The sequence below is a fragment of the Catharus ustulatus genome, chromosome 3 (assembly GCF_009819885.2).
Source record: "Catharus ustulatus isolate bCatUst1 chromosome 3, bCatUst1.pri.v2, whole genome shotgun sequence".
Lineage (NCBI taxonomy): Eukaryota > Metazoa > Chordata > Aves > Passeriformes > Turdidae > Catharus > Catharus ustulatus.
In genome coordinates this window covers 72,374,603-72,496,498 of record NC_046223.1, presented here as the reverse complement: position 1 = coordinate 72,496,498, position 121,896 = coordinate 72,374,603, and the positions used below count along the sequence as shown (strand labels likewise).

At 40.6% G+C, this 121,896-nt stretch overlaps 3 protein-coding genes across 6 annotated transcripts; 2 read left to right on the top strand and 1 right to left on the bottom strand.

The window, feature by feature from the left end:
* The first annotated feature begins 1,321 nt into the window (after positions 1-1,321).
* Positions 1,322-22,721, top strand: NR2E1 (nuclear receptor subfamily 2 group E member 1). The gene is made up of 9 exons (XM_033053803.1): positions 1,322-2,159; positions 7,065-7,210; positions 7,942-8,029; positions 8,295-8,530; positions 9,844-9,990; positions 14,669-14,765; positions 15,151-15,300; positions 15,571-15,676; positions 18,057-22,721. Exons 1-9 carry the CDS (start codon positions 2,135-2,137, stop codon positions 18,217-18,219), a joined length of 1,158 nt encoding a protein of 385 aa, XP_032909694.1. The 5' UTR covers positions 1,322-2,134; the 3' UTR covers positions 18,220-22,721.
* SNX3 (sorting nexin 3) lies at positions 22,446-40,012 on the bottom strand. The gene is given in 5 exon segments (XM_033053804.1): positions 22,446-23,053; positions 23,055-23,126; positions 26,591-26,715; positions 27,097-27,192; positions 39,769-40,012. Coding segments are annotated over 5 exon segments (477 nt in total). The 5' UTR covers positions 39,931-40,012; the 3' UTR covers positions 22,446-23,031.
* Positions 40,013-46,216: 6,204 nt separating this feature from the next.
* On the top strand, positions 46,217-111,801 carry AFG1L (AFG1 like ATPase). 4 transcript variants are annotated; one of them, XM_033055164.1, is made up of 14 exons: positions 47,282-47,374; positions 53,761-53,984; positions 62,811-62,862; positions 63,455-63,556; positions 64,824-64,954; positions 70,109-70,208; positions 73,124-73,182; positions 88,566-88,648; positions 92,062-92,132; positions 92,389-92,489; positions 103,901-104,041; positions 105,712-105,825; positions 107,472-107,614; positions 109,433-111,801. In XM_033055164.1, the coding sequence occupies exons 1-14, from the start codon at positions 47,287-47,289 to the stop codon at positions 109,434-109,436; spliced, it is 1,413 nt and encodes a 470-aa protein (XP_032911055.1). In that variant the 5' UTR covers positions 47,282-47,286; the 3' UTR covers positions 109,437-111,801. The 4 variants fall into 4 exon arrangements, with proteins under 4 accessions (XP_032911054.1, XP_032911055.1, XP_032911053.1 ...); XM_033055163.1 differs by lacking the exon at positions 47,282-47,374 and adding an exon at positions 46,217-46,480 and having other exon boundaries at positions 107,472-111,801; XM_033055162.1 differs by having other exon boundaries at positions 107,472-111,801.
* Positions 111,802-121,896: the final 10,095 nt, after the last annotated feature.

Below are 121,896 nucleotides of genomic sequence, written 5' to 3'. Positions count from 1 at the left end.
CTGCCTCCCTGGAAGAGGACTTGGAGAGAATTTGTCTGAATTCCTTGATCCACCAGTTTCTTTACTTTCTGAGATCTCCCTGAGCAACTTCCCAGTCCCCTGGACAGTGTTCTTCAGTGCTAGGCAGGACCAGGCTTGTCCTGGTTCAAAGCTTCCTTCTGTGTCGTGGATGCCCTGGTCTCGTGGGGACCAAAGAGCAGAAAGTCACTGAGATTCCAGTGCTGCCCAGAGTCATGCAGTGCTGTGACACAATTATGGTATCAGCACAAGAGGAAGCACCCATAACCGGAGGTAGAAAGATGCAAGGATGAAATATGAAGTGTAGGAGGACAGGGACAGTGTGTTTGGGACTAGGCTGAACACCACAGGATCACAACTAGCAAGGGAGAAGTCAGCTATGATGCATCAACACCTCACACGAGTCACAGGAATGAGAAAGAAGAGACCGAGGGACAGTGCCTGCCGCCCCTGCCCTCTGGTGCGGTTGCCCGCCCCAGCTTACATCGGCAGGAGAGATAATTTTTCCTTCCTCCCCAGACGCGCACCCGTCAATCCTTCGGCTGCCCTAGCAGCTCTCACCTCTCAGTTCCCAACAGGAGTGGGAGAGCTCGGCAGCCCTTCGGTGGAACCGGAGTTGAGAAAGGGTCCCACCTCTGGCCCCTCACCGCCCCCCTGCACCGCGGCTCTGGCAGAGCTCCTGGAATGCTCGGCGGTGGCGAGCGGCTGAGGGGCAGCGAGGCCGGCGGTGCCCGGGGCTCGGAGCACCTCCAGCGGGCAAGGGTGGGCTCCTCGCACGGCCGCCGCGCAACAAGTCCCGCCGCCGGGAGGGGGAGCGCAGCCCGCCGTGCGTCTCCAGGAGCCGGCCGGCCCTGCTCCCCCCGAGCCAGCCAGCCCCCGGCTCCCGCGGCAGGACTGCGGTCGGGCTGCCCGGCGGGAAGGCTGGAGGCTCGGCCCGGCCCGGCTCACAGCCCGGCCCGGCTCACAGCCCGGCCCGCTTCCCGCCCGGCGCCGCCGCCTGCCAGCGCAGCCGCTGCCCGGGCCGGGGCAAGGGCAAGGGCAGGGGCGAACCGCGGGCGGGCTCAGCACGGGAAAATGCGAAAGAAACGGGATCTTGATCCGTTCTTTCTGCTTTCCTTTTGTCTTCTGATTTTTTAATTTTTTTTTTTTTTTTTTTTTTTTTTTTTTTTTGGAGGGGGGTGTTGTCCCTTTTTATGACAGCGAGGGCACAAGGCGAGTGAGGAGGCGGAATCGTCTCGGCAGCCGCTGCATTTTGTGTGGAAGCCGCTCGGGGGTTCATTAATATCATTAGCATTTAACCCCCTCCCTGCCCCCTCCCCTTGGCAGCGCGGGGTGACGTCACGCGGCGGCAGGAGTTGGGGGGAAAGCGAGGGAAGCTCAGTGGGCAAGGGGCGTCCCTCTCCCCTCCCCGCCGCTGCCTGTCACAGCCTCTCTGCCGATATTATAGGGGCCGAAGCCTGGAGCTCAAAGCGCGAAGTCAGCCAGTGTAATGAACTTCTGGAAACCTTTCCCTTTTTATACCATTCAGTTTCTGAGAGGCAGAGACTGCCTCCTCTGACGCCTTTTCCCCCCTTCCATTATTTTTCTAGGCTCTGATCTCCCTGCTTGCTGCACCGAGGCGCTCGGCGCAGAGCCCCGCTCCCTATCCTACCTTCTCCTTCGCCTCATTGTTGTCCTGGCTGTTGTGGCTCTCGCTTGCCTTCCAGGAGCGCGGTGGCGAGCACAGTCGCACCCCCAGCACCCTCCCAGGGTCCCGAGAGCACTACTCGCAGAGGGGCAGCCAGCAGCCGCCGACTTTGGGTCACTTCGTTGTTTATTTTTTTCTTTTTTTCCTTTTTTTTTTTCCTTTTTTTTTCTTTTTTAAATTTTGCTCCACTTTTTTTCTTCTGCCCCCCACCTTTCCGCGTCCCCGCAGCGTGTCCCCGTCCCTCGGGAGGACATCGCTGCGGGAGCGGGGCTGCGGCGACGATGTGCCGGCCCCCGCGGCGGAGCCAGCAGTGAGCACCCAAGGGAGGCACCTGCCCCGCGGAGCAGGGGGGGCCCCGGGGGGGCCGCACCGCCTCGCCCCGGCGCCGACACTTCGCCCCGAGTTTAACGACACGCGGGGGCTTCGAGCATGAGCAAGCCGGCGGGATCAACAAGTGGGTAATAACGCGGTGGAGGCTTCGAGCAGCCTTTCCGAGGCCGGCTGCAGCCTGGCCTGGGGGGCGGGAGGTGGAGGGGTGGGAGAGGAAGGGGAGGGGGGGTTGTGGCTTCGGTTTGCACCCCCCCACACCCCGCGCCCAATTGAAAAAGAAGTGTATATTTCCAACCGGAGTGGCAACGAATATATAGGCTCAGGGTTGTCCCGATGGAGTTTGGGCCTGGGGCGTACGAAAAGCCGTTTTCCTGCTGCGTACCCTGGCTTTCCGTGCCGGGAAACGGGGCAGAAGCCCATGGGCAGCGAGCCCCCGGGAAGGTGGCTCCGCCGACGGCGAGGAGGGGGCTGGTCCCGCCGGGATGCGGGCGGTTGCGTGCGGGTCTCCGGTACTGGGGTGGAGGGGAGAAGGCTTGGGTTTAAAAGGCATTTCGGCGTTTAAACGTGCTGGTTTTCTCACGGGCTTTATGCAATCTTCTGCGACATAATAATTTCTTTTTAAGAGTTTGAAACTCCGGTCACTCAATTACACGGAATCGCGTAAGCAACTCGGTCGAAGGAGGATTTAAATGCAATACTTTGCACACCATTCCCAGTTACAACAAATAATCCTGCAACGAGGAAAGCAGAAACAACTTAAAAGTCACATTTTCCTTAATCCTAAATCCATGCACCTCATAACTGGGGAATTTAAAGCATGACTAACCGCTCTTACAGAATGGCTCAATTCGTATAATCCCAACGGGACTTTCGGAGTTTGTAATATGGATGGAGTCAGTAACAAAGGGGGAAAAAATACCCAATCCAATTTAATGTCTGACAAGTGATGGATAGGACAGCTATTTCCTCTGCGCTCCGACAGGCTCCCGGGACTGCGGAGCGGCGGCCAAGGGAGGCAAAGCTCCCTCCCGCCGCGGTACCTGCCACCGACCGCCCCCTGCCAGCCCCGCGGCCTTCTCCTCGCCACTGCCCTCCATTATTTTGACCCGAGTCCGCCCTTTGTCCGCGGGGGCCGGGAAGCCGGGGAGGAGGGACGGGGCGCGGCGGCGGGGCCGGGGGCAGCCGGGGGCCGCTCGGGCGCGCGTGGAGGAGCGGGCGGGCGGCGCGGAGCCCCCGGAGCTGCGGCCGAGCTGCCGCCGCTTCGGCCTCGCTGGTTTGTCCTCTTCCTCCGTGGGGCAGGGAGCGGCATCGTTTTGCCCCAGCCCCTCGAGGGAGGAAATAAAATTGTAGTCGACGCGCTAAGGTGCTAACCGGGCAAGGGGACGGGGGCTAAAAGAGCTGCGGCGGCCGGGGCTGCTTCGGCCGACTGCGCTCCCAAACCTGCATGGGTAGCGCGAGGCAGCCGGAGCGGGATCGGGCCCGTGGGCAGCCGGGCAGGGATGTTATCGGGGCTCCTGACAGCTTTCTGAGTGATGAGGAAGGGGCAGGAAGGACCAGGGGGTCTCGTCCCCAAAGGGCGGAGGAGCTTCTGCAGGAGACATTTTGCGGAGGTGAAAACCCGCTGGGCTGGATCGCGCCTCAGGCCCCACGGCGCTGAGCGACCCTGGCCACCGCCGCCGCTTTCACTGCTGACCCCCTGACCCCTGGGGACCGCCCGAAAGGGACCCCCAGGCCCGACTCAGTCAGACCCCACGGGGATGGGAACACTCTGTGTCTGCTCAGGGCCGGGGCCCGAGCCCAGCCGGCCTCGGCAGCGCATGTAAAAGCCCGACCAGCTGTCCCAGGGCCTGGGCGCTCGTTCCGGGGGTCCTGAGGGGCTCCCGGGCAAAGGGGGTTGCCTCTTGGCTTTTCTGCCCGCCGGTGGGCGCCCGGCGATGTCAGCTGCGATGTCTGCCTGGGTGGTAACAAGACCCCATCCCGCCGTCCCCCGAGCCCAGACTAACTTCTTTCAACAGCCTCTGATGGTAATTACAGTAATCGGGGCTGCCATATATCCTTTAAGCAATTATGACACACAAAAAAAGCCCCCAAGGACCCCCTGTCGTGGGATGTTCAAAACGGTTTCCCTGCTGAACAGAAATCCCATTTTCTTAGCGCTAAAACTTCTGAGACGAAGCGGTACCTCGGGGAACCGGAGCGCTTTTAAACAGAGTTAATCAGTTATCGCATGACCCCGTGTCAAGCTTACATTTTTCCCTTCCCACCCCCCGCTCTGCCTCTTACCCGTCTACTTATTTCATATTTTGCCCTGCACGAAAGTTTTCTCACAACAGCCCCCGCGGGGCAGGGCTGGGGGTTCGGGAGGTGCAGGGGGGTGTGCAGAGCGCGGCCGGGGGGCTCCAGCCGCTCCCTCCGCCGTGCCCCCCTCCCGGTGCAGCGCCTCGCCGGGGGCCGCGGAGCTGAGCGAACCGGGCACGCAGCTCCGGCGGCTGGAAACGTGGTTCTGTGGGTTTGGTGAGGTGCTCCAGGTTCTCGCGATTTATAGCAGGAATACCGGGACGTGTAAGGAATATACGGGCCGTATGTTTACATGCATGGTGTGGAAATAGACATACATAATGCATAGGTGTTTCTCTTTTTTTTTTTTTTTTTCCAAAGCGGCTCCCAAACTTAAAATCTGTGTGGGGAATACTAACACAAGTTTCTTCCGTCTCCTCTGGCCGACTTTAGTGGCGGCAGAGCCAGAGCGGGCCGCCCCGCACCGCAGGCCTGCCGGGGAAGCGGGGACCCCGTGTCTGCCCGGTGTCCCGGGGGTGGCGGTCACACGGCGGGCCCGGGACCGCGGCCCAAGCCGGGCCCGATGCCGCGGGAAGGGCAGCGGACGGGGCCCGGCACCTGGAGCGGCGGTGGGACGGATGCGCGGGGCAGCGCAGCAGTGCCGGGCTCGGCACCGGGATGCAGCACCGCTGCACGTACCGCTTGTGTCTCCCCCACCCCCAGCCTGCCCCTCCTCCTCCGCCTTTGTGTGCGTGCGTGTGGATCCTCTCTCTCCCCGTGGATGCTAAGGACTGGAGAGGGAAGTCGGGCGCTTTCCCCCGTTTGCATTGTGCGATATCCGAATTCCCATGCTACACTTTTTGACGGGTCACTGGTGCCCCAATAGGCAGGTGGCAAGGAGGGCTTGTAATTACACACTCCCAGAAACCGTGCCTTGGCCTCAGCCCTCCTCACGGGCGCCTACCTGCAGCTCCAAAGCCGCGGTTTGCTCGCAGGCAGTGGTGCGGGGGGGCATCCTTCAGCTGCGCTCCTTATTAATTGCGCAAAAGTTTTGTATTCTTTAACCTCTCTCCCCCCTCCCACCTTCCCTCCCTCCGCCACCCCTCCCTCTCGCAGTCCCTAACCTAATCCCCGTCCCTCTCGCCGTGTTGTGTATAGCAGCTGTCGGGTTTCATTTAGGGGAGAAGCTGGCAGCTTGTGCTCATTGGAGGCAGTCAAACGAGTTTCAATGGGCAAAATCATTAAGTTAACACTTTATCTAATGTCCCTATTGTCTGCCAGCAGGCATTGTCTTAGAGCCTTAGCGCAGACATGTCTGAAAGTATCTCGGACTCCTAAATTCTCTAGGGAGCGAGAGGAGCCCCTGCGGCCTGTTTCCATTGCCCCCCTCCCGCCCCCCAGCACCGCTCCTCCCGCTGCGGCTTTTCCCCCTCCAGCCTTCATCCTCACCCACCCGTAGCCGGGGCTCTTCCAAAACTACTTCCAAACAAATACAGGGGCCCCGAGAGACCTTCATTAGAGTTTGAAGACCAAGGTTTGGAGAGAGGGACTGAGTTTCTAACTTAAGTTCTGGTAAGACCGAAGAAGGCTGTTTGAGGCAGAGGAAAAAAAGAGAAGAGAAGAGAAGAGAAGAGAAGAGAAGAGAAGAGAAGAGAAGAGAAGAGAAGAGAAGAGAAGAGAAGAGAAGAGAAGAGAAGAGAAGAGAAGAGAAGAGAAGAGAAGAGAAGAGAAGAGAAGAGAAGAGAAGAGAAGAGAAGAGAAGAGAAGAGAAGAGAAGAGAAGAGAAGAGAAAAGAAAATAAAAATAAACGAAAAAATTAAAGGAAAGAGAAAAATGAAAGAAAAACGAAAAGAAAAAATAAAGGAAAAAGAAGAAGAAAACAAAGAAAAGGAAAAGAAAAAATAAAATAAATTAAAAAAAGGAAAAAGAAAAAAATAAAAGTAAAAGAAAAAGAAAAACACCCCAAAAAAACCTAGAGAAACGGCAGAAGCCGAGCGGGGTTTTGGCGGGTTTCTTGAACCGGGCTGTAATAGTCTCTGTACGAGTTTTCACATCTCCCTGAGAGCATTTGCAATTCTAGTCAAAGCCGGTGCTAAAGTAGCGCCCGGCGAAGCGGGGGCTGCGGGCGAGGCGGAGCGGAGCGGGACAGAGGGGCACTGCCCACCCTCTAGGCTCGCAGGTCCGCTGACTCTTCCGCGCACAAAACGGAGACGGAAAGTTTGCTGCAGGTTTTGGGGTGAAGAAAATGGCACGCCTTCTCTGCGGCGGAAATCAGCCTTCTTTCTCCAGGGTTGCTAGCGAGGAGAGGAGGTTACTTGGTTTCCCGGTCATTTTATTTTGTTTTGGTTTGGTTTATTCTGTGCATCAGTCTCCTGACTGGTCTCCTGCCCAGGGAAAGTGCCGTCCTGTTTGCCGAGTGCCAGAAAGCGAGGGAAACAGATCCCCCCCCGTCACCAAACCCCCCGAATTCCCTCCCCTCCCCCTTCATCCTCACTTCTAGCAGGCAAGACTGCTGCTCCCGCTGCTGTAATCTTCCCTTCCAAAATGGGTCTTGGCGATTATAGAAGATCCAAATAAACGTAGCGGGGCATGAATAATGCTCATTGTAGAAAACTGACACTTGCTCAAGGAAAAGAAAGTTGGCTATAAAATCACTTCATTATTTGCTTGTACTGCGGCTCTGGGGCTAATCCCTCCGGAGGTCAGATTGCTGAGCGCTCTCTCTCTCCCTCCTTCCCTTCTCTGCTTTCAGGTCGCATTTTAGACATCCCTTGCAAAGTGTGTGGGGACCGCAGCTCCGGGAAGCACTATGGAGTTTACGCCTGTGATGGGTGCTCGGGGTTTTTTAAGCGGAGCATCAGGAGGAATAGGACCTATGTTTGCAAATCAGGAAATCAGGTACCAGCCGCAGCCTAGCCCTCTCACCGCCTGCACCCCCTACCCTGCATTTCCCCAGGCGCCCGCATTGCCTTTGCCTCACCCACAGAGAGACACCCGCAGCAAGATGCAGCAGCCGCAGCCTTACACTCCCTTCCCAGGGGTCCCGGGACGAGGTCGGGCGCTGGGTGCCCCAGCCCGCCTCCCCCTCAGCCCACCGGAGAGGCTGGGGCAGATGCGCAGGGAGAAGGAGGGACGCGGGCAGGGGGAGGGCAGTTCCAGCACACCGCCTGATTATGGGAGGACAGAGTGGGGCAGCCTCCCGGTGAGCCTCAGCACAGCCAGGCGAAGGACAGCCATGGGTTTACACGCCAGTGTGTCATGCCCGTGCCCAGGCGGAGGCAGCTCCTCTTTTTCCCTTGCTGCTCCGGCCGCTCTCCTTTCCACTCCCGGAGCGGGGATGCGAGGCTGGGAGCGCGGAGGGATGCGCGGTGCCGCGGAGCGCCCCGAGGGGGCGGCGCCGCCGTCGCTGTCTCGGGTGCTGAAGGCGGCCCGGCCCGCCCCGCCCGGCCTGGCCTGTCCCGGGGCCGAGCACCTGGCACGGCCCAGCACGGCCCGGCCTGTCCCGGGGCCGAGCACCTGGCACGGCCCAGCACGGCGCGGCACGGCCCGGCAGGGGCGGCCTCTCCGCGCCCGGGGCCGGCGGGGTGGGCGCGCTGCTGCCCCCGGCCCGACGGCTGGCTGTGTTGCAGGGAGGTTGCCCGGTGGACAAGACGCACAGGAACCAGTGCCGAGCCTGCCGGCTGAAGAAGTGCTTGGAGGTCAACATGAACAAAGATGGTACCTGCTCCCCCTCTCCCGGGGCTGGGGTGGCGGGGCAGCAGGAGGGAGCTGCTCTGAACCGGTGTCTCCTTGGCCTGGCCACTAATGACCCTCCCGTCCTGCGGCAGCCCTCGGATACTTCTCCCCAGTCACCTCTCGGGCTGGGGGACACAGGGCTGGCCTCAGAAAATTGCAGGGAGGGAGGGAAGCCCGGTCGAGCAGTGCGGGGCAGCCAGTGCGGATCCCCGAGGTGACCCCCTCGCCTCTCTTTGATGCCCCACAGCGGTGCAGCACGAGCGGGGCCCCCGAACGTCGACGATACGAAAGCAGGTGGCCCTCTACTTCCGTGGGCACAAGGAGGAGAGCGGCGGAGCCCCGCACTTCCCCGCTGCCGCCCTGCCGGCACCCGCCTTCTTCACCGCCGTCTCCCAACTGGAGCCCCACGGCCTGGAGCTGGCCGCTGTCACTGGCACCCCGGAGAGACAGGCTCTGGTGGGCCTGGCACAGCCCACCCCAAAGGTCAGTCACTGCCCTGGCCCCCGCAGGCTGCAAACTTTGCTGCTGAGGTGCCTGCAACCTGTCGGCTCCTTCCTGCCTCTGGGGTAGACATGACAAACAGCAAAGCTTGAAGCTTTGTAGGTTGTGGTGGGGACTTTCATGAAACCCCTAAAAACTGTGAGGATATGAGCTGTAACACCCTCTGGAGAAGGGGTATGCAGCAGGACCAACTGATAACCTGCTCCATACAAACCTTGTCTCTCATACATTCTTATACCTTTATGGATGCAGAAACGCTCCTCTTGCCTGTAGCCCATCCACAAATCACATTTAAACCTTGTTTCACAAGGAATGCAATCTCTGTGAATGAGTTTTCTTCAGCAAAATGCCAATCTCCACAGTGATGTAGTTCAGAAAGTACTTTGTGTACTGACCAAAGCCTGCAGCTTGTCCCCACAGATACAAAACCCAAACCTGGCTAAGCTGGCTCTCTGCACTACTTGGTCGTGACATTTTCTAAGCAGCCCAGTGGAAGCACTGCTGTGGCCTCTACTGCACAAGAATTAGCTGCAATGCAATGTTTTTCATTAGCCTTTTTACAGTGGCATTTTTCATCTTCACAGTATCTAGAAAATCACAGAAGAAACTGCTTAAATAGTTCTGCATTTTCAGAGCTGGTAGGTAGCTTGGCAGAGCCCACCATAAACACGGTTACAACATATAGCTTTTCATGGTAATTTTGAAAAATGCTGAATCAGAAATTATTTGGCAAGAAAATGTAGCACACATTTGAAAACATAACTCTATTTAAAAACCCTACACATCCTCTAGATACTTATGCTTAGCTCTGTACATCTACTTACAACCTGTTACAGTCAGAGAGCAAGATGAAGGTTTAGGTAAATGAATATTTACTGCTTTGCTGAGCAGGGCTGGAATGCTAAATCAGCTTATGAAGAGAGGTTACAAACTACACGTTGTTAATAAAATTGTAATTCTTCTAACTGTGCTATCAGAGGTGTGGTATTGTATAACAAAGTAAAGCATGACATATCATTTTGGTACACTTCTTCTTCCCCCCCGCCCTGATGCAATAATTTCATTCTCCTTTCAACCTCCTGCTCTGAACAGTTTCTTTAGTACAGCCCATCCACATGGATAAGCAGCAAGGAGCAGTTGGAGTGAGCCCACTGCAAGCAATGCCCTCTGCTTGCAGAACACGAGAGTGCACACTCTGTATTAGGCATGAGCAGGAGCACTGCATGCAGGGGAGAGAAGAGCAGGCTGCCTTGGTGACACTGTATGAAATGGTTTTATTTTCTCTTTGACATTAGTACCCACATGAAGTCAACGGTACCCCTATGTATCTCTACGAAGTGGCCACTGAATCCGTCTGCGAGTCAGCAGCCAGACTTCTGTTCATGAGCATCAAGTGGGCCAAAAGTGTCCCAGCATTCTCCACCTTGTCCTTACAAGACCAGGTAAGACACTGGGAGTGGCATCAGCCTGGCCTGCCTGTTAAAGAAGGCTCAGACTTCACATTGGGTCCTGAACTTCCAGCCCTAAGACCTTGAAATCCATAGTGGACTTCAACAGCTCTGAAGTTCAGTGCAGAGTTTCAGTCTGTCCCTGAAACCAGGCAGTGATTTAGAAAATGCTTTCCTCTGACTTTTATCTCATGAAGCAAGTGAAAATCAAGACAGGAAGAAAGAGATCTAACATAAAATGAATACTATGGAAGGACAAGTGCTAGAGGAGAAATCACCAGGCTGCAAACCAAGCTTAGCATGCCCAAACTGCTTCTCTACTCGTAGGACAGCTTTTCCTTCCATAAAATGGGGAATAGCATCTTACTTTGCTATTTTGGGATGAAAAATGCTTAGTTTAGTTTATGGTCTCAGGATATAACTGAGGTTATTTCTGAAGACCAATCCTCTTCCTCCTCCTCTTCTTACTCTGCCAGTTCTTCCTCTTCGTCCTCCCCCTCCCCTCCCCTCCCCTCCTCCTCCTCCTCCTCCTCCTCCTCCTCCTCTCCTCACAACTGTTTAAACAGCCAACATTTTTTCCTTATTCACCTTTGCTTACAATTACATCAATATGATGGAAGCAGTATTTGGCCAGCCCCCAATATTTTTTATCATTAATTAAAATCTTCCCTAATATGTTTTGTTTTCCTCTATGATAATTTGCCTTTGCCTCAAGTAAATAGATGAACCATACAAGATGGAACAATTTCTTAATGACTTGATTCTTGATGAGGACTCAGTGTGCTTTGTATAATGCATCAATTTTTAAGAAAGTAATCAGATAATTGTAAAATGGAAGGTGGAAATCTACACAAAGCTCCAATCATAAAAGACATCTAATACTTTGATATGATTGAGCTAATTTACCAAAATGGTAACTAGAAAAATTGTGCCATAGATGTTACATAGCAGTTGTCAGATGAACTAGTTCTTCTCCCCAAAAGCACGTTTTAAGTGTTGCAGTTGATATGTAAATATGTATTTTGAACAAAAAGAAAAGAGCTTCTTAGGAAACCAATATTGTTTTCAGTCTAAAGGTAAATAATGATGGTGACAATGTGTTGTAAATCTAAGATATATAAAAATGCTCATTTTCTAGCACCAAACCCAGGTTTTGAAATTAGACAGAGGACAATGCTGCTCAGCTCCACCTGCAGTCCTGCTATGCAGTGAGGATGAGAGGAGCAATGAGACAGGGCCTGGAAGGTCACACATGCCAATAGGAAGACAAAAATCCCAATGTGGCACCGATGCTGCTCTCTAATCATGTCTTCTGTGGCCTCTAATCCTGTGGAGCACTGGGTCTGTCACAGTGAGCAACCAAAGAAACAGGTTCAAGTGTGAGGGACAAGAAGCAGGTGTGCTGCTCCAGCAGCAGCCCCAGTGCATGGGAGGAGAGTGGGTCCATTTCCATGTCCACAGGAGGTTCCCTAGGCAAAGGGTTTATCTGATATAATAGGGAGGCATTTCCCACACCATCATCTCTGTTAGTGTGCAGAGGAGAAGGCAGCAGGATCTGGGAAGAAGGAAAATCTCCATGGCAGGTGACCAAGTATGTCTCAAACAGCATGGCCTGCCTATTTATCATAGATACCACAGTGCTCCTGTTAAATAACTGACTACCTCTTTCACTTTCATAGCAGGGACTAATCTTAGTGAATAACGTATTAAAAACCTTTCCTTAACATCACTCTCACTTGCTGTACCTCATTGCAAGTCAGCTTCCTCAGAACTCAGAGCTGCTCAGCTGAAAAGCTTTGATTTGGGCCTCTTTCTGCATGATTCCCCTGTAATACTTAGGAGAGCTGGAAAAGAAATAATTCTGATTTTAATCACCTTATTTAATGAATAATCATACAGTTGACATTTATAACATTTCTATTGCTTTATTTAATTTGACAATGGCCCAGCTGTAAATGTCTGCATTTCTCTTTTGGTATCCCTGACATCTGGCTGAGAGAGACTAAAATATTTTCCTGAATTTTGCTTTTTTCTGTACTCTTCTAAAAAGGCAAGTGCACTGTGATTTCGGGACTCTGCGATGGGGAAATAAACAGAAACCAGTTATCTGATAAAACTCAACTCTGAGCATTGCTGCATTGCTTACCTCTGGTAAAACAGAGGCTGTGTCCCTTCCCTAGATTCATACAGATAAGTCCATTTTGAAATGGAAACCACACAACAAAAACTGTCATGCTTCTAGTTCTGCTGGCCTGCACACCTGCCCACATTAGACAGGCTGGCCCAATGCAGGTCAACAACAAAAGGTCACACTAAGGATGGGGTTGATTAAGAAGCAAAACCAGCTGTTCAGAAAGCCTGGTACTTGTTTCTTTGAAGAAGGAGGGCTGAGTATGACTTCAGCATGAATTATTTTAATTGGTGGTTTTACAGACTTATGCATAGGCATGAAGAAAGCTTTAGCTATTGGAATAGTCTCTTATTTCCAAAGTCTTCTGACTTTAAAGATTTGGTGGGAAAGAAAATATGAAATTGATATCTTCTAGGAACCACTATTCATTACTATTGTATCTGCATGAAAGAATGCCAAAAAAAAGTTTTACAAAAGCAAATGAGAGGCTGGTGAATCATTTCCTATGTGGTTACAGACACCTGCACATCCATCAGGTGGGATTATCCAGAGGAGGGACTGGGTTTGCAGGTTGCAGTGGTTAGGAAACTTAAGAGTAGATTCATCTGCTCTTAAGAAGAAGAAAGCTGAGATGGGCACTACACTCTAGACACAGCACCCCCTCCCCATCTCCATTTCAGGCAATAATCTGGGCAGTTTTTGGTACTGTAAAACCCAGTGTAAGTGTTTCAAACATCAACTGTATGCAGACACACGAGTACCTTTCTGTCACAATTTCCTGACGTTATGGAGAAGTTCTGCAAAGCACAGAGGGCAAAAAGGCATAAAATGGACATCACCCTGCAGTGACAAGTTTAGAGCAGAGACTCTGAGAATTCTTTTTTCCATTCAGATTGGAACAGTGTGGTTTAAAACTTGTAATCATGGAATCACAGGAGGGGTCAGGTTGGAAGGGATCACAGCAGGGTCATCCCAGAGCACATGGCACAGGACTGTGTCCAGATCGTTCTTTAGCATCTCCAGTGAGGGAGACTCCACAACCACTTTGGGTAACATGTTCCAGTGCTTGGTGCACAGTAAAGAAGTTTTTCCTCATACTCAAGTGGAATTTCTGGTGCAGTTTCTGCCCATTGCCTCATGTCCTAGTGGCTGGCAACAAGTAATACTGTCCTGAACAGTAATATTGTTAAGAGTTTGCACATAAATGAAGGATTTACTTCTACTGATGCTTTCTGTATCACCTACTACTTTCACATATCTGATTCCAAGGATATCATCATTAATTCGGTACAGCATCTTTTTTTACTTCGTTCTTCTTTACAGACTCTTTACATATCTAAAATACCTTCCTTCCTCTTTTCCTAAGAAGCTAAGCTGCTGATAGTTTCAGGGACCATAGCAACATTAATGATTGCACATTTTGGGATTTTGGTTTGGTGGCTTCATTTTTTTTCTGCTTGAGTTTTGGGCAATCTGCTTTCACTGCATGGAGCTGCTAGAAGATACCTTCTACCACTACAGCTCTCCCCACTTCAAATCTCTCCCATCCTATTGTGTGACACCAGACCCCAGCAACATGTACGCACCACCACGTGCTTTTTGGCCATGAACTTCAGCTGAACCTGAGGTCCTCCAAACCTCTCTTAAGAGTTGGTCTGGGCTAACAATCCATAGATGCCCTCAAGATTAACATGTTTGGTCTGGCTTTGTCAGCCTGCATTTCCAGAAGTCTTGTTTCTTCAGATGCACCGCTGCCTCTTCAGGGAAATCACAAGCACTGCCACAGAGAAAACAGAGAAAAACACATCCTCCATACACACACGCAATGTGCAAAAACTGCAGAGAACTAGCAGTGCTGTCAGCATAGGTGCCTGGATATTCACATCTCTGAAAGGAAACAGCTCTTAGTGCCTGGAATTTCTGAGTGATTTTAAGCAAAAAAGCAGAAAAACAGGTGACACTGAGAAATTGTTTGTGCATCCAGACGCTCTGCTTGACAGATCTAGACTGGCTTAGTAAGGAAGGGGTTGTAAGATGGATGTGTGCTCTAAAGCACTGCTCCCTAAACATCCTGCATCCTCCACTGATGCAGGATGTTGTCCAGGCTTTTCTTCACAAAAGTCTGCATTCCTAAGGGAAAGGAATGTAATCCCCAGAGAGCAAGAGGAAAACACTCATCCAACCTGTCCTAGAACAGCTGTATAAGCTCTGAGGGGGAGGAGAAGAGAATCCATATCATGCTGAGAAAGCAAGTGTGTTCATGTTAAATGCTCTGGGAAAAGAGTTCTCACTCTCTTTCTCTTCCCTTTTGGTCCACAACACAGTGCACAGTGAGCCAACCCTCAGTGTTTTTCTACAATGCATAGACTTATTTCTAGACACCTTCTCAAAAGACTAAGAGAAGAGCTAATGAATGCTGTGGGGGAAATACCATGACAGGCATTTAAAGTAGTTTTTAAAATAACGAAATTTACATATTTAAATTGTTTATAAATCTATAAATTATACACTATGTTATATTGTACATCTATTGTATGACAGCTGATGCTTTTGGAAGATGCTTGGAGAGAACTGTTTGTTCTAGGAATAGCACAATGGGCCATTCCAGTTGATGCTAACACTCTACTGGCTGTATCTGGTAAGAATTGCACAATTTAATGACTTTGTTACAAAAATTACCATAAAAATACATTACTGAAAAAAGAACAACATGTAAAGAATAACAAATTCCTACTGAACAATAGAGCATACCTGTCATTTATAAATCTATATTTAAATGCAAATAATGTTGTTTTGTTGTATTCATGACTGCTTGCATTGTCATTTAAATGCAAATTACTGTGTTTGTTATCATCCAAGAGAAGATTTTATATTAACTTTCATACAATATAGTCAGTTTACATGGAACCAGATAGACAAGTGTGACAATAGAGAGGACATTGATACAGAGGATTTTGTCAGAAATCAATAAAAAATAAAGCAAATGCCTTTAATATTATTTATTTCATCTGTTTCTGTTTCAGGCATGAATAGTGACAATACAGATTCTCAGAAGCTGAATAAAATTATTTCAGAAATACAGGCTTTACAGGAGGTTGTGGCTAGATTTAGACAACTTCGGCTAGATGCAACTGAATTTGCCTGTCTCAAATGCATTGTCACTTTTAAAGCTGGTAAGCAGAAAGGATGTCTCACTTGTCTGGTCTGAAAACAATGAGGTTGCTGCTTTAAAGTGAAAATGATGTTTTAAACCAGGCATAGCTTTGTATTACCCAGTAGGTTTCCCGGTATTGAATTCCAATAGTCATTGCTGCATTTTGAAAGGGCTGACAGTGGAGTGCTGGGGAACTAATGGGAACATTTAATTTCCATTGATAGCACTAGCTGAACTGTTTTGATCCACCCAAGAGTCAAGCTGAACTAGTAACTGATCTGCTTTCCAGTGCCCACACACAGTGGTTCTGAACTGAGGAGTTTCCGAAATGCTGCCGCCATAGCAGCCCTTCAAGACGAAGCCCAGCTCACCCTGAACAGCTACATTCACACCAGGTCAGTGGTGTCTACTGTCAATGCTTCAGGCAGGTGTAGGGGTAAAATCCTGCTCTCATTGCACAGAAGGTAACATTTGCACTGTCTGAAATGGAGACCAGGCTGCTACAGAGAGTATACATCAGCTGTCAGCCTGCTGGGATTTGGCATTTTCTCACAAAGTAGAACCATAGAATATGTTGGAAAGGATACTTAAAATCATCCAGTTCAACCATTAATGCTTCCAAGTCCACAATTAAATCATGCTCCCAAGTGACACATCTACAGATGTTTTAAACACCTCCAGGGATGATGACTCCATCCTTCACTGTGCAGCCTATTCCAATGCTTGACAACCCTTTTGGGAAAGAAATTCTTCCTAATACCCAAACTAAACCTCCACTGGTGCAAGTTGAGGCCATTTCCTCTTGTCCTATTGCTTGTGACTGGAAGCAGGGACCAAAACCCACATCACTACAATTTCTTTTCAGGTAGAGAGTGATAAAGCCTTCCCTTAGCCTCCTTTTATCCAGATTAGACAATCCAAACTCCCTTAGCTGTTGCTCTAGACCCTTAACCAGAATTTGTGCTCTAGACCCTTACCAGCTTTGTTGCTCCTCTTTGGGCGTGCTCCAGCACCTTGACGTTTTTAAACAAATAGAAAAGCATTAAAAGGAGAGCTCTTCCTCTGGGAAGTGACACCAGCTGTGCAACGCTTTGCAGTTCAGGGGTTAATTTTTCCTCTATGTTTTAGTCAATCAAATACCACTAAAAGTGATGCTCAAAAAGTGATTGCATCTCAGACCAGAATGAGCACAATCTCTAGTTCCCATATAATCTCCTCCATTTTGCAGACACAGAAATCAGGACACAAGGAACTTTAGCGGCTCTTTCAAGATGCTGCCTGGAGCTTGTGCTCAGGTTCAAATGAAAACCCCAGAATTTGTGAATTCCACTGTGGTGCAGTTAGTTGCAGAGGAGGTCCATGAGATGGAAACAGCTGGAGATGGAGCAGTGGAAGAGGAAGTTTTATACCATTTTTTCCTTCTGAAACTTTGATTTGCTGTCACAGTAGCTCTTTCAGGCAGAAGTCATATCAGTATCAGAAATTGGATGGTAGTAGTCTCTGAAGCACTTCTATTAGTCTACAGGGAATGGCCTGCACTGGGGATGGAAGTAAAAATGCAAATTCCATCCAGTTATGCCTGCTTCAGAGCAAAAAGAGTGACTGCTGCATAGCAGTCTTTTCCTGTTCTTAGGAAGGCCTTCTCCATCAAGATTGCTCCCTGGAGACCTTAAGTGAGACAGGGCTGGTTGGAGAGAGAAGCTAGGGAGGAATACATACCCACAGCTTCCTTTCCAAGGGAACAACTTTTCCACAGCATTCCTGTGTTGCTGGAAGTGTTTAAATACTGTGCTACCCAGTGTATGTTGTAAACAATATCCTTTTACAAGGGAAAAAGTGCAGTCCACTGACCCAACTCTCACTCAGACTCCATTGTGAGAGGACTTTCAGCCTGTGCGTTTCATCCTCAGGCTTGAATTTACCCTCCTGCCAATGCCACTGCAGTATCAGCCCTTTGATCCCAGTGGAGATGCTCTCAACAGGATGCAAGGGTAGGCAGTCTGGAGAAGCAGTGTGTTTCTCCAAACAACCTACACTTTCCTTTAGGGAGACCACTGTAAGCAGAAGTTTGAGCATCACTGTTGTAAAGCCAGCAAAAGCACAGCTAGAAATGCATAGCCTATGCTGTGCAGGCTTCAAAAGCTGTGAGAAAGGATGGAAAACATCCTATACATAAAGACATTACCTGGGGAAAACCACAGCTTCTTTAACAAAAACTTTCCTTACAAATGTCAACTGGTATTCAATATATCTGCTAACCAAAATGGGGTAAAGTGATTACCATGAAAATCCATCTAGTTTTAAACTGTACTTCAAATAACAGGGTAGTTACTACAAGTCAAGGTCTTCCCTGAACTGCATTGAAATGTATGAGGGACACATCAGAGGAGGTCTAGTTTTAGTATTGCTACTGCTCTAGGGGAACAAAAGAGCTAAACAAAACTCAGAAACCTTGTCCTATATTCTGCTGATTACCATGGAGAGTTCTCCTTGGGACTTAAAACCTTCTTGCTCACACAAGTACAAAACACAGGGTTTTGGCAGTGTCCTGGGGTGACACTAGTTTCCCACTAGATTCTGAGTCATTGTAGACCATGCAGACTGAACTAGGTTGAGGTTATGAGGTTTCTTCCCAAATTTGTCTAAAACCAGGACACACAGGTAGCACTACCTGTGCAATTTAGTAAATACTGGTCTTTTTCTATAAAATAAAGTCATCCCTTTGAAAAAATACTTTAAAACTTCAACAAAATTATTTTTCTCTCTGTTTCCCAGGTATCCCACACAACCCTGTCGTTTTGGAAAACTTCTATTGCTTTTACCAGCTTTACGTTCAATTAGTCCATCTACAATAGAAGAAGTGTTTTTCAAAAAGACCATTGGGAATGTACCAATTACAAGACTGCTTTCAGATATGTACAAATCCAGTGACATATAAATTACCTTAAAATAAACAATCAGGATGGACAGTTTGAGAAGAACTTTTATCTATGGAGAATAAGCCTCAACTAACAAAATCTACAGGAAGCATAAGCCTGGGAACGTTTAGTCCTTAAACTCATTGACAAAAAATACCCAAGTAGATATGATTCTGCTGCTCTGAACAGAATGATTTAGATCATGGAGAGAATGCTTTGTTCTACAGAAAAAGTGAAAGTGGTTGGAATTTGGCTGCTATTCCTGTTACTACAGGATGGAGGCAATTCAGATGCCAGTCATAGTTAACAAAGACTCTGCTATTCTCTCATTTAACTGGCAGATCTGAGACAAAATGTGAAAGAAGGTACTTTAGCTTGTTCAGTATTTGGAACTGGGTGACCAAACTTGGCTTCTGTTGTAACACAAGATGTGGTGGCCTTCAGAATTGTTTTAAAAGTAGCCTATGTTGGGAAAATGTTTTTAATACAATAGGCAACATTTGAGACCAAGTTACCAAAACATTGCTTCTGCTATTATACATCATGAAGTGGCCTTCAGGACTGATTAAAAGGTAGCTTATGACAGCAGCTCCATTCTTCCTACAAAATGAACTGGTGATCTTTGACGCGGACGTCACCACAATTTGTTCAGTTAACATCTCAAAGACAGAAGAGCTTTATACATTTCCTCCCCGACCCTCCCTCCTTCCTCTTCCACACACACAGACATACATTCACACACACACATACACCTGAAAAGAGACAACACAAGAAAGGAAGACTAAAACAGCAAAACCAAATACAATGGAGATGACCGCTTCAGTGATCTGCTGGCTGTCCCGCTGGCACAGTGCTGAAACCAAAGGCAACGGTGGCCAAACTCTTTGTCGATGAGATGTGCAGAGAAATGAAATGACTATTAAAAAGTCAATGGAAGGAATTTTATTTCAAAGAAATAAAGATTGTTGACTGATACAATGCTAACAATTTCCAAAAGTCTCCAATGCCTTTTTAGAAAACTCCAGGTTCTAATTTTGAAGCCTTGTTCGCCTACACCCTCTCACACACAAAAATGTTATAAGCTGCTTATTTGATGTATGAAAAATGTAGAAAAAAACCATTTAAAGATAGCTGCTGTACTTTTCAAAATCTGATTTGTTATTAGGAACTAGCACTGAGAAAGATCAGCACTTGAACTATCATAGAATGAGTAAAACTTTTCCTGTACAAAGTGGATTAACCGATTTGTGAAGTTAAAAAGTTGTACTCATTGTATTTACAAAGAATAAAAATATATTGAATTTAAACTACTTTCCACTGATCTTTTAACTGTTGTACTTAATCAGCTTCTTTCACTGTTCCCTACTTACCAGAGAACAGAAATATTCTTTACTACAATGGATTGTCCTAGGTCCTGTGGAGTTTCCATCATCAGAGGTTTTTAAAAACACGTAAGACTAACATTAAAGGAATAGCTTAAGTGATCCCGCCTTGTGAGATCCTGCATAGAGTTATTTTCTGTAATCCAAATAAATACCAGCTGCAACGTTTCATTCTCAAGAAGGTGACATGTAGCTTTTTCTAGGATACAACACTAAGTGCATCAGAGGTCTACTCCAGTACGTGCCTTCTGTTGCATGTTATTGCAATTTTTAATATTGGTGAACTGTGCAGCTAACAAAAGGTGATGAGTAGAAAAGCACTGCTTCAATTAAAAAGACTGAGGTTTTATTAAGGTGTCTAACTGCATAATCACACCAAAGAAAGGCGAAAACAACTCCCAATCAACAGAACAACTTGGCAATAGTAGGAGGGAAATATATTGTTGATATGGCAATGAGTAACTGAAGAACCATGTATGCTAAAATGACAGGTGGAAATAAACTGTGTGTATTGATGGCTCATTGGTTTGCAGCATCAAGGAATACAGGTCACAAGCGAAATCCTAGCTCTGTTGACTTCCAAGCTCAAAAATCTCACACATTTCAGAGGTCAAAGTTTTAACCCCAGCTCTTTCCATTTGCAGCCTGCTGGGTCTAACATTCTATCTTTTCCAAGAACTAAATCCACAAGATGAGGCACAGGCTATGGGACTTCAATGTATCTTTTATACAAAATATCTTAGAGCACTTAAAAATGCACTTTACCATAAGGCACAGCATGTTCTTAGAAAGAAACCAACAAACTGTTTATAATTCCTTCCTCCTGCACCTCTAATAATCTTCAACCATTTTCTGCTTGCTACAGAAAAAAAGAACCTGATAGGGCAGAAAAATCAATTGTGGTTCTCCATTTTGTGACAAGTTTATGAACTAGAGAAGCAGAACCCAGCGCTGCACAGAATCCATCATAGAACATTCATTTCAATAGGATTCATGCTGCTGTTCCAGAGCAGCAATAAACAAGAACTGCATCCAACCCTGCTAGGCAACCAGGCAATCACACCCTGCAGTTTGCTGTAGTCCCAGTCCCTACATCACCCAGGCTAGAGGGCAAAACAGCATACAGGCAAAGCAGGCTGGGCAATGGGACCACACCCATATCTCATCCTCTTACCTGCAAGACCTGGCCCAGCTGCAGAGCAGACTCACAAGCTGGGAACAATGCCCAGATCCCTGTGGTTTAGGCACAGCTAATCTCAGACTGTCTTGCTCCCATTACTGCACACTGCACTAAAGCACAACCAGTTATACTACACTAGAATGAGGGTCTCTAGCTAGCCTTGAAGGACTGAAGGCTAGGCGAGATCCCAGAGTACTATGCAAATGCCCCGTCATTCTAAAAGACTAATGATCAAAAGTCCTTTGGAAATAGTATTCCTATTCCTTTGATTTCAAGAGTGCAGCTTTTCCCTCTTCAGCTTAAATATTTTGGTTTTTTTTTTCATGGCAAATGATAGAGATTGTGTCATAATCTTTCAGGTTTAAGGTATGGCATTTGTTTTGATTTCTGAAGAAAGCTTCCCAGAAAATAACATTTGAGGAAAAAAAACCAACCCAGCTTATTCTCTATCTAAACTTACATAACGAAACTTCAATAAATTTAATCTTTCTTTCGCCCTTTTCAAGAATAACTCAACTTTTAGGGATGATTCAACAAGAAGAGGGAAATTTGGAAATTATTTACATTATCAAAAACATCTTGAAAAATGACAGCCCTGGGTTGCAAATGGACAGTCAGTTTTGGTCCTTGGTTTCTTGAATATCTAGAGAAAATCAAGAACAGTTAGAGAGAATCAGCAGAGTCTCAGGTATGAAGTTTCCACTTAAATTTAAATTATTCAGAGCAATTATTCAAACACCTATCTATTCAGTGTAGCTAATCACTAGTACTATGTGTAATCCAGCCAGCCACCACTGCCTTGTCAATTCAGATCTCTATAAATGAGATTAATGGTCTTAGTTAAAAGAAGTTACTAATTTTGCCAGCAAGTTTGTAGGATGTTCTTTACAGAGATAAGTGTCATAAGAAGGAAAGAAGCAGCAGAGCTGAGCCTAAGCCAACATGTAGCTATCAAATAGCACAAAACACTTGAGCAGATTGCTGCTTGTGTTCTGGAATCTGCTTTCAAGAACATCTAGAGAGGTAACTTCCATGTCCCATTCGGTAGACTAATGAAGCTTTTCTAGCTTACTTCCTTCTCGTATAAAAGACTTCAGCAGTGCTGCCTTCGAACTGCAGTTCAGCCATCCAGCACCTGCACTGCACCAGTGGCCAAACCAGCACAATTCTACAGCTCACCCCTCCTTTAGTGTTCAGGGAAGTGGTCTCTGATCACATCTTACAGCAGACTTGTATGACTTCCAGTTCCTAATTCTATTTGTAGAGCACACCTACTTTAATCTAGGACTGATGTTATAATATAGGTGATGTAAACATTCCTTTCTCTATAGGATGGCATAGTTTTCACTGGCTAGTGGAAGCTAAATTGATACTTATGCCAAGTAGAAAGGTATTCTTTTCCCAAAGTTATTAAAGTCACAGATCTGTACACTGCCTACCAGGAGTAGGATTCCAACTTTGGCTCCATAACACAGCAACAGCCTTTTATACATTTATATGCTCTTTAACACTTGCAGAATGAGTGCCAGCATCTAAGGGTACTTAGTGCTGACTGTTAGTGATACACAACTACACTGTGGAAGAGCATCACAGTGAGGCTGTACCAGTTCACTTAGCACAGTCAAGCCCCTTCTCCTCAGAAGGCATGAGACACTCCACACTCAAGGTCAAGAGTGACAAAACATTTGAAGTAGTTTTCACTTTTATTTCAAAACTTTAGACAAGTTACTTTAGTATATAAATTCAATTTTTTCCTCTTACAGAATATAAAGATAATTCCCTCATTACTTCAGTATAAAGTGTTTTACAAGCTTGAAGACAATTGCATAAGTGTTTCTCATACAGGATATCAGAAATAAAGCAGTCTTTCTACAGACATTCAGACAGGTGACTATCTCAGAAACAGCATAGCAGTTTAGTCAAATACAAGTGAACACGTGACACTACAGTCGTGAAAGTTCAAGTAAGGCCAAGTCAGTAAACATTGTTAAGTCATGGCAAATAATAGTGGAAAGGTTTGTGAGACATTGCAAGGGGTGGATGGTTTCATAGTATAATATTCTTAAATCAAGGATTCAGAGGGATTTAGCTAGAAGACAAGTGAGTTCTTAAATGCTATAAAGCATATGCAAAGACCAAGCAGTGTACTGGTGTTAGTGGAGACTTCGTGCCTGTTCATCCTCAGCATGCTAAGACAAACTACAACCTCTTAAAATCAAGCATAAGAACCACTAATATTTGAGGAGATGCTTTTAAAATTCAAGTATGTCTTATTTTGGATGGTGTGTAGTTTTTATCTATTACTTCATCTTGTAAGAACATGTGAAGACAACGCTCGTTCTGTGCCAGTGGGTGGCCTGCAACCCTGGAGAGGAAAAAAACAAGCATTAGTGCGAACCAATTGAGCCTACTTGCAGCTATCCTGCAGATCAAGGTTTTGTACCAATAACCTATTGTTCTGCACTTGGGCATAGATCCCATTTTCACTTCACTGTTGGCAACTAGAACACTGTCTAGCAGCAAGATTTATCATGCTTCCCCAGATGAAGTTAGTCCATAGGAACGCTGAGCTACCTCTGATCCCTTGGAAGCATGTTATATCATCTGTCACCTGCAATTGACGGGACTATCCAAGCAAGTGCTCATTCTAGCATTAGGAAATCTAGAGCTAAGAAAGGCAAGAGGATTTTTTTTAAAGGTCTTAACACCTTTGCCATGGTTCACCCTTCTAAGGGCCACTTATTCCCTCAGTTGTCAGAGTCACTGAGCAGCAGCTCCTCCCAGCAGAGCTGAAGCCTGGCTCCAGCAGGGGTTGCGAAGGCTTTCCTAAGGCTTGGGCACTGCTCCAGACAAAGACTCTCTGGGGTCAGTGTCCTGGCCTGTATGGGGAGCACTGCACACATCCTGCGGGTACTGGTCCTTCTGCTCATTGCACATGTGCTAGCTGCACACACAGGAGACAGAGCATGCCTCTTCTAGGAGACACCAGCATGCCTCTTCTAGGAGACACCAGCATCTCTACCGTAGATTTAACTGAAGCTGAAAAAACATCCTTTTAACAGTAAAGGAGCTGAAATTTAATCAGAAGACACTCACAAACTTGGAAGAAAACCACAAGGTACTACACTTGAACTCTTAAAATACCATGGAGACTCCTGTGTAGGTAAAAATCTGAAAGAATCAGATAGCTAAAAGTTCCTCTTTTATGGACATAAATACCTAATGCAGTTTGGTTTGAAAAAAACTACATCCAGTTTGGTCAATCAAGACAGACTTCTTCCTTTAGGACAGAAAGTCTCCCACCATCCCAAGGGCAGCTTGTGCAAGCCTTGTGGCCTCTGTATCTGTCAGAACATTTCCACCCATAATGGAAGGCACCTGGCTGAACACACGCAATACATATTCAGTTCCAATGGTTCAGCACCACTTCCGAGCACTTCTGTGCATCTTCTCCAAATTTATCTGTTAGTGCTTATTTCACCACAGAACATACTCACTCGTCATTGAGGGTGACCTATAATGAGTAAGCGGAGCTCTCCTATCCAGTATTGATGGATTATTACAAGTGCAGTTATAAAACATATCCATCTTGCCTGCTTCTAGTAAAAGGTCAGCAGTCTCAAGCACTAGCTCACAACGATGACAGTCTAGAGTAACTAGGTTGAGTTTATTACCCCATCAGAATGAAGTTACTAGTGTTAAACTTCAATGAAAAGATATATAGGAGAGGATGAGACAACAGCAAATTTCTTCTGCCTTCCAGGAAGGATGGAAAATTGGTGGCTGAATTGCAAGAATAGATCTGATTTCTGATTCAGCTCTTGGTTTCACAGGAATACCTCACTCTGCATTGGCTTTCCCTCAATATTGTTCTCCAAGGTGACCCTTACACATAGCAGTTGCTACTTCAAGAATTTTCATGTATCTCAAAGTCAGGGTGACACAGACCAGTGTTGAGACACAGCCACTCTTGTGAATGTTACTGTACGTAGCACTGATGGTGGTGCTAGTAAACTGGGCCAAGAAAGCTGACTCAAGCTGCATTGTAGTGATTCAGATTTCACATCTAGAGGGACAAAACTTCTCAACAACATCCATCTCACACTCCCAAATACTAAGAACTAGCACCAGTGCACCAATATTTTTCTGTTCCAGTGGTATCAGTTTTCTGAGGGACTCTCTTAATTCCAGAAGCAAAGATCCAGAAGCAATAATGCGAATGTGCAAAGGACCTTCAGGTCTAAGTTCACTAGTGCCCAGAGTACTTGGCAGAAGCCTTAAAGCTTCTACATGGTTCAAAACTTTAGTGATATCTACTTAATGAGTTGGTCATGCCATTAGAATACACTGATGAGTTAAATTGCTATGATTTGTGCCTGGAAGGCCTTATTCCAGATGTACTCAACTCTGCCACTACATCAATATCTACATTAATCTCCTTTTATGTTTCAAAGGAGAAAAAATTAACCAAGAAGTTTTACACTTCCACAAAATCAATTTAGTACTTGCAGTAGGACTGAAAAATGGCTACTGATAAACTGGTCATTCCATTTCTGTCAGCTATATGAAGTTTTTCAGAGAGGCAGGGTAAGATATCTGTTTCACATCAGCTGCTTTATAACACCAATAACCCTCTTCCATGCATATTGCTAGACTCAGCACACAAAACTTCCAGTAAGTGTACTTCTCCATTCAAGATAGAGCTCCAAATCTGCATGGATGAAGGCTGTACTTTACACTCATGACTGTCTTGATTTTACAGCATTAAAAAGAACCCAAACGCATTCCATCCTACTACTGGATGCCTTGGAAGTTCATTCCACTTGTCTTCAAACAGCAAAAAGAGCAGTCTGAAGCATTTCACTGTTCAGAACCATTAGCAATACTTCCAAAATGAGTTAAGAAGCAACTATGTGAAGAAAAATGTCAAAGATTTCATACGGTCACACAGACAGTTTCAGTGAACTAGTCACTTGCAACTCCAAGACACATTCCTGAACTAACAGTAACTGACAACTACATTTTCCTAAGTTCTGGTGGAACTCACAGGCATCCTCTGTTCCTGTTAAAGGCATTACTATTGAATGAGATTAGAATGCCAGAAGAACTGACAGGCTTGAACTCCCTGAGGGAGCAGTCCCAAATCCAACTGGTCTAAACAGCATTGTCTCTAGGGACCTGAAGAGTTGGTTAATTGACAGTACCCCTTACTCACTGTTTGGATCCACACTGTTAAAAAGATTAAACCACACAGGTCAGTGTACAGACAGTGGTTAGTAGCGTCAGATGGTGGAAAAAGAATCATAAGACTTGTTACTATAATTTCTGCTCACCCTTTGAAAGGCAGGGACAAAATCTAAAGTGTCTATTTCAAACTATGTGTGCATACCTTGAGTACTGCTTTTACTTCAGAATTTCAGAAAGATTCTCAGGATGATTAGAGAAAATATGCATTATCACAAACTGATAATAACTCACATCTGCAATCAAAGTAAACTGCTGTAAGCCCAATGTAAGCTCTACTGTTCACTCAGTTGGAAGATATCCTTTCAGAAATTATAAAGTAGTATTATTTTGAACACTATAATTTTAGTAGCAATTTGCATAAATTAACAACTCTAATAGTAATTTCAGCTGTTCAGGTAAGCCCTAAGATATCCAAACTAAACAAGGGATGAGTAATGTTAGTACATTCCACTGCAAGATTACATGGAAGTTAATATTCTGAACCTGGTACAGTTACCATCTTTAGGAGGATTAGTAGCTTCAATTCAATTTTCCAGGGCTGAGCTCCAGGGTTGCCTCTAAATAACTAGATCCAACACTTACTTGTTTATAAATTGTTCAAGAGCTTGCTTCCTTTCCTCTATAAAGGAATCATCAAATATACCATCATCTCCTCGGAAGGGGAGCTGACGGAGAAGAGCTTTTCCTGGTAGAGGTGGTACCACAACCTGAAAGATTCACAGAAGTGTCCTTAAGTGCAGTCTGTTATCAAGTTCATCCACCTCTTCCACCTAGAAGACCCAACTTACCAGTCACATTCTTAGTGAAATAATAAAACATGAGCAGAGAAGAATAGAACCTGCCCACAACAGGTAAGCTGAAATCAAGTAGTTTATCTCTGAATTAACTCAAAACTATTAAAACAAAAAGCCTCTGGCATTGCAGCACTGAGGCTTAATAAAAAAGACTGACACACTGGTTTATTTCTGGGCATTTTCAACCACAGTATCTGCTTTATATGATACATGCTTTATGGCATAATGAAAACATTTCAGCATCTTGAACTCTTTCTATGTCTATGACTTGTATTTAATTTTCACTTTACTCACCTTGCTTTCTCTTTCTAGTTCATTCCTTAGCCATTCAAAGTCACTATATCTTCTTCTGACTGTAGATTCTTTCAGTTTGAAGATAGGTAGATTTGTCTGGAAACAAGAACATAAGCTATTGATTAGACAGATTAGAAGCTTTGATAAGCAGAAGCAAGAACCAAGCTGTTAAGCTACACATTAGTTCCATTTAAACAACAACAGCAGTATTGAGAAACACTCAAGATACAGAAATAGAGATAAGGCTTTAAGCTACATGAGTAAGCTGAGACTGGAACTGCATACCTATCATTTATATGGTATCCCAATTACTGGTATTTTGTCATCATATCACCACACAGAATATCTGATTTGCTGGCTACTTCAGATGTTTCTAAGATTGCAGAAGCAATTCTTACTGTCTCAGGAGTTGGATTCCCAATATACACAAAATTGGAGGTGGGGAGGGAAGGGGGACAAAAGTCTAATTCTACACAAGTTTCTCTTACTGCATTCAAGGGAATGTTTCAGATATCAGCACAGCACATTAACCAAACTTCCTGTACTTTTCTACTGCCTGATACAACATGTCTTCCAACATCTTCAAAAGCAAAACCTGTCAGTCTTAGAGTGAATCCATCCAGGACTGATGAAGATTTGATAGCACAAGCTGCCAAGTTTGGGTAGCTCCAAAGAAGCCAACAAGACTGAGATGCATTACAACATTCAGTGCTGAGCAGATCAGACTATTTGGCTACAGAGTTAAACCAAGCAGAACATGACTAGGGAGAGCTTTGCTAAACCAGGCTAGGAGGCAGCACCCAAACCTAACACCCTTGAAAGGGACATCACATAGGAACAAGGTTATAATGCTGCACAAGACCATGTTAAATATACAGGCACCCTGCTACAAGTCCTTATAGTAACTTGGGTGAGAGCCTGCACTACTTCTGTTCATTCTTGGATTGCAGTCTCATCCCACTTTCGTAATCCAACTCACACATTATTTTAAACATAGACACTGAGAGAGTTCTCTCCTAATGACATCCTGGCTAGAACACTACGAAATTGCTTCTAGGAGTTATGACCTCCTGAAAGTATGACCATGAGCCTGTAATTGCCATACACAACCAGAAGTCATAGAATAATGCCTCCTGTTGTCAGACTGCAAATTCACTAACAGTCTTTGTACACTTTTAAAGAAGACTCTTGAGGAGCACCCTCAGGAAGCTGATGTTCACTTGGGACTACAGTTACCTCTGGCATTCCTGATGGCAGTTGCACAGTAGTTATTCTCAGCTATTGCCTTTTCCTTTTTGTTGTTTTGGTTTTTATCTTGTAGGCGACCTAACTCAAGATCTGGTCACTGAGTGGATACCCCTGTACAATATAATTTGTAGCATGTAGCTATGCTTAAGCTATCACAGGGAATACTTTTGGCTGCTCAAAACAGGTTTAACTGCAGGGATATTTTCCTGCACTAGGCAGGTCCATGACTGTGGGTCATTGTATTGCTGCCAGCCAGAACTGGCTGTCACACAAAAGTACTTTTTAAGTTAGTTGTGTACCTTCACATTATGCAAGTTAGTTCACAATTTACAAGTGATATAGAACAATATTTTGTTATGGTATCTTATTGCTAAATGTTTAAAAGCATTCAAGTTCTCTTTCCAAGGTAAAATGCCGTTGATTGTGCTAACAACTAATAATAAAATTGCATTTAAGACCTACGTCAGGAATCAGGCTTTATAAATAAACACTCTTGTCTTGATGGTAAGAATACTCTACTCAAGAGTGAATATAGCTAGGTTCCCCAGAGTGCATGAAAGAGATTCCCAGAAGTTAAGTACTGGATTATTTTCCTCTGATTTCAGCTATTGTCTTTTTTAACCAAGTTCACCATTACACAGTACAACATTGACTCTTTGTCAGTGTCTCTGGTAGAAAGTCCTTCAAAATATTTAACATACAGGTGCTCACCTGCAGAAAATATTCATTTCTCCTCTCAAGTGACTAAAAAAAGGGATTAGAAGTGGATTAAAGCAGCTAAAAAATGTAAGTTCCCAGGTCTTCAGGAACTCTTTTTCATGCTTCTAGGAATGAAGTCTATAAAGTTAATCTCTAAACAACACAGTAGGCTTACAAGTAAAATGCGGAGGTAGAAGTGCCAATTGAGCTCACTTTACCTTCTACATTCCCTTTTGAACTTTTGACATGCTAGCACAGCTAGCGAGTCAGAGAAAAGCACAGAGCTCTTTGCTTTCCTCATGAGTTCAAAAATCTTCTCAAATGTTGATCATAAGTACCAGAAATATTCAGATTGAAAAGTAGGTCAAAAGGCATCGACTAAATTAAGTGTCTTGCAAGTCACAACTTAACAACTGTATTCTAAAATAAAGTACATGTTTGTTGTCTTTTGGTCTGGATATGAACTAGGGTTCTCTATGGAGATCAATTTCTGAACCTCATGTTTCTTTAAACCCAGAAACCGTACCAATTCTCCTTCCTCTAGAAGTAAGTACTGACAGAGCAGTTCCTAAGATAAACAGCTGTTAGGAAGGATCTATTTAAAAACGTAGTTTGAGAATCCTGTTTCATACTGCTTAACCTATTTACATCTTAGGTCTCCATTTTTAATTCAGGCTATATTCACATCTGAAGTTACTGTACGGGCCTTTGTCACTAAGGATTATTGCCCTGTTTGAGCAGACCACCCTTTCCTTCAGTAGGATGGGCTTCTGCAACTCCTACCACCTCCATCTTCCATGGACAGACAGTTTTCATTAAGTAAGTCAGATGCCTCCTGAAGCATGGGCTTTCATTGGACAAGAATTTGGTAGGAGACAATCCTGAAGAGTCAACATAAACTTTCATTTTCTATTAAATTGTCATTTCATGACCATGCAGGCTATCAAAAATGTTATTCTCTCCTTGATATTTTATGTTGAGTTATCCTTGTTCAGTCACTAAGGTGCCGCCAGCTATTCTGAGCGCTACCAGTGCTTTGGTTGTCTGCTAGAAGAGGGACAAGAAAAAGGCACAAAAAGTCAGTAGTTTCATTTTTACTAGCCTTTCTGTCCATGCTCATTCAGCATTATAATGTCAACTTTCTGGCCTGCTGAGCTGCTAAGTCTACTATCACAAAACTCATGACCCAGTTTGGAACAGCCGCTGGAGCACACCTCATTCCTGTGATAATTTCAGCGTAATTTCTGCAGCAGTTCTTTCTTCAGCAGTGTAATAATTATACCTTTTATTGAAAAAAAAAATTTAAACAGCTTCCTAGTTCAAAATCATAATCATACTGCTTAGCAGTTTGAATGCAAGCCCTCAACCTGAAAGGATTATGCATCATCCAAGACATCAGACAACTCACACTAGTCAGAATGGCAGATAAAACACTATTGCAGAAGGACAAACAAACCAGTTCTGCAGAAGTCCCACGCAGCCCAAAATCCTAAGGCATAGAAAGACACTAAAACAGATTTTGTGTTGCATTGTCTCTTTATTACATTGTATGTAGACACCATTAGGCTTTCTCTGACAACTGTCAAACAGCCTGGGGCAGTTAATGGCCAGTCAGTACATCAGAATAAATATTGTCCAAATCGGTGCCAAGTTACATTACATAATTAAACAACAGGTGACAAACTCAGATCCTTAAGTCACTCTTGCATTTCTCCACTCAGATGCCAAACAAGTTTCTACAATCATTTGGCTAGCGCTCAACAAACTAGAAATGAGAAGCAGTGGTTTCTTGCTAACGGACTTCAGAGCAAAATCTCTATTCACAGTAAACCTGTTTCTTCAGCTTCATTTATGTCACCATAACATATTCTTTGAGCCTGACTCTAAATTCAGGAGATTACCAGTTCACCTCAGAAGCAAATGACAGTCCTGAGAGAGTAGCTTAGATAACCAGGTAATAGTCTTCCAGCTCTTAATACAGTCACTCCCCAAGCTATGCCAGTTAGAAGCTGAAAAATTGTTTCTGTATGCAAGTGAAGAGAATTTCACAAGCAGAATGCAAGTAGTTCAAGTACTAGTCATTACTGTCCATTCAGCTTCAGATACAGCCATCCAATGCAGCCACTCCAGTAAACAAACTACCTTAAATGAAGGAGGAAAACTACAGTAATTTACTTGTTTATAATGAGTTTAAGTTGATAAAATGATTCTTAAGTATTTTTAAGTCTTAGTTTTAGACTAGCTTATGCACTGAGTGGAAAAAGTCTTACAAATAGTCAGACTTGCTCCTAAAAATTTGTTTCCAGACATAAATCAAATGCAAATAGCATTTGGGCTTCTTCAAAGAGCATGCTGACAACTCCACAAGATTGTATGACACTGCAGTCCAGTCCATCCCCACAATAACAAACTCCCCAGATGTTGTTCAGCACAGTTTGAGGTAAATTTGGTTAATTTCTTCATCTGCCACCATAACACTCAGCAGCAGCACTGCATTGCCCATGTCTCCCACTCCTAACAGCCCAAGAATAAAGCTGCACCGTTGCCAAATAACCTACTTTGATGTCATCTTTTCAAGTAGGTTATGGTAGCCTTGAGAGAACTCTATTTCCATTAAAATACAGTGAAAGAAAGCACACAGGTCACTTTTGATAAAAGTTTGTGGCTTTGACTCTCCTAAATTCAAGCACCTTGATTGTCTCATGCGAGCTGTAATCTTTGTCAAGAGTCTTCACTCTGTGGCTTCATTTACAAAGGGAGCTCTGGGCTATTACAGTGAGCAGCATTCAGGGTGGACAAAAAAAAAGTATTATGATTTTCTTAACATAAGAACCTGTTGTCCTTTAGTACAAGGAACAGTAGTGCACTGTTATTGCAGAAACCTTGCCAGTGGTTTGTTTCCTTCCTGACTCGACATAAGCAGCTACTCCTCAATTTCCTACAATTATAAAAAGCAAGAAAGAAGGAAAGAGAACATGCTTTACACTTCAGCTTCTAGAAGTTTAGATTTTTGTTGGGTATATTACTAAAGGAAAGCTTCTTTCCCCACTGCAAAATGTCAGGCTAGAGATTGTTATTTTTCTAAGTTTCAGTCCTTTTAATCAAAAGAGAGTTCTATCTCCCCTTTTCTCCACTTTGTGTCCAGATCTACTGAAGGTATGTCATATTTAAAAAATATAAAGTTAAGACAACAGTGAAAAATCTGACCATGCAAGATTTAAACAATGCTGACAAACCATACCAGGAACTTCTGAGCTTCCACTCTGCAGTACTGGAGCTATGGAGCCAGGCCGTTTTCTACTTTAAAGACTAAGGTAGCGGAATCCTAATAGCAACACAATGACAGAGACTATCATAACCTTTGCCAAATCCAGTGCTTTGAGTTCCTTTCTGAAAAATGAGCATCGGGACACCTGTATTTTTTCCAAAAGGCTTCTATCATCACCTCAACAAGTTCAACAACATCATAAACAGCTGAATTATGGTGTGCCATGGTCCAAAGACTCTAAATAGGGTGAGCCAAGAAAAACTGATTGCTTAGTGATTCTTTATTCTTCAGGTTCCATGCTCAGAAGCCAAAGATAAAAACTGGAGCCTGCTTTGAGGACACATTTGGACAAAGACTTTTACACAATACCAGACAGAACTAGTAACTAGATCAGGGTTAGCAAGTAAAAGCCTCCTGTGAAATACCAAATATTCATTTGAAAGAGAAGGGATTGCTACTTTTACACAATTCAAGGTGTAACACCCATATGGCTCTGATTTGACCTATTGTAATATTCTTATTCATTCCTCATTAGGAATGGCTGAAAAGTGATCATCCTTTAGCATCATTACTGACATCCATCAGCTACAGCCAAATAGGGTAAAAAAATGTCAGTGAATTGCTGCAGCTGCCAATTTTTTAGGAAAAACTAAACTTTTTATATGCTTTTGAGCTAGAGACTGTCTAGCATCCCTGTACCTCAAATATACCAGAACAAAAGCAGTAAGTTAACTAGTTTAAAAGTGGGTCTACTAAGTAGCAAAAAATTCTCTTCACATTTCCAGTTTTACTGGAGCAGTAACACCATACTCTTAAGTAGCCGCTAAAAGTTACAGAAAGGCTTTCAACTCCTGTTCATTAATCTACAGCAAATTTTAACACTTAGAGGGTGCTACAACTTAGGCCTATAGAAATAATCTCCAAAGCTTTATTTCCACGTCTAGATGTGGCTTTAAACCACTTAAAATATAGTTTCATTTTCTTCTAGATTTTGGTGTAAAGCTGCTATATACTAGCTTATAGTTATACTTTCAAATAGGCTTTGTGGCCAACACAAACTATGCTGTCATATGGAAGAATCTTCTGGGGCATAACACAGATTTTGAATTGCATTCTCAAGAAATAACCACAGAAGACATTCATTGCACAGACATTTCACGGACCTGTCTTCAGTTGGTAAAACACTTGTTTTTATACCTTGACTAGAAAGTTAGGGCTTCTCCGTTCTTTTTACATTAGAAGTTACAACAGCTTCAGACCCTTCACTCAGCTTCACAGGGTATTTGGATTATGTACCCATTAAAACAGCCTCCAGTAGTACAACTAGCATTGCTTTAACAAGTGAAAAAACTTTAAATAAAATATTTTCCTTACTGTTGGAAGACATAAACCTTGGCTGTATCATTTATTTCCCCAGATGAAAAACAGCAGAGACTGGACTGCTCTAAAGTTCAAGCTGACACTTTTTCAGCAAGCCATCTAAAAATATGCACGTATCAAAACTCCCGGCATCATATGCCTACCTGGATCACAGCCATCTGTCCTACAAAGATTAGTCATTGTTCCATTTGATTTGGTCTGTTCTGCACTGCACTAGAGTGCAATCTTGAAATACGACAATCGAGGTCTGCACTGAATACACTAAAATAAAAGGAGTGCAAGTCACCAGTTAAACTAATATACCAATAAAAAGTACTATCCAGAGACTTGGTTATTTTATTTACACAGTAAATAAAATTACACAGATATCAATGCCAAACTAGTTCAGCACCTTTGGACCAGCCTTTTGAACCTAGTTTAATTACAAACCTCTATAGAAAAAAACAGCTGCTCAAAAGTAAATCCACTATCCTTGTTTTTGAAGTTTCTTTCACCCGAACTATTCTACTTCTCTGTCTCCCTAATCAGTGTCCTTGGAAATTCTTACCCTTCCAGTTGTCCTTTACTGAATTACTGCTTGAAGAAATAGTTAATGTTTGAAAGGGTGCAGTAACCAGGCTGTAGGACAGAAAAACCTGAATCAATGCATTTTTATTCTTTGCACAGGGATCTGAAAATACCTAACTGGTAGCCGTGTCTAGAATGGGTTTTACTACAGTTAGAGAAGACTTGCAGTATTATGCAAGATTTGTAGTAGTAGAGAAATAGAGAATTACTGCTGATTATGCATCCATAAACACATCCCCACTGAGTCAGTGTTTAGTCATGACTCCACCACAAGCTTCCACTATTAAACTGTACAATGCTGAAGTCAACTACAGGAAGGGCAGATTTGATTCTTTTCATGGTGGGGGAAGAATCTGCAGCTTCAAACCCTGCCAAACATGAAGGATAGGACACTTGGACCTGTTCAAGAAGAAAACATTTCAAAAACACAAAAACATTTCAAGAGCACCACTTTGCAAGACAAGTGCTTTCTGAGCAAGTTTCAGTTCATCTTCTGTCTTGCTCTGATTTGATCACAGAAGCCAGACTTCAATCAGCTAATCACAAGTCAGACCACTATAAACATGCTGAAATGTAAATATTATATCCAAACTAGGTCTTGAAAAAATTGGTTAAGTGGAGAACAGGATCTTCAAAAGCAACTCGAGCTCAGCAGTACTCAGATAAACTTCCTCAATCCCTTGAAACCAATACTATTCTTAATACTGCAGGCACTTCACAGTCTGTGTACTCATTTCCTTCCCCACACTGGACCTACACAGTTGAACACCTCTGCAGGTCTACAGAAGTCTTTCTGCAGAAGACACAGGAAACCTGACTGGTGCCCTAAAGAACACTGGTACCATCCAACTATTGCACTTCACAACGGAAGCACAGCAAGACATTCCCTTTCTACACCCCAAGACAAGCAAGTGAATATGGAATATCAAAAAGCTAAGGCATACCTTAGTGCCAAGTTTAATAATACTGATTAGAGGCAAGAGGCCACTGAACTTTAGAGAACAGAGCTAAGATGACAAAGGCTTTTAGATTGGCTTTGGTTTGACAAAAAAAGAATTCTTTAACTACTTGGACTAATTGCTCCTGTAACAGGTATTTCATTATACTTCGACTGTCAGTTTAAATATCAATGACTTCTCTGCAAGTTCTCACTAACCATAAACAGATGATTTAACCTTTCACTCTAAGTGACAAACCCAGCCAAAACAGGCAGCAGAGAAGTCACTTTTACTTCTACAGAGACAAAAACAGATGAAGTAGTGTTAACAGTTTATTTCCAGATCACTGAATATTCTGAGTTCAAAGGGATCCACAAGGATCATGAAGTCCAACTCTTATGTGAACAGCCCATATGGGGATTGAATCCACAAGACCGGTGCTATTTAGCACCATGCTCTAACCAACTGAGCTATTCTCAGGGTTGCCAAAGGGATATTCGCCAAAATGTAACAAGTTCCGGGATACCCATATGCTTTGCTGACAGTATTCTAACCAAAATGCTTATCTCCTATGGCACTGCCTTTACAATGGGTGTATGGCCATGACATGTGACATCAGTCAGTGGATCAGAGTCAGCTTGCAAAGCTTAAGTCTTGCCTCCTTAAAAGATTTAACAACTGAAGCTATTGCACAGAATCTGCTTGAGCAAAGACCTTCCTTTTGACCCACTTATCAAGAAAACTATGTCTCAACGATAGTAGAAGACAAATGATACCTGGAACTCGACTGAGGACTACAACATGCTGTAGGATGCTAATATGATAATTGTGATTTGTTCTATGTTTGCTTCCTGGAATTCAGAGAGAGAACTGGCTTTTAGTCTGCAAATAGTAACAGGTATTCCCATGCCCTCACTCAAGAGTATTGACTTGAACAAACCCACCCTGAAAAGGCTTAATAATAAGAAGAGCTAATAAAGACTTATGAGAAATAGCATGCAGGGGGATTTACACTGAGAATTTGACTTTTGGTTCACATTTTTCCTCAAGAGGTAAGGGCAATGAAGTAGTTTACTGTATTTCTTTAGCAAGCAGTCTAGTTGATTATGCTAGTTTTAAAAGCTGCACATTCACCATATTGTGATCATCTAGATACCTTCAGATGAGACAAGTACCTCATCAAATTTTATTTTGCCAGACAAAGCACTTTAGAGCTTTATACCCAACTGCATTATTCCCAGTCTAGCTCACCCTAAGCCTTCACACACAAAGGACACCTCAGAATGGTACAAATGTACTGCCTGATGCTGCTGATGGAAAACAAATTCTCAAGTACCCTATCAAAAACATGACCCACGCAAATTTGCTATTTTAGCACAGCAGGATTGCATTTTCTACCACTTATTTCTGAACAAGATATTTGACTTTCATTGCTAGGCTGCATTGTAGTGGCACACTGCCACATTGTGTGCCTTATAGTGGTTGCTACAGTGGAAAACTTTTTGTCATCACCTTGTCCAGCTTGCCAAGAGCAGACTGTTATTTAACGCACAGACTCAGACTCAGAAAAGTCAATACTTTGGCCAGCCACCCATCTGTGAAGTAAGCTGCCTGGACAGAAGTGCTGCACAGGGTCTACCTGCAGCGCTCCTCTCAAGACTCCTAAAATGCTTGTCGAAGCACCATACATCTACCCCAACACACAGCCACACTGCACAGAGGCACTCATTGTGACAAGCCTTCCTAAGATCCAAAACACTCCTGGCCCTGCTTACAAAGTAGCATACTGCTGAGCAGTCTACCCTAAACTTCAGAGTTCCCCATCAGGCTGACTTCCACCAGAACTTGATGAGTACAGCATTACAAGAACTAAAGCATGAAGTTGTTCCACTTGCTGCTTTCCAGACAACAGATATGCTTCAACTGCAGTACCAGCAGAAAGCTTGCCAATAAAAGCTTTGGGGAAACTGCAGTATTTCACACACATGTTTTGCAAGATACTTTTAATCAGATATCAGTTCAAGAGTCTGCCAGCAAGTTCAGTCTTTACAAAAAACCTCAAAAGTGAAGCTTTGAGATTCAGACAAAGATAGAATTACAGAGTCTGTAAACACATGACAATGGTACAAGTGTAATTGTCTAAACGCAAACTTGAATTTCAGTGTCCTCTCTGACAATGTTTCTGGCTTAGAATGATCTCCAGCTGTAACATGAGGCTGCTGTCCTTTAGCTTTCGCCAGAATTTGGCAGCAGTTAAGCCACCCATTTCTGCACACTTAACATTTTACTGTTGGTGCTACTTGAAGACACAGCTCTCCAGACATGATACAGGTAACTCACACCATCTTCTCAGGTTTGCTCAGCCGCTACCAGCACTGCCAGGGGAAACTACACATCAGCTGCTACTTTCTTACTTTCTGTGACCACAGGCAGTCATCAAACCACAGAGGCCAGCTGGTGACCATTGTTAGCCACATCTAACAAGCAGCTTATGATACTAGGCCTATCTTCCACAAATACAATACCACAGCAATCCATGTTTGAATTCTTCCCCTATGCTGAAATCTGCGTATTAGTGACATGGTCCATGTTCTGCTGAGAAGCAGTTAGTTAATACAAGTTTAGACAGTGAAAATAACTCTGCATGACTTGTACTATGTGCTCTGTAGCCTTTCAGCACATAAAACTCAATTTTGCAGTTCATGGTAGCTATGAACTATGTGTACAGCTGTGGACAACTGGAAAGGGAATGATCAAAGAGACAGTCCTGTAAACCAGCATGTACAGATGCAAGCAAGGAAGGTGGAGGATGCAATGTTTACATAGCACTCAGGCTGGGAGGAAGAACAGAGGAAGGTCACACTACTATCACAGTTTACATTTGTTCAAATCATTCTTGGTCTTTGTTACAACAGGAATCCAGAATTTTCTGCCCAAAAACCAGGTGGGCTAAGACTAATCTGTCTCAAAACCCATTTTTCTGCTTCTCTTTCTGATGAAGAACTTCAGTATAGTATTTTTAAAAACTGTTATTTTTTAATGACAGAAAATTAGACCTAATTCCCAAGGCTGTATCATGGCCAAGTCCCCTTTAGATCATCTTCCCTGGATCCAGCCATTCCAAACGCTCAGTCTCATGGAAAGAAACGTCATCAGGAACCTGAGGTGCAAACACTTTCCAGCAAGGTAGAATTACATCTTTCTTCTAAATGGATTACTAGGGTTCTGATAAGAGCAGTGCAATGCAACACAAATCTGCAAGTTCTAGTCTGACCTCACACAGAGGTCAAACTTAGGGTACAAGCGTATTAGTTTATTCTTCCTGCCTCATTGACATATCCTGAAACACAGAAATAGCTACCGAACACGACAATTTATAAGCATAAGAAATAAAAAAGTATCCTCCCTAGCAGCTTTAGATTTCAGCTGATTTTGCTTTTTTAAGTAAGGTTACACTAAACTGGGGACTTAGACCTTTAAAACCAGAAAATTCACACAAGGTTAAGACCTGTCTGGTGAATTTTAGTGACCAAGGCAGCAGCCCTCAGCTGTATCCCTCGCTGTTGCGAAGAGCTCCTATTGCAGAGTATGTGTGCAGGGAGTCAATGAAGCTTCAACCTTTATTACTGACTGTAACAACTGACCAGGTTCAATCAGTTGTAATAGAGTAAAGCTATACAAGGTAGCAGACTCAACAGCGAGCTATAAAAAACAGGCCATCTACAAGTACTCGGCTTTCTCAACCCAGCTCATTTCTGGCAATGCAGACCAAAAAGGGTTCCCTGCCTCAAAGCCCTATCAGCCACGGGCAAGTGCTGTAGACACTGCAATTTTTGACCTCTGGGTCCTGTTTATGAAACTAGAAAGGCCAGGGAACACAGTAATAACTTCACATAGCTTTTCTTCAGCTCAAGACTACCAGCCTTTAGGGCAAGTCACTGAACACAGTCCTTCCAGCTAGGAAGGATTCTAGTGTTACTAAGAAGTATTTGACAGCAGCACATAATGAGAAACAGCCCTATTTGTTAGGCACAATTTTATTTCAGGTATGAAAGAAAACAGAAAGCCCTCCCACCTTTATCACTTCAGCTGGCTCTTATCTAGCACGTGTACCCACTAGACTTATTTACACCTTCTCTATGTACTTTTTCAGGCCGCTGGAATCCTGAACTTGACCTCCTCCTCAGGGCAGATCCACCCTTATTACTCCATCTCAGAGAGTGGAGTCTGCTCTCCTCTATCCACCTGGAGACAGACAAGCAACCGCTCACAGTACAGCGGTATTTCAGTCTGAGGACAAGCTGCACACAGCAGAGCCGAAAGAGCACTTGTCCTTTGGTTATCTGAACCGAGCTGCATCGCTACCAGGAGCCCGTCACAGAGTTATCAACCCCAGGCTGAGGATGGAAAGCCCACTGCGGCTCTGCCACCGCCTCCCACCGCAGCAGCCGTGACACGGGTCCTGAAGGACACGGCGGCGGGTGCCCGTCACTGCCACCGGCCAGCCCCGGGCGACACGAGAGCCCGACACCGCCAACCCGGCTCCCGGGCCGGGCCGGCGCTGCTCCTCACCTTGACGCGGATCTCGTAGGTGGTGAAGCGGCCGCGGCCCACCCCCACCGTCTGAGGGTTGCCCACGTCGATCTCCAGGAAGTTGCTGGGCGGCCCGTAGGCGTCGTTGAGATTCTGGGGCTTGCTGATCAGCCGCCGGGTGTCCGCGATCGTCTCGGCCATGGCGGAGCGGGCGCCTTCTCCCCTGAGCCAGCGACCGAGCCCCAAGCGCCGCTGCCTCCGCCGCCCGCGCCGCCCGCCCCGCTCCCAGCTGACTGCCCGGCAACACGCGCCCGCCGCCCGCGCGCTCCCACAAGGTACGCTGGGTAATGTAGTTCTCGAAGGCCGCCCCGCTTGCTCATACCTGGCGCGGCCGCCCGCCTTCTAAACTACAGGTCCCGGCGGGCGGTGGGGGCGCGGCGCGCTGGCCGGGAGCTCTGGTTTGTCGGGCCTTCCCCGGCCCCCCCGCCCCCTCGGCCGGGTGCGGGTGGCGGGGGTGGTGGGGTTGGGGGGTGGCTCGGCTCTTCCCGGAGGTCCTCATCCTTGAGGAATGAAATACCGGGTGCGAAATGCTGTATATGGAAGGTGTTATGCAAAAGGGATCAGCTGGCTGCACACGTAGGCTGGTGGAGATGCCTACCAAAAGCTTTGTGTTGAAAACAGTCTTAAGTCATTGACCCAAACTGCAATCGAGGTGACAGTGTTGTTTATGGTAGCCTTAAACCTTTTAAAACTTACTGCAGTTTTAACAAATGATAGACATTTAATAATAATATTACCAATGGGACCATATTTTATGTCCTCATGGTTTGCAAAGCTAAAGAATTCATAAAGAATAGGAAAGGAAAACTGTGTTTACAGAGCAAGTTATTAAAATGACTTGAGAGAGCAAGAACGAGCACGAGAGAAAGGGAGGAGAGCTGACAGATTTGTCCCCTTCCAAGACATAAGGTCTTTATTCCTCATTATTGATTAAGTAAGTGGTGTGTTACGATAAAAGAAGTATTTCCCAAGTAGTGCAAAGTTTACCTAGAACATCAGTGATTTGAAATTATGTCAATCTGCTATTCTTTCAAAAATTTTCCATCATCTTGGAGGACATCAGACTTTTCTAATACCTGTTAAAAGTACCCCTCCAATAATTAAATGAATATATAATTTTCCTTCCATCTTTTCTTATAAAAGATTTCTAGTGATGTTCCTTTACTCTCCAGGTTGAATGAGACTCTGTGAAAACTAGAGATATTTTTTCCAAAAATCTATGTAGGCAGTAGGTAAAATGGCAGGCTGCCCACAAATCACATCCAAGAGACACAAAGTTAACATCTGGCAAGTTTAGTTAGCTGTTGTCTGTGTTAATAAAAAGGTAATCAGAAGGCAGAGATGATCCCAAAGTTCAAAAACAGTTAATCCCCATAACCAGTATAGCATAGGTGATTTGTTTTGTAACTTTTCTGTGAATTTCCTTGTCATCACTCCTTCAGTGTTATTTCTCCCACTTACTAGTACACCTTCTTTTCTTTCCACTAATAGCTGCCAACTATTCACTTTATAATTATAAACAGAAATGAGGCTGACAAGAGTTTTACAAAGCAGGAATGAAGGGGACCTTTACGTGAGTTATACTAGTTATTAAACTGGTTGTGCAGCAGGGCAAGAAAAAACTCATTAATTCTACAGAGATTACATATGCATCTGGAAAAGCTTTTGTTTGTTACACAATCTATGCTGCCACATCTGTCTGTAAATGTGAAAAAGAAAGAGCACTGGTGTTGTCTTAACTATAATACATTGTCTGTCTCCTGGACAAGCCTGGTTTCATGATCTGTTCAAAGCAACAGAAAAGTGTCCAGTACTGTACATTTAGGAAGTTGCTGAGTCTGTGATGAATAAAGAATTTGTTCTCATGCTGGGTAGATACAAAGAGTGAGGCTTAAGTGAATGCTTTTCTCACAGCATACCATTTCAGCAGCACTATTCTGTCTGCTTTTCCTATCAGGGATGACTGCTCGAGAGCCTTGTGGAGGCTACAGGGAGTGACTGTTTTAGTGCCCACTTGTCAACAGCATTGGTATATAGAGGGGTTGCAGTGATTTGATGAGGTGTTCTATCTCTGCTTTTGCCACTGAAGTCAAATCCAAGTCCTCTGACCTGGGAGACAAAGGGGAAGACGCCCATCTTCATGACTAGCACACCCTTTACATCAAGAGAAAGCATAAATGCCACACAGTCTAATGAGTAAAGGAGAAGGAATGAAGGTAGGGGAAAAGCAGAGTCCTGTGTGCCTCTGTTTCCTTCCAATCCTCAGAAAATGCATTTGTTTACTTTGAATCATGTTCCAGACTTTTCTTTTTGGTGATTATGAGACTAGAGCTATGTTATATGTAATTGTTTCTTCATGCTAGAAAGGTTCTTTTCTCAAAAAATACAGTTTTATTTCTATTTCTGACATGCACTTTGGGCCAAATTTCAAATCTGAACAGAGAGAGGTCAGCTGTGTTTGTAGGTTCAAAGATTAGATCAAGCATTTAGAATTGGACTCAATAATCCTTCTGAGTCCCTTCAAAGTCAGCATATTCCGTCATATGAATGTGACAGAATCACATTCATATGTGATTTCATATTAGTGAAAATCCTAGTGAACCTAAATTCTTTAACAAACAGGTTCTCAATGATTTGTTATTATACCTTGTTTATTAAACTATGACACAAAGATTTTCTGGCATAACTTCAAGTGGCAAAATGAATACCAGAGTCTCACAGCATGGACCCATAGAAGCAGTATTAATGGGTGATTACTTCTGGAATTTTGGGTAGTAATGCTTCTCCACTAGTTTTTTGTGTGTTTATTTTTTTTTTTCTTTTTCTTTTTTTTAAGAAAGAGTCACATTTAACAGGAAAGGAAACCAAATCTCTCCACTATCCAGCCTTTCTGACAAGTGTCCAGATTAGCACATTTTAGACAGCATAGGCATATTTTGTCAGAACTTGTGGGGAATGCTGACTCAGGATAAGGCAAAACCCACAAGGCATTGAACTAATTGTGAAATGCCTTGTGTGGAAAAATTACTTCCTTATCCCTGCAGTAGCTGCCAGTGCTTTGAAGCATGGTGTTTGAATGTCTGCATTGTGGTCCTGCCTGTAAGATAATAATATCAAGCTTCTAAATGTAATTTGTAGTATCTACATTTCTATATACATCCATATATTGTAAACTCCTATTCTGAGAGATACTGAGTTGTACCTGTGTAGCTGAATACTGCAGTGAATTTCTAACACATTGAGCTATTTGAGCTGACTCAGATGCAAACTGTAAACAGATATTGAAAAGAGCTGTAAGCCAAATATTTTGGGAGCATTTTTGTGGCTTTATTAACTCGAGGCTTTATGAGCAATGTAGACTTTTAACAGCGTATTTGACTGTCTCAAAATAGATGAGGTTAATATCAAGTCTGCCCCCGAGTGTTTTGACTTAATCCTAGGAAACTGACTTTTGATGGAAACTGTGTTGATGAAAACTGCCCACAAAATCCATTTCTGTAAAGTAGGCTGAATAGTCAGTTCTATATCAAAAGTACCTTTGTTTGGGAACCAAAGATGTTTCCCATGGTGGGAATATCTTGGAGCCCTGCAGTCACGTAAACCCAGCCCTCCTTCTGCAGAAACTCAGAATGGTTCTGGCAGAGACCCAAAGACTCTTGGACACATCCATCCCAATAGGGTTCAGCACATCCGAATTTCTAAAAGCAGTGCAGTTATACCCCTAGAAGCCAGAGGAGACATCCAGAGTGGTTTGATTTTACCCCTTGTTTTTATTCCTGTTACAGACCCCTTTTGGCTATCTGGCAGAGTAGTAATGCAGCAGAGTTGAACAACTGCCAATTTAATTTCCACACAGTTTTAATGCCACATTTTTGACGGTGGGTAAAGGCACAGGTATAGGAAATGAAGGGTACAAATGTACCACAGAATGGATCTATACCTGTTACAGGACATAAACCATGGTAATCTACAGTAATGTATTTGAAAATCCTATTTGTTTGGGTTAACACCAAAACTTGGTTTTGCCAAGTGCTTACAGCCAAAGGACAGTGAGTTCCTGGGATGTGCAATCCAGTGCATGGTGGCATTTCAGTTGGCTAGGGTATAGACAGCATTGCAGAGGGTTTATTCTTTTAGGTAGATGTCCAAATAGATCTAAAATTAGAAGCTTTTTTACACTGCCTTGCATAGCAAGGTTAAGAAAAAAACAGTGACAATTTAAATAAATCAGATGTTTTTGCTGAAGATTATACCGTCATTTTCTCCAATTATTCTTGACATTTCACCCATTCATATTGTGATCTGAGTTAATAATGGAAGAAAACTCAGCTCTTGTTGCCTTGTTTATTCTTTGTTCTCAAGGAGATAAGCTGTTTATAAAGATAACTTATTTGTTATTTAAATCACTTTTACAGAATTTGTTTGTTTCCTTGTTTGAGTTTCTAAATATATTGCGACAATTGCATCTTGGAGATGTCTATTCAATTCACTATGATTTGTACTGGAATTCATTCCTAAATGGGCACAGGTGTTGATAGCTATAATATGCTGGAATGAGTCAAAACCAATAAATGCCTGATAGAGGAAAGATGAAAGAAAATGCACTGAAAACAGCTCTTTTAGGATGTGATAAATAGGCACTTTAATTCACTACTTAATTAGGTATATAGCGCTGAAGATGTGTCTGGAGCAACTAAGTATTTTAAACATCTGAACATGTTAGAGTGTAACTTCAATCACTGCTAATATTTTCAAGATCATAAACATTATTTTTAGAATTAGCAATACTATTCAGCATATAATCAACTTTTGTTTGCAAGCTGCTCTACAGTTCCCTAAAGCAACATTTTCCAATACTTTAGTAAAAAAAAAAGTTCATTGATAGTCTGTGAAAACTACTTGCTCACTTTCTGATGTTGCACAGAAATTTAATGCTAGAATGAGATATAGGAATTCTGATGTTGCAAAACCAAAAGTCATTTAAGCACTTCCTTCGTGCTTTACCAGGAACAGACACTTTGTAAACTATTTCTCCACAATGCACTCTGCAGGCATCATCTCCTGAAGCCCCATCCTGACATTTGGGTACATTTCTGATGGGAATGACAGGCTGGCAAATTAGTGACAGTTATGGTTAGTGATTCCTGAGTGCCAGTGCCCTTCCCTTGGAGTGCAGGCTTTTTGTTTTGTGCCTTTCTGTCAAAAGAACTTTGTAGTTGCAGTGGAGGTGCTTGGATAAGGTAGTCAAGTACTACCAAAGAGGGAAGGTGGTCAGCATTCTCCTGAGGAGTTCTCAGGAGTCCCATGTAGGTATTTGAACTGATACCAAAGACAAGGTTTACTGTATGCTAAGCAGACACTGAGACTAAATCAGACTCTAGGGTTTGAATTATCTCTGGAGAAATCTGCTTTTATGTTAACATATCTTGTTGCATTTTAAATATATTTTCATAGGCATAAAAATTATACTGATGGACATAAAACTAATACTGCTGATGTGCAGATAGGTTGTAACTCTGGCCATGGATATTTGTCCTTAATATTTCATAGATATCTGTCCTTGGTATTTTTTGGTTCATGTTTTTAGAGAAAAAAAGCAAATGGCACAAGATAGAAATTATCAGCAAATGCAAATTCAGTTGCCAAAATTCCCTGATGACAGCTGTGGCACCCAATACAGGCAGGGTGCAGCACAATACAAATTACAGACTCACAGGATAGTTAGGGTTGGAGGAACCTCTGGAGATCATCCAATCCATGGCAAGGTCACCTAGAGCAGGTGATACAGGAACACATTCAGGCGGGTTTTGAATGTCTCCAGAGAGGGAGAGCCCATGACCTTGCTGGGCAACCTGTTCCAGTGCTCTGTCACCATCAGTGTAAAGAAGCTCTTCCTTGTGTTGAGGCGGATGAGGAAGTTGTTTGGAAACTGGAGTGCATGGGCAGGGCAAGTAGGTGTGGTGTGCACGTCCAGGTGGGTCTGGAAAGTGGATTTGTACCAAGTGGCTGAAGTGGTTGTGTAGGGAGTGTGGTCCTGGGGCAGGCAGGCAGGTGGGCTCCTCAGGGGCTCCCACACTGCGTGCAGCACAGTTCAGAGGGGAAATAGAGGGGGAAGGAGACAGGGACCAGCAAAAGACCTGGGGGATGCTGGTTGACACTGGCCCAGGGTGAGCGACCTGCGCCCAGGTTGCCAGGAAAGACACTGGCAGGGTAGCCTGTGAAATTAAAGGGCCAGGACACTTGCTCCTTCGAAAGGCCTTTCTTGGGGGGGGGGGCGGGGGGGGGAGCCTGAGGAGATGCATACACTACTGACAGCCCCGAGTCGGAAGAGAAGTGCCGCTAAGTCATCGGAAGCTGAGCTCGGTCTTCCTTCCTGGACAGGAATTCCTGCAAAAACAAGTTTTTGCTTTGGTCTAAGGGTCTCATGTTGCTGGGGTGCTGTCGACATCATGGTGGTAAAATCCGAGCAGCTCCGGATGGTCTACATCATTTTCCCAGCCAGGAAACACTGGTCTCAGCTCCAGATGTCATTTGGGCTCGTTGTACTAAGGGGTGTTAAGTCTAACAAATGTCCCAGTGTCCCTTGCACTCCCCTCATTTGCATGCGAGTCCTTGATGTCATCCTCCTCCAGGCGCCATTTTCAGGGAAGCAGCCGCAGCGCACCCGACGAAGGGAGAAGGGGATACACAGGTAAGACAGAATGGGGCCAATAATTTAACATTAACAACCAACATCAATTAACAACCAGAACAGAGCCAAGCTTAACATTAAAACTAAAACTTACGAACTTGTTCTTAACAGCCTGGATCAGCAATAGTGTGGCCAGCAGGAGCAGGGCAGTGACTGTCTCCTTGTACTCAGCACTGGTGATGCTGCATCTCAAATCCTGTTTTCTTCTGGGCCCCTCACTACAAGGAGGACATTGAAGGGCTGGATTGAGTCCAGAGAAGGGCAATGATGCTGGTGAAGGGTCTGGAGCACAGGTCCTATGAGGAGCAGCTGAGGGAGCTGGGGTGTTTAGTCTGGAGCAAAGAAGGCTCGGGGCTGACCTTATCGCTCTCTATAGCTGCCTGAAAGGAGGTTTTAGCCAGGTCGGGCTTGGCCTCTTCTCCCATACAGTCAGTGACAGGATGAGAAGACACAGCCTTAAGCTGCGCCAGGAGAGGCTTAGGTTGGACACGAGGAGGAATTTCTGCACAGAAAGGGTGATTAGGTATTGAAATGTGCTGCCCAGGGAAGTGGCGGAGTCACCGTCCCTGGAGGCTTTTAGGAAAGACTGGACGTGGCACTTAGTGCCATGGTCTAATCGACACTGTGGTGTTATGTCATAGGTTGGACTCGATGATCTCAGAGGGTTTTTCTAATCTAATCGACCCTGTCATTCCGTGACCCAGGCGGGAGCGGTTCGCGCAGCACCGGCCGCGCCCGGGCTCCCCGGCAGCCCCGCGGACTCCATTTCCCAGCGCGCCCCGCGCCCTCTCCGCGGCGCCGGGAAGATGGCAGCCCTTGTGTCGCCCTTGGCTACTGCGCGCTGCCTGCTGCGGGCTCTGGGGTGCCGCGCCCGCCTGCTCCCGCCGCACAGAGGTCAGTGCCGCCGCCGCGGCTCTCCGGGGCTCGCTAGGCCCGGGCGGGCGACAGGCTGCTGGGGCACTGCGCAGGAAGGGCACCGAGGAGCAGTGGCAGGAGCCGGTGCGTGCCTCCCCTCCCCGTCGCGCCGCGGGTCTGTCCCCGGCGGAGGGGAGGTGGGTGGCGGTGCCGGGCGGGGCATGCGGCAGCCGCCGGGACACGCACGGGCCCCGCCGCTCTGCCACGACCTGCCGCTGTCCTCCCGTTCCCCGGCCTGGGCTTGTTCCGCGACCCAGCCCCGGAGGGAGCCCGCCTCCTGGCGTGGCACCGGGAGTCGGCCCCGGTCCCTCTGTGGACCCGTGAAGGGGACCCGTGGCTTCTCGGTTCGGTGATGCCGCTTTCCCCCTGGGAAACGGGGCCTATGTGCGCTGCCTGGTTGGAGCCTGGCGCCTGCACCGGGCGCTCGGTGCCAGCGCTTTGGCCGGGCTCAGGGACTGTTGTCCCTGAAGGACCCTCCGGTGCATAACGAACCACAGCAGTGCTCTGTCTTCGCAGCCTTGCTTTGAAAGTCTCTTCAGTGCAAACGTTTATGGGGTTTTGTTAACCTGAGGCTTAGGTTAGGAGCAGAGGTCTTTTTTCTTTAGTGAGAGCTCTTCGTCCTCTGCCGGTCTGGCCAAAGTGTGAGAATTCAGCTGGTGATGGATGGGTCCCAGGATTGACAAATGTTCACATCCACATACTATGTTGTGATTGTAAAATATTTATACATCCTAAGAAAAACAAACACTGCAGGTAGTACTGTAGTTGCATGTGTTTTGGTTGATGCTGTCTAACACTTGGACTCTATGTAGGTTGTTTTTTAGCATTTAGAAAAAAGTTGTCAGAGCAATCCAGTGGCTTTAGGCAGTTTGCCAGCTTCCGTGTTAGAGGGAAGGTAGTCCTTGCAATGTTGTTTGAGGACATCGGACTGCAGGGATGGACTGCCATAATGGAATTGGTTTATAATCTTGGTTTACAGTTACTGGTTTATAGTATTTTCTTTGTTTTTATTATTTGCTTTCCACGTTTTGTACCTTTTCCTTAATTAAGGAAAGGCATGACAAATACCTGTAGAAAGTTCCAATTTCACTGATATGCTCCTCTTGTCTGTCTCTACTTTTATCTATGGGTCAGGTTGTTAAACAGGGTGTGCATGGAAAAAATGCAAGTAATCTTCTGGCAGAATAGTGTATCAGGCATGTATGCAAAAAATAAAATTCTGGTTCCTACTCGTGTTTCTCTAGAAGATCAAATACTGTTTCATATGCTGCCTGAATGAATGGCCTTGAGCGATTCATCTAAGGTGAGACAAAAAAGCAAATCCTTGTCCTTAAGTTTTAGCTGCAAGCTGCTTCTTCTGGTTTGAGGTACTCATTTCAGCAAGTGTGGGGCTTTTATGATTTTTACATTATATTGACCTAACATCTTGTTCATGCAGATAACTTAGTGTGTGTATGCTCCCTCAATATGGTTGATTGGATTTTGATTTTTCAAGCTTTCTGTTATGCACTGAAAAGTAAATAATTTTTTCAAATCACCTCCTCTTACATTCTTGTTATTAATCATAGTGCAATTATTTTGAAAGGAGCATTTGTTTGTTACGGGACTATAAACATATTTTTAGCTTTATAACTAGCACATGATCTCTTTCCCAAGAAGCTTACATGACAAGTCTTTGTTCTTCTGTAGGTTTATTCATGTGCTTAACACATGTTTAATTTATCCAAATCCTTGTATATCGTGGGGCAATTTACCTGTTTGAGACTGATTCTGCAAAACTTGCATATAGATTTAATAAAAGATGAGACAAGAGGACATTATTACTGTTTACACGTACTAGTATGAAAAAAATCCTTTCTGATCTTTTGCTATCTTTGCTCCTATTTTCACACAGGAAAATAACCTTTTTGAGCTACAAGACTGTACCATTGCCCTTCCTCCTCACTGTGGTGGCATCTAAGAAGGAAAGTTTTGCAGGAGTTCTGTTACCAGCTTACTCTTGATTTTAGGAAGGTCTCTGATACCACCATCTGCCTTTTGATGAAAGTGCCCTCTGACTTTCAAGTCCTCTTTTCCTGTCCTGGCAGTTCTGTTTCATAGGCAGTTTTAACAGCTTTGCACTAAGAGTTTTAAGATTTGAAGCAGTTTGGCTTCACTGTGACCCAAAATAATATTCTGAACTTCAGTCTGGATTACTGAAAACCTGACAGTTTTTAAATGGTGGTTTCTATTACTTTTTTTTCCCTCTCTCCACACAAATTCCAGGGTTCATATGAAAAGCTCTCAAGGCAGGGTGCACTGGTAGAGCAGTAATGAATCCAAGCAGTGATCCTTGTACCTTGCATTAACACTGATCTAGTAGAATCTATTCCAGCTTCTTGATCATGACTGTCAGCAGAGGTGGCGCTTGGATGATTTTTGGGGTGCTTAATTTTGGTGCAGTTGTAACCTACGTGAGTTTGGTTTAGATGCAGTTCTTGTACAACTGTTGGTTGGAAATATTCTTTATTTTTAAGACAATCAGTAATTAACCATTACAGCAAAGAGGGAAGGGGAAAGTGTTAATTCTTTACCTCATACCTTGGTTACCCTTCTGTGCTCTCAACATCTTGGCTGCTGTCAGGATCAGTTTTGGTATGCCACAACTCACTTTCCATTTCAGTTTGTCTTCTTGCACAAGTAACTAGTGCCTGCTTCAGAAGTGACTGTTAATTTCACAAGCTGTGTCATTGAAACTCACACGCCTTTTTCTGTGTCATCTCAGATATCAGTTCTAAGTAGCAGTAGAAAAACTCAACAACACACTGATCAGTTTTCCAATTTGCTGCTTTCTTCCAGAGCAGAAAGTCCCTGGAGCTAAGAAAACTTTTTATATTTTTAAGTAGGCATTAATTATCTTTGCAGTGGTAAATTAATGTCAGTTTACCAAATATGTCTTAAGTCCCCCACTTGAAAGAATTTTTCTATATTTCCAGATTGGCATTTTTAAAAATAAGTTTTATTTGTCTTGTTGAGATTTTCCCCTCCAATTTCTTTATTTTTTTGGGTGTAGCATGGTAGGTCTTCACTGCAGCTGTGTTTGCAATCCTTGTATGTGCAAGCAGAAAGGCAAATGCAAAGACCTAATTATATGGTATGCAGTAAAGTGAGATTATACTTAGATATGTATGTTTTGGGAACAGGAATTTAGGAAAAAAGTTGCACCTTGGTGTCAAATCTAAAGAAGCAGGGAACATCAGGTTAAATGTGGTAACATCCAGCACTGACCTGCTTCTGAAGGTGGGAAAGGTAGGTTGTGGATAACCATATGTCTAGTGTTACACTGTTCTATATGAAACTAAGTGAACAGTGAATTGATGTTGTGCTTTTCTATTTCCAGAGCACTACACTGCTGTAGGGGATACTTTTTCTGTGTGTGACACTTGAAGACTTCAGAAGGGAACTATTAAAAATTGAGTTGCAGTTTCTGTAATGCAAAGATTAGATAATGACACAATAAGGAATAAATGAAAACCCCTATTTTGCAATGTGGAGAAGAGGGCTGTAGGACTACAGTTAGTGCACTGAATCATAGGTGATTCCTATAGTTGAGTGATAGGTTTTGCAATCTGTTCCACAAAATGCAGGTTAGAATGGAGGGTGCACATTTTTTTCTGTCTCTTAGAATATTTTATCACTTGTATAGCTACCTTCTGCTGATTTATTTCTAAAATCCCCACATGCTCTTCAGTAGTGTCTGCCTTTTTTTTTTTTTTTTGCAACTATAGGTGTGAGTTTATCACTTAACCACTTACTGAGTGTCTCCTGGTAGTGTACTATAGTGTACTCCCATCCTATTTTAATCCCAGTGTTCAGTATTATTTTAGGAGAACAGTGAGTGATTTGTGCCAGGACACCCTCTGGCGATTTGGGCATAGTCTCCACCTCTGTCATGTGTTAATGACAGAGTATTTTCTCCGGCTCCCAGGATGGTTAGCTGTGAGTACATGTAATCTGAGACAAACCCCATGCTTCTGAGCAGTCCTACGGGTGTGCTTTGTCCATGGCAAGGAAGGTCATGAGCCACAAACCCTTTCTTACCCCTAAATCAGCTTGTTTTTATTTTTTTCGACCTTATGGTAAGCAATAGGACCTTGAGAATTTACACGTGTAAGGGGGCACACTGGAGCTCTTGGGGCCATCAGCTTGTACGTATTGCAAAGGCATAGATACTTCAGAGCTATGGGTCACAGGACTGAGGTTGACTTTTTTTGGGAGTGGAATAGTGGAAAACAAGATGAAAAAGTTTTGAGAGATCATCTGAGGAAGTTGGTCTAGTGGAAGGTGTCCCTGCCGGTGGCAGGAATATTTGATCTAGATGATACTTCAGTTCCCCTTCCAGCCCGAACCATTTTCTTTGGTTTGATCTTTGCCTTTCCCCTTCCCGTCAGAGGTAGGTCAGAGGTAGGCTTTGCTGACCTATTCCTGACAGATTTTCATCAAGCTTATTTTTAAAATTCACCCCACGTCGTTGGAAGTTTTACAGCTTCTAGACTATTAATCTATTTCACTACCTTAATTACAGTTATTAAGTTATCTGTATAAATACCATTTCCTTTCATTTTCTTAGTACCCTGGATCTGGAGACAACTGTATCTTCTCTACAGGTTTTACTCACATTTTTTCAATAACAGATTTTTAACTCAACTTTCTTTATGTGATCTCTTTAGATAGGGATGAGCTAATTACACTTGATTCAAAACAGCAACTCAGTTCCTCCAGGAACAAGAGAATTTGGTGCAATTATTTGCTGCAGATACAAACAGTGACTGTCTTTTTATGGAGAAACTGTTACTTGCAATAAGTAAATGTAATTTGACCCAGCCATTCAGTTTTATTGTTTTCTAATATACTATATTTCTTATAACTATTTAAGACTCTTTTGTTGTGTTTTTATGGCATCTTTGTAGGTTGTGACGCATATTTTAAAAACCAGTCCTTTAAATCTCTGTTTACTCCCATTTGGTTCATACTTCTAATAACATAGGATATTAAAATTTAAGTGTCTTCCAGGGCAGACTATACCAGTACAATAGAACAGGGTTTTATTTTTTCCCACATATATTTATATTGGAGTACTTGTGTTTCCTGTAATAGTGTTATGATATTGTCTCACTGTCATTTTGTGATCCAGTGTAGCTGTTGGATCCTTTTTTGCAGAGGTATTCTTTATCTGCTCATTCCCCATCTCCTGTGTTGTTTCCTCTGAATAACATGCTTTGTCCCTCTTGAATTGCATCCTGTTTGTATTAGATTATTTGTCCAGTTTGTCAGAATTTACTTGTCTTCCAGAGTGTCTGCAGCCGTCTCCTTATTTTCTGTTGTTTGTGTTCCTGGTCCGTGTACTTTTATTTTGCCATGTATGACATGGGTGGAAATTCAGGGTTGCACGAAGATGAGATCCTGAGCCCTCTATGAAACTCTGCTGCAGATATACACCTAGTTTAACTGTAGTAATTATTTATTACAAATCCTTTTTCTAGCTGTTTTGTACTTGCTTAAAAGTACTTTCACTTGCAACTTTCTTTCCTACTGTATGGATGACAATGCTATGTGACAAAAGCGTTAACATGCTTTACCTTTACCTGTTAAAAAATCATGTGTTTCTTTATTATCCTTAACCTGTTAAATGACACTGGAAACAGAGAAGATATTTAACAGCTTTCCGGTATATGCCATTGTTTCTGAAATTAATGATTTGGCAACCGTTCTTTGTAATCTTGCACATTCTTTCCTTTCCTAGTGTTTTTTTATGTCTAGCAATTCTGTCTTTTTAAAAAAATGTCTTGTTTTTGACCGTATTCCTACCTGGTCTTGTCCCTGTCTCTTCTAGGCTGAGGATAATGACAGAAGATCAGGCTGTGGCATTGCAGGGCTTCACTGCTGCCTTGCTTAGTATGATGTTTGAGTCTTTCAGCTTCCTTGCAGAACTCCTGGTTTGATTTCTTGTTTGACTTTTAAATATTTTCTGAAGTTTTACCTGAAGGATTATCTATTTAGAGAAATGCACTTTGGAATTTTTCGATGGTTTTACCCCAATGTGGAAAAAAAAGGTCAAAACTTCCATTTTAACAGCTCATCCAAATCTTACCTACTTTCTAGCTGGATTTCTTAGAATGTGTGCTCGTGAATAAAATAAAGAAATGTTAAAACATACTACTAGAGTAAAGTTAGAAATTGAACTAAAGAAAAATGAAGGGATAACCAGTGTTTATATAGGTAAGTTGTGTATATATGTCTTTGTGTAATCTGTTAGGAATATGTGTTGTTTTTAAGGAGATGCTTTTAAAAACTTATCTGTTAATTGGATACTTTTATTTTTACAGCCTACACTGCTCAGGCAGATGAGAAGACAGGCCCTGGTACCCCTACAGATGCTCATGCCAGAGCTTTACTGGTTTGCAATGGACCTTTAGAACATTATGACTTTTTGATTAAGCGGGAAGAGCTGAAGAATGATGAGCAGCAAAGGAAAGTTGTGCAACACCTGCAGAAATTGCATGAGAGCCTTAAAGGCTACAGCATTGATTCAAAAAATGTTCTTTCAAAGGTGAGATTTATAATGATAAAAATATTTTTTGCATTTATATTTGCTCATAAGAATGTACTTAAAATGCATAAATTTCTGTCAAGAGCATAAATCTTATTTTTGCAAATGCATCTTTACAGATAGATCAGTCTTCATGTTTCAATCTTTCTTCTTTCTTTTTTGGTTTGTAAAATCCAGTGGCACTCCAGAAGTAACCAAATTAAATATGATTGAAATAATTCTATAGGAAAATCTGATACAGTTTTAGATATGTCCATTGCCTGCCTTTCCAAAAATGTTGTTTGGCTGTAGGAGAGAGAGGCCTAAACCAGATTTTAATTCCCAAGCACCGGTATTATACTCGTGTGTTTAGATTACATAAACTGAACACTGATGTCTTGTGTTCTAACAGATATTCCACATTATACTTCCAAATTATAATATGTACCAGACATGACTTCTAAAAACAATTCTTCTCCATGTTGCTAGTTTCCAGATGAGGTAAGGAAAGAAAGCCTAGGTATAATCTGCACCCTTATTGTGTTTTTTGGGGACATCATAGTTTCTTTTCAAAGGATTTACAAAAGTTCGGACATATGCCTGTTGCACATTACCTTAACAGTCATAATGCTGTTAGCCTGCTGTTGCATCTCTGACTTTTCCCTGAAGCTCTTGATGCAATGTTTTCTAGACTCTCTTTGACAGTACTTTCCATGTTTCTTGTTTTCATGCTGTTATTCTCAGACGGCTGCTCTAGTGGCCTTGCACCTGCAAATATTGATAGCACTGGTATGGCATGTTCTCATGGGAAGCAACAAGAGCTGGTGTGGTAATTCCCTCTTCAGCTTTCATTGCCTCTTGTTTTGTAGATCTGAGTTTATATCCCAGAAAACCGAATGTAGCACCCAGCAAAGCAGATAAAACATTTAATTTCTTGCTAAATATTAGGCAGTCATGGATGTGCACTAAAGTTAATGCCCAGTGAATGTGTGCCTGATTTTAACATATTCCACTCAGCACAGCTGTAAGCTGTGGTCAGAGGAAACAGCTAGAGTGGGGTGTTTGACTAAGTTTGATGATAAAAGTATAGTGCTGGGGAAAAAGCATGGCAAAGTATACATTGCTGTCTCATCTGCACTTTCCCTGCTTGCACTGGAGAGACCTCCCTGTCCCTGGGAGGAGGGAAACTGTCAGCGTGTTCCGCAGCTAGACTCTTGAGTGTTTTTCTTTTGATTTCTCTCCTTCTCTTGCACCACTTTTGTTTTTTGGGTTTGTTTTTCTTTTTCATCAGAAGTAACTTTAACATTTATGGTCAATAAATGTCCTTTGCAGTCCTTGCTAGGAAATCTCCATATCAGCCTTTTTAAGCATTCATTAGACAGCACTCCTCATCTCATGGGCATAAATCTAAGTATGCTACTCTATTAAACTTGTTAGCTAACCACACCAGATTGTTCTCTTACCTGTCTGCTTGCAACATCCCCTGAATGCCTTAAACTCAGATTTATAGCTGGAGAATGTGTATTTGCTAGTCATGTACTTGACTGGAAATGCCATAAATGTCCTCTTGATGGAAGGAAGCAGACTAAGTACCTAGGAAAGAGCTTTTTATTAAGAAAAAACATGAATGGGAAATAATCCATGAAGTAAAAGTTAGGCACTCTGGAAGAAAACTCAATATGCAAAGAAAAGGCCTAAGGCAGGACTGTTCCTAAAGGACAATAAATGCATCTTTGGAAGTTCTGTACTGGAAACAGTTGGCCCCATCATCTTTATGCGTGTTTGGCCATGTGACCCCCTGAAATCCCTGCCAATCCAAATCATTCAATGATTCTAACTCTGATGTGGGAATTGGAGCCAAATAATGGATTTGGGTATGTTTTTGCCTTCTCTGGTAGGTCATCACATTACTTACCTTTTTACTTTAGGGATGTATTTTACTTAAAATTATTAAAAACATGCAAGCAGTGTAAAAATTGTAAATAGTCTGAAAATGGTATGTTTCTATTCAAGCACTTATTCATGTTATGTGTGGGTATATGCCTGTGGATTCATGTTGTCTTGATGGATTTGTGGGCTAACTCCTGTGTCTATACCAGTCTCCTGATTCAGTTTGTGCAAGTACCAAATGAGAAATAGAAACTTCTCATTTTTATAGAAAATAAATTAGAAACTTCTTATCTCTGGTATGCAGAGCAGTGTGGCAGCATGCCTGCATGCTAACCTTCTTTGTGTAACTGTAAGGAGACCAAGCTGGATTCAGCTTGCTTAGCTACTTCTTTAATTTGAATCTTAAACTGCTGACCAGTCTCTTGTGTCTTGTGAGGATCCTGAATGTGAAAAGCTGTTGGGTTAGGTGACTATCTTTGCTGTTGGTCTTACAATCTTTTAACTTCTCTGTCTCAGAATTTTCTTACTGTACCTGGACTGTAAATGAAGTCATTCAAAATGGAGCCAATTATCAGGTTTGCTCCTGGGGTTTTTTTCCATTTTTTTTGGATGTGATGCCTGAAAGGCTGGAAATAAATCCCTGTAGACTGATGTTTATAGAGCAGGTATTTGTTAATTGCAGCACTGGTGAGGGGGATATCTCCACCTAACTCACCCACCTTTGTCAAGTGCTGTTGTGTATTTATGCAGTAAGTATTGCTTAGTATCACTGTGTATAACATCATCACATACATGCCAGAACTAATTTACATAGCATGATCTCATGGATATTGGGAAGCTCCTTTGCACTGCGCTTTTGCCTCCCCACTTCAGGGTTCGTTGGGGGTCTTTGATGAAGGCTTTCACGGTCTTTCTTGTATCTGAACTTTTCAACTTTTTCTTCAGAACATGCACAGTTACAGTGTTCCTTGGTCTGTCTGGTCTCAGCTGGCCTAAATTGTTAATTTTGTGGCTAATTGGCTTTGCACTTGCCAATTTTTCATTGGTACTATACTTGTCTACAGCTATCCACCTGGCGAGTTTTTCTTTTTTTTGTCTATTCAGCATTAAGCAACTAGTTAACCATATACTAGCCATTACATTGTATGAAAAGTTATTTATATCAGGTTATATAAGTATAAAAAGCTGTGATTCAGGTTATTTAGGTTTATAAAAAGTCACATTTTCAGTTATATTGATGTCAGGTTGTATAGATACCTTATAACTCAATCTGTATAAGCACCTTGTAACTTAGATCAAAGTTATACAGGCATCAGACATAAATGCCAAATTTATTAATTTTCATTTTTTAGAAAAAAATGTTATGACAAAGACATTGGCCTTATTGTCAAACCTGAGGATCAGTAGGCTCTAGAGCATTTTGATCTTTTCTGGCAAGATATTTTGGACATTTGGATATTAAGTTCTAAAAGTAATGCCCTGGAGAATAATTTTGAGAGCTGACTTGTATTAACTGGAGTGCTCCAAATCATTGTTAGTTGTTAGAGCAAGTGTCATGGCTTTGTAGATCAAGCATTATGTAGGTTTGTTATTTATTTATTCTTTGATTGCGAAGTGTGAATAGGGAAGAAACCTTGTATTACAGAGAACAAATACCAGCCTTCTTCTATTTAGGAAGTATGATGCTGCTATGTCTCTGTGTAACTGAGCTAATTGCAGTAAAGCCAGACTGACACTTTCTTACTTAAATGCCGTTTTTACTTAAGAATGTATTTTTCACTACTCCCTTTAAAACATTCCACTTCTTCATTTAACATTTCTTTAATTTTAAACTGACTTTTAAAAATTGTTGTGTGACTCGCTGATGGAACTAATGAGTCAGTGGGACACAGCTGAAGAACTACTTGCTACAGGGGTGTTCTTGCAGTTTGAGGTTTTTCTTCTACAGTTTGATTTTTCTAAGGAAATCTTAAGATTGGTAACCAGGTTGAGCACTACAGTGCCATGCTGTACATCAGAACTGCAGAAAAGGAGAGCAGTGACTTTTGCATAAATCTGTCAGTCTGCTAGCTTGTGTAATTAAATGAAATCGTGACTCGAGGAGAAGTCACAACAGCTTTGTTCCTCTTCTGCTGTCTTTGAAGAAGCAATTTGCCACTTCAAACAGAGCTCCTTATGAGATAAAATGAAACCAAACACATGATAGTTTAAATTCTAGTGCAGGCCAGATTTTGCTTCAGCAAAGTTGTAATCAACATCTTAATGAAGGTTTCCCCAGTCACAAATGTGACTAGGTAGTTGTTAAAATCATAGGCTTACCATATGTTTGCATCTGTTGAGTAGTTTCCTAAGTAAGCAAAGTACTTGGTTTTCTGTAACGGACTTCCAGTGTAGTGATGCTGCTGCAGACTTGGTTCAGTTGGAGCTCAGGTTTTTCATTTTCATGCCAAGAAGAGCTGCTTCTGAGTACTGCTGTCTGGAGTTGGCCTCGGTTGAATAGGGTTTGTGCAGGATTATGGGTAGAATTCATTTGTATGAGCAGTAGAAGGCTTCTCCAGGAAATACTAATGATACAGGTAAATCCTGTATTTGTGAATAGCTCGTTGGCATTCTCCTCAGTGGAGGCCAGGTACTTTGTAACTTTGAATACTGTCATGTTTTTATGATAAGACCATTGGATTTCCTTTCTGTTTTGTACTGAGTGAGTTTTAATAGAAATGAAACAAATTGATGCATTTTAAATTAATTAAAGATACATTTTGAAAAAATAAAATACTTTGTCAGTGATACTTACTATTTTGTAGGTTGACTTCTTGCTTTTTCAGGAGGTTTCTAGCAACTTGAATAGCCCACTTTTAGTATGAAATCTCCTGTATTGAGAAGAAATTAATCTACTGGCAGCTTTTTCAAGATAAAAAACATAGTAATGCTTGGCATTTCAAGTGTGCTCATTTTTCCTGGCTGTGTCATTGAAGAGAATGTGGTTGAGAGGTTGCAGTGAAGGAAAAGAGGCGGTGGAAGAGGAGCCTCTCTCTATCAGCCTCTTCTGTAGTCTGATATGCCTTATTTTATTGCCTGATTTCTTCTGTGATAAAATTGCCAAAGCCTCTTCCAAAATAGCAGAAACTATTCCAGAAATAGAAACTTCTTATATTTCTGAACTGTTACAAGAGTGGTCTGCTTTGGTTTTAGCTTTGTTCTTCTTTTGTCACTTTTTCTCTAAGTAGTTTTATTCACTACAATATGGCAAAAGTAGGATTAGGGAGCAAATATTTATATCAGATACAATAGAGACCTTTCAGCTTTTTTTTTAGACAGAACACTTGTGTTACCTCACAGGCCAAACCTTTCTGAACTGAGAAGTCTGGGGCACACACACAGACACACCAGACACCAACCATTTTCTTCGTGGCAATAAAACTATTTTGTTATGATGTAGGGTTTTGGGGCATCAGCTTAGAATGAATCTCAGGGGAAAAAAAAATAGATTTGCTGCCAACCAAGTAGGCTTCTGTTTTTCAAAATTACTCCTCAAATTTGAACAAGGACTTTGATCTTCAACTAGGTGAAAGCACGGCCTTGTGTGTTGAGATATTTTGAGGTCCTCTGAATTGAAGTTCAAGGCCGTAAGAGTTTGCATAGACATTTCAGATCTCCAGCTTTTCAAAATAATACCAATTGTGACATCTTAAGAGTTGTTGAGTTGCTGTACTAATGACTTGAAATAAGCTCAACTATAAGTGAGGTCATGTTTTGAAAAGTGGTACGAACAATAGTAAACACCATTCAAGACCTTGAAAATGTCTTCAGCTACAACAGCAGCCAAAAAGAGGCCTGAAAGAGCGGGAGAAAGAGGCAGTTTTGTTAGCGTCTAAAAGAAAAAAATCTGCTGTTGGGAGACTTGTCTCTTGAATTTTGCGTATTTTAATTAACCATCTTAGTATTCACACGCATTTGCACTTGAAAGTATTTACACCCTGATTGGAAAAACTTTTGGAAATTAGTTGCTTGCTTCTGGTGTCTGAGCAGGGGAGAAGGTGGGAAGATGTTACATGTTACTGAAGGTATTCTTCCCTTCAAACTCAAATTTTATGTATCACTTATTATCTTTGGGTTAATACCTTTTAAATATTGACATTAACATCCTTAAATCTTACCATTGTTGCCAAAGAAAACCTGTTATCAGCAAATTTAGCACTGTTACGCTGAGACCCCAAGTGCACCTCAGGATAATATGCAAATGAGCAAGGAGAAGTAATTAATTTGGTTTGTCTTCCTACATTTTCTAGTTTTCTCCTTTTTCTGCCAGAAATAAAGTAGACTGTCCTTTTTTAGGGTGACTTGAGGATCTTCTGTGTTAGATCTCTCCCCTCCTTCTTGCAGAGTGTATGTTTGCATGGAACCAAGATCAGTCTTCTGCTTTCTTTGCCCCCACATACTGTTGGTTGCTTGTTGTGATTTAAATTGAATCAAGAACATTGATGGGATTTTATCAGCAATCCATGGGAAGTTTCCCTTTTTTCTTAGACAACTTCTGGACCTCAGAAGATGCATTAGAATAATAAAAACAAACCAAAAAATCCATCTTATGATGATGCAAAATGTCTTGAGTTTTCAGTATTTAAAAATAAATCTGCTGATGAAGTTTTATTTTTTTTGAACAAAATGTATTTTAAGAAAAATAAAACAAACCAAGACAACCAAAAAATATAAAACCAAATTCTTAGAGTTGTACAATATCTGACAGGAATGAGGAAGTCATTATCCTAAAGCTGTCAATAGTGTGATGTTTAGAAGTATATGTAAAATATTTCCTACAAACTTCTTTAATTGCTGAAACAGGATAAGAGGCTTTCTGACATTTGATTTGTTTTTAGAGACTATCAGCTTCAGCAAATATGTTTGGATCTGCCACAGTATCCATCCTTTTCAGCAATCAGATATTGCTCAAAAATTGCTGTCTTCAAAGGGGGACTAATTTCATTTTTTAGATCAACTTTTATGGAGTTCAAGCCATTATATTTGTTTCCTTAAGTCAAAACGAAAGTCCCTTTTCCTGTCATATGTTATCTGGAAATAACTATGCCTAAAAATATAAATATTAAGCATAGTTAAATGTAATTAAAAAAAGCTTTATAATGAAAATATTGGTATAAAAATGTAGGCATTATTATTTGTTCTGGTTGTATAATCTTTGCCAAAACAGGTTAAGCTGTACTCTACACATTGTTTTGTTTCTTTAGCTTTGTGTCACTTCTTGTGAAACTACAAATTACGTGAATACAGCCTTCTTGTATAATAAATTGGATGTGATAGTCTTTTATATTGTTAAAATGATTGTTGGTAATCTAAAACTAAGCCCAAAGAAATTATTTTGAAAATGTCTCATTTGGACTTTTGTCTGTTTCCCCTTTTCTCCTTTAACTTTCAGCATCAGTAGTTTAATTGAGCACAAGCTCTTAAAAACACTGAAAAATATTCAACAATTAAATTGTCTTACAATGCTTTCAAAGTACTAGCAAATAGTTGCAGCCTTGTCAATTAATGGAATAGTTTCCAAACATCTGAAACCCTTTCCAGCCATAGATTGATGATACAAATTTTTGATTACTCTATTAATGGAGATCTAAATTAAATCTAAAAGGGGCTCTTGTGTAAGAGCCATGCTTGCATATTTTCTGAGTGAGCTGGTACTATAGAACCGAGATATTACCCTTCTACTTTTTGGTCATGCATTTTCTTTCATATTTAATTAGTGTTTTGTACAGACTCCTCTATTTCTTTAACATGGCACTGTATTTTGAAAATGTGCTTTAGATTCAAGTTGTTTAGCAATTACCCAGCTCCAAATGAGACCACAGGGTTGCAATTTTAATTTTCCTCTGTGTTGGCTCAGACCATAGAGCTCTGAAAGTGGAGCACTTTAAAATAAGCAAATACTCTTCTGCAGTGTTTTTTGTGGATGTCAATTCAGTTTCATGGATTTGATTTAATTTTGTTAAGATCTCCAGTTTTTTAGAAACTGTTTCTTTTTTGAATTATACTTGGAAGTGGCTGTGTGCAGTACTGGGGGAAAGGGAAAGAGGACTATTTCAAATTGGAAATCTTAGCATTACTGTAAGTTTTTCCATAAAAATTTATACTTGAGTAAATAGATATCAGGTGTCATAATATATGTCCTGAAAAATATTAAGAAATGTAAAAATTTTTAGCAGTATTAATTCCAGGTGAAAGTAACTAACTTTAAAAAATGGTTAATAAAAGTCATACTTTGAAAGTATATTTTTATATGTTTATGTATTTATACATATACTGCCCCATGCATGTGTATGTTGATACATATTTTTAATGTGACTCCATTGATTTTAATCATGTTTAAACTGGAGATGATTTTGCATTTAATTTTCAAAGCTGTGAGAAATAGGATGTACAATGTTCATGGGCTTTGCAGTACTGATTTTCTGAGTCCTAAGTCTAAGTTTATCTCTTTAGCAGATAATACCTGCTCTAATAGGTATTTAGTGTATTTTATATATCTGTGAATAGTAGAATACTGCTTTGTATCCTTTTTTCCTAGGACTGTTTGCTCAAATGGCTTAATGAGGGAAAGGATTTGTTTTCACCATGGTGGATTTGGAAACATTGAATAATTTTATGTGTTCTGATAAAAAGGCACATGTGCTAGGGCTGGGAATGGGGATATTTTCACAATTATCTAAAAAAACCCCCAGAATCCCAAGTCTCAAGCCCTGCATGTATGTTTTGGTTCTTATACAAAATTTGCACACTGATAGCATTACTTAGGAATTCTGAGCTAATGATTTAGTCAAGGTTACATTTCACTAGCTGATGCTACTGTTGTGGTTAAGTGCAACTGCATTCTGCCTTTATCACAGCCCTGTGCTTGCTTTTATTTTACCCCATATCTATATTTACTCTTTTTCTCTTGACTTGCAGTTCTTTGCCAAAACCAAACCCCCGAAAGGGCTTTATGTCTATGGAGATGTTGGTAAGTTTCATTTGCATTCAATGGAATTTTTTCTAAATTCATGTCTATTCAGATTCTGAAGTGTCTAAAAGCTTTATGTTTATGTGGCTTTATTGTTTTAATGAATTTTCAGAATGTAACATTATGATGTTATTTAATATAATTGCACTCTGAATGCTGGAAACTGTTTGATTGGACCACATTACTATGTGTAGCTGTTTTCAGCGTTACCCATTCACTAATATTTAAGAACGCAATTTAAGAATTTGGGAAGTAATTGTAGGAGAGAATTCATGTATTCTAGTTGCAACAGTTCAGCATGAAAACATACTACTTTTCAAATTAAATACTAACATGTTTTATGAATGTATGGGGAGTAATTTGTGCAACCTTAAGGCCATCTCTGTATTTTAAAACAGAGAAATAAAAATGTAGTTGTTGCCAAATTTTTGAACAGAAAATGTAACTGTTCCTCATAGCATAGGTTTTGTACTTACCCTATGGAAAATTAGTTTCATTAGGGCCAAGCTAACAAACAAGCATTACTTTAATCAGTACATACTGCTCTTAAATTAGCTACCTGTTGAGTGTTTTTTATTGTTCTTATTTGAAGGCACAGGAAAGACAATGGTGATGGACATGTTCTATTCTCACTTAAAAGTAGAAAGGAAAAAGAGAGTCCATTTTCATGGCTTCATGTTGGATGTACACCAGAGTAAGTGCAGACACAGGTATTGACAAGAATTTTATAAAGTACAATATCTATGAAAAAGTCAGTCTCATAGTCACATTAATCACAGTAATTTTATTTAAATATTTAAGCATAAAGAAAAGTAAAAAAAAATTAGGGGAAAAGTTAAAGTATTTTAGCATGGTTTATCATGCCAGCATAGATACTAATTGCATGTTATTTCTCAAGTATCTTTTCTGAAAGAAAAATATGCATACCTGGTTGTATATGTAACTCGAGTGTATTGGTTAGAATGAAATCCTTAACTAAATGTTTTCCAGGTACCAATTAGCTTACCTGAAATCTGAAGAAGGTTATTGCTAAAACTGAAGATGTAAAGGTTAAACTCAATCTGTATTTTGAATAAGCAATAACTAAATCAGATATAAATGCGAAGGAGAATGGGAACTATTCTGATTGACTAAATTATTAAAACTGTCAGTAATTTAGAGGAAAAGTAATAGAAAGAGGTGCATCCTGAGTTGCAGGAAAATTTTCTTATCAGCTGAATAAGGTGCTTTATTTTGACAGGGATGCTGTTCTAGATATTTTAAAACTTGCTTCTGTTTCTAAATTCTGTGGCCTTATAATTCTGTCAAATTGTCAACTATTGCTGTATTTTACAAGTGTTGTGACAGCTGCATTTTTTTTGGGAAGCTTTCACTGGTATAAATAACTCAAGCCACTTTTTAGTGCCCACTTTTCTATCATTGCTGGGTCACTTGAGATTTTCTGTTTCCATTTCTTGTCATTTGTGCTAATCTTAACAAAGGTAGCTTCCTTCTGCAGGATCTTTTTTTATAGTCAGATGCAATACAATCCATGAGACAGTAAATTACAAATTTAATAATCTTACTTTGTACCATTATCATCATCTTCACGTGTTGAACTGTGTTGCTACATCTGCTTTCTTTTAGCTAAATGCATTCTTAAGAATACCTTCAGAGCAAGATGAAACTGCAATTTGTATCAATTTATAGAAAATAAAGTATAAGTGCATAGCATTCAAGACGTTTTTGACATTTGTTTTAAGTCTTTCTAAACAAAATAAGAATCACAAAATCTGTGAGCTTTTAACTGTTGTGTGGATGTGGTTAAAAAGAGTTTTACCCTCTTGAAACTGGATTAAGTTTGAAGCTTTCTTGTTTTTACTGGATCATTTTACTTTTATTTATTAGCTAAATAATTTTGTTCTTCCTGTCTTAGAAAAAGAAATAAGGAATGTTTGTTCTTTTCTGTTTTATCATCTAAGGAATACATCGCCTTAAGCAGAATTTACCAAAGAGAAAAGCAGGATTTATGGCCAAATCATATGACCCAATTGCACCTGTGGCAGCTGAAATAAGCCAAGAGGCTGCTCTCCTGTGTTTTGATGAGTTTCAGGTAAGAAGTCATAGATTACTCCTTCCCTTCAAGAGAAACTTCATAAACTTTTGATCTTAAAATACGATACTTGTTACTGCTAATATAGTACTTGAATCACTGACCAGTAGTGACCTGTAGAAGTTAAAGCCTAGAAGTCACTTTACAGTTTTGAAGAGATGGTGGGGTTTGGTATTTTTTTCCATGGTAGACAAGATGCAAGTCGGCAACATAAGTCCATTTGCAGTGCTTTTGTTTGCCTGTCTGGTCACTGATCATACAAGGAGATATTAGAGTTTGTCTAGAGGCTCATGAATATTTCAGGGCAGGAACCATCATGTTGTACTGAGTCTTTACAGTACCACCTGATGCTTGCTTGGCACTGATCTTTGCTTTTGTAGCTTGTATAATCAACAAACACTCTCAGTATGATTAAGAATGTTAAGAAATTTCTATTCAATTAAACATGAAAATTAAAAATAAGTGTATAAAATTATCTTTACCCAAGCTAATTTGATTAATTTTTTTACACATCTTATGAATATTAAGGGCATATCACAAATTAAATGTAAAATTCTTTGTAAAAATGTTTAATAAAAAACTACAGATATTTGGCAGCTTTAACCAGCTGAGGTTTTTTTTTTTTCAATTCATAGAGAAAATGCACAGCAAGATAAGAACAGATATACTATACTATATATAGTTTTCAAATCACCAGCAGTGAAATGATGTATTAACTGTAAATGGTCTGTTATGGTGTTAAATTGATACATTTCTGAAATGGATGGAGCAGTTTATATCTCCTAGCTATTATTTGGCAAACGTGCACACTTGAGGAAACAACTGTTCTATGGTGGGCTCCTGTGAAGGGAATTTTGTTCAAGTAATAATTTTTCTTGTTTTAAGTTTCTCTTTCATTTTTCAAGCAGGGATAGTCCTTTGACCTGTGGTTTCAGAATGTGTGGGGTTGTTGCAATTGCTGCTGTTTGATCATTTAATTTGTGCTCACTCCAGTGAATATGATTATGCTGGGCTTCCAAAACCTGAGTGTAAAATCTAAATACAGAGACAATTGTACTTACATTATGAAGAAATGGGAAGGTTTGGAGAGGGAAGTGTTAACTGTTGCGGCACTAAATGCTCAAATGGTAGAAAATGGCTGTACCATGTATTAGTGTAAATACCTGCTTTCAGGTTGCATTATTGCAGTGTTTACAGTCTCTGTCATGTTTCCACATTTTAAAGGGAGAGACTGCATTTGTTTTTGGTTCCCAAGTTGATTGCCTGCTCCCCCTGCTGACTTGCTTGAGGTACACCAATGACTTCAGTTGTAAAAATCACCTGTTCTGTTGAACTGTCACAGTTGGGAAATTAATATGAGAACTATACTTTAAAGTGTATTTCCAAGACTTTGCATTAATAAGTGAGTTTTTAAATCTACTTAGTTTGGGTATACTAATTTTCTAAATTCACAGATTTCTGAATGGGTGGATTTCTTGCCTGATTTTCTGTAACATGGAACTCTACACAGGTTTTGCCTGGTTAAGAGGAGTTCCAACTTCCTGAAATTTTAAAGAAGGCACTGAATTTGGGATAAGAAACCATCTGCTTAAATAATCATAAAGTAGTGCAGTGACTGGAAGAGGAGGCCACATGTTGACAAAATTGACATTAATAACCAGGAGCCATATTTAATTTGGGTTGTTTGCAGATCATTTCTGCAGTGGAGATCAAGGCTTTATTCTCCTGCAGTCTGATTTACTCATATTTAAAGAATTGCTAGATTAAAATGAAACTGGAAAGCACTGCAGGCTTAGAACATACACTACTCTGACTTGTGGACAAAGCAACTCTCTGTTTTGACAGATGAAAAGTGAGGTTGTTTTGGCAAAATAATTGTGTGTGGAGGCAACATCAGAAACTATTGAGATTTGCTTTAAACACTTCAAGTTGCTTTCAGATGCCTGCTGAACAAAAAAAAAAAAAGGAGAATAAGTTGAAATTATTGATTTATCTTAAGAACAGAAACAAGGATGAGTGATTTTTTTTAAACACGGACAGCAAAACATATTGTTAATGCTCATTTTGCAGAGGAAACCAAATGCAGAACTTCAGAAGACAAAAGCATTGCTGAGGTTGCATTTTCCTCATTGACAGTGAGCTAAAGCAAAACAGAAATATTCCAAAGTGAATCTTCCTGCAATGCCTTGAGTACTATTAAGCAAGTGGAGAATTGACTAATTGATCTAGAAAAATATTTCAGTTCTTCTTTTAAAAGTAAGTTTCTGTGTACCAAAATATTGTTGTATTTAAAAAAAGAAAGTTTTAATGTTTCTTTTTTCAAATACTGTGTGATGGCCAAGACCTCAGTGATGGCACTGTTCTTCTGTGTTTGTCCATTTTGAAGCAGGATTTTGTCAGCAGTTGCCTGAGCTCCAGGCTGTTGGGTTATTAAAGCATTGCTGTCTCTTGCTGATCTTTGTCATACAGTTTACTGAGAATATTAAAGACTTTTTTTTAATCACAAAAGTCTTAAACCATTCTAAAAATGTCTTCATTTTGAAGAAAAACCCTAAAATTAAACCATTTGTAATTATGATATTTCAGAACACAGGGGTGTCTAGCAGTGACCAAATGCACAGGTAATTAGCAGTTCTAATTTTGGCATGGGACTGTAACCTATGTTAGTATTGATAATGAAACCAGCGTCCCTCCTGCTTGGGAAGCTGAGCAATCATGCAGTGTTTAGCCTTAAAGTACCAAAGTAGTCCATTTGGACTACAAAAGTGAACTAACAATTTAGGGAGTTTTTACTGACCTGCATTCTATTAAAAGCCTCTAATAAAAATTAGGCTCTTATTTTTGTGCTAATACTAATTGCTGATAATACATGCTTATGTTTGTCATTCATTACGTGGAACTGTACCAATCAGTGGCTGACTGAGTGTCAGGCACTTACATATGTAAATCAACTATTAGTCTAGTGTCTTTCCTTTTTTTTTTTTTTTTTCTCTTAAATGCTAATGAAATTTCTTCATTCTCTCCCCTAGCAGGCTCTCCTTATTGGTAATTTGTAGACTGTGCTTTTATTATGAGTTGCAATAGATGCTGGATACAGTAAAAAACATGAGAAAATCCTTTAGTTACTGTCTTCTACCTGCTTTACCATGTAGAAATTTTTTGTCTTTCCTAAAGTGTATTAGATTAAAAGAGCTCATATTTGCATCCTGGTCCTTAAAATGGTTCTTGCTTTTTGACAGAACTTTTAAGAGGGTCTCTTAGTTTTTTTTGGTTGTTGTTGTTTTGGTTTGTGTTTTTCTTTTTTGTAATGAAGCTCAGAATTTTGCATCAAATAACAATTCTCATTAATAAGAGAATGCTATTGTTTTGTTTTACGTCAGCATTAATACTCTTTCATTCCCTGTTTGCTAAAGGTAGCATGCTTTGTAGTATTATTAAACAAAAAGGTTTGTAACAAAATTACTTCTGTAACAGAATTTTACAACTTGGCTTTTATGTGTTCTTTGTGGTACAAGAAACTCAGTTACCCCAAGATGTGCATCTGTAGTGACTCCTCATGTGTCTTGTTTTTTTAAGAATGGTAGAAGTTTCTAAATTTTGGTATCCAGAAGAAATAAATTATTAAGAGAAACCATAAGCAAGTGTATTAAACATATGATATGATAGTGAATTACTGTTTTTTAAAAAAATCAGATCTTAGGGAGCACAAACAGGCAAATCTGAGGTGTGTGTTATGGATTGTGTAAAAGTTTGCTATTTAAAAAGGAAAAAAAAAAAATCCCTATTAAGGCATTACTAGGACAAAATGAAAAAAATCTTTGGGAGAAGGAGACTGGTGTTTATATGTGATTCATTAAGAACATTATTGCTTCAAAACTAGCTGCCAAAAATGTAACGCAAGTATTTTACCTATGTCTCTAATGCAGAATTTTTTTTTCCTGCCCAGAAAAGTCATTTAGAAGTGGGAGAACAATGGGGAATTGGGGTTGTGGAGTAGAAGAATACATGATGCTGGGTAAAATCTTTCTGCACATGTGTTACCATCACAGCATGTGCATCTAAAGTGGTGAAAGTATGGCAATCTGTCAATCTCTTGTGTAATGGGAATGTATAACTCCAGCATGCCACCACTGATTTATTTCCTCAGAACTGGGGTCTGTTTTGGCAAGCCAAAATGCAACAAGTGTCTTTATAATAAGCACAGGGTCTACAGAAAAATCAAGTTTAATGATCATAAAGGTGATTTATGTATTAAGATGATGAACTCCAGTAAAATATGAATTACTGTTTTTTCAGAAAAGCTTTATATATTTTTTTTACAGCTTTGTTCCTGTATCCTTTTATTTTTTGGTACTATAAAGCAAATTTGTTAAGCTAAAATTAAGATACTTAAAGAAATTTTTCTTAATGGCTTATCTTACAGTCATTTTTTCTTCCTTACCCCTCCCCAGTATCACTTGTCCTACCCATTCTTATTTTTCATTCGTGTTTTGTGCCTGAAGGTTAGAAGAGGCTGACTGTGCTGGAAGTGACTGCCTGCCTTTTGATTATTCATGGACAGTAATAGAAGGCACTTAAAAAGAACAATGAAATTGCTTATTTTTGTGATGGGCCATCTGTTGAATTGTTTTTTGCAACAATCACACAATAGTATCTATGTCATATCATTCTATTTTCAACAGCAGCTGATTATGTATAGTTGGCTACTTGTCTTTATTTCTGAAGTCCCATGACCATTTTAAATTCACCTCTGTAAACCTTTGCCTCAAAGGTAATAGAAATGTAAAACAGCCGGTGTGTATCTCTTTATTTCCTGTTTTTTTTCATGTTGTTCCTAATTAAGTAGGCTCTTAAATGTTTAGGTCTGTTTTCTGTGTCTCCCACCTGTAGTTTTATAATAGAAGTTAACACGGAATCATTTAGCAATTGGTAAAGAAATGGTGGAGTTCTGCAATAAAGAGTGGGCAAGTTTTGAAAGACTGTGGTACATTCACTGCTTATTAATTATCCCTTTTATTTTTTTCTCACCAAGCAATAATTAGAATCTTTTTCCATAGCTTTCACTAACAAGCATTTTCCTAGCTACAAAGCCACTTGCAGATCTATTGCAGCAGAAGCTGAAAGCAAGATAAAACAAATGTGTTGTCTTTTCAGGTCACTGACATTGCTGATGCCATGATTCTGAAGCAGCTTTTTGAAAATCTCTTCCAAAATGGAGTTGTCGTTGTGGCAACATCTAACAGGCCACCAGAAGGTAAAAACAAACATTCTACCAGTATTACCCAAATCCAGTGAATCTCGGTATCTTACAAAACAATTGTATTTATATCATACAGTATTTAATACTAATGAACTCTCTAGACTGCAAGAATCAGAGATAATCCAGCTTGTCCCTTGCTTTTTTTTATTCTTAAAGAAGAAAGGTTTTTCAGTTAATCTTATGCCTCCTTTAGATCAAACTCAGTGTTCCTTCCTCTACCACTCTCAAAACCTTTGGTGTTTTCTGATCTCCTCTCCTCTATCCAAACCAGTGAGAGGGTATTTGGGCAGTTGAGGAGGGGTAAAATGATGCCTGTTTTGAATCTGTTTAAGCATAGGGGAAGATCAGAGCCTGCAAAAGAAATGAGGTCACATTCCTTCCCAGTTTCTAACTCAGAAACTTGCAGATGTGGTCTACCAGCTTGAAGGACAACCACTTACCAATATGCCATTCTTATATTCTTGTAAGTTGGTTTGAGGAAATTAAGTGGAGAGTTGTTTCCATGTATACCTCTTTATTTATGGTGACTAGTCACTTGTGGTGACTAAGTAGGTTCCTTATACAGGTCCCCAAACCTGTATGGGTTTTAACTGAGCAGTAACTGTAATTTTTTGTAGAGGAGAAAAATGTTTGTATTGTATAGCATTAGCAGTTAGCATAATGCATAAACTTCTAGACATTTCAGATTGATCAGTTTCAAATACTAAAGAGTTACCTCAATTGTCAACTGTAACAACCATTAATTTTCCTACCCAAATTAATTGTGTAAAAGACAATCACTAATGATGGGCAATTTTACAATGAACTTTATCTTAGCAAAAAAAAAAAAATCACAACCAAAAAACCCACCCAAATGTTTTTATTAGGGGAGAAAATTATTTCCCGTTGGCTTATTTTCCTTTTTTGCATAAGCAAGATGAAATTGTAACTACTGTAGTTGCATTGACTACAGATAGCCTGAATACTGGTACTTTACTCACTTGAGAGCCATTCTTTTAAAGCACTGCTTTTAATGTTTAGGAGAATTTTTTTATCATAACTTGAGGATTGTAGCCAATGTTTTAAATCAAGACATCATTTCATGACCTTTATTGTTGAATGGGTGTTTTTCATGTTTTTCATATACATTAAGTCACTGTATCAACTTGAAATACATCCACCTGTATTAAATACCCCAGAGAATGTCAAGAACAGCATCTCCAGAGCTGGGTTGTGATACAGTCCAGGTGTTGGTTGATCCCTCTCTCTTCTTTGCTCGCTATTCCTGCATGCTCACAGTGTGTCTGACATCCCCCTGCAGGAAAGGGAGTTGGGTTAGTGTAATATGCCACACCAAGGATTAAGACTGAATGGAGAGATTTGTTTCTTGTAGATACAAAGGGGGAAAGTGGCTTTTTCATTAGAGAGCAGATGTGCCCAGCTGCTGACCATTGAGTGTTGTGTCGAACTGCTGCCTCATGGGAATGTGAGGGGAGATACTGAGATTGTATGTGAGGAGTATTGGCTTCGTTTTTTCCACTAAAATTACTGTTTATTTTTTGGATCCTCATGAAGCAGAGTACATGATACAAAGCTCACAGCCCTATTAGCTAGAATAACTAATGGGAGTAACTGTCTTACACTACTGTTACATGTTCACTAATTTTTGCGGGTAAATGTGTAATTGATTGCTGTATATTTTGACAAATGTATGATCATCCTGATTTACTGAGTTGGAATGAGCATGATGCACGGCTTCCTAGAACTTGTTAGTAATTAGGGTAATGGCCTTTTACTGATAACTTTCCAAAATGTTTCTGTGTACATATCCAGTTTCGTGAAAACCATTCTGTAGGTGCCCTGTTGGGTCTCATGGATGCAGCATCTTCTGTCCACCATGAGGTGTTGGTAAAACATGAAAGCTTTAGTGTAGCTGTAGCCTTCAGGCCTTATGGGGAATATAAAGGATAATCATAACCTGGCATCTGCTTGTATGGAATTTTGGTGATATCTCTGCCAGGTGTCTATATTCTCTTATTCATTCCTTCTGTTATAGGTGCTATGCTGACTTTTTTATAAGGCTTCCAAATATTAATGAAACAGAGCAGATCGTCATACAGTTTTAAGTGATTGTGTTTCAAAGAAGTCATTGTTATGAACTTGTTGGGCAGTTGGATAATTTCCAGAGAAGAAAAGTTTGTTGTATAACTATATAGAGATAAATAACATGAAAATGCTACTTGGCACGTTTTTTTAAAATTTCTATTTTGTTTGATGATGCAGATGATCTACTTTTTGTTACATAACATACTATCATTTTCTTTATTCAGTTGTATTGTTAGCAACTTTACCATAGTTTACATATTAACTTAATTTTCAGTTTTTTTGCCCTAGGGGTGATCCTTTTTCTTGCTTTTGAAGAGGGTGTGTACCTGGCAGAATTGCTAAAAGATAAATGTAGTGCAGTACATCAAACAAGAATGATGCTAACTTAGTAAGACAAATGCTGTATTTTTAGTTATGTGGGGGTTTTTGCACTCTGCCGAATACTTGGGTTTAGCAGTTGCATAGTTTGGCCTTACAATCTATACCAATGTATACCCAGCATTACAAATATATATTTTTAATACCCTTTCTTTAAAAACAGATGCTGCTTTAATTTCTTCTGCTAGAATTAATTGTATGTCATTAGACATCTAAGTCATTTTTTTGCTCCCTGCCATTTTCACGCTTCCTCAGGATGTTCCATTCTTCCTTATAATTGTATTGAATTTTCATACAGTAAAGTAAGAGAAATGGATTTTAGCTTTCCTTTTCTGCCTTTTGTTCCTCTTCCTGTCTCTAGAAACATTGAGTTTTATTTACTAGACTAGAAGGCAAGTCGTTATTAAGACTAAGTAGCAAAATGATACTGATTTCCTTTCTTTCAGATCTCTATAAAAATGGTCTTCAGAGGGCTAATTTTGTACCATTCATTGCTGTGCTGAAGGTAAGGAGAGCCACTTATTCAATGCTTTTCAGTTTTGTCTACTTTATTAATGAATTTGTAGGAGATCTGTAGAGGATTGCTTTGGTGCAAGTTTCCAGATTATATCTATCTGCTTTAACTATTTAGAGCAAAACTAATTGAAGGTAAGGCAAGAAGGGACTTTTTCCTTCTGGAATGAACATGTTTTTAAAGCTGGACATTTTTTAGCATGACAAAAAGTTATCTTTTTGACTAAGGCAGCAGAAAGTGTTTGTTTGTGTAAGACTTCCCTGCTGGTGCATGTATGCTGTGTAACATAGCATCCATCTAACATTTATACTGTGTTGTACTTGTAGTTATCTTGTATTTATAAGGCTAGAACAGCTTGCTGTTACTTTGATGCAAGGAAAGTAGGGTTTGTTCTCTACCCCTCAATTACCATGTATTTGGGTCTTTCTCATGTATAAATAGTTTTATCAATGGCTGTTTGTGAGGCTTCACGTAATGTTCAACAAGCAGCAGCTCTGAAGGCAAACTTCCTTCAATCTGCATGTTGTGTTGTGGGAGGTCAAAAACTATAAAGCTTAATTTAAATTAAAAAAAAACTTAATCTGTGAATAACGCAATTGGTACCTATTTTGCTGTTCAAAAGAATATGAGCTGAAATGACACTTTGAGTTCTGGACAAGTTGCAGATATTTTTTATTCACAAGCTACAGTTGTGGTGTTATGTTATCGAGGGCTAACATACAACTCTCGTATCCTGCTATGCCTGGATTGACATGACATGTAAAATGGAAATAACAGTGTTTCCCTACCTTACAGAAGTATTGCTAGAATAAAATACATAAATAATGTTAACTGTATTGGTATCTAGAATAAAAGAATTGTAAGGTAGAGTTTAGGTAGGTTTGTCTTGGTGATGGGAGTTTTGGGATTGCTGAACTGATGCATTGACTGGATGTTTCTGCTCAGGTGGTCAGCACAGTGCCTTGCATTTTCAGTGGGCCCTTTCAGAATCATAGGATTGCTTAATTGCCTAAGAACCTTTGAAAATCCCATCTAATGTTGACATTTGTACAATTACCATGTTTAAAAGTTAATATGCCATTGACATGATTATGGCACTCCTGTGCATCTCAGAATGGCTGTCTATGAAGTCAGGGAGGTTACCAATGAGAGTGGTTCTTACCTGGATGGCTTTACAAAAGTAAGGAATATAAAAATAAACCGACAGCCACTTCTGTTTGAGATTCTTGAAGAGAGTTTATTTTGTAGTTGGCTGCATTGAATGAGACCTCCCAGTCATAGAGTATTTTCAAGCATAGAAATAATTTTGTATGCATTTGCTTTTTGAAATGCAGCAACCATGGCAAATCATTCTTTTCTATATATCTTTCTTTCTTGACTCCTAGTTTTCTCCCTGATAAACATAAGGCTCTTTCATTTCAGTGATTGTCAGGCTTTAAGAATACCTATAATGTATGCTTATTTGTAGTTTCCTTTTTTCTCTTTTTAGCTAGCTGAATTTAAAAAATGTTAAATATCATTTATATATCAGAACACCTCATCAGGACTGGGAAGGTAATCAAAATTTTTTAGTGGGGAGCAGATGGAATGTTGAGAGAAACAGTAAAGGTGACTTAGTCTAGAGAATGGAAAAGGAAACAAGTAGCATAACCACACCAGAGGCAGATGAATATTGTCGTCATAGTGAATGAAGGGAGAAACAAATACTAACGTAATTCACCAGGGCCTTTCTAAAATACTGGATTTTCTGTGTTCTTTTTTCCCAGCACCTTTGTGTTTTAACACTGCTCTAAATATACATGCCTTTGATGTCACTTTAATAAATATTACCAATGTAACATTATTCTTTCCCAAAGACATAATTACCAAAAGGTGGATCAGAGGGAGCTTATTCACAAAATGCTTCTCTGGTTGGAAAGTGGAAGAATAAATGCATTTATTAAAATTATTAATAAAAAAAATATAAAAATCTACATTTTTTGGTTCAATACAGCAGAAGTCAGCATTTAAAAATGACATTGGAATGTATTCTAGAGTAAGATTTTAACCATTAACCTTTGTGTTACAAAGGTGTGGATAGAACTACATTGATACTCTGGCTTTGGTGGTTTGAGAAATGCAGATTTAGGCCTCCCCAATGTGTGTAGAAGCTGTGTGATGGCATTGGTGTGAATAGATAAAGTGGCTTTTGCTTCAGCTGTGCATAATTTCATGACTAGGAGATGTAAATATTATTTCTGCTAGAATTTTCTTGAAATATGAAAGAAAATACTGCATTGGTTGCTTGCAAACATTTGATTACTGTCTTCTCAACCTTTCCCTCACTTCCAAGCCGTGTGTGTCTGTGGTAATGTCAGTCTCATCTGACCTGTCCTCTGGTACTGGCTTTGACAGCTGGCACTAACTCCTGTCTTAGTTTTCTCTGGGCTCAGAGCCTCCCAGAGGGCTTTTGTTTGGGTTTAGTGCGAGTGAATAGGTGGGTTGGTTTTGTTTGTTTTTTTCAGTAATTAACTTCCATGATCATAAATCTTAAAGTAAGACTTGAGCACTAAAAGTAGTTCAAGGTCAGCACAGTAGTTTCAAATTCCTTTGAATGTTCTTGGGAATGTGGAATGAATGGCAAGTATTGGCAGTATGTATCTGTGAAGAGATGCTTCGCTTGAAATAGGTTTCAAGCTCTTTTTCATCCCTCATCAGTGGAGCACATAGTTTCTAGATGCCTGGGTAACTGTTATATAAATATATTTTCTTGTCTTCAAATGATCAAAAGTAATAGTTTCTTCCCTAGATCAATGTTCATCCTCAATTTTGTTTTTATTTTCTCCAGTCTATGTAATTTCAGTATCTGTGTTTGAGTTCCTATTTCTTACAGATGTAACTGCAAACCAGTTTCTCTGGAATAAGCGAAAGGGTGAAGTAGCACTCTAGGGAAGATACAGTTATCTTCCAAAGTTTGTCCATATTGTCTTTCTAGGTGGTAGATTACTGGGGCAAATGACTGTTGTGTGAAGTTGCAACTGAAAAGTTCCAGTTTTTAGAGCCACATGAAAACTTCAGGTCCTACAACTGGTGGCTACATAAAAGCCCCAGGTCTGTGTTGTTGGGCAGGTCAGTAACACCAAACACCACTGGCAGCTTTTTTCTGCCCTGTGTGTGTTCCCTGTTCAGTTCTGATCTTATCCCATTGTTCTCTTCTTTTGAAATATTATATAGTTTGAGATGTATTTTTTCAGTGATTCTTTAATGCTGTAACTGAAAGTTTTTATAAACAGGGGAAAACTCTGAATTGATCAGTTCATTGTTGTGGCTATGATTCTTTGGGACACAGTATTCCTTATGAAAGGGTTTGGTTTCTGCAACAGTAAGAGTTCTTCTTCAATCCATGAAATTTTGCAAAGATAAAGTTCTACAGAGATAAGAAGTATTAGGAAGAAAATCTTTCACTTCTATAGTTTAAATTCAGTCTCTTCTGATGGAGCTTTTAATCTCGCAGGATCTCTTGCTGAGCATTTTAAAGCATGTGGAATTTCTATGTGATTTTTTTTTTTTTTTAAGATAGTTCTTGAGAAAAACGTTAATAGCTCACTTTAGTTAGTTACTTTGGTTCAAATGCAGAGAGCAGAAATACTCAAAAAATTTTAGTCTCGACCTAAAAGAAATATACAAAGTCCCTAAATGTTTTAAAGCTGATTTACAAATAAAGCTGTGTATCTTGGAATCATGGAGTTGTTTAGGTTGGAAAAGACCTTGAAGACTGTTGAGTCCAACTGCTAACCCATCACTGCCAAGTTCACCACTTGGCAGTGGCACCAGGACAATGTCCCCAACTGTCACATCTGCATGTCTTTTCTCTGGGGATGGTGTCTCACTCACTTCCTTGGGTGGTCTGTTCCAATGCCTGACAAACCCTTTGGTGAAGAAATTTTAATCCAGGTTCTTTTCTGCTGTGGAGCTTTCCAGCCGTTTCTGTCCCTAGCCTGGTGCACTGCCTGGGGTTGTTGGGAGCCAAGTGCAGGCAGGACCTGGCACTTGGCCTTGTAGGACCTCGTATAACTGGTCTTGGCCCATGGACCCAGCCTGTCCTGATCCCTCTGCGGACCCTTCCTGCCCTCCAGCAAATCAACATTGCATTAATCTTTAACTTGACATAAGGTATTGTGTAAGGCTCTTGGAGGGGAAAAAAAAAAAGCGTGCTTTAATTTACTGTTTTAGCAGTAATTTTGCCAATATTTTAATTTTTGCAGACATTTAGTGAAGACGTTTACATCAACTCTTAATTGTCTGAAATCCTAACTAATTCAGTTTCATTCTCTGGAAAATCAGAAAGGGAAACTCCTTAAACAATTTGTTGTGTAGAGTCTGTAACTTGACGTGAGCAAGTTCTTGCAAATTCCAAAGGTTTCCTGGAAGTGGTAGCATGAAGCTTCAAAATGTCAAGCTCTGTTGAAATACCAAGTATGCAACTTCTTTTTTTTTGTCAGGTTTTCTTCATGCAATGGACTTGCACTACACTAAATTTTAACTGAAAGTCAAAAAGTTTTTAGGGCCCTCATAGCCTAACTTTTCAAAGGCCCAATTTTTGAAAAAAATGTTTGGCTTTGGCTACCTCTGTTTTGCTTTGAGTAAAGGGGAGGAATCAGCCAGAAATCTGTTGTCGGTGGGACATGAAATTACTTTCAGCATCTTTTTTTCACTTCCTTTTTTTTTTTTTCTTCTGCTATTAGGGACCAAATTATTGTTTATTTTAGAACTGTTTGGTTAAAATTACTTTTAACTATAAGTGAGCATTGTACACTCCTCTCAAATAGAAGTAGTGCATTATTTTTATGCTGTATTGCCCTGTCTTTCTTGAAGCAGTGAATGATTATTTATTTGGAATGTTGCTGGCTGTGGTTTGAATCAAAGTAAACCCTTTCCTACAAAGCAAGAAACTGAGGAATTTAAAAGCATTTTCAGTTTTCAATAGCCTTAGTATGAGAATGTGGAAAGTACTTCTTTAAAAAACATTTAGAGCTACCCCTAAGGAAATTGTGGGAGTTAGTTTTGTACAAAGGCATTTGGTAGATATAAAATGTCTTTGATGGTGCAGTCAGCTTTTGTCCAACCACCTGTGAGAGAAATACAGGGATTTGTTGAGTGGCGGATCTGCCTCTCTCCTCCCCCCTCCCCCAAAAAAGTTCATCTCCTTGATGAAATTGATTTGTCAGTTTGTTCCAGTCTAATGGTGTGATAGCCCAGCAGCTTTCAGTATGTTGAATAGTTAAAACCTGCTTTTGAGGTCAGTGTCAGCCACTCTGACCCCTGTGAACTGTCACCTGAGTCAGAATTGCAGGGATTAGGCCTTTGATATTGTGATGGCTTCGCCTATCAATTGACTTTTTCATTACTGAAGATGTTGGGCCTTTTGTTTCCCTTCTTAGTATGTAACCAAGCAAACTCCTAAGTAGAAGGAGCATTTGTTCTTGTTCTCTCTCTATGCAAGTAATAGAAGTACTCATCTTTTGTGAAGTGTACCTAATTAAACATAGAAAAATAAAAATAGGAAATACAGAATGATTGCAAGTATTTTGTGCAGCAAGTATTTTTGAACCTCAGAATAATTTCTGGGAAATCTTAGTTTGATAAATTTGTGAGACTGTCAAGTAATAAAATGTTGTATATAGAAAGCAAGGTGTAAGATTAGAAGCTACCAATCCTTTCTGCATTCAACCTTCGAAGCCTCTGTGTGTGTGTGGTTAAATTTAAACACAAGAGTTATTTGAATTCTGTAGTTCAGAGAATGTAACTGTTACAATATTTTATAATGTACCTATTGCTTTATTGTTTTCTCCAGGGATGGGACTGTTCAGTTTGTTTACCTTTTATATCTTAGACTCTTTCTCCTAGACAGTTTATTTTAGATGCAGGCCGAAACTTTATCTTAGGATGAAATAGTTGCTACTGTAGCTGTGTGCCAGGCTTCCTGCCTTCCTCCCTCTAATTGTCAGGATTTCCTGAGCTCTTGCTTAGTTTGTTTGCTCCTTGATTAAAATTAGTAAATGAAAGCATATCATAGATATGGAATGGCTGATTCCTGCTGTATCAGGGTAAATTAGTCTAATTACACGTGGCAGTTCTGTTTGCTTGTGAGGTAATGTGAAATGAGGTTCTGCCTCCCCCTAAAAACCCGAGCCAATTAATAAAGCTTTTAAGCTCTTTGTCACAGGCCACCGTGGAGGTCTGCAGAGAAGAACTTTAATCCAATAAACATTTCATTTAGATCATGAAAAGAAAGCCTGAGGAGAAGCTCCTACAAGAGAGGGTGTTACCAACAATTCTAGTTGTAAAGAGATGTGAGGAATTTGCCAAATTAACCAAGAGGCCTCATATTTAACACATAAATGTGTCAAAACTAATAATAGAATAATTTAATTTGAGTTGAACCTTATATTGTTAAAATTCTAAGAAGCCACAACTGTTTTCTTCAAAGTACTTTGCTGCTGAGTTGGATGGACAGGGCAAGGGGAGGTTGTGAGAAACCCAGATAGCAAATAACACTGGCCGAAGCTGGTGGAAAGGGGAAAAAAAAGGAATAGATAATTAGGTGTAATTAGCGTGTATGAATTGTTGTCTCCCTGCCCTTGGCTTGAATAAATTTCAGAGGGAAAAAGCCCTAGTGGCAAAACCCCTTTGATGTAAGAAGAGTCATTGTGGTTTGGCAGCATAAAGGCAGTGTTTTATACTTCTTACATAATGGTTTGTGATACAGAAAGAGTGAATGGACCCTGCACCCCCCAGCCTGCTTTACAGCAAGGACTTTTGGATTCCCTTGAAACAAAATGCATCAGAAGTTTTCAGTTGTGGGTAATGAGGTAGTGGACCTCATCAGAGCTAAGCGTAAGCCATCTTTAGCCTTTGTTTAGATCTTAATCACTTTTTAAAAATTATTATGCTGGGAAATTCAGTTTCGTTAAATCATGACTACTTTTTTTTTCTTTCCTTTTTTTTTTTTTCCTGCCTGCCAACAGTTCTGGCAGGAGCAAAGGCTAATACTGAGGGAAAGAAATACAAATCAAATGTTAAAAAGAAAAACAAGAGCATAAAAGAAATCTAGACAAATAACTTTGTCCAGGGTATAATTCCAGTGAACTACATGCATTGGGATGAATTTGACCCTTAGCTTATGAAACATCATGTTATAAATTCAGCGTGAACTCTTGGCGTTTGTTTTTCACAGAACGCCACAGCTTGCTTATTAGGAGATTGAAAGTTACAGTCATTACTGGTCCTTTAGCCAAACTGGGTGTTATGCAGTGATTTGTGGCTTGCAGGTGGGTTTTTTTCTTTTGTATTTATTCTTATTCTGCAAGGAAGGTTTTTTCCGAAGTGATGTGAAATGGGAAGCACTGTTGAGTGTAGTTCTTAGTGCATGGAAGTTTACTCTGCCATTCTTCTGTGCCCTGACTGGAAAAAGGAGAGGCTACTTGTCTCCGAGCCGGCACAGCCACATATGTACCTCCTGAATTCTTTCACTTTTGTCTGAATATCTGAAATACTATTCAAAGAACAGTACATTTTAAGAGTCCTCTTTTTATTCATGCACCATTATTTTACAAGTTAATTGTCTATTTTTCTTCTTCTTAGGGGGTAGCTGATTTGTAGCTAGACATTAAAATAAGTTAATGAAAAGTTGTACAATAGATCGTATGTTCCTTGTGGTAGCAAGAATAGTGGGGTTTCTTAGTTGTTAAAGTTTTGAAGGCTGTAATGTAAACTTGTGCAACTTCCACTGAATGAATTTTGCCTCTCAATTTATCTCAGCTGAATTCTTCTGTTTAAAGTTTAAATGTTCTTGTCTCAAGCGTATGAAAAAGATTGATTGAAAAAGTAATATTTGACAATATTATTTTCTCAGATCTTTTTGCTCTAAGTCCACTGAAGAATAATTGACAAGCAAAATGTTTGTTATCCCAGTCAATTTGAGAGTGATTACTTTCCCTGATATTGTACAGGATTCTTGGATGACATTTAACAAGTTTTCCTCAAAATTTGTTCATGTGGTTCTTTGGGGTTTTTTTTGTTTAGTTTTGTTACAGAGTTTGCAATTGGGATAAGCATGAAGTATCAGAGGCTATTGTAACATTTTCCCATATTTCATTATTACAGAAGAATATGGGGGAAAAGACTGTAAAAAACCCCTTAGTTAACCCTGTAAAGCATTGCACTGTTTTGTAGAGCAAATAGCCTTTTTTGCTTGAAGTTAATTTGGTCTGTGAAAGGCAATACCTGAATACCATGCCAGATAAGTAATTATTCCTGATTGTAATGTTGGGGGTTTTTTTCAGGTATAGGTCACAAGAAATTCAGTTAGGGTAGAATATGTACAAAGCTAAGAAATATGCAGATTTTCTGTTGTAAGATTGTATAAAAATTATTTACAGTTAATACTTGCACAAAGGTTAGAAAGGTTGATGAAGTGATATTTAGTTTTGCTTTACTATTCACTGCATGTCAGAATGTAATTATGACTGATTCATGAAACTGTCGTAGCAATGAACCATCTTTATTAAAATGCTGATCAAGAAAAGAGCTGACAGTAATAAAGAATAGAACACTTTAGTCTTGTTGCTTTTGAATGATTGCTAATTACCCCAGAGGTCATGTATAGTGCTTATGAGGATTCATTGACATTTTCTTTAAAGTCTACTGTTTCAACAACATCTGAACAAGGAGACAAAAACTATATATACATCCAACAATGCTTGGACCAAGTTTTTCTCCACCACCAAATACTTGATGATTCCCTTTCTCCTTCCTTCTCTCCCTGAGTGCATCTCAATCCCATGGATTAGTGGAGCAGAAAGTTAGGAGTGCTACAAACTTGATTAATTTCCTTTTTTTTCGTTTGTGCTTTTTTTTGTTTTTAAGTAAGGCAAAAGGATAAAAGGAGCAGCCCTTTGAAGGTCCCTCACCTGTACCATGCATGCTCATGATTAGCAGTCTGTTTGTTCTCCTTGTAGAGCTGCATCAGAGGAGAAACTGCACTTACCCTTGTACACTTCTGTCAGCAGTCTGTGGACAGACCTGTCCAGCTAATGAGCTGGACCAGATTCACATTCTGAAATTCCACATTCTGGTGACAGTCACATGCTGGTGACTTTGAGAGTACACTGAACTAAAACCTGTGGGTATACTTGTATATTAGCAATATTTTTTTCATTTTTGTTTTGGATGATTCCTGTTCTACCATAGTTGTGGAAAATTCCAGTTGTAAGGGTGTACTTAGGATGGAGAAACGTTTTCTTGAAATTGCTTAAGGAAAAATTATAAGAAAGAAGAAATAATATTCCAGTTGATAATATAACACTATATGGACTCAAATAATGCAAAATAAAAATTTTAAGTCTAGTGAGCTTTATTAGCCTGAGCAACTCTTTCTCTGTTAGCTGGTGACTTTCAACACGTGTCTGTGTGTTGTGTGATGTGGGAGAACATCATTGGTTGAATGTAAATATATGAGAAGAATGATTGCAAACAAACAATTTAATTATTTTCTAATTTGCTGGAGGAAAGGAGTGATCCTGTGTATTGTTAATGGAGACCAAAACAAAGGATGCATTTGAAAAGGAGGATGAGACCTTTGTGAAGATTGTGATTCCTTTTCCTCAGTGGCTGGAAGATGCACTTCTTAGATAGGCATGGTTACTAATAGTAGGTGTTCTAATGAGCTTGTTCAGAGGCCAAGAGTATTAATTGTGCAGCTTTGCCTGCTTGAATATAGAACTATACTCTGCTGGAAAATGAGCATTTGATACTGCAGATGCAGTGCTGCCACTGCATTTTCCAAGTGTCTGGTTTGACCCAGGTATGAAAGGTTGTGGAAACTCAGCAGGTGTGGGAATTGAGGTGACGATCCTCCTAAATTGAAGCACTCTTGTATCTCTGTTCCTCTACACCCTCTTTGGAGGTGCTCAGATAGGTGGGTTTGACAGCTAAGTGCTAATCTGAGCACTCCAGTTAGTTCTTTGGCTGTTGATTAGGATTGTGGGGTGATTAGTTTGTCTATTCTTGTGGTCTAATAGGATGATTTATGTGTTGGGTTTTTTGGTTTTTTGTTTTAATACCATTAAAATTCAGAGCAGGGAATGGTAATTGAGTTGACTTGTGGTGATCTTCAAGGTTAAGAGTATCTGCTCACCAGCATTATCAGGTGTTACCAGCTGATCACAGTATGTGAGCTCCAAGGGCACATGATATGGTGTGGTGTTTATTGTGGACCACAAAGCCATCATAGCATTGCAGAGCTTTTTGTGACACAGGGGAGACACGTGTGACACACATCTTGAGAACTTGCAGGTTATCCAGCTAACTTGGACTACATTTTGAAATTTCCTGAAATTTCTTTCTTCATAATAATCTATCCTGTCATGTGATTTAATTTCTTGAGCAGTTAAACATTTTAATAGCTAACATTCTTGATTGCAGCAATAAAGGAATATCCAGCAAGAGGTGCTTCCCGAAAAAAATGTATTTGTTATTCTGTATTTAATAACTTTCTAGACTAGGTCTGTTGACAGTCTAATTTTGTCTACTCTGTCTAAAGGTGGTTATTTTAAATGTTGTGTCTTGAGTTGAGCCATGAGGCTTTACCTTTTTTTTTTCCTTTTGGAATAAAAGGTTTTTGTGCCACTCAGTGGGAATGAGTGCATGCTTACACTGTATTTTTAACTTACTAATTGCATTTTCAATTCTGTAATTGTATTTGCTCTTTGTATACATAAATACATAAATGACTTCAAAATAAATTGTATAACTAATTAATTTTATGCATTTGAATTGAATAGGGTAAATCAGACTTTAAATACCTCAATAGAATAGAAAATCTGTTGGAAACTGTGGATGGTTCCACTAGACTGATTGTAGCTTCAATGTTAAGTATTTATTTCAAAAGAACTTTAGCTCAAAATAAAATTTGAAAATTTAAAACTCCATCTTAAGAAATGGTAACCAATTGTTATAGTTACAGGTTTGACAATTAAGTGCTAACAACCTGAGCACTCCAATTAGTTCTTTGGCTGTTGATTAGGATTCCATGGTGATTAGTGAGTGTGAGAATGCAATCAAATCTGTAAGGTTTAATCAGTCCCATGCTGGATGAGGAAGTCCAAAGATGGAGAAAGTAGAACTTCCATATATAATCTTAGTAGGGGTTTTCCCCATTCTGTAAGAAGCTGAAGGGTAAATAGAGAAGCCTATCTTTTCACCCCTGTCCAATCTTCTAGGATTTTTAAATTCTAATACTGATTTTTTAGTACCATCATGCAGGAGAATAATGTTGCTGATACCTGTGAAGGGCAGATAAGATGCATGGTGATTCTCACATAGGCACCCTCTCTGATGTTCAGTGTTTCATTCTTAACACTAGTGAGCAGGATTTGTTTTTCCATACCATCAACCATGTATTTGGTTTTCCTTTCTGCAAATCTAGTACTTTAAGTGTTTCGCTTGGATATTTACATTGTTTTGGTGTGCATTATTTTCTTTTGTTATACATTCTGATTATACTTTGTCTTTTTAGCCTTTAAAGCATGTATCCTAAAAAAAATTATAAATATTTTTCCTTCTGCCTTCCTGTGAAACAGATAAGTCAATGTTTATGTGTTTAGAAACAAAGAGCCATGGTGGGTACCCTTGTTGACACAGGAAACCCCAAAAGGTAAAACTTTGGGAAATCTACTCAGCTCATAACTTCTCTGTGACCTTTCTGACTATGCAAAGGTGACCATGTGCTGCATCTCCCTTTAGAACTATCTCCAAGGGAGCATTCTTAACTCGAACAAGAGATGGTGTTGTTATTGTCTGGCAGTGCAAGTAATCCTCCTACTACTGCCCTTTGGTTTGCTGCTGCTGCTGTCCCACCTTTTCTCTCCTCTACTGTGCAGAGCTCAGTTTGTGTAAATAACATTTCCCACTTCTGTTGGGTGCTTTGGAGATTTTTTTTGTTTGTTATTTTCCATCAGCAGCTACAGATCTGTACTTGTTATATATTCACATAAGGAAAGATTGTTCCTACCCTGCAAAGCTTATAATCTAACTGCAGGAATCATGTCTTAAAGGACTGTTTTCTGAAAGCATATTGTGATTCAGATTATGGTGTTGGAGTTTAATGGCAGGAGCTGTTCATTTTATTTATATTCATGCAGTGTCTTAACACAGTAGGTGTGGGTGAGCTTTGAAGTGTCTCAGTGAAAATAATTAGCAATGAGCATGGATAGACACCTGAACCTGTATAGAAGGGTTAGGAAATTCCTGTGGCTCTTTTATTTGTGTTTAGAATGTGACCTCTGAATGGCCAGAGTACCTTCCTGAACTGACCATCAGTCTGGAGAGGCCAAACACATCAATTAGGAACTTCCAAGTAGTAAAAACACCAGATATTTTCAATAGTACTCAGTATTTCTCAGTTCCTGTTTGCTGTCCTCTGCTTTTATGCTTACACTGTGTATTATAGAAAGCTGCTGTACATCAGAATTCTGTTTTTTCATTTTGTGTATATTTGGTTCAATTGACTTTCATTTCCTAAGGAAACAAAAAATCACTAGGACTCTATTAACTGTATTTTATAGATCTCTGAACAGGATCCTACTATTGCATTTTTGGCTGAAAAGTCTCATATCTAAAAGGAGTTTTTGAAATAAATAATATAATATTGTAGTATATTAGTATATAAGAATCAAAAATAGTATATAATTACAAACATACAAGCAAAACTTATAGGGAAGGAAATATCTCTGCTGAGCAATGTTTGTAACTTAAAAGGGCTTCAAAACCATAAATAATTTTTTGATCACACAAGTTCTTTATTAACTGGAGCCACTAATGATAGTGGTTTTTCCTGAAGAGTGGTAATACTAATGACTTCAAAGACAGAGAAAAGAGAAGGAAGACAAAAAAGAAAAAAAAGGCATCTTCTCTTTAGCTGTATTGGTAGTGTTTACATTTTCAGTTCCATGGTTCTTACCTCCAAAACTCTTTCAGTGTAATGTTAAATCATCGAGTCATAAAAGCTGTCCATGCATGTAAGGAGTGACAAGTTTGTAAGTGGAACACAAGTGGACTAAAACAATGTAGCACTGAGCACCCCTTTCTGTTTCATCAAGCTGCAGTGACCTGCATAATGCAACCCAGTACAAATCTGTATCTGAGTGCACAAGACTGTGCACCTGCCTGTCATTAACAGCTGAGCCTCCAGAACCTCTGCAAATATCAGGGAACAAATTTACACCACCTACAGTGTTCAGGTGTGCTTTTTTTTCTCTCAGCCCTACCATAACCATGGAATAATCTCACATATATGTGGATCTGTGTTCACTTTTCCCTCTGTGCAACACAACACCCTGAGGGAGCAGTGGAGTTTATAAATCCGACTTGAAGACCAAAGAGATGAGGCTGAATTCATGTAAAATTCTCATCTCTTGTTTCCAGGAAGAAAACAGACCATAATGATTAAGAGCATTACAAAATATGCAAGTATCTGAAGTTAATCTAAGTTATCTCATAGTGGTAGTAATCTGTGGGGTTTTTGCCCTACTAACATAGAGAAAATAGTACTTAAGTTTATCTACTACTTTGGAAAAATAAAACATTAGGTGGAAAGATTCTGGCAAAGAAAAGCTAATTGAACTAGCTTTGCTGTAAAATTTTAGTAATCTTCCTTCTGGCCTTGGCTGCCAGACGGATGCTGAAGAAAAGATTAAACATCCTCCCTCCCCTGTGCATATTATTACATGCCTCTGGAACTTTTTTCTTCTGCTCTGTTATTCTCTTTCTTTGTGAGCTCTCACGAAAAGAAAGGGAATAGATTATAATAATATTGTAGCACCAATGCTATTGTGTTTGCAGTAGCCTTAGTCCAAGATAATGATTTGATTAGCATGGCTTTTTCACTTACTGGAATTAAAGATACATGGATTTTCCTGGGATTCTGTGCTTTCAGGACTATTTTTTTTAATCTTCTTTCTTCAGCTGTATCTCTTTGCAGAGAAGTTGTAGGTTTAAAGTAGGTGGAGAGCCTTCACTAATAGCCAAGGGCAAAAAATCAGTGCAAATGAGTCTTCACAGTAATTCCTGCTGATATTTGTAATCTGTGTTTTATGCAATGCATTTGTTCAAAAGGGCCACTTTTCCTTAAGTCACTGATGATAGTTCTAAATGTTTTCCCTGCAATGTAGTTGCTATGAATGAAGTTTGACATTTCCAATTTTGTCATTTGAATGGCCTCAAGGAGGCCTTGAAAAATTCGAACATGCAGAATATGAAATCCTTAACAAGAATATTAAAGATAAGCCAATAGTTCATGGTACAGTGAAAAAGAAGAGTGATTTAATGGATTCTAGGAAATGGAAAAATTTTACTGGTGTTGAATTACATTTAAAAAAAATTATTGCTTTAATTAAATTGTTGGTAGAGCTATATTTTCTAAAATACTAAAACTTTTCCTCTCTTTCTGCTATAGCTTCTTTTGCTTCTTGCTATATGTAATGTGCAGAACTTGTGGGTGTTGGAATTAGTCATAACAGAGAAGTAGAGCTATTCCCTTTGCTGAGGGGGGATAAAATCTAGATCTTACTGATACTAGTGAGAATTCTGCTCTCAGCCTCAGGCCTTGAATCAAAAACCACCCTTTAGTACAGCTGGATTTAAGATTTCTAACAGAAGCAATTGTTGTAACTACTCAGGGACATCTGGTTCACACTTAGAATCTTACAGGTTGTTTAAAGGGGAGCAAAAAAGATCCTTTTTGAGTTAATTCAGACATTGCAAGAATGAAATAAAAACTTTTAGATATAGGGCTTTGCTTATTCCCCCTTTGTCCATTTTGCAGCAAAACTTGGTGTGGTTCATATATCTGATCATTGTATTATAAATTCTGAACTGTTCATAGTAGAAGGAAAAGATAAATTATTTTTAGCTTATAAAATAGAAGTAGTTTCACTTGTTGCTAGAATTTGTGTTCTGTTAAACTTCTAGTGCTTCTAATTTTGTATTTCAAAATGTATATATTTTAGTATGAAAATGATTATTTTTGCAACAAAACAGTGCCTAGAGAGAATGAGTAATAGCCACTCTCATTTCGTCCCATGTGCTTCTAATCTATATTGATTTTTTAGTTGATGGACTTATGATAGACCTTTTTGTTTTGTATATATAAGTGATTTTCAGCTTATTTCTTTGCTTTGATAATTGCAAATGAGACTTAAGCTTTTAGATCTTGAATTTCAGTTTTGCAGATATTCATGCTGATGGTTTATCACAGCAGTGTGTCTTCTGTCTATCACATACAACAGTAAATACAGCTTTGGCTTGAGGAGAGCTATTTTTTTTTGTCTCTGTAGAAATACTGCAACACAATCCAGCTTGATTCTGGAATAGACTACAGGAAACGAGTGCTTCCAGCTGCTGGAAAACTTTACTACCTGTAAGTTTGTCTATGATATTGTATTTGCTCTCTTTTTCCTTCTTATTAACCAATAATTTCCTATTCAATGGGAAATGAAAAATGTTTAGTAGAATTAACAGGGTGTGACTTTTCCTTTCTTTGCCTTCTGGTCCATTTTGTTCAGAAAACCGCCTTCCATTATGCCTTGATATTAACTTCATTAAACTACATTTTCGGTATCCACACTAGCATCATTTATAATGTGTGACTGAATAAAAACTAATTAGATTTTTTGGGGAGGTGTGGTGTTTGGAGAACTGAAGTGACAGATGGTTAGAAAGTAATGAATATCCTCTTGTATGAGATTGCACAATTCTGTATAATAGAAGAACATCCTTATTGTATTTAAGTAATTAAGTATTTATAGAAATCCAATGACAAGGATTCATTTAATTTTGGGTGTTTCCAATGCTGTGGATTAAAAAAACCAACACCCTTCTGTTTTGACAGATTGTTTTTGTTTATGATGACAAAATTTCTTTAGCACTTTATATTTGCAAATAAATATATTTTAAAATATATTCACAGTTGTGTTTCTGGTTGCAGCATACATCTGCCTAATAGGAACATCCTCTTTAATACTTTGAAACCTTTGCAACACAAACATTTTTCTGTTTTGTATTTTCTCTTGCAATATTATTTAATCAATGACAACCTGAGCAAAGCAGACTCTAGTAGCTTAATATTAGATTTATAAGGCTTGTACATTTCAAATACTGATTTAAAAATCATGTTTCTATTAAGAAAGGTGGGGTATTTTCATCGCTGTGATGGGTGTTTGAAACCAAGTATGTCCATGCTACTTTTTAATGAAGTTCGTGTTGTAGTTGTTTGTTTGGAAGGAGGAATATTGCTTGGTAGAAGTTGTTAGAACTTGGTAGAACTGGTAACTCTTCCTCCTTTTGAAAGGAAGTGACAGAATTTCATATATAGAAAACAGGTCCAATGCAAGTTCTGTAATCCTTAAACTGTGGCTGTGTGAGCTAGAGGAAAGAAGTTCTTGTTCTGTATTCTTGCCTGGCTCCACTTGCTCTGTGTGCTTTGTCACATCTGCTCAGAAATATTTTTGAAGCCACCACTGACACCCATGTGTTGCTCATCATGGCCCTCTCTGTTCTGAGTGCTGCTGTCCCTCCTTGTGGTGCTGCTCCCTGTGTCTTTCTGTTGGACACTTGTGGAGACCACCTGCCACATTCTTTTCTCACTCTCCATACTCTGAAGAAAGGAGAAGAATGTTTGTGGTTTCTAGCAGTTAATAGGCCAAACATGGTGCCTGTAACATCAGCTCTCAGAGGAGAAGCAATACAAACAAGTTCCAGGAGTAGTACCCAGCTAAAATAATTTCATTTTGTTCTGCTGTAAAACTTGTGATCAAGTGAATGGCAGAGATTGGCTATAATTCTGTCTTGTGTTCTCTTACTGGAAAGATGTTGGTTGCCTTCAGAATCTGATGCATAAATCATTAGGAAGCAATGGGGGAAAAATATTTTAAAACCCCATACCTGCCAATGGAATTAGGTACTTAATTCTTTATCCTTTCTTCTGCTGAGGGAATCTCACTCATTCTTCTATTCAAACTGGTTGACTGGAGCTTTCAGCCCTGTAGACCTAGCTTAGTATGTGTGGATTCCTTTTGTTTTGCTTGTTTTAAAATTAGGTACTGCACAGTATTTTGCTACAGATTTCTGAAATTTAATTAGCAGTCTTGTCCCCCAAAGACTTGTTCAACATGTATATGTTCTTTTATTAATGGCTATAGTATCATTGTCACATTTTTTAAAGAATCCTGATGCTTCAAATGTTGTGTAGTCCTGCCTTCATTTAAAATATGTAAGAGTTACTTAATCTGTTACTTAAAGCTGTTTCATATTCATCTGAGAGGTATCAGTGTAACATTATTGCAAGATGCCTGATCAAAGCAACTTCATCGATCTCAGTCTCAGGTGTCATTGTGAAAAAAACTTTCTTGGCAATTAGGTACAAATATTCACCTTGGCATCATATTCACCTGTTTTTCTGGTAGCCTTTCAATTGAAACTTCTGTAACTGATATGCATGCACATGCTCTCTGAGACAGATACAGATATACAGATATATATATATATATATATTTATACATACATGCACACACTCTGCCTTCTTTAATGGCCTTATTTTCTCCTGGTGTTGTCTGTACTTTTTCATTTATCATTTTGTCAGAGGAATGCATCACACCAATATCAATGTTGAGAGAAACTTCTAGAATTTTGTGTAGTCATAAAAGATTTTTAAAATCTTTGAAATGGCACTTCAATAAATTTGTGTGTTTTAAATTTTTTTCCCAATTTCTTTGTATCTACATGGTTTGTCATCATTAAACTTTAGTTTACTTCAGTTCTGCTGTTAACATTTTTAAAGTGCTTAGGGCCTTATGAACAGGAGAGTGTTTAACAAGCTGGTGGTATTCATTTGCAAGTTAAGAGGATATCTAGAACTCTGTGTAGTAGTGTGACTTCAGTGCATCAAGATCTATAAAATAAGACTTCACACCCAAAGAGTTTACACAAACTTCAGTGAAACATTACATATCCTAGTTTTAGTTTGTTGTCTATCGTAACATTAATTTATTATTCTCAGCTAGAAATCTTATTTATCTATTCATCTTTAAGAGTAAAACATGGAAAGGCTGGCTCTCTAACCATTCAGTAATTAAAAAAAAAAGTTCTCTGATTGGACTAATTTTTTTAATCCTTTTGGCCCAGAAGATTAATGTAAACTTTACTTCAGCTGTCAGAACAGATATTTTGCATTTCACTATCTTTTCCCAAGTAGCATTAGGAACAGAGGTTGGGAAACTGCTAAAAGTGCTAATGCAGAGATCATAGTGGTATTTTTAATTTCACGGTTTAATTTTGTAAATTGTTTGGTCAATACAATCAGTTGACTTGACACAGCACACCCCCCTGCCCCCAAAAATGAAAAATCTGCATCAGCATTTAATTTCATGAAGTCCCCTCTCAGAAAATTCAAAGGATACTTCTTTAGGTGCTTGACTGCCTTGCCTTGCCTTGCCTTGTCTATTTGCTCTTACTTTGCATGCAAGATAGAGCCAGAAGCCTTTTTTCTCATTGTATACACATAGTGTTAATGGATCTGCTCTGCCTGTATTGCCTCATTACTGGAAACAGCTCAAAACACAGAAGTCTTTCAGTGTATGCAAATAAGGCAGAATCATCTACCTGAGAGTTAATATTCTCTACTTTTAGGTGTATTCTAAATGCAATGTTTGTATTTAGAGCATAACATCCTGTTCTCTTTTTTTTATGGGCAAAAAGCTAAGCAGGCTCAGGCAGCTGTTTGATGTTGGCTTCAAGTGTTATTAATTTCATATTCTATTATTCTTTTCACTGTAGCACAAGTGAAGCTGATGTGGAGGCTGTCATGGATAAGTTGTTTGATGAGCTGGCTCAGAAACAAAATGATTGTACGTAAGTTAATTTCTCTTGAAAGAGAATACATTTGGAACACAATGCCCAATCTCCACTGACCAATTAATAAGTTCCATTGCTGTATATGGGTTGATGCCACACTCAAGTGGCAGTCATTGTATCAGCATTTTGTCTAATTTATGTGTTGAATCATGTGCTATTATTCATGAAGCTATGCATTTCCTATCTGTAAGAGATGAATTTTATAGTAATTATCCAGAGAAGATTGAGTCTTTGTTCATGTTCCCATAGTAACTAGACCAAGGATTCTAAAAGTGCAAGGCAGAGAGCTGAGGCTGAATAAAGCGTGTGGAACCATTGCAGACTTCACGTTTGAAGAGCTGTGTGACAGAGTGAGTACCCAGTCCAATCTAGATCAGTTAATGCTCAGACTTGCCACAGTTTAAAACAAAATTCAAACCACACAAACTTGCTATTTTTCCAAGTTGCACTAAATTAAAAAAATATGATAAACAGGATATTTTTAATCTAGCAGGAAAACCCCCCTTTCCTCTAAAGAACCATACTGATTTTCTTTTTAATGATACAGTAAATTCACTCTTGGGCATATCACAGATTATCTTCAAAAATCCTACTACAGTATATGCCTGGCCTAACATCACTACTGATATATGATGGTGGTGTTAACATCTCAATGTATTATAGTCTGGGGTTTCAGTTTGATACTCAAGCAAAGGAGTAGTGATCCTGGCACCACTGAGTAACACTGCTGTTCCATGCTTTGGTTTCAACTGCATGTACAAGGAATGTTTAATCCCAGGCCTTCTCAAAAGGTGCCAGATTTTGCTAAATACTGCCACGTTCTTGCTTAAACATGTGAATCTTGACAAGTTCTCTTGTATTTGACCTCCAGTGGGTTGGATGACAATTCCCCAGGAGCTGCACTGTACTTCAGTGATCTCTGTACTGATGTCTGAAGTTGCTGTTAAATGATCACAACCCTAAACTGGCCAATAGCACTTTTGATGGTGACCAGTGTTTTTTTGTAACATTATGCTTTCACTTCTTTGCATCTACAGAGCTGATAACTATTTGGACATTAATTTCACTGGTTTTGTTTCAGACTGTAGGTTTTCTGTTTCAGACTGTTGGTTTTCAGTTTCAAGCAAAACCAATAAGCCATTTGTAAGGTGGAGGTGTGTAATGGGTAGAACAGCTTGCTTTTCACTAAAGGTTTTGAGACTTTTTCTGCTTTGTGCCTAATATGGGGAAGCTATGCTGTCAGCAAATACAATTCTTTATGTACATAAATGCCTTATGTACTTAAATGGGGTAATAAGTTATTCTAAGTAGAGTGCTCTGTGCTCTGTCAGTGGTCTGAAGGTACTCATCCTGTTGAGGAATTATTTGGGGTTCATATCATCTTGGCATAATGGAACTGAGGGTCTTGGTTTGCACTCAGAGCAAGTAAAGAGGACCCTTATGAAATGTTAATCGTGTTTAGCAAAATTCTTACATGGATTGCCCAGAACTTAGGAAATCTTGCTGTCTCAATTCAGATGCCTTCTGAGATGTGTTGTGGTTCTCTTATAGCAACATCACATGCTTAAAGCACATGAAGCAACATTCCTCAGTCATCGCTGATTTTTCTTTTCAGATCGCTCTTGTATCTTAATAAATATTACATTAGTATGTTGGTAAGGGGTATCAGTGTGCTCCCATCGTGGGCAGAAAAGTATAGTCACGAACTTCAGAATTGTCTGTTAAATTTAGATGAATGGCCAGAGTTGCCTCCACTGTGATTTTTTTTCATTACTGTAAACTTTTGCAGTGATTCATAGCAATGGTAGAAAATTTCCCTCAGTATAAGCTGCATTTAGGACCTTGCCTGCCCTGTTGCTCTGTTTACGTGACTTGCTGCCATTAAAAATCTGCTAAAAGGAAAAATTCAAAAAAGGTAGAATGCAGCTGTCAAGCCATGAACCCTCTTCCATTTTTTCATGAATTCTTTTAACTTTTGATGGAGAAACTTAAACATGTAGTGTCTTTTTTTAAATAGAGAGGGAAATTGCTCCCACTCATGTCATAGAAGACATAGGGAGGATCCAGAAGAGTGCACTACTGGTTTATGGCAAAAAATAACCTAAAATGAGGAGACATTTAACATGACAGGAAGTATAAAGTCATTTATGTATATTCCAGTAAGCTTGCTAATAGTGGGAGTGATTTGTGTGCAGAAATCTGTAGGGGACATAGCAACAAGGTATTTGCTACTTCTTCTGAAGCCAAATGACAGATAAGTTGACAGGCATCCTAAGTGCTACTATTAAAAAAAGGGAAGTAGAAATCTGAAAAAGACTTAATGAAAAGAAAGATTGACAAAAGGAAATACTGGAGAGAAATTTTTTGGATTTGCGTGGAGCAGATCTGCGGATTTCTTTGTCCAGGACATGGGGACAGAATCCCATGGGAAGGCAGATTGTAGGAAGCGACACGGGGCAGGAAATCTTCCTTGCTGGAGCCTGTTGCAACCGGGGTGAAGCTTAATTGACAGTTCAAGTAAAGCCTCCAGGTAGAGAAATTAAATCTAAAGTTGGTGTTGTAGGAGCTCATTAAACTTGTAACAGAATTGAAAACAAGATTTGCAGTTGGTTTCGTAACAGTTTTAAAATGTGGTGACAAGCATGATAAATGGGAAATTCTCATTAATAGGGGAAAATGAGAGATAATTGCTATTATTGAAACCTTGTGGGTAAATTCATAAAATAATGCAGAATGGGTGCTTACAGCCTACTGAAAGACAGAGTAGCTAAAAGAGGTGGAGAACAGTGTACAACATTTAAGGTACCAGTACCTGCCTTAAAGTTAATTAATACAAGGTTCTTGAGTACATATCAGTCTACTAATTAACAAACCCAGAAGGAAAGTACTCACAGGGATCTGTTGAAAATGGAGCGTGAGGTGGATTGCTCCTTGAGCACTTGGCTGTAAAAAGCATATAAAGAAAATACACCATTGTATGTTACACTGTAGATGAAACACAGGAAAAGGTGAAATGTAATTACCCAGAAAATTGCAAATTACAATTTTCTAGCATAAAATGTACTACATCCAGTACAAGGTCATTTGGTTGGAGCTTACAGGGATGAATTAATTTAGAAATTTATGTTGTGTAGGAACAATCTTAATTTTCCAACATTTAATTAAACCAAAAGATACTCCAAACAGTGAAGTTGCATATTAGAAGTGTTCAGGAACAGTAATTTTCAAAAGCAGAAGAGAAGTGTGACTAACTGGAGAGGGAAGTGTAAACAACAAAAACAAAAAGAGAACAACAAACCCAAGAAGGAATCTCTGAGGAGGAACATAGATGTATTTCCTCTGTCATTAAAGTGCCTAAACGTAGGGATGTGAGGGAGTCCGGGTCCTCACTGCCTCTTGGCAGCTCTCACTGTCCCTGCACATGCAGTGAACAAGTTCAGCAGCCAGCAGGGGAATTTGCCCAGTCCATCTTGAGGGAATAACCGCCTCTTATCCCCTCATACTTCTAGGAGTGGGCAGTACTTCTCAGTCTATGATCAATCTGTGCAGTCATTTCAGACTGACTTTTTCCAAGGCTTATAACTTTCTTGGGTTTGAGGGGGGTTTTACAGAACTGTATAGGAAATTTCCCTTATACTGAGCAACCTTTCTTCCAAATTTAACATATCTGGTCCACATCATGGAATATTTACAAGTTACAATATTATCTTGGAGTTGCATTTTTGGAGTTTTCTGAAATTGTTGTATACCGCTGCTCACATGGGTGTCAGTAATCATTGCAGCATGAGTGGACAACGTGGTGCTCGGAATTTGGTTAATTGATTACTTTGGGTCTCCATTACCCCTAAAGATTTCAGAAAAAAATAATAAGTTTTGCAAGAATCAACATGTGAAAGGATAGATGCTTTAGTTGTCTTGGCATAATAGCTTATCACTCAAGTGACTCTGCTTTCACTTTGTTGCTGCTCTGTCTTCTAGTCTGGTCTTGGGTAGCTGTTAGAAGGGATAAATATCCAGTCCTAAAAATCTACATTTGCTGGGTAGGATTAAGGAGATGTGGTCTAAATTTCTCAGGTAATTACTTAGTGATTTCTGTAATACAATATTTTGTATGAACAGCCTGTAAAACCTCTTCAATTTCACTGAAGTTTACTTTGAAATAAAATCAAAATTCTTTTTTAAGGGGAAATACTGAAACATTTTTCACTTTGATATCACACGATTTGCTGAGATGTCAGCTGATACATAATAGATGAAAATAGCAAATTAGCAATTGGTAACCTGATACTATTTGTAATATCTCCTAGCTTAAGTGGATTTTTTATAATAGCTACTTTTTAATTAATACCTGGAGACCTTGGGAGTTAGAGTTGATACCTTTCTGGTATTACAGTATTTCATTCTTGTTTCATGTGTTAGCATCAAACTTTATATCAAGAGTATAAAGAGTTATTTCTGTCTAAATAATGCATCAGATACTGGTAATTACTGGTTGTCCATTAATGTTTATAAAAATAAAATACAGAGAATATATTGTATGCAATGCTGATATGACATGCAGTTGACTTGCTAAGCTATTGTGTGAATCAGTTTGTAAATCCTATTTTCCCAGTTGAGGATAATCCCAAGTTTAGCTAGCTTAGTTAATATCAAATTCATACACTTTGCTTTTTTTCTTTACTAGCTATGTAAGCATGTGGAAAACCAACAAAAAACTGGATGAGAGGATACCGATCTATTTTGGTTGCTTTAAAGCAAAGGAGAAGCAGTTTTTCAGACCTGACACACATGGTTTATGTGGCAGAGTCGCACGTGGTGGTCTTTTTCGTGGGCATGAAACACTTACCCAGTGCTGTGAATGTGCTTCTCCAGTGTAATCAGCCAGGAGGACTCTGCTTGGTTTTTGGCAAAATAGATGTAGCCACAGGAGGCTGGGACAGGCACCAGGCAGAACAGGGACCTACAGTTCCTGAATTTTAATACTAACATTGGCTTCTCCCATTCTTTGGGGCCTTTAATTTCTTTCTTCCAGTTTCTCCATCTATACAACGAGGAAAACACTGCCAATGGTGTTAGATTCTTGCAAAACATATTTAGTTACTTTGTTCATTGAGTTAAATGTGTGAATGAAAGATCATCAGATGCCTTTAAAAATAAAATGTATTTATTAACTTGGTTTCAAAATCCCCATATATATGCCATGCAATTGTGCAAATACAAGTCTTAACCCACTTTAGTGGTTCACACATGAAGAACAGTGTTCATTACGCCTTAGGAAAAAATCATTCTCTGCCAGTTCTCTTTCTTCACTTCCCTTTTAAAATTTTCCTTGAAAACTGGTAACTGTGACAGTTAGAAATGCCGCAGCCAAGAGCGCACCTTGTGTGTGATCTCCATGGAGCTGAGGAGATCCCTGGCTGCTGTCGGTGCTCCCCCGGCTTGTGCGCAGCAGCTGCTGCCCTCTGCCGGGAGCGCCGGCTGCGGACCGCTCCGGCACGGCAGCCTGCTCCTCACGCAGCCTCAGCTGCTTTGGTTCATGGATCCTGTGGGCCTTCCATTAGCTATCCAATATATCCTTTCCTCCTACTGCTCAGCACTAATGAGTGTAGTGTCTTAACATGACGCTAACCGTTAGCAAACATGCGATAGCGTTAAGGCTCTGAAAATAAATTTAATATCATTATGATGTAAAAGGTTATCCTACTGTGAATTTTATTTCATAGTAGTTATTCAGTGTTTCTGAAACAGGCAAAATAGAATTTTTGTGTAGATTAACACAACAAATAAGTGGTGAACAGCTTCTATTAGGTTGTTGTTCCATTGCAATAGGCACACTGTACAGACCAGGAGGAAGATGTACTTCTTAACTTGAATAGCTTGTGCTGCAAAGGGAAAGGTGTAACTAAGCTTTAAAAAAAGAAAAGAAAAACCTCACCATCTTCAAATGCATCTAGTGATTTAGAAATGCAAGTGTCTGTTTTTGAGTCTGCTGAATGTCTGCCCTACGTGATGACATAACTCAGCTGCATTTGTGGTTTAATGATTCTGAGTAGTTTTGAGGGAACTATCTTCATTAAAATCTACTGAATGTATCCACAGTATAATTTGGTGTCATCTTTAGCATTGTAGGATTGTCAGGTATAGGTGTAAATAAACATACCACAGGTAAGGACTATTTCCAGTAATCTTTCAGAATAATAGTTTTCCTTAGTTTGTGATCTTAGTTTTATTCCTGAGAGATTAGCTTGGGACTGAGACTGTCTTTTATTAGCTACATTTGCTTTAAGGATTCAATCAGGTACTGTACCTCCTGAAAAATCTGCTTTATCTTATTCATGAGCATTTTTTAATAAAATTAACTCAAGAAACTTATTTTAGATGGAAATATTGCAATACAGTTATATTGTTAGTTAAACTACCTTTCTGGTTTATACTTTATGTGTATCAGAGCTTAATTTTTAGAGAGCACTCCTTTCAGTGAAAGCTGTATAAACCTTGAGGGTTTAGATCCTATACTTTATAGACCAGGTAGTACAGGATTTTTGAATCTGATTGGAGTTTTTAGGGTTGGCCTTTTTAATTTCATTTTTTTGTTTCTTAGATTCTTGAATGTACTTCTTTCTCTTTTTCAAAGCTTTTTTGATCATAGTTTTGAAATCTTAACAGTAAGTGTAAATATTTAAATAGACCTATAAATTTTTTAAGTCTTAACTATTTTTAGAGACTATTTCATTGATAATTCTGTACTTTGGAGTTGGAACTGGAAATTTAGCAGTGAGAGCTTTTAGAGCAGAAACATGCCTTTTCCATGCTTCCAGTATTCAGCCAGCTTTGAGCATATTGTTTAAATAAATACATAAATAAAAGAACAGGAAATTACAAGCATCTTCTTAAGCAGAAGAGCAAGATCTGAAACAGCTTTCCACTATGAGAAATGTGACTAAAAAACTTTTGCTGTAAGAACAAGCAAAATTACTTCTTAACAAGATTCTGTGGTGAGATAACCTGAGATAGCAAGGGGCAGTGCTTCATACAGAAAATATCACTCCAGGGTTTACAGCTCTTAGATTCCTGCTCTCCTGGTTGGAACTAGATGCTTTTAAGGGCTCTTCCAACTTAAACTGTTCTATGGTTCTATGATTTGCACTGCCATCAGTAGCTTTAAATTTTTTAACCAAGTTAGCCATGCCCTACCTCGTCCCATTTTTATGTAAAGTTTAGCATGCTTTGGCATCATATAGCATGCCTTGGGTTTTTCTGTTCCTTTCTTGGAATTAAGATCTTGGCACATTATCGCCATGCTCTGTTTTATGAGCCTCACTAGTGATAGTGTGTTGTTCATTTGGAAACATCAGAGCTTTTTTTTTGTTTGTTTATACTTAATGATTAAATAGTAAATATTATCTGATCCTAAACTGGATGTTGTCTATAGGAAGTTTTGGAGTGTTAAGAATGTCTGCACAAAGTTATAGTTGCTGTCAATCATGAGTCTTCAGGATTGGCTGGAATTGACCCTGGAATATCTTGCAACATCAACAAAAAATACATATTCTCTTAAGATGACATATCCTTTTCTATCATATGTAAAACATTCTGTGTTCTTCAGACAATCTCTGAAAGGTGATACACTGGGCCATTGATGAGTCAACAAAGGAAAAAAGATGCTTTATGCTATAATTAAATGGACTCTATAGTAGAAACAGGAGACGACTAACTCTAAAGCAGCCCACAGAGAGCTCCAAATAATAAACATCCTACTTGAACTGAGATGATGATAGCAGAAAATGCATTAAGTAGACAGAGAAACAAAAACAAATGAAGGTGAGAACTCAGTCAAGCGGGTTGAAGTGGAGTAAACACTTTGTCAGGAGTGTAGCCCATGTTAGTGCTAATGCGTTTTGCATTAGTATAATGCCTGTAAAATACTGACTCTTGGCATCAGAGCTAATAACAAAAATCCACAACAGTTTTAGAGTATATACACATGCAGGAACATAATAGCATAAGAAAGATTCTTATCTGTTAATGTTTTGAGTGTTTTAAAATAATATTATAGCATGTGAAAGAGCAGGTAACAAATGGTAAGTTACAGTCATTACATAAATGTCTTATTGTTCTGCAGTTGAGTTTTGATCAATAATCGATAAAACAAAAGAGATCAGACAGTACCAGAAACACACACCAAATGAAGTTATTTTTACAGTGTTATTCAGAGGATGAGATTAATCAGGCTAAACTTTTAGTAAGAGGATTACATATATATGTATCAATATTAGGAGGATTTGTGGCTTCATTAGCAACTTCAGAGGAAGTAATACCTTCATGTATGCTTCTAACTAAAGTGAAATACTTTCTGTGATTGGTTTTGATTCACAGATTTCAGCCCTGGAGGGTTATAGAGAGGACAGTGCTATGTGTCTAAAATCACGTGCCTCTATTCTTGTTACCTAGTCTGAGCTGATGTTACTGGCAGTTGGGACCCAGCCAGTGCTTGCTGCCAGGTGAGGAAAAAGGGCCTGAAGGCAGTAGGGCAGTGCTGTGAAGGTGAGGGGAGGGCTGCTGGAACAGCAGAAATTTGCTCCTTGGTGGAGCTTCTGTATTTGGACTGTACAACCAGATCCTCTAGTAATGGTGCAGTCTGACCTTGAAACCATTTCTCCATCTCTGTTGCTGTGTGGCAGAGCTGGTACATGGGTACTTATGCCAGGTTTGGAGGGCAACAGGCCAGTGAGAATGGGCATTGAGAAGCTGTCAGGGTGCCCCTGCATCATGGTCTCTTGCATTTGGAGCATTTTGAGTTAGCTGGTGGGTTAGAACAGCTTTGAAGCAATTAAAGGGAGGGGCCAATGGCAAGGTCAAAAAGGGCTTTAATCAGAGCATTTTCAAATTTGCTGGTGGTTCCTTCTTTTTACACTGAGCAAGACAGAAGGAAATTAGAAGACTTCCCAAGATGAGAGTAAGTCATGTTAGAAACAAGACTAAAAGCTTTGTCTTTCATCTCTGGGACTGTCTCTAAACCCCAAAAGCAGGGGGTTCTGAGAACTCCTCTATGTAAGGGACTACAGCTCATATCAGCTGAGCCATATGTAACAGCAGAATGGCTGACTTGGCTTTTCAGTTGTGTCTCACTAGACTTGAGTCTTGTCAGGGACGTACCAAATTTACTCTAATAAAGTACTCATATGCTGCTAGAGTCAGATCTTTCTGAGTGTAAGATTTTGGAGTCTCCAAAGGCACATTTCTGCCAACATTTACAGAATATTATCACTTAGTGTTGGTGTAGATGTTTCAGAAGTTCTTGTTAAAGCTTGAAATTATCTGCCTTTTATGCCCTTTATTAGAGGAATTCTTGAATTGCTTGCTTTTTGCACTGCTGAAGTGGATTGAATTCCTGTTTGATAAAGATACATAATGTAACCTTCTATGAAACATGATTTTATGTCTGTATGAAAAGCAGTATAAGTATTACATCTTCCATTCTTCCTATTTGAAATACATTAACCTTAGTTTTGTCTTCCACCTGTTTCTTTCCTCTGACTACCCAGGTTTTTTATTCTCATGTTTGGATATCTACCAAACAAGGTACCCACCAAGCTCTTAGCTGTATTGCTCATTAGTTGGGCACTTCAGTTTGCCCACTTCACAAAAGTTTGGATGCTTTAATTTTTAGTTATATTTTATTTATTTTAGGAATCAGCTTTTATTGTCTGATACTTTGAGATGAGGAGGGTTTATTGGTATGATTTTTGTGAGAAAGTGTGTCACGTTGGGGCAGGGCAGAATAATTCCTCAGGGTTTTGGGTTTTAGAAGAAGACTGCTTGAGCTCTTCATGTGATAGAAGAATGAATCAGCATAGCAGTGATGTCTGATTTTACCTAAGGGGAGACATGAGAAAATTTTACCTTTCTCGTGTATGAGATCACTGCTGTTCTCTCTCACAGGTACTCATCACACAGGCATATTTGATCTCCTCTGTGTTTAACACAACTTCAGTCCTAAGTATGGAATAAAATTACCCCTACCAAAACTATTTGCTTATTGTTAATCTTAGAATCTTCAGCAGCATCCTGGTTGTGTTGCTTTAGTGCTTCCATTGTTTTCTTTTGTCCAGTTGTATTGCTTGTATCTGGTGGTAAGGTGTCCAGTCAGTTTGCTCTCTGTTGTTTCCATCCATCAGTTCCTTCCGCTTTCTCGAGCCTTTTCTTGCTTTATTTCATCAGAACATTTTGAGTTCAGCTACTATGGTTTATCCAGATAGGATTTTGTTTCTTCCAGAGTTGTTGCATGAAGCTTTGCTGGTGGCCTCATGATGATGAGTTTTTGGCTTCTGATGACTAATTCCATAGCAGTAGCTAGGGGACTGAAATGGAAGGAGAAAATAAGCATTAGTTATAATTCTAACGGAAGAATATAGCATATACTGCTCTTAAACACTGCTCAAAAGAATTGGAAGTTTTTATAATAATTATTTCCATAGATGCTACAGGGAAGTTGCATGCTTTGGAACGGATTCATGAGATTGCAAGTGGGAGAGCTGGTGGAGAGTGAGAGGCTTTAATACCTGCCTGAAAGGTTAGCTTATTCCCATTAATTTTCAGAAGAATTTTTGGAATGCCATCAAGGCTTCTCTTTCCTGTGCTTGTGTAGAGAGACTGTTTCTACAAGGTTTTTATTCTAGAGTCTAAACAAAACCCGAAGTCCTGTTCATGGGCAGCTATTTATAATTGCTTAAAATAACTTCTTGCAAAGGGATTCTAGTTAAGAAGTTATGTGTGGCCTACAGCAAATTAGTCTCACAATTTCAGTTAGAGAAAATATTTTGTATTGACTGGTTTTAAGGCAGTAGCAGTATTGCAGTGCTTTATAACAGTATTATAATTGGTACGGCACATGGTACACATCATTAGCTGGGAAGGGAGTTGTGACCACGTAAAATGCTGCTGAACTTGTTCTCTGCAGACAAGATTCTGAAGTACTTTGTACAAGTAAAACTGATGGGACAAGTTCAGGAGTATGGATTTTAATAGCTCATGATAAAGTACTGCTTGTGGTACTGATAGGATAGATTGTGAAGAAAAAAATACCTTCCGTGTAATGAAAAAGTAATTTTAGAGGGATGTACTTGAATGAGCTACTACTATTTGTGCATATTTTCTGTTGATGGTTTTGATACAGAAAGAAACTAATGAGTACTTCTTCAAGATTTTTATTTCCTCATTACAGGAGAAACCATGAACAAAGGAACTGCTGCAAAATTGTATTTTTGTCTGTTTCCTCTTGTTCTCTGTACTAAAAACATGAGATATTTATTCAGTCTGAGTTAGTCCTGGGTGAACTAAATACAGTTCTACTTAAGATTTAGTAACTAACCTATGAATTTGCATTTTAAAATCTTGCTGCTGGAAAGAATCCTAATAGCTATTCAAATTATTTATGCTTTAGGTTGAAATCACATGTCTTCTATGGATTATGGTTTATGGTGATTATTTTATTTGAGGTTGTCAGAGAGAGATCATAATGTTGTCTGGGTGCAGGAGAGCCACATTTTTAACTCTCATTGTTCATGTAAAGCCAGGAGTATGAACACCCACATGTTCCTAAGGGCAATCGAGCATTCCCCAAGTGAGATACAAAGGAAGAAAAATAAGAATATGACCAGGACTTTACAGCTTCTCTTCTGCTACGGTAGTATGTCAAGATACACTGTTTATGTGTCGTTCTATCATGGGCTTCCATTGCTTGTGGTTTGTTTTCTTTCAGCCTCTTGGAGCCAGCGACTATTTGGAAATATCAAAGCATTTTGACACCGCGTTTGTTCGTGACATACCACTTCTTACAATAGCAAAAAGGACACAAACTCGTCGTTTCATTACTCTTATTGATACCTTTTATGAACATAAGGTGAGAATCAAGCCTTTCCTGTTTGCATAGGAATAATATTGGGAGTCCTAAAACTGACTATTACTATTGAAATAAGACTTTCTGCAGTAATGGTTTGGAAAACATGAGCAGAACAAACTAGCACTGCAAAGAAACATCATTCCAGCTTTACAAAAAAAAATGTCCCATTGCATTAAAGGCAAATAAACAGGGTGGGTTTTCTTTTTTTGGTTTCTGTGAGTATGAAGCATGAGCATAAATATAAGCCTGAGCTCATTTGCCTTTCTTGAATGGGGATGTTCTTTCCTAACCCAGGAAAACAACAGAAGCCATGTCATTATTTTAATAATGAAAGATTGTGTTGCCAACTGTGCTGGAGTGAAATGGAGTTTTTTGGATTTTAATCTGTATGGGCAGTTGGTCAGGAATCAGTGCCTTTTTAAACAGGAAGGAGGAGTTAATAGCACAATTACATCATGCATTTTATAGAAAACAATCACCGTAGGCTTTACATTAGATTGTAGAATTGCTTGTGGAATAGTAATGATAAATGCAGCACTTCATGTGGATTTGTAGAGATTTCAATCATGGAGGGAACATCAGCGTAACTAAAAGAGAAGTTCCTGTTTAAGGTGATTTTTTTTTAAGTGATGCAAGATTTGAAGCACTGTCTTATATGTGGTTATATTTGCACACACTTAAACATTTATGCAGTTGGGAAGTGTCAGTTGAGGTTGGTTTTTATCAAGAATGTTGTGGCATGGGTTGTTGATCAGAAAGGCCCCAACTCAGCAAGGTATTGAACTAACTCAGTGTATGAGTAGTCTCATTCAAATCAGCCAGATTCAAATCAGTGTAATTCAAATTAGTCAGGTTCTTTATGCTTTATGGTTGGGAAGTGGACATTTGCTAAGACAATATGCTAATATTAAACTAATGTGTTAGAAATAAGGGGATGGTCTGCTCTATGTTTGTGTTGTCATTAAGAATTTCAAGCAGTCACTTTCTATGACTTCCTCCATTGGAAAAACAAAAGTATTAAACTTCCATCAAAAGTAGCTGGGAAAAATACCTGAGTATGTTTGTGGATGCCTGTCACACAAAACATCTTGCCTGCATGCTCTCAACAAGAGTCTCTCCTGCAGTATTATTTCAGTCTGTCTTCATTGCAGCCCCCATTTCTCACTGCAACTGGAGTTGTATCTCCTCCCAGCAGACATGAAAAGGGCATCATTATTTTTACTAGTAAATAACTTACTGGAGTAGCACAAATGAAGGCAAGAAAGGCTTCACTCAGCCTTCTGGGAAATTTGGAATTTAAGTGTTATTTAAATAGTGTACTGTATCTACCCACCGAGAGGACTCTCAGTATGGGTGAAAAGTAAGTATTGCTTGCTATACAGCTGTTAGTTTAGAAAGTTAACTTTATGGTTAACTCATTGCCTGTGTAGCAGATATTCTGAGTATTTGATAGCACAGTTCTTCTGTTCTCTGAGTAAGAGTTACATCAGTTCTTATTGAGAAAAAGATCCTGTTAAATCTGTAACAGCAGTGCTAATAAGAGAAAGGAGAACCACTGGGGGAAGAACACTGATGTTTTACCTTGAAGTTTGCTGTGCACAGATCATGTATTTTATCCTATTCCTGTAAAGCCCAAGTGATGATACTGTTGCCTGTTCTCCTCCTCTCAGGTGCGCATTATCTGTTCTGCGGCAGCTCCTCTCCAAAGCTTGTTCCTGGTGGAACATGGCAGTGGTGAGCTGCAGGACAACAGGGTATTGATGGATGATTTGGACTTGAGCCAGGTACATAATTCTAACATCATTTCCCTTTTGTAACAAAATTTGGTTTAGTCTCATAATTGCAGCAGCATTTTAGGAGGGGAATCAAGAAAACATTTGACTAATGATTTGCTGCTTTTTTTGCAGTGTCTCTATCACTTTGATAATTACATGTTATGCTACTTGTTCATAGTCAAAGAAAATGTCACTATATGTAGAACTATTTTGTCTAAGTCTTAGGATCATTTTGAATATTAATCATGGTATCTGTTCAGCCGTATATGAAAATGCTGATTTAAGTTTAGTGCCTACATTTAAAACACAGAAATGAAAGATGGTTCGTTCTACCTCTTCCTAGACTACAGAACAGCCTCACAAGTCCTCACAAAGAGTACTACTTTGGACATTGCTTATTCTGTTTTTCTTTTTCCCTGTAGCTCAGTTATTGCTAATGACTTTTTAAATAATTTGTTTAAATCGGTGTACAATTAGTCAACAAAAAGGGAAAATAGATGGTTAACCTGCTACTGTGTTATTTTAAAACAATTTTTTTTTACTATATTCCTTCAGAGAATTGCCTAGCTGAAATAGGGGCTTTTCTTTGATTTTTGGACATTAATTCAAATTTGTTGGTGCCAGGCTGCTGTCTTGTTTTGTCAAGGCCTGTAAAACACTGAGCCTCAGGAGTTAGACAAGATGCACTTCAGTACAGCCATGAGTCTCACAGGTGTGTGGTACTGTTTTTGTGCATTGATGTAGGATTCTGCCAAAGGACTCTCCATGTTTACAGGAGAAGAGGAAATCTTTGCTTTTCAGCGTACTCTCTCACGGCTCACAGAAATGCAGACTGAACAGTACTGGAATGACGGAGACAGAAGCAAAAAAACATAATTAAAAGTTGAATGAAATCACCAGGAAGCAAAATTACAGCATGAAATCACCAAGAAGAAAAATTGGAAAAACTTCAGAAAAGCACTGGAAAGCTTTTAAGCACAACTTGAATAATAATTGCACTTTATCATCTGGACCATGTTTTCTTTCATCAATAGTTTATTGAGTTTAAGACATGAGGTCTCAGTTATTTTTCTGTACCACCAGTGTGTGGATATGTCCAGTTTTGCCTTCATTTGTTCTTCTTCAAACCTGTCTGGATGTCTGGGTCCACACAGTAGTGGTGAATGGAGTTAAAGCCAGCTGGTGGCTGGTGACCAGTGGGGTTCCCCAGGGTTCAGTATTGGGGCCAACCCTCTTCAGTATCTTTATCCATGGTATAAACAAGGGGATCAAAGTGCACCCTCAGTAAGTTCACAGATGATGCCAAGTTGGGTGGGAATGTTGATCTGCAGGAGGGTAGGAAGGCTCTGCAAAGGGATCTGGATCAATGGGCTGAGACCAGCTGTGTGATGTTCTACAAGGCCAAGTGCCAGGTCCTGCCCTTGGGTCACAACAACCCCAGGCAGCACCACAGGCTGAGGCAGAGTGGCTGGAAAGCTGCCCAGGGGAAAAGGACCTGGGTGACAAAAGCACAGGAGCACAGGTCCTGTGAGAAGCAGCTGAGGGAGCTGGGGGTGTTTAGCCTGGAGAAAAGGAGGCACAGGGCTGACCTTATCACTCTCTACAGCCACCTGGAAAGAGACTGTAATGAGCTGAGGATTGGACTTTTCTCCCAGGCAGCCAGTGACAGGATGAGAAGAGACAGCTTCAGTCTGCTCCAGGGGAGTTTCAGGTTGGACATGAGGAAGAATTTCTTCACTGAAAGGGTTGTCCAGTATCGGAACAGGCTGCCCAGGGAGGTGGTGGAGTCATCATACCTGGAAGTGTTTAAGAAATTGCTGGACATGGCACTTAGTTCTGTGGTTTATTTGATAGGTTGATGTTTGGACAAAAGTTGGACTTGATGATCTTGGATTTTTTCCAATCTTAGTAATTCTCTAAACTTCCTGAATATCTAAGTTACATTTTAATGGGATTAGAATTTTCTGGAGAATTGGTCTACAAAGTTAATGGGCTATGCAGAGTCATGATGTCACATGAAGTGGGCACATCATTGTTTATGCACTGCTTCTGTCATGTACAATGCTGCTTGCACAAAAGAAAAATCAAATGCTTTCTTTAAGAACTTTCTGTTATTATCCATGCTAGAATCCTGGAACTCCTCTGTAGTGTGTTCTGGTTTGACTTTGTTTTTTTCCTTTTCTCTGAGTAGCTATGTGTTGACATTCAGGCTCTAGGAGTTTTTTGTAATCAGACCATTGCTCAGTCTGGTTCATTGGAAGCTAAATGGTTTTAACCAAGAGAGAACCCTGAGGAGGAGCTTTAAGGTACTTGAAGCGGCACAGGATTAAATCTAAGTAATGAATGGGAAAAGAGACCTTGATAAGACAGGGTATGGTGTCTTTGATAAGACAAATAAGTGCAAATTCATATTCTTCCTAAATTTTGGGGTTCTTGCAAGCCTGTGACCTCTACCAGTGACATCTCTACCTTGAATTTCTTAGACTTCTTCTCCATCAAACCTTCCACTGCTGCTAACACACCTGCCCTGATATAGGGGGAACAGTGCTCAGTACTAGTGAGGCAATTAATCATGTTACCATAGGAATGTGTTTTATGGAAAAGACAGGATAGTAACTGATACTTCAAGACACATCATCCATCCTCATGTTTGTAGTTGGAAACTCTGTTTTAGTTAAAGATGTGGTGGTGTCATTCTTGATTTTAATCTAACTGAAACAAAACATGGTATTCTGTGTGTTGGCTTCTCATGTATTTTCATAAAGTAATCTTAAGAACATATTTAGAAACTTTGAGTAGAAAAAAGCATATAGATGTACTGAAGACTGCCCTCATTTCCTAGGGAGGAAATATATAATACTGTCCCCAACTTTGAGAGGTTTTCTTGGATTTTGCAACATGGCCTTTTTCTGTCTGTTATTAAATTGTCTCCCACCACAATTGCAAAAAGCTTCTAAAAGGCTCTTCTGGGCAGCAGGGAGGGCTGGAGAGGTCCTGTGCACTTGCTTTTGTTAGGGAACCACATGCTCAAGTCTGGTTTTCTGTTCTGATCCCCTCTGTTTGTCCTGAAAATTACTTACACTGGCTATACCTGCTCTTCAAATAATTTTTAAAGCCTTGCAACTCATGGAACTATATTATTATTCCCACAAGGTGACTACCATGGAGAATTTTAATGCATATTTATGAAAACTCCAATCAGAATACATTGCTTATACTTAAGACTATCCAAATAATTGGTCTATGCTTTCAGAGATTTGGATTAGGTTTCTCAGCAGAGGGACTATGGACATTCATGCATGTGTGTCTGTATATACAAACACATATGTATGTTTATACATGTATATATAAATCTAGATAAAACTAATATATACAATTTAAGTGTTTGTGTTTCTGTATTTATACGTGGCACTCTATACTTACTAACCTGGGACTGTGCTAATTACTCTCCTGAAGCTTCAGCCTTGACTTTTTGAGTAGCATTCAAATGTCTCCTGCCTTGAACCAGAATGTGTTGTGGGAAAATTGGAGATGGTGGTAGATAACCTAAGGTGCTTTGCATCTGGATATTTATTTACAGTCCTTTAAAACCTGTTTATATGTCTTTCTCTGTCAGGTAGTATAGGGGAAATGTGTGATCTGGCAAAACGCAGATGGCATGTCTGGAACATGTGGGAGAGGAGGTCCTGGCAGGTTCTTCATTCCCACAGAGACTGTCTCAGGCTGGGGAAGTGAGGTGTTTCTCCACTGTCCATGTGAATGATGATAAAGCTCCTTTAACCACAGGATCCCTGTTTGTGTTCAAACTGGTGCTGCTTTGCCCATTGGTATTTGAGACTTTTCTGCAGTCTGAATGCACACCCCAAACTCAGGATACTCCAGGTTTTTGGAAGCTCCTAAATGCAGTGGGACTCTGATGTACCACTGAAAGCCTCTAAGGATATAGGTGAGCTCTGTGAAGACACAGGAGGGAAGTTCCTAAAAGCTTCCAGAGCCAGCACTGCTTCTGGGACATATTGCTAAAAGAAACCATAGTGCAGTCTTTCCTTGGCCAGCAAGGAATTTGTCTTTTGGGAATCTCTGGTAGGTATCAGCAGTAATCAAGGAAAAGAAATAGAGATTCCAGAAGTGTTTTGAGGCTGAAAACAAGAAAAGTTGCCTAAATCACTGTGCTGTATTTGTGATTGTGCTGCAGATGGAAGTTTGCCACTTTGGGTCAGGTGCACAAGGAGAAATTTGCTGGACCAGTTTCTCAGCCAGCCCAGATGCCAGGGCAGAGGGTGCCCCAGTAACCACAGAAGCAGCACATTTATCATCTACCTCCTTGAAGAAACTGAGGCCCTATTTGCTTATTTTATGATGCTGTAGAATGTATAAAGGCCTTTTCCAGTGCTGAGTTGGGGGTGCTGCTTCTGGGGTCAGACACCTTCCAGGAAACTGGTGCCAGCCAGAATCTTACTGGACACCGTGGACAAGAGTGGTCATGTTGTGCCCAGGGTCACCTGCGCTCCAGCTGTCCTGTCCTCTGCTGCCTGGCCTACTCCTGCCTGCTGAGAGACAGCAAAAATCCATTACTTTATTCCCACATGAAGATGTTGTATTTGACAAAATGTAAACAGATGCCTGTGACTGAATTATGCACACTCTATTATAGCCTTAAAAATGGCTGGATTTGTGCTGGATGCTTCTATCCAGAGTTAAGTCCTGCCTTTTAAGGTTTTTCTTAACTTGCAAATTCATGTCATCTCAGATCTGCAACAAGTTTTTATTTCCTTTAGTCATTCAGAAAAATTACTGACAAGTTATTTTTGAGGGTCTTTTCAAGTCTTTTATTGATGTGGCATAATAATTTGCTGTCATATGAAGTAAAATCCTAGGGATTATGGACCATGTGAAACACTTCACATTTTCTAAAGGTCACATCCTGGCTGAGAATCTCTCGACTAACTTATTTCAAATACTTGATTGATCAAAGAATGTTCATAATGCCAAAAATTTAACTACTTTTTTTTTTTATAATAATAATAATAAATAGTGCAATTCTGTCTTTCAGAGTTACTGGTTTTCAGTATTTACTGTGCAGATTGAGGGAACAGTTGCAGTATTTTGGGTAGAACAAGACAGCCTTCCAAAGACTTGGAGGTTTTGAAGATGCACTTTTTGCCAATGCAGGTTTTTGATCTGAAAAGGAAAACCATTAATGGATTTTCTTTTAGTAAAGGTGTTTGTGATGGCACTACAGCTGGATAGATGTCACCTATTCTGCAATCTAAACATGAAAAAAGCAACTGACCAGGTTTCAAACAGTGTCCAGCACATCTATGTAACAAGGAGGAAGAAGAGTCTCACTGTCAAGATGCAGCTAACTGAAGTAAGATTCAGGGTTCTTCTTTTTGCAGTTGCCTGGATCTGAATACACCTGGTGCCTCAGTTTCCCAGCTGATAAAATGGGAGAGATACTACTTTCTTATTTGTTAACTCTGGCATGCTGCCAGGCTTCCCTCATTAATATTCTAAGATGCTTGCTGAGGCTCTGGGATGAAAATACTTCAGTAAAGTATGTAAATAGTGCAAAAAAAAAATTTAGCTACTCAGAGTGGATTAGTCTCCTTGTTTGGGTTACAGAATGAATGTCATCCACTAAACACCATGTGCCTCTTCATAGTGATTTTGTTTTAAATAATGCATCTATTTTGAGAATCTATTTAAAGAAAAAAAATTAGATCCGTGATTAAAACCATAAACCATTTGTGTACTTTTTATTTTACTTGTAATAACAAATTTTCAATAAGATTCATAATAACCTCAGATCCTATACATGTGAAGTGCAGTGGCTTTGTAAATTCTGTTGGGATTTTCTTGTATACAGAGAATATTTTTTAAATATGTCATTTTGAATCTAATATATTAAAAACTGAACATTGTCAAATCCATCTCTTATTTGAGAAGAATTTATCTTGTAATAAAGAAAAATTAATAAATCCAGATTTTATAAATTTGTTACTTATTCATGCTATTTTTAGATATGTGTTCTGGATTGACAGACTCACTGTTAATTTGATGAATAGAATGTTAAGGGATTGGAATGGACCTTTAAAATCATCTAATCCCAACCTCTACTGCCATGGGCAGTGAGTGATACCTCCCACTAGACCAGGTTGCTCAAGGCCTTATCCAACCTATCTGGGAACACTGCCAGGGATGGGGCATCCAAGCTGCTCTGGGAAACCTGTTCCAGTGCCTCACCACCACCACTCTCACAGTAAAGAATTTATTCCTAATAGCCACTCTAAGCCCTCCCTCTTTCAGTTTAAAGCCATTCCCCCTTGTCCTGTCACTGCATACCCTTGTAAAAAGTCCCTTTCCAGTTCTCTTGCTGCACCCTTTAGGTACTGGAAGGTGCTGTAAGGTTTCCCTGGAGCCTTCTCCAGGCTGAACAACCTCACCTTCCTCAACCTGTCTCCATAGGAGAGCTGCTCCAGCCCTTTGATCTTCATGACTTAGTCTGATTGTTTTTTCTTGAAGCTTTGTATCCAGGGAGCAAACCTGGACTGGCAGCACTGCCAGTTTCTGGGCACATGGTTGCCTGTGTGAGCTGTAGCCATTGCCCTACACACAGTTACAGGGTTGGAATATCCAGGGCTTGTCAGAAAGGTCCTCCTCCAGAAGTAGTTTAGACTTGTCTGCCTCAGTTACTGCTGCCAGCAGCCCTAAGTTTTTTGGAACCCTGTTTTCCACCTCTTTGGCTCTTGCCTCCAACAACTTGAGGGTGAGACAAAATAGTTGTATGCAAACCACAATTAAAGTGCTTTTTTTCCCCCACCGTAATTTGGGATCCTTACTGTTCAAGATGTGCTTTTGCTGTCAGCCAGTTAGTTCTGTGGTTAGTTGTTACAGGTTTTGCACAGCTTGGGAAATTGCCTGGGGAAGCAGTTAGTTAACATGTAGGCTGGCAGAGAACCTCCACACTGAAGGGCTGGGAGGGTCTGAGGATCACTGCAGCTCCCTGAGTATTGAGAATGGGAGAGCACTGCTGCAGCATGGCACTTCCCCAAGGATGCCAGTGGCAGACAGGCAGTTCTTGCTGGCAGATGGCAAGCAGTGTTTCACAGTTCAGACTTGAGAAACCAGGGGTTTAAAATTTTTAGGTGGTGTTAAACTTTGGGCCTATTTCTATACCTTTTACTGCAAACATTATATTTTCCCATTTCTTGAAGAGGGATATTGTAATATTGAAAGTCAAGCAATCAACTTGCTCTAGTACCTTGCTTGCAGCATTGTAGTATTCAGTGTTTGAGAAGAGCATCCGGAATGGGATGTCTTACTCTCTCATTACAGATTCACACAGGTTTGTGAAGGAAGAGGCTGTACCCTCAAAAATGGTTGCATGCCTTGTCACTCATGGAAACGTTGAACCCTTTCTCCAATCAATTTAAGATTCTGTTTTTCCTTCTAACATCCCACAGCAGTAAGCTGTCAGGGTTTAATTAGAAATTTTGCTCAAAAAAAAAGTCCCTTAGCTTTGCTGCCTCCTCTGAAATTCTTCAAGAACAGGTTTTGCCAATCTGCCTTTGCAGCTTTGTCCAGTGGATGCTTCTCTTCTGTTGTCCTGATCCAATCCCTCTCAGAGATGAGCAATCCCCAACGTGTCCATCTCTTCTCCATGAAGATTGCTCCTCATCTTAGGAGAGTTAATATTCTCTTGTTCTGTAACCTCATTTCTGATCGAGAAGCACAGGTTTTTGTGTCTCAGCTTCCCAAGACCCCTGGGCTTAGTGTTTCCTGCTGCTTGGCTTTGGGTCTCGGGAGCTCTGGCACATATGAAATACAGGGTGTGGGATCGGGGGTGCTCCCATGCACCTGCAGAATGGGAGACATTTCTGACCCTTGGGTTTGGGGCACTGCTTGCTTTTGCCACTATGTCTGCCCAGAAGGGGGATTGCAGTAGCAGTTCCTAGTGCGAGAGGAGAGGGAGGAGGGAGCAGATGGAGGAAGCAGGCCACTTGCTCCCTCTCCAGCCTTCTGCATTTCCCACATATTTGTAAAACAACTTTTGTTTTAAATTGAATTGATTTCTAAGAGAGCCATTAAAATACAGAAATGCTTCTCACTGACCTAGTACTCTGCATTCATGTTGGTAAAATTTTGGATGTGTTTCTATAGTCCTCCCGCCAGTTCTTTGTCAGGGTGAAGGGTTTAGTTGGCTCTGTTAATCCACTCTCTAGCTGAAATTGTTCATTTAAATCGTTATAAAAATCCACTCTTTTCCAATGTGAATCCTATATTCCCAGATTTGAGTACTGCTGCCAGTGCAAAGACTTCAAATTCTCTGAGTGCAACCACACTATGTCAGTCCAAAGCCAAATTACAAACACTTATCCACAATTCCCCTTACTCAGCTTCAAGCTAATTTTTCCAGCAGGCAACAATAGCCATAAAAGTATAGGGGAAGAAGATTTCAAGAGCTTGAGAAATGGTTAACCAATTTCTTCACAGCTGTGGGATAATTCTACCACTTTCTCTTATTGCAAGAAGTTACTGAATGTGTTTTAGCACATGGTTCTTCAGTGTCACAGTAATTAAGAGCAATCACAGCCACTGAAAAATGAAGCATGGAACAAAAGTTCAAATGGTTGTTTAAGCTGAAGTCAACTGAACCAGGAAAAGTCAGCTCACCGACATGAAGAAAAAATCTTTGAGTGCTCTGCTTTTACAATTTAGCAAAGGCAAACACGCTTGTGTAACTTTTTCTACATGCAGTGATGGATGATGTTCAGGTCACAACATGTGTTGGGTGGTGAGGTTTGTTCCTGCAGGCCTGTTAAGAGCATCACTCATGTCACGTCTTTCCTGTAGCTGAGGTATGTGTGCCCAGCAACACTTCCCTGCTAATCGAGGTTCACACACTGTAAAAACAGCTAACAAAGTTCCTCAGGGAACAGGGGGAGCAAAGTGGTTGGAAACACCGGCAGAGGACCAGCCTCCTCCAGTTGCAGTTGATCTCCCAAAAAAGTAACATTTCAGAGGCCAGTGGAGAGATGAGCAATTACTGTCCAGCAAAATTACAATCTGAATGGGCTGCCATTTCAGTGCTTTGCTAGGATGGCTGTGATTGCTATAGAAACTTCCTGAAAGTGAGACAGAGAGGTTTTCCAGCACTGGAAATTGCGAATGGAGAAGGTTAGACTGGGTGCAAGCCCATTCAGTCAGGCAGCTGCCAATCGAGCCTCTTTGCCAAGTAGATTGTAGGAAATGCTGATTAAAATGTCCACGGAATGCACCAGGCAAATTAAATTTCAGTCACAGCCGCCTGGGCAGTTTTGGTGGGCAGACAGCTCCAGCCTGTGCGCACCTGGGCTTGCTCTCCCCCTCTCCCACAGCCACCTACCTCTCGCACACAGGTGATAGTGCAGCAGTGATGCCATGGCAGCCTAAGGAATACAAGTGAGATGAGGTTTGTTGGGAAAGTGGTAGTGATTGTCTAGTAAAGGATGTCTGGGGGAGGGGAAAGCCATACATCATTCCACGTAAGGCAGCAATGTCCCTCCCCACTCCAGCTTTGACATTTCTCCCAGAGCACAAGCCCAGGAGATGAGGGCTGCTGCCCTGTTCACCACCCTGTAACTGGGCTGGCACTTCCTGCCTGTCTCGCCCCGCCCTACTCCCTATTTTGGCATTTAAACAGGACTGCTGTCTTTGAAACATTGCCTGCCAATCCGTTCCCCTCCAAACAGCCTGCACTAGACAGCTGAAACTCTCCCTTTGGGGCAGAACTGCTCTCAGTACAGCCAAAAGAGTGCCACAAACCTAAGGAGACAAGCCTAAGCGTGAGGGAGGTGTCGATGCTTGGGACTTCCCCTTTTCACCTTTTCAGCAGCTTAGACATGCCGTGAAAATCCCCTCCCACAGTCCATGTCCCCAGCTTTGGTGGGACCACCCAAATGCAGCTGCAAGTCCAATAATGTTTGTTCTTAAGAAGCTGTTCTGACCTCCTTTCCATATCCCCAGTACCCAGCCCTTTTATCTGTTCTGGGGGAGGGTTTAATATCTTTCTATTTACATTGCTGGCCTTGGTAAAAGAGCTTGCTACCCTTCTGGCAGCAGGCTGGCAGCAGTTATTCCAGTGCCTAGCTCCCCACCGATCCCCTAAAGGAATATGGGTATTAGTAGGCTTTATCACCATCATAGTTTAATTTCCTTCTCTTTCCTGTATCTCTCCTTTGGTTTAACTCCAGGCAGCAGCCAGAAGAGTCTCAGGCAGGTAAGTGCAGACACAGGTAATGCTGTGATGCAGTCACATGGCCATTTCTCTCCTCCTCCACAATCTGAGTGCTGTTGGTGCACCAGGCTCAGGCAGCTTCAGTGCTGTGTCCCTTCACAACCACTCCACTTAGGATAGCTGCTTTTCCAGGTGTGCTTGGCTTTGAGGCAAAACAACAAAACCACTCTGTGCAGCAAAAGAATCTCTTACCTACCTGTACTGCAGTTTCCAAAGGTTCTTCATAGGATGTGCTTCGAAAAAAAAAGTTTCATTTAGGTACACAAAATTATATAGCGTGCATAAATAAAAGCAATGAGATTTGTCTTGCAGCATAAGGGTGAACAATGTAAAAAGTCACACTTATCAAATCCATGAAATGTTTGCTCTATGGTTTTTTTTCCCCAGGAAACAAAAAGATAAAAGCTCTTTTGTTAGTGAATAAAATGGGTATTTTGGTTTGGTTGTGATTCTGTTAATTTACAATTCCTTAATACACAGTTCTTTAAAAGTCAGAGTGACTTCATCCTCTGCTCTCAGAGCACCTGAGGACAAACATCAAGACATCTGCTCAAGCCAGTGCCTGTCTGTTGGAGTCTGTAAGTCAAGAGTCTCTCTGAAGAATTCAGAGAGAAATCAGAGTGCAGGGATTGAATTAAAACCTTTGGATGGATTGAAGTATATTAAGCCACTCACACATAAAGTAGAGGTGTAAGTTTAAGTTTTAGAATAAGCAAGCAAGTAAGTAAGTAAGAATAAGTTTTAAGGGCTTTTAGAGAGTTAAGGTCTCAGATACCAGTGTAGAAACATGAGTTCTAGTGAAGATTGAAAACCACAGTCCTAGATACTAGTCTTTCTGTGGAGGCTCCAGGAACATAGTTTTAGACATAATAAAACTATAGCAAGAATATTGCTTACATTTATCAGATACAAGATAGACCATATGCATAGTTTATACATAACCTGGCATGCTAGGAAACTAGAATTCTAATAGGATAAGAAGAAATGGTTCGAGTTTGTGTCTTTAGCTTGGTGGGAAGTTTGTATATAAGAATCTATGCATTGGGGAGAAACTCACCTTTTGCCTTTTGCTTTTGTTCCTGCTCTATCGCTTTCTTCTCAGCGCCATCACATGAAGAAGACAAAAGCTGCCACAGCAACATCGGCCCTGCGAGGACCTTTGGGAGCAGCTTCTGCTTCTATTTGGGACTCTATACCAAACTTAGCACGGACTTTAATGCTTGTGACTCTTTGCCTTTCGAGACTGATGTGCCCTTGCAATAAACAATTTTATAGCAAATAATAGCTGCTTGGCTCTTTAAAGAAAACAACCACAACTGACAAATGGTGCCCTGAGTACCAGTGAACAACCTACACCTGTCACTGCCTGCCCAGCGTTTTTTACATACATTGGTTATTTGTTTTACTAACACAAAGCACTAGTGTCTATGTATATATATTACATGTGCTGAAGGAGTTATGAATGGGTTCTGTAGTCCTTGTGGCCTGTAACTGCTCCCATAGCCATGAGTTAAGACTTGGTTAATTGATCCTAATCTGTCAATTCTTGAACAATTCAGGGAATTAGTTATTGACATAATGGAGAAATTATCTGAGTGTATCACAGCAACCCATACTTGAGGACACCTCTGTCTGCTAGGGTTGACCTTAATAATTAACAGCTTTACCCGGTGCCCCAGAGGTGCTTTAAAAGGCAAGAGGCTGAAGGTTAAATAGCTTCTGTGCATGAGATGTGCTCATTACACCAGTATGTCTATAATGGCTTTTCTGAAGCCACAGCAGCTTGTTAATTGATTGTTCTCATTTCACGGTCTTTCCAGGGGTCCCCTGTACCATTATAAAGCTGTGTTCTTGTCCTTGCCAGATTCCCTTTTCCTGTTCAGACTAACCAGTGGTCACAACACCAAGTCTGAAAGAGTTCAAGAAGCATTTTGCACAATGCACTCAGATACAAGGTGTGATTTTTGGGGTGGTGCTGTGCAGGGCCAGGAGTTGGACTTGGATGAGCCTGAGGGATCCTTCAAACTCAGCATATTCTATGATTCTGTGATCCTATGACCTGCTTCTCTGATAAACTGCTGCCGCTGGAAATAGAAAAACTTTCTGGGCTGAGAAACACATTTGCCAGCTCATTTAGAGCTGAAGCTGTGGAGCCATTAATGCCACAATCTCCTGCCTATGTCCCAAATAGAAATGAACTTCAGAAGTTTCAGCCTTTGGATCAAAATCCTCCAATGTATTTAGGCACTTGACAAGGATGGAAGATGGGTCCTATAAAAGAGAGGCTGGACTCTAACATCTCCTGTCTTTCAAACAGAAAGATGATTGAATATTTTTTATATAATAACAGGGTGCGCAGAGGGTAAAAGCAGGGCAAAGCTAGTTTCAGCAGAGCTTCCCATTTCTTGACTTAAAACAGACACAAGCCCCATCTTCCTATTCACTTCACAGCTCTCCCATGGAAAGGGGGATGTACAAAGCCCTATTGTGCTACAGGTTCTGGGGAGATTTACTGTTTCTCTTGGGCTGAGATGCTCCTGTTGAAAGGGGGATATTAGGGAAGCTGTCAGGATTTCCTGATCTCCTCTAACTTTGGTGCATCTACCATCAGTGACAAGAGATTAAGTTCAATGCTGCGTTTTAAGTGAATTGAGGCACCATTGTTTCATTATCCAGGCAAAACAGAGTTCAGGCCAAGTCAGGATAAACAGTAAATTATCATGAAAGACTGAGAAGAGACAGCTAGTCCCTAGTTCTGTAGGAGTGGGTGCATCATATGCCATCATCTGGCTCCACTGTGGTTTGGGATCTCTTGTCTCAGGGAGGAAAAATTTTGTTCCTCACCCTTTCCTAGAAGAGTGTGCATGCACTTGCATCGCTCTCTCTTCAGCAGGCTGTTGTTGTAGTGCCAAGCAGGCAATCTCTCATCAGCCACACTCATTGTTTCTGCATTTCAGTGGCACTTCCAGTCAAAACGCATTCCCTGATCTTCGCTACTCTTCCCCTGACTCTGCAGCACATGCAGGTCTCTCTGATGGTAAAAAGCTAGCAGCCTATGAAATCCTAGACTGGCATGGATTTGTGGGGATACCCATCCTTAGGACAACAGGAGCCATGCAGATAGCCCAGGTTCCCCACAACACTTGCACCTGCCGGGGCTCTGGAAACACATCCACTCACTCTGCAATCAGCCACTTCCCAGTGATAAAAGGGAATTCTGGCTTTCTCCTACCCTTGCTTGCAAAATCACAGAATCAGAAGCATAGAATAGCTTGGGACAAAAGGGACCTTAAAGTTCCCATTTCGCCTGCCATGGGCAGGGACACTTTCCTCTAGACTAGGTGGTTTAGAACCCCATTCAACCGGGCCTTGAACACTTCCAGGGATAGGGCATCCGCAGCTTTTCTGTGCAACCAGTCCCAGTTCCAGTCCCCGTTGCCTTCCACATTGTAACTCTGCTCTGGAAAGCTCCCGCTGAGGCCCGAGCGCCGCCGGGGCCGGGCTGAGGGCGGCCTGCAAGGCGGGCAGAGCCCACAAGATGGCGGGCGCGCTCCGCCGTCGGGCGGCGGCTGCGCCGGGGGCGGCCTGCAAAGAGAGGGCAAAAATACACAAAATCCACCCCAGACTGTCACCGCCAGGCTGAGAACGAAGTCAGGCAAACACACCGTACTAGCCTGGGCTGAGATCCCTTTCAGAAAGTTCAGTCTGGAGTGGAGAAGAGTGAGAGGGGATCCCATGAGTGCATATCTATCTGTCTCCAAGGCAGGAGGCCCGCAGGATGGTGCCAGACCACTTTCGGTGCTGCCCAGCGACAGGATGAGGAGCAGTGGACGTGAACTAAAACACAGTAAGTTCCACCTCAGCATGAGGTAGAACTTCTTTATGTTACTGGAATAGGCTGCCCGTGGTGGTTGTGGAGTGTCCTTCTCACCAAATTTACCTGGACACGTTCCTGTGTCACTTGCTCTAGGTGACCCTGCTTTGGCAGAGGATTAAGATCGGATGATCTCCAGAGACCCCCTCCAACCCGAAAAATTCTTGAAGTGCTGGGAAAACAAAAACCAAAAACATCAAACACCCACACTCCCAGCATGGGATACAGCCCTTTGTCCGCTGTCAGGGTGGACACAAAAATGGGGAGCAGAGGGGTCATGAGGGGCTGCAGGGTGGCTGCTGGACAGGGAAGTGTGGGGCAGGTGAGCAGCAGAGCCTTCCACAGGACAGGGATGACCCAATCTTCACCATGATTTATGTTTTTAAACAGATTTATATTTTTAATACACAACCAGTCAATTATAACTTGGTTTTGGGAAGCAAGGGCTTCCTTGAAATTGGGGCTGCCTTGTATCACAGAATGATCAAAGTTGGAAGGGACCCACAGGGATCATTGAGTCCAGCTCCTGACCCTGCACAGGACCACCCCCAAGAGTCACACCATGTGTGTGAGAGTACTGTCCAAACTTCTTGAACTCTCTTGGTGCTGTGTTTCCCTTTTATGTTGCTTGATCCTATCCCAGCCTTCTCTCCATGGCGAGATGCTGCCTTGCAATGGCTCAAGCTGAATCCTCCTGGTCACAGCACCAGCAGGATCCTTTGCTGCAGGTAAGGGGCATGTGTGCTCCCGAGCAAAACCACAGGCAGGCCCCCGAAAAGCCTTTGGAAAGCTTCTGCATGGCTACCCTGTGACAGGGATCCACCTGGATCCCTGTCTCCAACCTATCATTTTTAGCATATTTAGGAAGCATGTTGCCTGGGAAGGCTGTCTCCACCCTGGGGTGCAGAAGTTCTTGGTGGGGTCATTGCTGCTCCTGTGCGTGGGGGGTTTTTGGCAAATGAAGCCACCTATTCCTGGATTCTCATTGTACATATAAGTGGTCTTATGAGAAATGGTGACTCACACAACTTCAGGTGCAGCTGTGAATTCCCCATATTCAAGGGCAGCTGTGTTGATGAGTTGCTCTCTGTATCTCAGTGAAGAAACCTCTCTATTGTAGTTGTCTTCTGCTGAGATCCTGTTCTCAAAAAAACACAGTATCTGGAACAGACTTAGAAGAGTCTGTTTTTTGAACAAGCCTGAAACCCCAGTGCTCTGGAATCTGGAGCACTTGTAGGATTTGGCTTATGACAGGCTCCTGAAAAATACCCCCATGACTATGCCTTTATAAAAAAAGATGGCCCTTGCTTGGGCTTACTATGGTTAAGAGCTTCAAGAAGCTCCCTAGTCCAGTTCTGCTGGACTTCATAATCAGTGTCTCCACTTCTCCTCTTCTTCCTCCCACAGGGTTCAGCTGGCAGAAATCCTATCCACTGACAACATCCTGGGAGAATGTACGGACCGTATCCTCTCCAAAAACATGAGCAAAGGAACTAGAAGGTACTAGAGGGGATGGGGCAACCTCTGCTTAACATTGTCATTCAGTTTGGGGTTTTTAAAATTATTTTGTTGTTTGTTCTTATCATGAGAGTAGCTCTAGTCTGCTTGGTCTTCCCCATGTGATTTTCCCTTTCAGGGTCATGCCTCTGTTGATTGGTGCAAGCAGCTCCTTCTGCATTCAGGTTCTGTTCTTCTGAGGCACCAAACTTTCCCCTCATTAAGTGCAAGCACTCCATGTGGCACTCAGGGAGTCAGGCATTTCAATGCTCAGTGTTCTTGCATACTTAAGTACCTTACAGGCTCTATTTCTTAATCCTTAAAAATAGATTTCTTAATCGTTAAAAAAAATGCTAAATTTAAGTGGAAAATACAGACGAACTTGTTAAACATTGGTCCCTCTGTGGCTTGCCTGAAGGAAGAAATTATA

What these genes read in the sequence shown, in the direction of transcription:
- NR2E1 (XM_033053803.1), top strand. Translation starts at nt 2,135, where the DNA reads ATGAGCAAGCCGGCGGGATCAACAA. An exon ending in GGTCAACATGAACAAAGATG is followed by an intron (nt 8,030 to 8,294) that starts GTACCTGCTCCC and finishes GATGCCCCACAG; the next exon opens with CGGTGCAGCACGAGCGGGGC. An exon ending in CACTCTACTGGCTGTATCTG is followed by an intron (nt 14,766 to 15,150) that starts GTAAGAATTGCA and finishes TTTCTGTTTCAG; the next exon opens with GCATGAATAGTGACAATACA.
- AFG1L (XM_033055162.1), top strand. Translation starts at nt 47,287, where the DNA reads ATGGCAGCCCTTGTGTCGCCCTTGGCTACTGCGCGCTGCCTGCTGCGG. An exon ending in CAAAAAATGTTCTTTCAAAG is followed by an intron (nt 53,985 to 62,810) that starts GTGAGATTTATA and finishes CTTGACTTGCAG; the next exon opens with TTCTTTGCCAAAACCAAACC. An exon ending in TTATGTCTATGGAGATGTTG is followed by an intron (nt 62,863 to 63,454) that starts GTAAGTTTCATT and finishes TCTTATTTGAAG; the next exon opens with GCACAGGAAAGACAATGGTG.